The sequence below is a fragment of the Cheilinus undulatus genome, linkage group 8 (assembly GCF_018320785.1).
Source record: "Cheilinus undulatus linkage group 8, ASM1832078v1, whole genome shotgun sequence".
Taxonomy (NCBI): Eukaryota; Metazoa; Chordata; class Actinopteri; order Labriformes; family Labridae; genus Cheilinus; species Cheilinus undulatus.
The window spans coordinates 35,237,806-35,381,984 of NC_054872.1; the positions used below are offsets into that span (position 1 = coordinate 35,237,806).

The following is a 144,179-nucleotide window of genomic DNA, read 5'->3' on the forward strand; positions in this document are numbered from 1 at the left end:
AGTGCCTTTGGTCTCAGGTTCTGTGGTTGGGTTCCTGTGTTGGCCAGGCACTCGTGGGTTCTTTTGTCTTTGTTTTAATGACGTCTCAGGTTGTCTCAGGTGATGTCATGTGAAACATATTAAAGCTCTTATGACTTCCATGGATTTTTATTTCTAATAATGTCTCAGTAATAGTTGTTTGGGCTGAACGTATAGTTCAGGTTTTCATCTTGTTTAGGTTCTCTCCCCTTGAGTGTTCTCTTTTTGTTATTGGGTTGTCTTTGTCTTGCTGCTTTGCTTCTCTGCGTGTCAAGCACTTTGTAAAACCTTGTTTTAAAAGTGCTATATAACAGATATATTATAACTCACCTATACCGCTGTATAGCCACAGTTATAAGCAATCATGACTATTTATAATTCCTTATAACAGTAAGCATGACTAATTATAATGCCTGTGTCCATTATGACATAACTAAATGCACTACAACACATCATAAGTCCCTATAGACACTGACATTACAATTAGTTATGATGAGTGTTATAAGACATATATAGTCATGATGCTTATAATGTGTTGTTACGCACCTATAATGCTGTTTAACCATAGTTATAACTATACTTATATGTTATAATTCATTATAGAGAGGGGGCATAGAAAGTGTTACTGAACTTTCAACAGCAGATCCATCTTACAAAGGTTAAAATTCATACACTTGTTTCCAGCCAAAGAATGATGGAACCAACCAATGTCATTTAAGGAGAAAGAAATGGTAGCTAGCTACAGGTGTGGTTTAGTTAAAGTCACTACAAGCTTGTAAACATGGTGGCCAGTGTAGAAATTAGCATCGATGCAGCTCCAGAGACAGTATGATCAGAGGTGGGCATTTCCTAAATCAAGGAAGAGCAAAGAACCAAACAGAAGGCTTTTCTTGGTAGAAAATATGCGTTTGCTCTTCTCTCTCCCTGCTTCAGAGAGAGTTTAATTTACCGAATGGTTACTCTGATAGTGAAGAATCAGGTATTGGCGCTACAGTAGATGCCTGTTGATAAGCTGTCTTCAAGCCTACTTTTTCATGTTTTGTTGATGTGATCAGCCCATAAAAAATCTGACAGACAGAACCTTCATCTGAGACAGCCACTCTTACACTTAGTGTCCCATAAGGTACTGTGCTGGGCCCTGTCCTATTTTTGATGTATATGTAGCCACTGTGGTATACTTTCAAAGAAAAGAAAAAAAAGAATGTCTACTTCACTGTTTTGTGGATGATGTTCAATTCTACCGCTGACACTTAAAAACAGGGTTACCCTCCAGCCTCAATTTGATTGTCTTAAAAATGTTAAAACATAGATGACCTTGAATTTTTTCAATCTGAATGACAGCAAGACTGAGGCCATTGTGATTGGTCAGTCTGATCTGCGAGCAGGCGCACTTGGCCCTCGTTGTTTTTCGTGTGCATTCCTCAGTTAAAAGTCTTGGTGTTTATTTTGATGAAGCTTTTAAATTTGATCAGCAGATCTTTACAGTTGTAAAGTCGAGCTTCTTTTAACTGAGGCTGATAGCCCAAGTAAAGTGGTATCTGCTTATCAAAGATTTAGAGAGGGTGATACATGCATTCGTACCATATATGCTTGACTATTGTAAGTCAGTATGTGGGCTTAGTCCACTCCTCAGTCCAGCGTTTGCAGTTAGTCTAGAATGCAACTGCTTGCTTCCTAGCAGACTCAAAAATGAGGGACCACATTACCCCAGTGTTAATCTCTCTGTTCCCTACAGGATTTAATATAAGATTTTGATGAAGCTTTTAAAGCTATTCACGGTTTGGTGGCATCTTACTTGTGTGAACCACTTCACATTGAAGCTCCAGCCAGCGCTCTGAGGTCTGCAAACCAGCTGCTCCTGGATGTGGCCAAAACAAGAATCAAATCCAGAGGTGATTGAGTTTTTGCAGTAGCGGCCCCATAACTGTGGAACAGGTAACCCCTTTATATAAGATCCGCCCCAACTGGCAAACATTTTAAATGCGCTCAATTCAAAATGAGATTATTATGTCTCAACAGATTTTATTAACATTTTTACCATTATTTTCTGATGTTGTATTTCAATTGCTTTGATAATTTTATAATGACGTACCCGTTTCATGTTTTACCTTTTACACTGTGAAGCACTGTGGTCAACCCTGGTTATTTTGAATGTGCAATATAAATAAAGTTGAGTTGGAAAATTAAGTAATGTTACCTTATTCTCTTTATATAGGGCTTTGCTCATATCTCAGATTATTTATCATTGGTAATTAATTTCTGTGTGTGTAGTGTGATTTCAGCCACATGATTGACAACAAATCAAACTGAATGAAAGTAGGTTTAAATCTTTGCTTCAATCAAAGGTGGCGTATGATTATTAAACACAGTGCCTGTTATAAAACTAATTCCAGGCTAATTTCTGCTGAAGACAAGCTCTGGAATATGATGGTATAAAATTAGTAGTTTAAAGTATATTCACTTACTAAGTGTATTGTGAGGGCATTGAGTGGTTTTGGAGATGTAACAGACGTTATATGTAAGGGCTGGGTTATTATGGCAAAAATCAAAATCATGATTAATTGAACTTTTTACCTCAATTACAATTAGTGAATGATTATTCAACCCCAACTGCTGACTCTGTTTGTTCTGTAAATATTGGATCATTTTAGAACTAATAATTGAGAAGAACATGTACAGATAAACAATGTATGGTTATTTATTGAAACAATTAAAATCAAAACACACATCAGCTGAAATGAAAATGTTTTGTAAAAAGTAAACTATTCAAGAAAAGTATAAAATAAAGGAGTAATATTTCTTGGTAAAAAAAAAAATTATACTGTTGTTTGAAAAGTAGAAAATAACTTTGCTCTCTTTCACAGTGGCCTCTGTGTTTGAGCTTTAGCAGACTGGATGGGATGGTGTCACATGACCAGTACTTCTTCTTCTCTTGGGTTTCCAGCAGGCTACCTGCCTTCCTACACCTGGGTTCCCATCACCTGACTACACAGCCAGTAGTGTTTCTTTCTTCAGTATGCAGGTGGATGTTATCTTTAATGTCAAAACAAGTTTGTAATAAATAGATCCTATTTTTATAGCTGTTACAGCTCATGTTTGAAAAACTTTAACATGTGTTGAAAAACTATGAAGTATTAATAAATGTATTGTGTTTACTGCAGCTTTGACTGTTTTTATTTTACTGGTAAAGTGACTTTAGAAGGCAGTGTTGATGCATTTAGGATTTAAAGTTGTCTGTTACATTTTCTCTATGTATAAGGAATTTCCTACAACATTCTGTAAAGGGAACATTTATCAGTGCTTATCAGGCAACTTCAGACGCCAGGTAAATTCTGTAATTTAAATTTTATACAAGAACATACTGTACACTGGATTATAGTTAAATGTTGTGCCTGTAAAAAACTACAGTAAATCATTGTAATATACAGTATAAATCTGTAAAATAAATTGCTGTAAATTACTGTGATTTATTTTGTGTTTTGTGTTTCTTTATCCCTTTGTCATTGTATTTTAATGTCAATGCACATTACGTACTGTTCATATTAACAGAAAATGTCTTCTTATATACTGTATTAGCAGCAACAATATAGTTCTGACAACTAAGGTATTTGCTGTTCCCTCAAAAAGTTAACAGACAAAATGTTTAATCTTGTCTCTATATCACATAAAAATACTATTATACGTGTGGTCAGATTCATAATAAGTACACATTGTGCTTTTATAGTCACTGAAAATTGCCTCTAATATACCGTATTAGCAGCAACAAAAATAGTTGCTATTGTCAATGTGATCCCTATTCCCCCCCAAAATTTATCATAGACAAACTCAACAATCCTGTATTTTGATCACTAAAATGGCATCTATTACTAAAAGTTGTAATTATATACAATAAATATGAGTATATGATAATCAAAATAACATTCACCGTGGATTAAAAGCTAATATTTACTGAAGTGTCTTGTTGCTGCTGTCTCTTCTGCTTGAAATCATTCAGACTGACAGCTCTGATATGTGATATAAATCAGAAATGTCATTTATTTTTTACAGTATGCAGTTTCTTACAAATGATTAACACAGTACATTGGAATTATTTTCCATTGTTGCTTAAAGCTCTTGCATTTCCGTTGAACTGCTGAGATTTGTTTTCTTTCTGTTAATTCTACTAGACAAAATCATAAATACTGTATGACTTATCTGATAGACTGTTGAAGCACATAACCTTAAAATGGTAAGTCTGTTCAAATGAGGAATTTAACTTCTCTTTTTGCAGTGATGCAATAGCATTTGAGTTTCTTACTAGGGAATGACACAATACAGTATAATCCAATTACTTTCCATTGTTGCTTAAAGCTTTTGCATTACAGTTGAATTGCAATCGGTACTGATGTGTGACTTTGATCATTTCTTGTAGTATTTCACAAAATGTTGTGGTGTTGGTATGGGGGGTGGGGGTGGGGGTGGTGAACATTTGCACTTGCTTGTAGTGCAGACTACACTCTACTGTGAAGCAATCACCATGTTAATCCATAATTTGACTCACTCAATAATAAAATAAAATTATTACACAGTTAGGAGAACAATATTTTGCTTGCGTCATAATTTAATATCAGAGGCAAAATGTAATAAGTTATGACATTATGAGCAAAAAGTGATTACATTTTGCGCTCGGCATTTTGTTATTACATTATGAATTTTCTATTGCATTTCTTGTTACATTAATGTTGCAATGTAAGAGCTGATAATGTAACAAAAATGTATAATGCAATAACTGGTCGATGATGTAAAGAGATGCTGCTGTTACATTTTGCTTCTGTTACATTATCAGCTCTTATAGGCCTCACTATCCTATATCAGAGTGTTTTGTGGATGAGGTTTCATCAGTTTGGATTGACAGTGTTTGCCAGAAATTAAGTGGAAAAAAGCAACATTCCTCAAGCTTTGGTTGGGCAGTGAAGGTGCTGGTGCTACATTACCACTTGGGCACATTAAGAAACTTTAAATGCAAATATTCCCGATTATTCTGTCCGAGTATTATGTACATGTAACATAATCATGCCATTACAATTATGAATTTGTTTAAGCAACTATATTTTGAATCTCTTTCCCAGATTCATATATGACATCCACACGCACATACACACAGTCATTTACTTCTTGCATAATACTTGTGCATTATCTCCATTCAGCACCACAACAGAAAGACCTTGTGAAATATTTGCTCACCGACAACCTCCAGTGTTGTTGTCCCAGCATGATCAGCTGAAGTTAGAATTCTTACTGTGTATTCTCCACTGTCACTGAGAGACAGATTCCTGAGCTCCAGAGAACCAGTATCAGGGAAGATGGTGACTCTTCCCTCATAACCTGGAAAAGGTGTGCCTGGATCAGGAGTTGCGATGATTATTGGTTTATTACCAAACAACCAGTTAATTAATGCAAATGGCCCTGCTGGTGGAGACACTGTAGTGAACATCACTGTCCCTCCCTCTGCTGCCGTCATAGTGTCTGGTAACAAACCAGCTCCATTAGTCAAACCTGGAAGAGAAAATCACAGATTTGAAAAGGAAAAGCTGTGAGGAGCATAAAACACACATAGGCCTACCTAAACTCTTTTTCATAGCCTGATTAGTTCATAATCAAATGAATTTCAGTTTTTTAAGTTACATTGTGTTTGTCAGTCATACATTTGATTAGCTTCTTCATTTTAGCCTCCTGTAACTCCTTTTATTTAGGCTAACTCTTCGACAGTTTAACACATTATAAAATTTAAACAGTGACAGCAGCTCACTATTTCTTACCTGTAAAGGCTACAAAACTGACGAAGAGTAAAATGAATTTCTCCATTGGTCTATCTTCTTGAGTTTTAGGGAGCAACAGGAAGTGAACCATCAGACTCTGGCTGTGTTAATAATCGTGAACCTTGAGGTGCTGCATTTATATGACTCTGATTGTTCATATTGAGATAAACTCACTGTGGCTGCTGACACTGACTTAAGCTGACAGACAACACCCTCTTGTGGTCTAATTGAAACCGATCCACAACTTCAATCCCTAAAAGTTGGGATGCTTTGTAAAATATAAATTAAAACAAAAAACAATGTTTCTAGTCACATGAACCCACGTTTTAATCAAAATATAACATAAACAACATATTGCAACAATAGCTTATTTTGAATTCAATGGCAGCAACACATCTAAAATAAACAGGGACAAGGCCATGTTCAACAGTCACATTTCTGGGAAGTGAGGAGACCAGTTGCAGGACTTTCAGGAAAGCAATGTTGTCCCATTCATTGTCTTTTTTTAAGATTCTAGCTGCTTGTCCATCTTTCTGTGGAGGGTTTTCTTTTTTATGAGAATTCTGGAGAGTAGGCAGGCTAGTTCAGCACCCGACTCTTCTACTGTGAAGCCAAGCTGTTATGATGGATGATGGATGTGGATTAACATTGTCTAAATGAAATATTCAAGGCCTTTCCTTAAAAGATGTCTGGATGGATGCATATGTTGCTCTAAAACCTCTAAACCCTACTTCTCAGCATTGATAAAGCCTTCCTAGATGTGTAAGCTGCCTACACTACAGGTACTAATGCAACCCCATCACAGATGCAGGCTTTTGAACTGTGCACTGATAACAAGCTGGATGGTCCCTCTCCTCTTTAGTCTGTGGGACACAGTGTCAGTGGTTTCCAAAAAAAATTCACATTTTGATACATCTGACCACAGAACAGTTTTCCATACAGCCTCCGTTCATTTTAAGTGAGTGTCTGTCCAGAAAAGACTGTGGCATTTCTTCATCATGTTCACGTATGGCTTCTTCTTTGCATGGTACAGCTTTAACTTGTATCTGCTGATGATACAGTGAACTGTGTTGATGAAAAATGTTTCCTGAAAGTGTTCCTGAGCCCATTCAGTGATTTCCAGAATCATGTCTGTTTTTAATGGAGTGCCACCTGAGGGTCCAAAGATCACAAGAATCCAATATTGACCTTTATCCTTGTCCCTTGCACACAGAGATTTCTCCAGATTCTCTGAATCTTTTGACATTATGTATGGTAGATGGCAGGATATTCAAAGTACACTGTTTCCCAAAAGTTTGTGCACCACAGAAAAAGTCAACTCAGATTGGGAATACTCAACAAAATGTATTTATTCCAAAGCCAGTGTATCCCCCCTGCATCTTAATTACTGCCCCCAGCCTGTCGGGCATAGAATGCACTAATTACTTCCGAACCGAAGGCTCAATGTAGCCCTACTCCTCCACAGCCCTCGCATTGAGCTGATTTATAATGGTAGGAGGTGGGATGTGGAAGACCCAACTGTTCAGGATACCCCAGCAGTTCTCAATCGGGTTGAGGTCCGGGGAGTTGGATGGCCATTCCTCTTTGCGCAGAAAGCCACTCAGAACTTCACTGCTGAGTTGTACGAGCAGTATGTGCGGGGGCACCATCTTGCATGAAGACCGTTTCCACACACCTGTTGAACATCTTCCTAGCAGTGACGGGGCCCGATTTCTTCTTTCTGGTGAGTATGGGAAGTAGCACTGGCTGGATAATGTTCTTGACGTAATACTCAGCATTGATGATGCAATTCTGACAGCCCTTAAGCTGACTATGAAAGTTGGCATTACTGCATTTCACAACAAAGAAACATGAGTTCATAGAAGTGCTGCTTCTTGTATTTAATTGTAACTTAAAGATGTATGTTTTAATAACTCAGTAAAGTCTTCTGAATCAAACAAGGGGCTTGGGTTGCTGAGCTAACTTCCATTATTATCTTAAAAGTCAATAACTTATATTTTTAAGTCATTGTTACATCCCGATAGCATGATTTTGCCCCAAACTTCATCCACTCCCAAGAAAGCCAGTAGCACAGTTCCTCAAAAGTTAAAAAGTGGTTTATTTCCTAGCACAAAGCAAAAATAATCATACAACAAAAGATTCCCCCCAGTAACACAAAAGTCCTAATCCAACACTTTGAAGCACAAAAAATTTGTCAGAAATTGAAGAACAGAATATAGAAGAAATAATTCATCATGACTCATCAGAGTTATGGACCCAGAGGCGCAGGTGGGTTTTCACTTGTTATTAAAGGTACATTAATATTCTTGTCATTTTAGCTCTAACAAGGAATTAAAATTCTGTGTTAATAATGATATTCTGGCTTTCTTGAATCAAAGGAGTTCTTTCATTGTCTGTCAAAAGTCACTACCAGTAATCCAGACTAATTAAAAGAGGTAGGCCTTGAAAATAGCTGTGCATGGAGGTAATCTATAGGCCTGCAGACAGAATGGAAGGAAACTTCAGTCAAATATTGGTTGGCAGATTGATTAATGGTGCACAGCGTATATGGGAAAAGTGAAGTGTACTTTAAAAGATTAAAATTAGACCTTTAATGAGAAAACCCCTCTCCCTTTTTCACAGATGAGGATTATGAATACCTGAAGTGTATAAGCGTGCCTGTTGTGGATGACCAGACGTGCATAAACACATTCCCAGAGTATCTGTACTGGAGCCCGGGGATGGTCTGTGCTGGTCGAAGCGACACAGATAACTGCCTGGTGAGCACACAAACAAGCTGGGGATCAAAATTATCTATCTTTTTTCTGTTGTGCCTTTTAATCTCTGTTCCTGCATCTTTAGCACTGCTCCATAAACAACCTTCATCTCTTCCTTGCAGAACGATGCAGCCAGTGTGATGGTGTGTGATGGCCAGCTTCAGGGTATTCAGTGGTTCAGGCATGGCTGCTATGACCCAGCTGACCCCAGCGTCTACACCAAGATGTGTTCGTACAATGACTGGATTAGAGAGGTGATGGACAGCTATGCGCCCTTTCCTACAACCACAACACCTCCATGGGAGACTGCATGAAACAGCAAATATATGATTCTGATGCACAAATATGATTAACACTGCTCTTAATTTGTTCTGGAAGGGTTAAGTGTTATAAAAATGATTGACCAAAGTTAAGAAGGTGTTCTTTCAACCACTGCTGCTTTACACATGAGATAAGTGTAGCAGAAATATGAACATTATCCAGCAGGTTACAAAGTTTAGCTTTAAACCTGACAGTAAACAAGTTGTGACCACTGTTCCCTCTAAGGGGGTTTTCTGCGCTATTGCACACTGCTGTCCACCTCTCTGTGCAGAAGAAAAAAAAATTGCACACTCAAATATCCCCGATGAGTTTTCACAGTTTTTTCTAATATGCGCTGTGATCAAAGGCGCATTGTTGCGCAGGCTAGCTGATACTGGAGCCTAGGGTTTCTACCTCCATGGTGCCTCATATGTGAGAGATGAAAAGTGTGGCTACCAGATAATGCAACAGCTGACACACCAATGGCAGGGCCTGTTATTGACAGCCGCCGAATGCAGGTGGATTCCAGCCACGGGGGGTTCCTCATTGAGGCACTTTGGTGAGTTAAATTTATCAGGGTCACAAACTCCACCTCACTGTAACTGTGCTCGGTTCTTATTGCCAGTGTGTGGGAACTGGATGCTTGTTTCACTGACTGATTTACACATTAAGGGAGAATTTTTTTTCCTGAAATAACTGCCATATGGTCAAGTCTCGGTGCGTCCATCGTGCATGTTGGCGCAGACACTTTTGGCTTCATGCCTTTCACACAGCGACGCAAACACTAACGTCACTCACAGACAGACAAACACAAGCGATCAGTGTGTTGGTGGTGTATACCTTAGGCTTTTTTCTGCAGAGGAGAAAAGGATTCAACACAGAGCTGATCTTTTCTCCTGCTTTAAAGCTTTTAAGGCTTCAGCTGAAGAGAGTAAAGCTGTAAATTTCTCTGTTTTTAATATTGCTGGGCCGTTAATGGCGTTAATGTGCTACGCTAACGCGAGACTCTTATCGCGTGATAAGAAAATTATTGCACGTTAATCTATTCACTAAAGGGGCTTACAGACACATTGCCGAGCACGTGGTAGGCTACCAACACGCCTCCAGTCATTTCCAATGGGAGGAGGGCAGAAGTTTGGGTCTGCTGTGAGCAGGCTTAAGCCTGATTTATACTTCTGCGTTGCATCCACGGCGTAGGTACACCGTCGACGCGACGTCGTCATTGACCATTCGAAGTTCTGCATCGATGGATAATGAAAGAGTGATGCTTGGGTGTGTGATTACAACCAGTATTCAATATTACATGTTGTTTGCACATAAGCACAAACCAGAGGTTGTGCTGGACTTTTTGTTGTCCGTCACTCCTTTAAAATCCTGCTGGATCCATCCTGACAGAGAGCTTCATACAGCACACGCTCGTCACAGTGCTAAGACAAGTTTGAGAGAGGGAGAACAACTTTTTAATTCTGTCTCTGTTATGACCTGGGAGTAGGCTACAAACATATGCCTTTATCTGTTATATTTCCATGACTGATATCATGGACACCACGGTGTTAAAGTGAGGTTCAGAGAGAGCGAGAGAGGGAGAGAGAGGAGGGTCGGGCAGTGGTGAGCGAGCAAGAGAGAACAGGCGCTGATCTGAATCATCCTTCAGCCATCTCTCTGTTATATTTCCATGGTTGAAATCCACATGATAAATAAGCAAACTTTGATGTTTAAAGTGAGGGTTCAGTGGTCAGCAACCGAGGTGTTCTCAAGCAGTCTGTGATGCATTTTCCTTAATATTTAGATAGGTCAAGCATTTTTTTATGTCTTTGGCAAAATTCAAATCTAGCATTTTAATCTAGATTAATCTAGATTAACTACATGATTGCAGTGAGATTTATTTATTACAGTAATGAGGGTTAAAACGGCTGATTACATCTTTCCCACAAGCTAACTTAATGTTACACATTCAAATAATCTATTATTTTAATAAGTAGTTATCTATAATTTTTTGTAACATTAAATGGATAAATAAATCTATTTTTAATGTAAACAACGTGCTTTAAAGATTGAAGCTGGCCAAAACAATCTACAATGAGACCAGGAAAGAGTTGATCTCCTATAATGGACCTATAGCAAAATGATTTAAACCCTGATGTTTCAAACAGTGTGACACATTTCATATAATGTGCTGTTAAATTTGTGCAGGTAGAGACCTTACTCTGATAAGGTTGATAAAGCAAGGGAACAGAGCAAGAGTTTTTTCTCATCTAAGACATTCTAGATTTCTACCTTTTTATAAGCAACTGCAAACTTTGTTAATGGCTGTTTTCACCTGAGGACAAATGCTTGTAAGTTAGAATCACAGTTTACTTTTACATTTCAAAGGATTGTAAATCCTTAAAATGTAAACCTTGATTTAAAAAAACAGGATTTCCAGACATCAAAATTGTGGCTAGCTAAAACTGAGAGTGGCATGTGAATGAATCAATGAATGAATGGTGACATTCATGACTTGAACAGTGATTATTAATCATTATAGTTACAGTCACTTGTCAATGATATTTGAGTTTGGAGAGGTGATGCCATGGCGCTGCCATGTGGACGTAGCGTACGTGTCAGATTTCGCCCATAGTTGATGTAATAGTTGCTCAGGGGAGTCGAATGTCTGCTCAGGAGTTTTGAAAATTAGAGGGAACATTGCCTGTGACTGGACCTTCCAGACACAGGTTTCTTTATACTACAATCACTTGAGACAGGTTATGTTAGAACACAAGTTGTGAGACTACTAGCACCATTTGGCTTGACCTTGGTTAAAAAAGGTCAGTCACTTTAAAGGGAGTAAATATTTATGCAGCCACTTAACATACACAATTACATATTTTTATTTAATAGACATAACTTTGTAGAAATCTGATTTCACTTTGATATTACTGAGCTTTTTATGTGAAAAAAGCCAAATTATATTGACCCTGACAAATTTATAAAACCAATTAAAGGGAAAAACATCCAAAAGGGTGTAAACTTTATATAGTATTGTAAAGTCAGCTTAATGTTTTGAGAATTGCACATAATAAAATGTTAATTTGAACTTGAATACAAAAATGTTTTTATCCTTCTTGTAAGACATCAATGATAAATGAAATGAATGAAAAAACAAACTAAGTCAGATAGATTTAGCCTGGTAATGAGGTTTACTTTGGTTTGTTTTGTGCTGGTTTTTTTTGTCCACTTGTGCGGCATTAATATGAGACACCACTAGATGGGGGTAGAGCCCAACAAAAATAATACACTGTTCCAAGGTCCAGAGTAGAGGGAGAGAGCAATCTTTTGCCCCTGTCAGAGTGGACAGGTGACATGAATCTTACATTCTTTGCAGGGTTTTGTGGGAACCCTGATCTTAGATCTTAGCTCTGCCATGACACCAGTATGCCTGTAAAAACTGGCGATAAACACACAGATCAAATGAAACATTACACAGAACAAAGGAAGCGGATAACACATGGGTGAGTCATACACACACACATTTAGACACACAAAGCACACTGCTTTAAAAAATCTAATACACACACAGGCAAAGTGACTGACAGCTGTGTCTATAATCACCCAGGCAGCTGAACACAGGGGCCACTCCACCATCTGTTCTCAGCATTTCACTGCCGTACCTCATGCCCTGTTCTCTCACCTCAGCAGGGGGGACAGAAGACAAACTGAGGGGCCGACTTTGGTTGCTGGATGTCACTTCAGACAGCAGTGTGATATTAATTGGTGTGAATTTAAAGAGCTGCTGCTTGTGTTTGTTTGTTTTTTTCTCTCAATTTGAATAGCCATTGTTTATAATTTGGAGGGCATTTGACTGAAACCAATTTGAGTAATAGCTACTATGTCTGTAATTTAGAGGCTTATGTAATAGACACTTCACTTAGTCCCTCAGGCTGGATACCCAATACCCCAATCCTGAAATCCAGAGGGATTCAACCCAAATATCATCTTGGTTTTTGTGCAGAATCCCAAATAATCTGTAGTTTGTTATGAATTCTGGAAAGATTTCATCCTCCCTCCAAAATGGGCTTGTCATGTGAGATTTAGAGCTTCTCCCTAATAAACTCTACCTGAACTCTAGTAATTGAAAAGGGTTATCTTATGTGCCTCTGCAAACACCACTGCCAAGCTCTTCCCTGTAATTTATGGCTGTAATTTAACCTTTCATTTCCTCTGTCGAGCTGTCAAAAGCAGAGCTATGGTGCAGTTAGCAAAATGTAGATGACTTCTACCTGGTGATCTGGTTCAGTTCAGTTTGGTAAACTGAAGGTACACTACATTGCCAAAAGTATTGGCTCACATATCAGCTTAAGTGACATCCCATTCTTAATCCATAGGGTTTAATATGACGTTGGTCCACCCTTTGCAGCTATAACAGCTTCAGTTCTTCTAGGAAGACTTTCCACAAGGTTTAGGAGTGTGTTCATGGGAATTTTTGACCATTCTTCCAGAAGCGCATTTGTGAGGTCACACTGATGTTGGACGAGAAGGCCTGGCTCTCAGTCTCCGCTCTAATTCACACTCCTGCTGGTGTAACAAGCATACCTATCTGATGTAGATGTCATTGTGGGGGCTCTTAACTCGCTGAGTGAGGAGGGAATGCACATCTCCCGGGCCAAAACAAAGATCCAAGTATTTGGGGATGCCTTGGATGCTGCCACCAAAACTGTGTCTGTGAATGGTGAGGATGTTTCTATCAAACAGAAAACACCCAGACACAGACAACCAGAGCGTACACCTTGATTACAGTGTAACATTAAAACAATAAAAAAATACAGTAAAGAGAAAACAAGAGCAGCATGTCAGAGATCAACTCCATGCTATAGAAGAATCCACAGAAACAACCCAGAACTAGGAAAACTGGAAAAATGGAAAAAAAAAATCCAAAATGGACAAGTTTGGGTAAACCACTTCTCTAGTCTTTTTAGGGGGGGATAAAGTATTTGTATTTGTTTATTCCTACTGTACATTTTAAATCCTCTTCATATTTGTAACATCCATCTATCTCTTTTCATTCCAGTGATATTCTTTTTGCAATGAGGACAAAAAAGTTTCCCCAAGTCATTACAATTACAGAACAAATTAAGCGCCCCAACACCAACATGTCTTTGGGTGGACCGGGGAAAAGGCAGTTTTCCTTCGGAGCATAACAGCGAAGAAGTGATTGTTATTTCTTCTTGTTTGTTGCCCTGTAGAGGTCAGCTACACCTTCCAAAGCTCCCACGCAGAATTTAATGGAGCAACACAATCAGGAGTTGTAGAGATAAGATGACCTTGCTGGTCTGGGGGATTTTTATGCTGTGAAATAAATTGTACACACAAGTCTGACTCCCACTTTAGAGGCTCTTCTTGTGTCCTTATGTGCCGCTTGTAGCCCTCGGTCTACAATTGACAACTGTACCGTATTAGCTGGGACTTCCTGTATTTCATAATGTCGACAGTGGGATATGAGTCGTCCTGTATGCTGAAGACATTTCTGTGTAATAACTGATGACACTTTATTGATCCTGTTAGATCTGACACAGCTGGTAGCGCATCTCTGATCACATCCATCAGGTGACACCTGCCATCCAATCACAGACTCCCTCACATTCATCAGATATACTTACAGCATCAAAAGTGATAAATCCTGTCAAAACATGTTTTTCATGGATTTTTTTTTGTTAGATGTCCCTAATCCTCCTCCACACGTGTTCATAAAAGTAAAAAAAAATGTATCTGAATTTTAGAATTAATTCCTTTAAAAAATTACATTTCCACACTGTGATCAGCAAGACCATAAGCAAAATACTTAAAACCAACATGAAAGATTCTGGGCTTGTAAGAAAACATTCAGGGCTGAAGCCCCACAACCCACCCCATTGCTCCACCCGTGGTATGAAGAAATCCCTCTGAGCATAGCCGAAGCTCAATATTGGTACTCATTATCTATGGACCTTCATGTGGCAGTGCTTTAAAAACGCACATGATTCTGTGCTGGAAATCCCTGGGTGGGCTCAGAGGAACCACAAATGTAAGTTAAAGCTGCATCATGCAAAGAAGAAGCCATTTACGAACACAATCCAGAAACGCTGCTATCTTCTCTGTGCCAGAGCTCATCTAAAATGGACTGAGCCAAAATGGAAAACTGTTCTGTGGTCAGATGAAATAAAATTTTAAATCCTTTTGACACCATGTATGCTGTGTCCCGCGGTATGAAAAAGAGGGGTCTGTTTAGCTTGTTATGCACGATTCAAAAGTCTGCCTCTCTGATGGTATGACATGGACAGCTTTCACATCTGAAAAGAGAATATTAATGCTGAACTATATAGAGAGGTTAGCAAATGCAATTTTATTTACATTTTATACATCGTCTCAACTTTTTGGAACTAGGGTTGTAGATAATCTTGTGCACCATTACTTGATGGCTCTTACTGAGGTAATATGCCTCAAATATTCTAAATTACAACAACTCTCAGTAAAGATAGTAAGAATGTGAGATAGCTCACTCCTCATCAATTTCCACTCCAGAAAACAATCTCAGGAATGTGTACAGCATGAAAAACACGTACAATGACACAACCAAGGAATCAATGGCAATTTTATAAAATAGAGGCAAAAATGGGCAAAAAGCGGAAAATAGAGTGAGACAGGCAAAAAGGGTTGAAATGTGCAAAAAATGTAAAGCAGTTGGCACAAATGATGTCAAAAGTTGGCAAAAAGTACCAAAAACAGGTGAAAAGTGCCAAGAATTGTTGAAGAGGCAAAAACAGGCAAAAAGTGGCAAGAAAGGCAACTAATGTGGTTAAAAGGGGCTAAAATAGTTGCAAAATAGCTTTTAAAGGCAAAAATTGGCCAAATTATGGAAATCATGTGGAAGGAATGGTCGAAATCCGTGATGAAAAGGCGTTAAAAAGTGGCACGAATAAGTTATTTGAATATCAGAACCTGATAACAGCAGTAATTGCGCACATGCATTCATAGCATCAACACATCCCCACTGGGGTGGGCCCATTCTCTGGGTTTTTTGGGGGCCCACTTGATTCTGTGGGCAGGCCTGCGTTTCTTAATGGTTAACCATCACTCCTTTCCTTCCTGCCTTCCTTTCCTTACTCTGTAAATTATTCCCTAACTCCTAACAGTCCTCCCTTCTACCTCCTCTCTCTTCTGGTTTTAATAACTCAGGCATGCACTCACAGCCTAAATTGAACACAAATATCATCCCAAATTGCCAGAAACGCCCGGGAACAAACTGATTAATGAGGAGGATTAAAATGAGCGACGATCCATAAGGGGGAAATCTTTTTTCCTGGGGTGTGACAGTGCTTATCAGCGGTTGGTACAATATCTGGAGAGTAAACGCGAGGCATCTCCCTCCCTTCCTCCGTCTCCCTCCGTTGCTCAGTTTCTCTGGCAAACTGTCACCATCACTCATCGCCCAGCATACATTCCCAACATTCCCCCGTGGCACCTGGCTCATGAGAGAGGAAGATGACGAACGCGCGCTGAACTGCACACTCACAAACATGGAAAAGTTACACACTGTACACACACACACAATCATCCCTCCATTTTTATCCCCTAACAACTGACAGGTCTTTTCACAAACATGCAAATGAATTTGGGAAGATGACATATATTAGCACAATCTGCTGTGTGCATGCATGTGTGGAGGGATACTATGTGTGAGCTCCTGCTCGCTAAGCTAATAGCTCATTGGGACTAACACAGGCCAAGTCAATCATACTGGATCTCTCACAGTCATCCCATGGAGACCTGTGGCTCATCAGGGGAGATGATTAGCCTGAAGAGCTTTAATGATACTAGCCTAATAGCTACAAGAGCATGCTGAGAGGCAGAAGTGTGTACTTGTTTGTGTGGTTGTGCATGTGGGATGGTGTGGTTGTCCCTGAGAGGTGGTGCATGAGTGAATAAAAATAATGTCTTTTGATTGAGGTGTTTTATGTGTTTGTGTGTGTGTGTGAATGATTATAAAACAGAAGCTGATAGAATAATGAATACTGTTGTTATCTACCTCCATCCCACACACACACGCTTTCCATTCCATCATAGTTAGCAGTGAAGTGGAGCAGTGAGATTGCACATACTCCCTCCACAATCCAAGCCTGACACACATGACTGTGTTTGTGTGCATGTTTTTGAGGCTTTGTGAGGGAGGCATAATGCATTCATATTGGACATTTCTTTGCATTTAAATGAGCATGTGCACTTAAATTGTTGTAAGCTGTTTAGTAAACGCAGTATCAGAGTGCATTGCAATGGCATGAGTGCATGCACAAACGAGGGCGGGCACAATATAAAAGGAACATTGTTTGCTGCATAATAACTTCACTGGCAATACTTCCAACTCAAATATGACCAGAGCTACAGAAAGCCTTTCCTTTAACAGACTTGAGTATAAAATGACTATCAATTAATATGCTACCGTGTCTGTTTTTACACAGTTAGTATATTGTTTCTACTCTTTTTTTACTTTGTGATGTGTACAAAAGGTCCAAAAATGATTGTATACATCCATGTAAAAACATATATGGGGGCCAAATGTAAAATAGTTTAGTCACAGGTTCCACAGCTTTTATGAGTTGATGAGCCAAACTTAATATTTCATATTGCTATTTAGTTGATACAGCATGCACCTAGCTAAAATGTCAAGTTGAAAGAAAATGTCTCTTATCCATAATAGCTACTTCAGTTTTCAGAAGTGCATCCAAAAATTCACACTTTGTTCACTCAACGTTTACAAGTTGGCTTTTTTACAGTGTATATGAAAAAGAACTTAGCCAAATAAGCACTAACAAAAAGCTGTGCTTCCATTCCCCTTAGAAATGTGCAAAATCTAAATAGCGCAATAAAAAAAAAGGTAATTGAAACACCTGGATTTGAAAAACCTCTCAAATACAGCTTAAAAGTTTTTACGCTTTCATGTGGAGGTTTTTCAGATGTTTCGATATAGAACTATATCGCAACCTCATCTGCATTTACAAGTCACAGGACGTAACGTACAGTGTCATGTGACCAGTTCACTCCGAGACAATGTGGCACGGTATGTTTAGACAGAAGAAGAGACTGAGACTTTTCTAAACATCATACAGTGCCGTGAAAAAGTATTTTCCCCCTTTCTGATTCCTGATGTTTCTGAATATTTATCACACTTAAATGTTTCAGATCATCAAAACAATTTTTATATTTCACAAAAACAACCCAATCAAATACAAAATGCAGTGTTTGAAGAATTATTTAATCTTTTAAGGGGTAAAAAAATCCAAACCTATCTGACCTTTTGTGAAAAAGTAATTGCCCCTCTTGTTAAATCATGAGTTAACTGTGATTAACCACAGTTCTTGGAAAGCTGAGTTCTATTTCACTGGCCACACCCAGGCCTGATTACTGACAGATTTGTTGAATCAAGAAATCACTTAAATAGAAGCTGTCAGGCAAAGTGAAGTAGACTACAAAATCTCAGAAAGAAACACATCAATACGATCCAAAGAAATTAAAAATAAAAGCGAAACAAAGTGATTGAAATCTATCAGCCTGGTAAAGGTTACAAAGCCATTTCCAAGGCGCTGGGACTCCTTCATACCACGGTCAGAGCCGTTATCCACAAATGGAGAAACCTGGGAATAGTGGTGAACCTTCCCAGGAGTGGTCAGCCAACCAAAATGACTCCAAGAGCGCAACGACGACCCATCCAGCAGGTAAAAAGAATCTAGAACCGCATCCCACAGGCCTCACTAGCCTCAGTTAAGGTTAGAGTTCATGACTCAACCATAAGAAAGACACTGGGGAAAAATGGCATCCATGGGAGAGTTCCAAGGCCAAAACCACTGCTGACAAAAAAAGAACACAAAGGCTCGTCTCACATTTGCCAAGAAACATCTTGATGATCCCCAAGACTTTTGGAGAAATATTCTGTGGACTAAGGAGACAAAAGTTGAACTTTTTGGAAGGTGTGCGGCCTGTTACATCTGGAGTAAAAATAACAGAGCATTGATAAAAAGAGCATAATACCAACATCAAACATGGTGGTGGCAGTGTGATGGTCTGGGCTGCTTTGCTGCTTCAGGACCTGGACCACTTGCTGTGACTGCTGGAACCATGAAATCTGCTGTCTACCAGAAAATCCTGAAGGCCAACATCCGGCGCTCTTGGGTTATGCAGCAGGACAACGACACGAAAACTACCAGCAAGTCCACCTCTGAATGGCCAAAAAAAAGAAGAAGAAAAAAAAAAACAAGGTTTTGGAGTGGTCAAGTCAAAGGCTGGACCTAAATCCAATTGAGATGCTGTGGCGTGACCTTAAATGGGAAGTTCATGCTTGAAAACCCTCCAATATGGCTGAGTTAAAACAATTCTGCGAAGAAGAGAGGGCCAAAATTCCTCCACAGCGATGCCAAAGACTCATCAACAGCTATTGCTGCCAAGGGCGGCACAACTAGATATTAGGTTCAGGGGGGCAATTACCTTTTCACACAGGGTCAGATAGGTTTGGATTTTTTTACCCCCTTAAAAATTAGCTAATCATTCAGACACTTCATTTTCTATTTACTTAGGTTGTCTTTGTGAAATATAAAAATTGGTTTGATGATCTGAAACATTTAAGTGTGATAAATATGCAAAAATGTCAGGAATCAGAAAGGGGGCAAATACTTTTTCACAACACTGTTCTTACACCCTTATACCTGGCTTTTGCCATACATACTGACATACATCTCTGAGCTATCATCTGTTGTCTTTGTCTTTTGCTCAAAATTATTAAGGCAACTGCTGTAGATGTAATCATAACCGTACCAACACACAACAGGTTTTGAGCGTCCAGCTTCCTTGCAGCGTAGTCTCACGAAATGAGATTTTACGAGAATAGTGAGGCTTCTGCCCAAAACTCTCTTCAATAGAAACACATTCAAAGCGAAATTGTACTTAGTCAAAATTTTAAAAATACAGCTTTTATTTTGCGAAAAACTGTAATGGAAACCCAGCTACAGAGAGAGCCATCTGTAGGTCTGACCTCAGTGGTCAGCCAAAAAAAAAAAAAAAAAAAAAAAAAAAGCCACGAAAACACCTTCAAATGCAAAAAGGTGGACGTTCAACAGAAATCCTGACATTAATCTCAACTAAAAGATGTAATTTTTTGACAGCCCTAATTTACATGAATATATCACGAAGGGGAGTTAAACTGCTTGATTTTATCCGACATGCTTTTTGAAAACATCATCTCTCTAAGTTACTAACGTACTCATTTATGTTAGAGTACAAAAATCATGGAATATTATAAAAAAGAGCAGAAGAGGCAAAGGGACGTTTGTATACATGTTATTCTCAATTTGGACTTGATGATTCTGTGATTTTTCTAATAAAAATAGACATGACTCCGTAATGTGAAGGTGCTTTTGTGTGGCTGGTACTCTTTTACAAAGAGGGTTAGGAGAACAGGCATGATCACAGACACTGATGCATTTGCAGTAATGTTTTTCTCAAAAAGGGGCCAAATCTACAAAGAGGTAAACCCCACAGGGAATCCATTTACCTCCCCTTGCAATCATCATACACTTCTCTAAAAACACCATGGACCAACAGTGTTACCATGGATACATACCACTACACCCCCCTCCTCTTACCCTGTCATTTTTCCAGGGTATCTTTCTGTCTCTGCGAGGCCTGTAATCCCTATGGATTGGTTAACGCTCCGGCTACATACCAAAACATGTTGTTTCCTGCGTGTCTTAAAGACTTTAAGAAAATGTGTGTGTTTGTGTGTGAGGAATGTGGGGAGAAGCCTCACCTGGGGGCACACTTTACTGCAGCGAGACAGAGAAATAACACCCAATGATCCTACACAAATAGATACATGGTGTGTAATGCTGCTAACAGCTGCTTACTGCAGTGAAGAGGAGATATGGAATGTAGGTTTTCACCATAATCTCTCTCTCACACACACAACCCAGGGCGGAGAGAGATGTCCCATCACTTACATCAGGAAAGTCGGACCAACTCCCCTGAGCTAAGCCGGGACTCATTGATAGGTTTGTCACACAAGGTGGAGAAGTCGACTCGTGTATCACTGCAGACCTGGAAACTCCCCGCCTGCAGAGAAATGTCAGCAGCAGAATAGAGAAAATGCCACCACAGAGTCACTTTTCTGAAAGTTTACACAAGATTTGCCAGGCTGATTTCATCTCAGTGGTCGTGTGGGAGCTGAGTTTTTCTGCTTCACTCTACAGACATAAATTCTTCATTATTTTAGGATATTCTGTCTATTGAGGTTTTGATTTCTGAGAAAAAATCCCCATAGCATATTGACATTTAAAATAGAAGATCTTTTGATTCAGACTCTCTGTTCCTGAAACTTTTACCTAAACTTGACCAACATACACGTCTTGTTATATCAAGAAATGGGGAGATGAATGTGTATTTTTCATTAAAAAAAACCCAATGACAATTACATGCTATTAAAAAAGATGAGGAGGGGCTGCAGGGGCAGGTTCTGCCTTTCAAATATAATATCAGTCAGTCTTTATATAGGTCTAATTCATATGTTATCCCATGAAAGATACACCAACATGTAAGATAAATGTAAGGCTATCCTGGCCATTGGATTTGGCTATTACGGTAACAATATGTGATGAATTATCAGTATTAACCATGTGTGATAGAGGAGGATATGATGCAGGTCTTAAGCCTCGTTCAGCCTCTTCCATCCACATGACTCCTCATAGTAGCATTTATCACATAAAAAGGATAATATGAATGGAGAACATTCATCCGAATACAAAGTTGAAGTGGAGTAAAACAATAATTAGATGACCACTGGGGGAAGTGCTGGATAGTCATGAAAAGAAGTTGAAGATTGAGAATGTTTTGTATTGCTGTTGTATGTATCATAGTGGACTGTATGCCTTGTATCTTACAGAGTTGTACCGTATTGCATTGCCTCATTTTTTACAGTGTTGCATCCTCTATGGTTGAAAATAAAGTCAATGACAGAGCAAAAAGCTGCAGTTCCTTAGGTGTCCACTTGGGGCTGGCTTCAAAAGCACTGGAAATCCCATACAACCAAGCTGCAACCTCCAGTTCTGAAAAATGAAGCCAATGTGGAAGTGCAAACAACTGCAATACCACGAGTGTCCACTTGAGGCTGGCAGCAGTTGTTTCGATTATATTTAGGAAAAAACTCACTGCGCAATAATTGGTACGTCTCATTTTATTGACAGACCGCTTGACAGACAGACGCTACCTATCATCATACAAAATGCTGACAGGAAGTTGAGCTCAGTGGTTCTACCGATCCAAAGTTCAGTTAAGACAGTGATTTCAATATGGAAGTTGCATGGACTGGCTTCAAAAGCTGTCTGCTTTTTGTAATTTAACGGCTGACATCACACAGGCTTTGTCCAATTCTTTTTACAGTCTATGCATACAACCCCATGTTAAAATACCGATTTGAAATAAATGCATTTACAGCCTGGTGTCGCGAGATGCTTTCCAAAAAATATAGAAATATTTTCAGTAATTTCAAATGGCAAATTTTGCTTCCAATCGATCTCTTGACGGTGTAAAATATTGTTTTTCACACTGTTGTCTTTTGTGCGCTAATGCCAATGTTGGGAAAGACTTGGTGACTTTGTGCAGCTGTGCGTAACGTCCTATGCTTTAACATCAGCATAGTGGGGGTCTGCTGTCCCTGGCACTGCAGGGGTGCCAAGCAGGAAACCTGTGTGGTATGGTCTAGCATTGCATCCCCTCACATTGTACCTTAATGAATCACATTTAGCTGCATATTTAAGCTGGTTAAGGTGCCTTGTTATGCTTTTTTCTGTGCATCCATGACAGCCATTACTGCTAACAGCTGATTTCTCCCTTTTCAGTGAATTGTAAGCAAACTGCTTTTGCAGCTATAAGCAAAATGCATTATTTCATGGGCAGCTAAGGAATCCTGCTTGGAAGCCCCTGTTCCCCTGAGGGCTTAAGCAACAAATGTAAAATCTTTTACGGGTCTAGCAGATTGAATCGATATTGCACTACATCTTTTGGCAATAAAGCAAATGTAGCAAAACTAACGCTGATTTATAAGGCTGGTGTCACAGCTTATTGTTTTGAAATATATACAGAAGGCTGTATGTCAAGACAGAGAAAGCAATCTATTCTTCAATATGGCCCCTGACCTTGCTCTTACTGTAGCACAATGTCTAACCTTTGAAACATAAAACCTCACCCCTGCTTTGACCCCCTCAGGGCAGAGGTCGACTTTACAAACGCATGTCTTGGCGGCAAATTTCCCAACTATTCTGCATCATGAAGCACTAAGAGATGCATACTCACACTCACACTGACACATGCATACACTGAGGGTGGGGAGGGTTGAAGAACACATACAATTAGTAAGGAATGTAAGCCCCCTCTAACCCCACCCATGCTGCCCCCTTACCCTGCAGCATGTGGCTCAGAAAAGAAGCCCATACCCAAATGCTTTAAAGGACAGGTCATGACCAACGAAGTCTGCAAAAATTTGCCCTTAATAATCTGGTTTATCTTTTAATTTATAATTGTTTGTCAGAGACAGACATGGCCGGTTGGTGCAAGGAAAAAGGTGGAGAGTCTGGCTTTGTGATGGTTAATAACTTACTCAACGACTCAGACATGAAGTAGTTGATCGTCTGCAAAACATCTCACACAAAATATACTTTCTCTCTCTCTCTCTCCTCAACACACATACCTTTTCTTTCTCCAGGTTGTGCTTGAGCTGATGCAGACCTATGTCCTCGGACTCAGCATCAAATAGAGTGGACAGGTCTTATAAGCCGATAAGGACGCAGCTGAGAGAAATACCAGGGCCTCTCACTTACTTCCCCAAACAAAGAGGCAATGCAGGAGAGGGAAAACCCAGACACAGGTAGACACACTTGCATAGCAGATATCTGCAACTAAACGCTGTGTTGTGTTTTCTATTAAAGCCCAGCATGACCTCGCCAGCTCGGTAATATGCCACGCTCCCGCATCACTAGATAGCAGCTGGTTTTCCCATTAAGGTAAAGTGAGGTTGGGATCGTCTGAGAGTGAAATCAAATAGAAGTTGGGGTCAAAAAGGGAGATGGAAATGGAAGGAAGGGAAAAGGAAGTCCTTTGTGTGTCATTTTGGTTTGACAAAACAAGACATGTACTCTGCTTACTGTGAGCAGCAAGGTCAAGGGTGACTACGTGAGTGAGAAGATAAAAAAGGGAGGACAGGATGGGATATAATAGTCAAGCTCCATTAGTAAGTCAGTGGAGCATATGATGGTAATTATCAGGTGTTCTCTCGGGGTGTCCTTAGCCGCTCTCACTGCTATAACTGTTACACACACAAGGGATACAAACACTTTACAGTGTGTGAGTGCACGAATCTGTTTGTGATGAAGATCACAGCGAAGAGAAGCCCCACGCTGCAATATGTGACTGGACCAGACATGGGCCAGATGTACTCCAGTTTGCAGTCCAAAGTGGGGAAATAGGTCTGCCCCAGTGTCTTTTTGCACAATGGGCCTGATCTGGTGTGGACTCGTATGACGAATATGTAACAGTGTTGGACCAGAGTGGCTACAGATTAATATAAAACAAGTTAATGTTGGCCTGATTTGGTGCAAATAGGCTGAGAACACAGACCTTTGACCCAGATCAAGCTCAAAGCTGACACAGCTATCAGGGAGATCACAAAGACATTTGTCCCATATCTGACTCAAAGCTTGCACTGCTATCAGGACATAGCAAAGACATTCAGCCAGATCTGACTCAAAGCTGGTACAGCTATAAGGGAGATCACAAAGACATTTGGTCCGGATTGGACTCAAAGCTGGCACAGATATCAGGGACATAGCAAAGACATTCGGCCCAGATCTAACATGTCTTTGCCACGTCTCTGATAGCTGTGCCAGCTTTGAGTCAGATCCGGGAAGAATGTCTTGCTTGATGTTATCTAAAATTACCCTGATAGCAAAAGTCTTTTAAAATTAAAATGTAATGTTGGATGATGTAAACAAAACCAGTGTTTTTCTTGGCTCTGTGTTTGTGTTTGGCCTCCGGCAGATGTGTATATGAGTGTTTTTTAAGATGCGTTTCACAGTGAGAGTTGGGCAACAAGGTCAAGTGCGAAGAATGTTCCACCCTTTCATTACGCTACACAACCTAACATGCTTCCAGGTATATATGCCTTTTCAGGAGGTTTACTGCGCACTCACACAGTCAATACCTGAGCTATGTGTGTTATTTTGATTTCTGCCTGTGCTGATGTGAGGTTACAGCACTTCTGAGTATAAATCATCACCTAAAACATAAGTGTGCAAGCTGTGTGTGATTGTTTGAACCCCCAGGCAGCTGCTGTGCTGTAATGTTAGCCAATGGGAGGAGCCTGTTGAATGTACTGAAGTTCTCCAAGGAGCAGATCTCAACAGCTGCTCTTCAGCTCCTCCGGGGCCTTCTCCCTTTCCTTTTAACACTCCCTCTCCTCTCTGATCCTTTCTCTATCACTCTTTCTCTCTCTCTTTCTCTCTGCTAGGCCCCAGGAGATTTCTTTTTGCCTTTGGCGGTAAATCCAGCATTCATGGTGTGTGACTGTGCAAGCACAAATGCATCTACACCATATAAAATTCCATCATAACTCAGTTTGACAAAGATGGATGACTTGTGGAGCTTTACCAGATGAGGTTACAGTTAAGTAAATCTGATGCAAAATCTACTTCTTATCATGTTCTACTACTAGTATGAGCATTTAACCCTAGAATACTTCAAGACCCTCTCCGGGCAGGCCAATCCAAATCAAATGTATGGCTTATTGAAGTTTTGATTGGTTAGGACATGATCTCTTACAGTGTTTATCACACTCTCTGATTACAAAACTGCCCCAGTACCACCAAGTTTACAAGTTAACTGTTCACAGTTGTAGGAATTATGAAAAAAGAGTACAAAAAAGCATAATTTATGGTGAAACTAGCAGCTGTGATCATTTTTAATAAATACAGTACAATTTTTCAAAACTTTTTGGTAAACAAGTTATAAGTACAGCCATTTTTATAGTAAAGGTTAAAGTTTAATTCATCAGTCTACTGTTTTTTTTAAAGTCTTTAGCATCACATTAAATGTTGTCTCACCATATTTGCAACTAGGCAGCTAGTTTGATTTAATAAATCAATAAAACCCCCTCCAGAGAACTCGACTTTTTAAAATCTCCCAGTCCCTAGATGTGTTGTTGCTTTCCAGATATAAGGATATTCTCAGTCTGACTTCTATCAAAAAAGAGTAACAATTTAAATGTTAAGGTAAAAGATTTTTTCTTAAAGACAAGCACAATATAAAATTGTAGTTATATAAAGATATTTAAGATTTGAGAGAAGGAAGTTGACATTTAATCCATTTGAATTCTATTTATTCTGAAAGATGTTGTCTCCTAGTTTTCATCCAACTGGCTGTCAGATCAATGAATATTTATGGCCATAAGTGAGGGCTATTTCAGCTCTTTTTAGTGATCTGGATCATTTGGCTCAGCTCAGCAAGAAGAGACGGCTCTTTCGGCTCCCAAACGGCTCTTCATTAGTTACTATTTTGGCTTTGAATCACATCAGTGAGGTATTCAGTTGTCAGACAGTAAGAGTACAGGGGTGGGCTTAAAGGCTGGGATGATTTCAGTGGTAGAGTGATTCTAAGAAATGTTATAGGCAAGGGATAAACACCAGGCCTAAGAGCCTTTGACCTTTAACATTCAAAATCGAATTGGTTCATCCTTGTGTCAAAGTGGACATTCAAACTAAAGTTTTAAAGATAATTGTGAAATGAGACAATGGGTTGAAAATGGGTAAGAAGAGGCAAAAATTGGTGAGAGCTGATAAATAACAGCAAAAAGTGGCAAAAAATTGGCAGAAAGCTGCAAAAAGTGGTTATAAGGGGCAAAAATGGGCAAAAAAGTGGAAAGAAATGGGTTAAAAGTCCATAAAAAGTGGAAAATGGGTTAAAAGTTGCAAATAGAAGCTGGAAAAATGGGCAAAAAGCTGAAAATTAGGTTGAAGGGGCACAGATGGGTGGGAAGTGGCAAAAATCAGCAAAAAGCAGCATAAAAGGGTTGAAAGTGGCAAAAATAGGTCAAAAGTGGCAACCAAAGCAGCATAAAAAGCATAGCATAAAAGAGCAAAAAAGTGGGAAAAAGATGCAACCGCTAATACAGATCAAACTGGAAAATAAGTAAAATGTGGCAAAAATTGGTTGAAGTGGCAAAAATAAGAGGCAAAATGTACCAAAAAGAAAACAGGCATAAGCAGAAAAAAATTTTAAAGTAGTAAAAAAAAAAAAAGTTCAGAAATTGGCACAAAAGACGCAAAAATGTGCGGAAAGAAGCAAAGCGGGGTCAAAAGTGGCGAAAAATGGTAAAAATGGGTAACAAGTGGCTAAAACATGAAAACTGATGAAAGCAGCAGAAAATGATGAAAAGTGGCAAAAGTTGTCATCACAAGAAGTGTCATCCATATTGAAAAGGGTTAAAAAGTAACACAAATAAATTATGACAACATTAGAACCCAATAAAAGCTTCTAAAACTTTTCAGCTCCAAAATGAAGGAACAATGAGCTAAGACGCTAGCCCCAGTGTTACTGATTCAACACACATTTAATGACATCATTAATAAATCACAAGAGGGGAGGGCCCAATCTCTGGGCCCAGCAGATTCTGGACAGGCCTGCTTTTGAGACAGCTTAAAATAAAGTTGTCTTGTTTTCTACTTTCTTACACAGTCAGATTAACTAACCATGATGGAGAGAGGCTCATACCAAATCTTAGTAAACTCTCCAATATATCACGTTCCTGACTTTTAGGATGTTACATTCTCATTAGTGTGCTGAGTTAAATCTTTTTTCATGTCATGGTGCTCAGATTGAATATCATCATCTAATCAGTCAAATCCCTGTGTACATGGCCATACATCTGCAAACATTCACTCAAACTGCACAGAGAATTTTATACATTTAAAAGCAAGGGCATCCCTACAACGTGCTTTGCTGCACCATTATTGGATTAAGTGTTTGAATGTGAGTGGTTAAAAATAGCCCTGACCTTGTGCTTTTAATAGTTTAACTGAATCTTGGAGTTGACCGCAGTCTGTCATGGAAAATGTAATGACTTTTGACCTCGCGGATTGACTCACACTCTCCACATCATTCCATTAATTTAGACGAGGCCTGAGGGAGTGAAGCACATAAACACGGCTCTCAATCTGCCATCACGTTTTATCTTCTACACATCAATGCTACGTAGTTATTGACAGTTTTTTTACATTGTTAAGCTCATAAACCCTGCTGGAAATTTAATCTCCTGCCTCTAAATTCTAGCAGACACAACACAAAGTAGCATAACCAATTAAAATTAAAGCGCACCAAGCTGCGCCTTAATAACAACACATCCCACAGGTAGTCTCCCTCGCCTTATATACTCGCTGAAGCTCAGACGGCGGGGGATCAGCCCACACTCGGCTTAATAGCACACTCACTGATAGAATCGATGAAACAAATCTCACATACTGTGCGATAGCTATCAGAAATTCAGCGAATAAATACAGGCCTGCACAGGTAGATGTAACACACATACTTATTGAGTACATGCTGGTATCATCTCTCTGATACCCAAACAGTAAACACATAAGCCACACAGGATATTAAACCAATCACACAGGCCTTCTTTCATTCTTTATCTCTGCACACCTTTCTTCTTTACCTTCCTCTTCCTGCTCCCTTCCTTTATCAGCAGTTGTGTTTCTTTAGAGCTAGTAATAAATAGTGAATGCAGATTTACGGCATCTTAACAAGCAACCTTCTGTCTCCGTCCTTCGCCACTAATCATGACTCTCACTTCCTCCCACTGCCGCATCGCCTCCCTCCTGCACTACACTTTTCTCCTTTGTGTTTACTCTCCCTCTCACCTTTCTTAAAAACACACTTTTATTTTTTTTTTAATTTCTAACATTTTTTAAAAGTCACTCTAAGCCCTTGCTCCTTTCCTCCCTTGACAAAAGGAGTCTTCTTTTAGCCTCTAATTCCAGCCTGGTCTTCTTTTAGCTACATTACTCCTGGGCTCCCATGTGTTAACTCTGTGTTTGCTGATTATGTAAGAAGATAAAGCACATATTGTCAAGGAGGCTGTCACCAGAGCCTTATTCAACCTGGATCTGTCTTAAAAGTGCCCCTAAAGAAAATGTGTCTATTTCTCTCTCTATGTCTGTATACTGGATCCAGGCCAAGTGCTCCAGAGTTCCAGAGTAGCCATCAGATCAGGGTGGAGCAGGCAGAGGGGACAGACAGAGGCTGTCATTCCTCAATAGGCTGACACTAAATGGCTAAATCAGTTTAAAGCTACTGTAACTAAACCCAGAAGAGGCAGCAGGAGACTCACAGGGGGCAGAGGAAAGCAGGAGAGAGAGGAAGGGAAGGGCACTGAGAGGAATGACAGTAATCCCCCTCATTGTTACTAAGACTGAAAAGCTCTGAGCCTCTCATTCTTTGGAAAACAAATGAGAGGATCAGACACAAAAAAACAACGAACACACACTTTCTTCACATAATCTTAAGCTATATCAAACACTGAAAGTTGGGCTGATTATCTTTCAAATGTTAACTCCTCAGTTTCACCATCAGATTCCATTAGGCTTGGTTTATACTTCTACATTGTATTTACAGCATAATGGCCTATGACCTTGGTTCCCAACCTGAGGTCCAGGACTCTCTTAAGGGAATGCCAGAGATTTCAGGGGCGGCATAAGGCTCTGTCTGCTCTGAAGCTGTTGAAATAAGATTATTTGAATTATTTGAATAAGATAAGCTGCGTTGCTAAAGCTCACAGTGCTAAAGCTAACTTAGCTATGGGTACGTAGGCTACTGCGTAGCTAACTACCAAGTCTGATCAAAACATGGCGGCCTCCTGGTGAGTTTCATTAATTTATTGGGGTTTTTTGGGTCATTTTCTGCTTGGAATGTCCTCAGCTGGTAATACTGCAAACTGAGGCCAGATGATACTAAGAGACTACGATCTGTTAAAAGCTATAGTTACAGTGGCTCGGCCAAAACAACAGTACTCTCTTCTTTTAAGTAATTGCCCCAAAATATTTATGTTCCAGAGATGCAATCAACTGTCTGTTATTAGAGTTGTACTTGGGTTATAAACAGTGGTTTGACTGTTAGTGTAGCTGAATCACAGATGAGTTATCATTAAGGGACTGACATGCTATGTTGTTAGGATTAAGGAGTTGAGAAGGAAGAACACTATTAAGCTTTAAATAGCTGTACACATGCTTTTATTTGGAGGAGTCTTTATTTGACATGTCTGATAAAGACAGGAAACAGGAAATTCAAAGATAGTCTGGCTGCAGACCGTACATCTCTGACGGCTACTCTCAGAGACCGTTCATTTGAGACACTGGCCGTGTCAGAACTGGAGTACCTTAATTTGCCGGTAACATATTTCTCCAGTTTTACGTGGAAAATAAATAAGAAATTCATTTAGATATATATCTGGCTGTTATGTTCATGCAATAGCTCCATTGCAAACAAAACAGACAAAGCAACATTCTAATCTGGGATTAAATCATGTTAAAGACCTGATTTAGAAGTAGATGCATGAATGATGGCTCACTTTAGCTTTAAAGCCAAAGCTAGCACAGCTATGACAGCTAAGTAATTAATGCAGCTAACAGATCTGCATAATCTATGTTTGCTGTGTATTAATGTTTCCAGATAGATAGATAGACAGACAGACAGACAGACAGACGGATAGACGGATAGACGGATAGACAGATAGATGGATAGATACTTCATTGATCCGGAAGGACATTCAAATATGGACATCCTGGGGGTGTGTGTTTATGGGTCACATCTTCAGGCTTCACAAAATGCATTTTCCCTCTTCATATGTGTTAATGATTCAAAGTTATAATTAATTTTAAATCATGCATGCATCATCATGCATACTCTTTTAAACATGGGGATGGCGTTTTCATATAGGACAAGAAGATACGAATCAGAATAACTTTAAAACCGTCGTAAGCACTTGTTTTTCACTCTGGAAGCTCTCTGTTGTACCGTTCTAATGACGTTCTCCAAGCCTCCAAGTACTTCATGCTTTGACATTATATTCGTAATTGACAGCTTTATTCGAATTTATGCATTAATACATTGTACATTTCAATCCTGAAATAAAGTTCCAGGAAAAAAAAGAAGAAAAAACTTCATGCGTTGACAGCATAACTGACTTATAAACTGAAAGACTGCCTGAATGACTCATGAAATGAGAGTGAAATGAGACATTAAGTAGCAGTGGCTTAACTAAGGGGTTCTGAAAGGGACAGTCAAGTATGCAATTCATAAATTAATGAACTAAATGTGGACCTTAATCATTCACATTTAATACATTTATACAGACCACCCTTATTAGAAAATTTGTTTTTTAATTGTCTGCAATTTATTTTTTCTTCTGTTCATATTCGCCGCACTAATACACATTTTTTAATTAACATTTAGCTTTGTTTAATTTTGAGGCATTTCATCTCACTGAAACTGTCATTTCCTATGATGATAAATCTGTGTATTTTTGTCTCTTTAGGAAAGCTTTTTATAAATTGCGTTAAGGTTTATAGTCAGAAAAAAGTCTTAAAGATGTGGTTGTGTCTCCGCACCTCTCTGGCAGCAGAAGGGGAAGACGGTGACACTGTTATTTACATTTTACATAGATTCCCTCCATCCACCAATACCGTCTAAGTGCTTGCTTCTGTTTTTGCTGCTTTGTATTCAGGGCACAGATTGATTTCTTCTGGACATACTGAAGGGAGACTTTTAATTTCCTAATGGAGTGTGTGCAGAGTAAGGGGGCGTGTGTTTCCACAATGTCCCTGATAGGCCTGTAACCAGAGCCCAGCCTCTGTATGTACAGAGTCCTGCTTTAATAGTCACTATGTGGTACAAGGGTAGAACACACTTTCATGTGAGATAAAACATGGGATGAAGGGGAGATTTATAATGTGGAGAATAACAGAATAAAATTTGAAGATTTCTTCCATCCAGTCTTTTGATTAAGGTTTGATTCTGATTTATGAATTTACAAATAACCAATTATGATTATGACAGCCATCAATAAGAGTCATCCTGCTTACTTTTACTGATATATATACAAAGCAGCCCAGCAATTTACAGATGATTGATGGCTTCATTTCAGCTCATTTCAGAAAATGAAAGCTAGTAGTGTGCATCAAGAAGTTGGCAGTGAGCCAGTCCCTCCAGCAGTTATCGATGCAAAACATGAGCTTCCTTGATTTCTCACTTCTGTCACAACAAATCAGAGGATCAATCAGTGTGAGGGGGAATTTACATAATGCCGGTTATATCAAAGAGATTAAACTTTGCTGCAAACTAGGACTCAATTTAGATGTCATCTTCTGGGAACTGCAGAAAAACACACAGACGGGAAATTACATCAAAGCAATTTGATGTCTGATAGGCTCTTTTTTTTTTTTAAATTTTAGTCTGGAGTATGAAGTTTTCAGAGATGTTGTTCAACACAGAGTTTGTAAGTTCTGCCACCAGGGGGCTCTTAATCAAAACTATCATAAAAGATGGCATGAGTGTTAACATGTGTCCAGCCTGGCTCTGGCTGCCCTCCCCTCCTCTCCAGCCCCAGTTTGTGGCACATTAGGCCCCATGATGAATATTTAACACCCTACATGCCTAAAACATATAACCTTGCAAAGCAGATGGAAACGCTAGTTTCCTTGTTTCTCACTGGCTAATCCATCTTGCAAACCTCTCGTCTGATCCGTTTGGGCCCGGTTAGAAAATGACAGGACCAATCAGCAACAAGGGGCAGTACTTTCAGGTGCTGCGGCATTTTGACGTAAGCAAGCACCAACAAGAGGCCGGTGCAATTATGGTGGAAGAGCTTAGCATGGATGCTGCTGAAGCGCCAGTTTTATCAGAACTTGATGACATTTCTTTGTTAAAAGAAGAACAAAGAACAGCAGTGAGTAAAAAAGTTGTGTACTGACATGTCTATAGTCGCCATGGTTCTCGTTATTCCTCAATGGCTGCACACGCACACTTTTGTTGCGGCTATGTCACGTATTTTGTTGCTCTGATTGGCCCATAAAGATGTGACAGACAGAATGTGCATCTAATCACAGAGTTTTTTTTTTCAAAGCCTCTGCCCTTTCCCAAACGCTTAGTATTGAAGATCCATCTGGCATGTCAGGTTATAAAATGTGTGCACAACTGTATTTGGCCCAGACTGTAGAGGATGCAGACCATAGATCCCTGAGGCTCCCTCTGACTAATCGTTGAATTGAGACATCTTTTTCGGAGCGGACATGCTGAAATTTGATGGTACAATGTACTTTCAGTTTTAGAATTTTTTTGAACATTTTTTATCCAAATTTACTTACAAACAAAGTCTGGCAGTTACACTCATTAAATAACTACACTGCAATCATTAAAGACCAAGCAATATTTCATAAAACAGACAAAAAGGTCTGAGGTGTACCCGGGATAAATTATGTATAGACATGTTTTAGTAGATACTTGAACTGTGGCATGCTTTAGCTTGGTAAGCTTTAGCTAAAGCTAACATAAACCAGTGCTAGCTATGTAGTAAATGTTACTACGTAAGCCAGTGTAGTTAAGTAAGCTTAGGCAACATGAGCTTTAGCAAATGAAAAGGTAACATTATTATGTGAGTTATGTAAATTATGGAGCTTGTGTAGCTAACCTTGCTTTGCTAGTATCCATTAGCTTCGTGAGCTTTTCTTCTGTTAGCAGATTGTTTACACAGCTTTATTAAATGTTTTGTAACCACGTTTTGCACCCTAGATTTTTGCTATCCTTACCTATACCTTAACCCTGCCCTTACATAACCGAAAGTTTAACCTGGTTTTACTTTGAAAGTTTCAGAGTGTATTTTAGTTCTGACAGATGTGGTGTTTCACAAGTAATGGTCTGCGAGAGTGAAGAGGGGACATCTGAGATCTACGGTCTGCAGCCAGACCTCTCTCAATTTGTCAGCGTTCAAAGGCATTTCTTTCGCCAGGCTCATCTTTCTTGCTACACTGTAAAACCAAACAAGTTAAAAATACTCAAATGTTTTTGTTAAAACTGACTACATCAATGATTTTAAGTAGTGGGAATATATTTTTTTGGAGTAATCCCCAATGAATTTTTAAGATTCAGAACATTAGAGGTATCTGATTATGTTAAAATATAAAGTAAATTAAGACGTGTAGTTGTTGAGTAGCAGGCACTTTACCATTTTAAGTTACAGTGACTCAATTTGACTTAAACATTAATAATAGGTTAAGTTCACCTCTTTAAGTTCAACTACACTGTGAAAACTTAGACACTTAAAAAATTCCATGAATTAACTCAAAACATCGGGTTAAGGTATTTTGTGTAAAGCTTCAGGCTCTTCATGAACCAGGAAGTCCTCTTCCATCAGCATACCATCCATTGTGCACTGTGGTACCTCCCCACAGGTGGGCCTCGTCTAGCTGAGGCAGTGACTTCACTCATGGTGCAAAAGTGGCTACTGAAGCGTTTCCCAGGAATATTAGTCAAATAATTTTAGTACAATGACGAAAAATACTTAAAATGATTGAGTACTGTTTACTTCAAACTAAAAATATGTCCTATCAACTCGGAAAAATGGAGATGAAATAGCTATTTTGGATTTTTAGGTTATTACAACTAGTTTTCTTCCAACAACCTTCAACTGTTCAGTCTTACAGTGAAATACTGAAAGGTGTATATGACCCCAAAAGCGCGCTTCCACAGAGTACAGTACATCTTTTTTTTTATGTTTAAGTTGCTCCCCACAGACGGGGCTTGTCTGACTGATACAGTAACTTCACACATGGTGCAAAAGTGTTCCGTACCCTAACGGATGATTGTCAAATAATTTGAGTGACATTACTGTTTATGTAAAGCTGAACATGTGTTCTATCAATTCAGAAAAATAGAGCTGAAACAGCTATTTTGGATTTTTAAGTACACTTTACCAGCCTTTTACAGTTCAGTCTTACATTGCAGTTAGCTGCAAGCAACACGTCAAGAATGTGGAAATACTCAACAAAAATGTGGCACTACTTTTAAACAGGTTTAATATTTGGCACCAATATCCTTTAATGACAGGAGTAGTCATTTTATAATTACTATAGATTTTAAAGTGTAAATATTCTGTATATTCTTCTTTTTAGTGGTGTGTTAGATTTTAGCTGCCCTGTCCTAGGAGCCAGAACACTTTCTTGCTCCCATGCAATTTTGTCTCCATAAAGGCAACAACTTTAAAAACAAATTTAGTCCTGTTTGCTGTAATGACAAAAAAAAAGCTGTGAACTCCAAGAGTAGTTTTCAAAATTGCCTGTTGCAAAAATGGGAGTGAAAACACACAGACTACAAGGTTGTGATTGGTTTTCCTGTTTTTTTTTCATTATAAATTCTACACAGCTGGAACAAAATAAAAAGATACATCAACACACCACAGAGGTCACAACAGCGTACCACAAAATATACAGCATACAGTACAGAGAGAGAGAAGTAAAGCACTGAGAATTTCTTATAAAATAAAAAAGAAAAAAAAACTCTCTCCTCTTAGAGCAGAGTGAAAAAGCATGGGAATAAAGAAAACTCAGTAGTTCCAAAATAAAGACTCCCCTTTCTAAAAAAACAATTTTATACCACAATATCTTTATATAAAACATTAAAATAAAAAAGAAGAATGCTCCAAGTTTATTTATCTATCTTCACCTGCCACCACAGGTTAGCTAACAGTCAATATGGCAAGATCAGTAGACAGACATTAAAAATATGGGAGGCGATAGTGGTTTGAGGTGACCTTTTTGAAAAATCAAGGCCATCAGTTCCAGTGTTCAACAAGTTAAAGGGCACATCAACCCGCTATCAGAGCACTCTGGTCTGGACAGTGTAGGAAATAAAAACCAGAAAAAAACAGCCTGTATCGCGTACCTAAACACAGAAACATTCCTGCTGTGACACTCAAAACTTTCATTTGGTAAAAACAAAAAGTACATCACATACTCCAGCGACAAACCCCTGATCCCTCCCACACCTTCCCGTCCCTGTTCGGTCAAACCAGAGTGAACTTGTGCCAGTGATTTCTTCTTCAGGTGAATTTGTGAAGTCTTATTTAACTGTCAAGGGAAAAGAGCAACACAGCAGGCTAAGGTTTGAGATTGTCGACCATTTTGCTGTATTTTCCACCTATTTTGCAGAGAGGTGATGATAATTGGGCTTTTAGAGCATAGCTGCTGCTGCTTGCTGGGCTTGTGAGAATGGTTTCATCCTAGAGAAGAGCCTGTTAAAAATGGTTGCAATCACAGCCCGAGACTAGTCGCCACAGACATTCAGAGCTCCACGTCAGCACAGTACATCTCCTGCTTGATAGACAGGGTTTAAATTTACAGAGAAAACCAAAGCGCACAGGGGAAAAAAAAAAACAAGTGAATGCACTGACATAATATACATGTGTGCTGGAAATGGAGAAAACAAATTTGTACAACCTAATAGCTTGCTTTTTTTGAAGTCGCTTTAGCTGGATTTAAAAAAAGGCAAGCAATTTTACAGAAAGGATTGGCGTTATTAAAAGCCTGGGCTGCTTCTGCAGAAAGCTAATTAGGGATATTGGAAAATCAAAAGTACATAAACATTCACAGGTGGCAAAAAGGCAATTAAACAAACACCATCCGAAGCGAACACAGAGATTTAGCAGAAATGTGAGCCAAACAGTGTGCTGAGGGATTAAATGTTGAGAGCGTAAATCATCACATTTTACTGATGTGGATAAAACAGAATGGCAGCGTGTGATAATTTATCCCAATATACCCAGCAGAGAATTTAAGTGCAGACTCCCAGACACAGTAGAGGCTCAGTGTTACATTTGCATGTACACACAACCCAGAAAACAGAAGCTTAATGGCATTTTGTGTTTGATTTGGGGTAGATAAGAGAGATTCAGCCACTGTGTTTGGATTGTGTTGTACATGCATCACTGTGCAGCTCTGCTCCGCAGAAGAGTCAACCAAAGATGTGATTGGTGAGAAAGTTAGAATTAAGACATGATTCTATCAGCGTCCAGTGATGTCACATTTTGCACATGTATGGTTTTAATCCTGTGGTAGCGAACATGGATGGAGTTTCATTTTGAATGGCAGCTCTTGCTTTAAGGAAGAGGAAAGAAGCTCCATAAAGGTCTACCACAGGTAATAAAACAAGCACACCCACACCAACGCCAAAACAGCGCCACCCCTAAAAATCAAAACCAAGTCCAAGCTCCACCTCTTTTTCCCCCCTTCAGTCTAGTGTAGTAAATAAAAATAGCCCTGTTGTCTTCATCGCTGTACTCCTCCTTCCCTTCATCCCTCTGTCGCTTGCTTTCGTTGTCTTGCTTTATCACTGTCAGAGAGAAAGAGAGAAACACAAAAATAATCACGTCAGTATACTGAATTTTCAACCATTACAGATGACTTCTTTTATATTCAGTCTTTATTCATCCTTTATTACAATAAAAATGACACAAAAATATACACCGGTTTGTAGACATGCTTAAAACGGTCACAAATGCATCAAAAAGTATTTGGCATTGGCATTTTGTCTGCAACTTTGAAATTGGAGGAAACGTTTGTAGGTGTAAGGCCGCCTTAAACCAATGGAGTCAAGGATTCTGGACACGAAAACCACATTCAGCAGAGCTGTTTCTTTCATGGCGCTTAAAGCCTTGTCAGTTGACAGATGTTCCAGTTTTGGAAGCAGCACTCATCAATGTCACTTCTCCTTCATTTGCCAATCGCAATCAGGAAAGCTACATCAAACAATGCTGTGAGTTCTACCGAGGAAAGTGTGAATCTTTTTTTTTTTTTGTTGTAATGTGGCAACAAGGAATGCTGGACAGAAAGTCAGCTGGGGATGCAGGCTCTTAAGCAGGTGCACAACACATGCACCAAAGAGCTTACACCAGTTTAGATTAGACTGATCCATGTATTCTAAAAGCAAGGTTTCAGTCAGTCTAAAATGGTCAATCAACTTTTTTCTAACTTCAACTCCAACTGCAAATGTACTGAGTGACACAGGTCACAAATTATCATCCATCACCACTGATGAATGGTACAGCGCTAATGCTTAAATGCTGTTCTTCTTCCTCTGGATATTTTTGACTGTTTTTCTCAGAATATTTATGACTTTACAAAAATTTTCTTCAAAATTGAAACTTTAATATTCATGGTTTAATCACCCCCAAAGCAAATGGAGAATAATCTCTAACTATAGATAAACACAGAAAAATCCCTCCACATATTTTCTCACAGCTTATTTAAGAGCTAATTAACTGTAGGTCACCATTTGCATTTAGAGTGCTGCAGCATTAAAACAAGCACATTAACATTAAAATAGATACTATACTGTTGTTTTATAACACCGTATGAAGCAAACTAGTTATGCAGACTGCTGCTTGTAAGCAAAGTGCTTTCCTTGTGCAACACAAAGTACGTTCAAACTATATATTTGCAGTCATAGGCCATGACGTTTGATGTTTTTGGTCGCAAACTAAAAGCTAACAATCAGCCCATTGCCTGACTAGTCTTCTGTAATTCTGTTGTTTTCTTTTATTTAACATCAGTCGTGGAGGAAGGGATTATCTAGTAATGGAAAACATTTGGTCACAGAACACTATACAGTGTTTCCGCAGCTGGCTTTACAAGTTGTAAGCATTATAAACTATTACTGCTTCATCCATCTACTTTGTACACTGACATACCATCCAAAATAAATCTGTTGTAAAAATGTATGAGCCAACATTTAATTTTAGAGTAAAATTTAAAGCGTCCATGCCTTGCAGCACTGCAGCCTTTCAGAAGACAGCTTACTGGGTGATATTTTTTTTATGACATCTTTGGAAAGAAACATTACTTTGTAGCATATGGAGAGGTCGACTTTAACATCTTCTCATTTCATCCATTTCAAAAGCAAAGCTAAAAAGCGTCTCACCGCTTCACTGAAATGTCAGGCGGTTTGCTGTCGGCAGTTCTGGAAATCACATAAAACAAAAGTTGCTTAAACTGGCTTTTACAGTCGCATAAAATCTGCCTCTGCCATGAATTTTAAGATGCTTCATATTTGCGAGGACACTTTCTGATAACTGTGCCCAGCTGTCACACTTAGTTGTTCAGGCTGCAGGGACAGCTTTTTGAACCACGCTCCATTTGAACTAAAACTGACATGAGACAAGCTTTCAGTGTGACAGATTCATCTGAAGACATCTCTGCTGACAGTAGAGCTCATGTTTACATCAGACTTATCGCTCATAAAGGATCTTTGAAGGCAGGCTTACGTCTGCATGACCATTTTCAGCCATTTCGTCTTGCAATAAACCAGATAATACGGCATATAAGTTACTATTGCTTTTCTCTCCTCATCCAAATAATCAGCATTTACCTCATTTAACTACATCTGCTGATTAAAATGGATAGCATTGAGAGAAATGAATACAGTCTTTGAATAAGATCTGGTATCTGTATATCTGCTACAAGTCTGCATGGCACGGGACAGACCATGAACGGTGAGTTAATGACAAACTGTGAAAATTAGAATTAACCTAAGGAGCGTGGTTCTGGACAGTCAGAGGAAGCCGGGGTACTCAAAGAGAAGAGAACATGCAAGCTCTGCACAGAAAGGTCCTGTGCAAAGGATTCAAACCAGGAACCTTCCTGCTGTAAGGCAACAGTGCAGCCCTTACATTAACATGTTTTTTTTTTTTTTTTTATTGCAATACATTCTGGCTATTGCTGTGTCTTTAATGCGAGAGCCCCTATTGCTAAAACAGTGACATTGTAATTAGTTGTACAGTGGGAGTTCCTAAACAACTTAATTGTGTATATTTTATGGGCATTTTATTTTATTTTATTTTTTTATTTTATTTTATTAGGCATTATTGTTTTATACTGTGCCCAGGTGCAATTGCTCTCTCCTCCCCTCTCCCCCACTGGTTTGTTTTCTTATAAACAGAATCATTCTGTGCCCAAGCACACTTGAGTATGCTTTACAGGTAACTGTATTTATGCAATTTGTCTGAAAACCCATCAAGGACAAGAAAGAAGAGGAGACAACCATTGCAATGACTTATGTGTTGACATCTGTTTATGCTTCATGCAGACACTGGAATTCATTCCGGGCTACTATAGAGGTTTATATCAATTTGAGATGCTAACAATGACCCCCTTCTTTTTTACACATTTCCTATGCAGCTCAGAGGATTAAAATAGTGCAATGTTATGTGGAAACATCTGTTTTTGAGAGGCAGGAAACATTTAGGACTGCCTTTTTAACTCTACCCCCTAATGAGTACTCTCTACCTGGGCACAGTTACATTCACATCTCCCACATACCCCACGGTAGTGCACAAGACCAACTCTTTAAGTTGACAAGGACATCATGCACCAGTGCATTTACAGTGACCACATGGTCAGTGTAAATGCACTGGCCACATAGACCCGATATTTGCAGTCTGATGTTCTTAGCTCCAGGACAGGGTCCCTAATATGACATCATTCTTACCTACAGATATGTTAAATTAGCATATGTTTTTTATACTGTTGCTGACCTGTTCTGTGGACGGTCTCTTGTTGAGGAGACCGGCCTCTTCGTTAGCTTTGTCCGTCTTCATCTCCACCACAATGTCGTTGTTCACCTCACCGGTGGCCCTAAAACGGGAGCAGATGAAACAAGAGAAGAAGATGTTAGAAACTGACTTATGTGCTCTGTATAACTGACAGATTAAGACATTAGTGAGAACTGTTGCCAGTTCTATTGAGTTTTTAGCAGTGTGTTGTTCAACTGGATTGCTTTAGAGATGGTTTCACCTCTAGCCATTTGTATAAGATTTGACAGATTTCTTTGAAATAAAAGGCTCAATTGTTGTTAAGAATTTAATGTAACTTTTTCGTTTTTACATACTGAGATTACACGTTTAAAAGACAACACACTACAGTGAAATATATACTGTAAATATTTCTTAAGAGGCGTTCACACAGGAGGTCTGACATACATGTTTATGCTGTGAAAAAAGGAGTGACTGCATTAATTTAACAGTGGCATGTTGCACCAACTTTGCGTAGTTACAGAATGTCTTAACTTTGGGTGTAAAGTTCACAATGAAATCTAAGTAGAAACTAAATTTAGTTGCTTGTAGCTTAAGATGAGTCATTATTTGTTTGCACAATGGATATGTAAGGCTCTTTTAAACTGGCAGATTATAATATCAAAACTGAAAAAAATAAACGTTTTAGAAATGATATTGAAACAAGTGTATAATAAATGTGACCGAAGCCAGATAAAGTTCCTGCAAGTCGGCATTCCGGTGGTTGAGAAAAATGGATACAAAGTCGTTTTCTTCAAAATGATCATTTTACTTTTTTTCTCATTTTATGCAAGTCTGACATTTAAACTACTCATTCGATGGAAAAAGTAACACAAATGTGATATTTAAAAGCGTTAATTTTGTGTTTCAAAATGCTCTCTTTTCGTAGTTTCTGCGGGGAGATTGAGGGGAGGGGAAAGCGAAACTGCTGGGTGATAATTGGCCACTCAGCCTGCCATTGTCCCCAGTTTCATCCATTGAGATGGACAATAACAAACACCGCATGGCTCAAACTCCAAACCCCGTCGGCATGAAAAGTAGAAGAGACATGAAGAAGCAGCAAGAATTATCAACAGACTTGGGATGACTTCAGGATCACTCGACAGTGAGAGTTTGATGAAGGCAGATTTCCTATGGGAATATTTTGATGAGCGTCACCAGTCCGTGCAGAAGCTTGGTTTGTGTGGACTTTATGTAAATGTGGCTCTATTGTTCACGCCCATTACCTGGCCTGCCTGAAGGTAGGAAAAGTCCTGAAACTTTGAACCTGGTTTTCTCAGAGCAAACAGGAACTAGAAGTTAACATTCAAATGAGCATATCTTCGTAAAATATGCTCAGATTAAGGTGTATAATACACCATTTGAAAGCTTGAAATCTACGCTTTCATAATGTGTAAAAAACTCAAAAATGACCCAGGACGACTTGCAGGAGTTTTTACCAGCTTTGGTCACAAATATCATTGTATAAAAGTATGACAAAATGTGCTCATTGACCACCTTTTTCAATGAGGAAGACGAGACTAAAAAAAAAAAAAATCTAAATCTAATCTAAATATAGATATTTGGCTACAAAAAGAATTATTTACGCCATGAAGAATAACCAAGACCAAATGTTAGTACTGTACAACACTCAGAATCTATATTTGTAGTATTTTCATCCACTCATATTAAATCCATCTGAGTACTGGTACTGCAGTCATGTGAGTTTTTTTATATTTATATTTTAGTCCCTGTAAAGTGATTTTAAAAAATCTTTATTTTAGATGTTTTGAACCATCAGGCCAAACTTCAGTTATGAAGAAAATCTCTAACTATATCAAATTAACCTTAAAATCATGAAAAATTAGGCAGTAATATCTGCTCTAGGATGGCGTGAGCATGTAGGTTGAATGCACCAAAGCCACAAGAAATTCAATCCTCTTAAATTAAAAAAAAAAAGCTGCAACTTGAATCATCTGTCTGCTATGCTTCTGTTGCAACCCTCTTTTTTAAGTGACCAGAGAAACAATGACATTTATGTCACAACAGGCAGACAGTTTAGAGCTACAAAGTCTGAGTTTCATTTTCTTATTCTGTCTTTACCCTTCAGGTATTCCTTATATCTAATTTTCTGACTTATAGCTCTCTCCTTCATGAGACATCTATGCTGTTAAGTACCTGATAAAAAAACACTCAATTCCTGATGTTGCTTGCAAAATTTGTCAATGGTGACTATAACTGGAGGCTTTCTATTGCATCACAGTGCTAAACGACATGAGGGATCGAACTGTTGCTGCTTTGAGAGAGGCAAAGCCACAGTCTGCTTCTCTTAATCATCCAGGACTAAAGACAAGTGAAAGATGGATTTGTTCCTAATGTGCCTTGTTCAAGTTAAAAATAGACAAGCACTCCACCAATTAGCCTGCCCCCTGACCTTACAGTGAAGTTTGGCCTGAGTGCAGCTGTCTGGCTCTGTGCCAGAGCAGAGACAGAAGTCGGTTTTCTGTCACAAATTACTCTGTATTTGACTTCAAATGATCCATAGGCCACCATGGCAAACTTACCTCACAATGAACAATAACACAGCATTTAGCTGTTAGTTTTTAACACATCAGTTTTTATCACATCAGACTCTATCTAGATACAGCGCTCGTGATTTTATATTGTTGTAGTGTTAGGGGGGCCAGGGAACTCAAGTAGCGCCCTGTGACATCATGGGCTCCCATATTTGCCCTGCCCAAATTAAATGTAGCCACAGAAGAGGTGAAAAACATTCCAATGTCTAAATCCAAAATTCAGTTGCACATAGATCTCAGTATTTTCACATTTATAGCAACCTTATTCCATTACATCTAGTGTTGCTACATACAGATTTTGAATTTTACTTTGTAGGGACTTTAATTTTACAGTTTGGCTGATTCAATTAGATTGAAGAGAATAAATGCTGAGAATAAGTGAAGACCAAAATTTAAGGACTTTTTATTAACTAAAACTGGATGTTTGTTAGTTTTCTAGTAACTACACTCAATCTTTAAGGGTTGAAAATTACTAAAATGGGACTAAAACTAAAGAATATTTTAATCTAGAGACTAAGACGAAATCTAAAGTAGCTGCCGAGATCAACATTGGCTTAAACTTCATGTGACCAATCAATAAATAAACATTTTTTACTGCAGCATTTCTTACAGTGCTGCCTTTTGAACCTTATAGTCTTTTATGTCTGAAAATCAGTAATGTTAACAAGCTTCAATCCATAACAGCGACGAAAATGAATTTTAAAAATGACAAAGAATTATGGTTAGGTGTCTACTAAATCTTTTACCTACACCTCCATCCTACATCTATAATCTGCAGTAGGGTTATAATAACAAAGGCGACAAGGGGGGATATTGTCAGCTACAAAAGATAAGGTAAATTAACTGTCTTCTATTCATGGACAGATAAAAATTAATTCCACATGTGGAAAACAAATGCAGGAGTAGAAACAAAGAAATCATACAAGTTGGTCCTCCTGCTGACATGAAACAGCTGGTAACTCTTTCCTCCTCCTCACTGTCAAAGTTATTCTGCCCTTTTAAACAATACACCACACACACAAAAAAAAAAACAGATTTAACTGTCAATTTTGCACCTATGAGGTGTTAATTTTAAAACTTGAGATGTAACCTATGCCTATGGTGGAACTACTGCAGCTGGTGCAACGCCTTAAATGTCATTAGTGCATAAATTCAGACACAAATTAGAACTGACATTCATACTTGGTTACATTTAAACTTTACTCATAGCCAAAGAAATCCTGCATTTTTAACAATGCATAAACCTATTGAGCTGTTTATTCTACACAAATTGTATATCAAAAATACTAGAAAATAAAAGCCAAATAATTAGCTGTTCTGCCAAAATATTGCTTATTGAAAGATGGGGAATCCTTTCACATGTTGTTTGGCAAAATTGTAAGGAATGCAACATTCAAGACTGTTGGCAGAAAGTTAAATTGAACAGCTTTGTAATAATTAGACTCTGATACTTGTTGAAAAAAATGGCACTTTCTTCAGAGAGCTTTTTAGCTGCTTGGATGGAGCACAGTGTGTAATTCTAGGGGATTTATTTACCCATTCATGCTTTGAATCATTGGTGCCAGATTTGTCTTTATTTATTTTCTAAAAAAGATCATTTACAAGCTGGAGCATAGGCTTCTTCATGTTTTTTAATCATGACTGTTTTCTTTATAAAACCCCTAATGAATCTAATCCAAAAGAGTTTGTTCAGCATCTTTGTAACTATGAATGTCTTTGCAAGAATAACACATTGCTGTTTACATAAAGTGGGTATTGAGACATATGAGGTAATCACTGTCAACATTAATCCCCTCTGTCTCCCCATTCCTCCCTCCCCATTCCCACTCACACTTCCTTCTTGTCCTTCTTGCCGCAGGGCAGCTTGCTCTTCTTGTTCAGGAAGTAGATGAGGGCCACCAGCAGCAGGAGCAGGAGGACGCACACCACCACAGCTATCACCACCCCGCTGGAGCCTCCCTGCTGCTTGTCAGCTACAGCACCGCAACCAAGGGACACATGGAGGGATGGATGTTGGGAGTGGAGGGTTGGTGGGATGGACAGAGGTGGGAGGAAGGGCGTAAGGGGGGGGTGAAGGATTGATCATAGTGAGGGAGGGGGAAGGAGTGGGGTGATTTTTGATTTGGAGGGGGCATCACGGAGGGTGTAGAGTGATTATTTTGATTTGTGGGGTGAAAGAAGGGGGAGGCAGGGTGATGATTTCATTTGGGGTACAGGAAAGGAAATGGCACAGGGAGGGGGAGGATGGAGAGAGGGAGAGGATGGGAATGGGCGGGGTCCAGATGAAGACAATGCATGGTTACATGGATGGATGGGTGGAGAGAAGAAGGATCGGGGGGATTGGGATGTGGGGTTAGACTACCTTTTAAATGCAATGGCTGAAAAGTGATGGGACCCCAAAACAGGGTCTGAATACTCACAGATAAAACTGAACAGCTGACCAGAGGCAGAAAACAACACTGAACATACTCACCCATCCACCTACACTTCTATCACTATACTTGAGAGGACAAAACATTGCAATAGTAATGCCAATTTTTTATATTTTTCTACCTGAATCAAGTAATAGAATAAATCTACATTGTAGTGTATTGAATAACTACATAATGGGCATACACTGGTTCCTTTTCTCATGGACAAATGAACCTTTTACCCCATTATCTTTCTTTTTCATGTAAGAGCCTAGAGTAGTTTGCTTAGTTTAGCATAAAGACTGCAACCAAAGGTGAAAGCTAGCCTTGCTATCCTCGCTGGTGAAATAAAATCCCTCCAGCAGCTCTTTGTTAGCTCTCTAGTTAACAGAGTTTTTTAAAATATGGCTGTATGGTATAGCACCTCTGCTTTGCATTAGCTTTAAGCGTGCTGTTATGTTCTTAAGGTCTCATGATGTGCAAAATACTACGACTATTAAAAGTGGACTTTGTCACCACATAATCCATGGGACTATTTCAACACTGTAAAAAATGGTCATGTTAACATAAAATTTCTTGTCATCTTAAATGGAGTGACACCTGCAAGCTACTTCAGGCAGACAAATCATGCCAAGCTGATTTCACACTTGACATGAGTCATTATCGACAAACATCCTCTTGATTTAGTGGATGATTTAAGTAACAAGATTCCAGCTCTGCCATCGCCAGCCCTATCCAGAATCAGTTCTGCACTATTAAGCCCAGTTCAGACCAAAAATATGCAACGAGATGGGTTGAATTGGATAAACGTTCTGTCACATCTTTACGGGCCAATCAGAGCAACAAAACACGTGATGTCGTAGGTGTGCGCCGCAACGTGAACCAAGGCAACTGTAGACATGTCAGAAAGGAACTCAAGGCTGTTCTTTGTTTTTCTTTTAATGAAGAAATGTAGTCAAGTTCTGACTCTGATTCAAAACCTAATTTCAAGTCAGTAAACTCAGGTTTTTTAATGTTCAAGCATTTTTATGGCAGCATAACATGTTTGTTTGGCTCCAGGCTCCAACTTCATCACTGTTGCAGAGTTATCTTAAATGCACAGCTGAGGAGTGACAGGATAACATCTTAAGCCTCCAGTTGGAGCCACAGACTGTAGAAAGAATTGGACAAACCCTGTGTGATATCAGTCGTCTGCTTACAATAGCCGGACTCAAACGGCTTTTGAAGCCAATCCGTTTATGCTTCCATATTGAAATCACGGTCTCAACCGAACTTTGGATCAACCTAATGGCCCGCCCACTAAGCGCAACTTCCTGTCAGCCTGCTAGCTAGCATTCCGGTTGACAGAAACAGAGCCTCTGCCTGCCGAGCTATCTGTCAATCAAATGAGACGGGCCAATCAGCTTTCATCCTAAATATAATCCAAAAGATCGTGGTGCAAAAAAATTCACCCCCCGTACAGTGGGAGGACAATAAGACACTAGCTAATGAGACACGTTTGGTGTTTTGAACCAGGCTGTAAACCAGTTTATTTTGTGTGTCAAAATCGGCTGTTTAACTTGTGTGCAGACAGGACTTCCAGTATTCCTGCAGCCAGCCTCAAGTGGACAGTGGCGGTATAGCAATTTTTTGCACTTCCGCATTGGCTTCATTTTTTAAGACCGGAGGTTGCCGCTTGGTTGGAGCCTACAGGTGGATGCTAGGGTGGAGGAAGTGTGAGTGTGAAGCACTGATTTAGGATAGAGCAAAGGACGAAAACAGAAATCTTGAAGTTTAAATAGACCACAGGATTAGGAGGATGTGTATCATGATTTGATTATTATGTATGACAGGTGTCACGGTGCTTGAGCTGTCTGACTGAACTAGCTTGCAGGCATTGCTCCATTTATCATGAATGGATAACGTAATAGTCTGGTTCAGCAAGGAACCTTATTCCAATATACTCAATCTTTAAAGGCAGACAACCCCTTACATTATTTTTTAAAGTTCAAATGACATAATTTATGTTTAGGTAATTTTTAGGAGCAGGGCTTTCTAACGGTTCAGTCAGAAGATATCGACTCAGAGAAAAGAAATCCCTGGTCTTTGAGCTGTAATGGACAGTTCATTTCCTGTGCTAACTTCACCAAAAGTCTATCCTCTCAACTAGAGTGATAAAAGTACAGATACACAGACACTTTAGCTCTTGTAAACACAAATACATTAACCTGTGTGTGTACACAGACATCAATACACACACAGTGACTTACAGTTCTAGACATACGCCAAACACAAGTCAAGAGGGTTAGCAATACAGACCTGACGTAAGCACAGGGTTTCCAGAGAGCAGCACTTTGAGAGAAAGAGAGTTTCTCAGTCCGAGTAGCATAGCAGAGCAAAGCAACAATCACAGCACACATACTACTGAGAGCATCCAAAAGCTAAAGTTAGACCTACACACAGCACGCCGACGAGAGGGAACGACAAAATGGTAAAGCAAGAAACAAGAAGGCAGTCGGAAAGAAGAGGAGACCACAAAAAAGACGCAGTGAAGAAACAAAGAGAAGAAAGGAAGGAATAGAATAGAATAGAATCCTTTATTTTCCCCAAGGGGCCACAAAAAGTTGTAGTAGCATCCACAAAATATAGGACAGACATCATACAAAGGTGACAAGAGAAGAAGAATAACAATATACAATATCCACAGTGTTCGGTAGCAAGAGGGCAAATATACAAGAATACAGTACAGCAGGGGGAGTAGTGTATATGTTTGCGGGTGTGTGTATGTGTGTGTGTTTGTGTAAAAGAAAGGCCGGTGCAAAAGGAGATGGGTGGTGGAGGGGGGACTTCTAAATTAAAGGGTCTGTACATAAAAGAGTCCTGAGAGAAGAAGGGAGGAGAGGAGGAGGAGAAGGGAGAAGGCTCTACCTCTGTCAGCCGAGTTGTCAATTGCTGTAAGAGATGAAAACAGAGGGGGAAAAAAGGATTTAGCAAGCATGCTAATGTGCTAGTAGAAGCGCATATGAAGACTTGTTTGCTTCAGGTTTTTGTTAATCCACAATTTGTTTAAAATCTCTTTCAAGTGGCAAGCAAATAGAAGATAGTGTTTAGTGAACAGGCTCGGTGCAGGTGAAACAGCAAAGAAAGCCTGATTCTGTTGCATTATTAGTGAATAGTCCTCTCATGTTGATTAGCAGCTAGCCTCCTAGCTAGTTTCAAGCTAGGCCTTTACTAAATCAGATTAGACTCTTGAAGCGCTGCCTCCAGTGTTAACTTTGGAACTTGAAAATGTGAATTAGTTGCTAAAAATGCCTTTAGTACCACTCAGTCTAAACAGTAAGTCACTGTAGCGATATTAACCACTGCTTAACTTCAAGGAACAACACAATACAAGGCAAACAGAATATTTAAGTTACCTCATAACAATAACGTATCATTTATGATGTACTTATGTCACCTTTTATATGGAGACATAGGCAAGTTTCAGAGTTAGCACTATCATTTAGCCTAAAGGGCTATTTTCTGCTCATGCTAACCTAGCTGCAGATATTTGGACAAATAGTCACTTACTAGATTAACTTTCGTTCCTTGTCATTATGTTCAGTCAGAGTATAATCAAGTTAAAGCTCAGGTTTGTGGGCTACAGGTGATATGTTTTTTATTCTTTAGCATAATATTAAGCGAACAGGCTATATGTTGTCAGTATGGAAGCCAGAGAGGACACAAACTTTTATTTACTATTTTGTTGTGAAAACAAATAAATGTGAATTTTTCCCTGATATCTGGGCCTACTCATCTTATTATCACGAGATAAAACATTGGTTTTCCCATGTTCTATCTTCTAAAGTAGAGTTAGCAACTCTTTCAGTGCCAAATCAGGGTCACGATATTTTTTAAGCTTAGTGCCACAGCATTGTGTACGATGCATGACTGTAATAAAAAAGCAACGCCATGTATTTGATCTGTAATTTAAACTCAAACAGCCTATGCAATTCATAACAAACCTCTCTTTTCCCAAAATAACCTTTACTCTGAATGTAACAGGGCATTCTGGCAAACATTATCTTGTTTGCACATGAAAATGAGCGTTGTTATCCTGAAATAAGATTAATATGAGTAAAAAAAAAAAAAAAAAGTACTCTTTATAACAAGAAAACAGAGAAGACAAAATGTATGGATCACACTATTTTGTCTACATAATAGTTACACACAGAAGCCATAAATAAATAAGCTATTAACTATTCCTATTAACTAGTTTCTGTCTCCATGTGGTTTACATTTGTAAAGTGGCTTAATTTCAACCTTTAAAAATCTGTAGGTTCTTAAACCAGATTTTCCTTGAGCTAAAAGAAGTCTTTTCAACACTTGTTTCTTTGAATCAACTTAAATCTGTGAGCCCAAAAGAAAAAACAGATCATCTGAACATCAAAAGCCGTCACTGAAAAAAAACATAAAGGGGGAAAGAGAGAGAGAAGCCTCTTCTTTTACGTCACCTCCAGACACTGACCTCGTTTGAGAGATACCATGAAGGTCTTGCTATCTGTTCCATGCTCGTTGGAGGCCTCGCAGGTCACCCCGTCCTTCATGACCTCAGCTGTAGCTGGCAGGGTCAAGGTGCTCACCAACTTGATACCTTCTACCGACAAAGACTGGAACAGAGGGAGGAAAAAATGATTGGGATCTGAAAATATTTTTTTATCATCTTTTGGACACTTTTTTTCAAAAAACTTTTTTTTTCTATTTGATCATGAGTCCCATCATTTTTGACACTCTAAAGAGGATTTATGCCACACTTGTGCACATGATTTTTGCTTGTAAAAGCAAAGTTGTGCAACTTACCTTTAATCATACATACACACCTTTTTGCTGTGACTGAAATTATTAGTCAGTTGCAGTCTTATTCATTTACAGTAATTTTTCTGGTTAAATGTCAACTTTTAGGCATTTTCCACACAGAAACTTCTTTATAAGGGATTTTCCTTTCAAATGTATCACAATAACATAACATTTAAAATCAAATATGACTCTATGCAATTCTGCAAGCAGCTTCCCTACTTCCTTTTTCTTTCTTTCTTTTGAAATTTAGAATAGCAGGCTAGCAATACTATCATCTTAGGCTGGTCTGAAAAATCAAACCTCACACAATCTAATGACAGTGTTGGTGATAGCCCCCTTTGTTTGGATCATGTCCTAACCTCTGTATTTACAGATAAATGTCCACAAATCCTTTCAGAGAGGTAGCAATTACATGTGTTTACAGAGTGACTCCTGTAAATTGCACAGGATTGAAGGGAAACAGATCAGGTAATAATATGTTATATCTTCATCTCAGCTCATCTTGCTTGTTTTTACATCCGTACTTGTTTTCCTGAAGGCTTCCAGGTGAACTGAGGGGCGGGGGAGCCATAAACTGAGCACTTCAGGGTCACCGTGTCTCCTTCCTTTGCCACTTCTGCTATGGCTGGGGTCTCAATCATCGGCTTTCCTGTAGAGAGAGGAAGAAAGCAGTGAAGAGACGGAAATAGCATGAACACACCTTTTTCAAGCACTGTAAACCATTTGGGTTCGTTTAACTTAATCCATTAATCTCCCTTGCACATGCAAGCTACATGAAAATAGTTAAATAAAAAATCTATCTAATAATCTATGCCATCTTTATACTTTGTTGATTGCATAAATGACCAGGTCTCTAAAGAGGGAGTTTTATCCCACAAACTGTGCATGCTCGGAACTCTGCTCATGTTCCTTTTCGTTACATTGTGAAAAAACTTAAACATCAAGAGCGCTTAGCCATGTACTCCATATTTTAATTTGTTAAAGTGGATTTAAAAATAGTCACTTAGTTCAGACCAGGCAATCTTATTGGACAAGCAGCAGTTGATGAGTGCTGATATAAAGCACAACAGCACCGGGACATTCCAAAAGAAAGATTTTGTCTTTCTAAACCAATAGTATACCTCAGAATTTCAAAAAATGACACATAATTCTTTGGTTACATGTTAAATTAAATATGCTATTAAATGCTGGTGTCCATGAACTCGTAATAAGTAACACGACTCGGGTTGGACTGTTTTGGTAGCTTAGTATGGTGCTAGTTTCAGTTACATTGGGGAACTAGTTGAGTTTGTGGAGTTAAAACCAAACTGTTGCAGATTTTTACTTTTTATTTATTACTATTTGCTGCTTGTTAAACTATTGCATATAAGATATACTCAAAAGCAATATTACATGAGGGGGAAATGTGTTACAATTTACTGTTGTAAAATCAAGCAATAACACGAAAGACGGAGTGATGTGATTTTGAATATCAGCACTGCTGTGATTAGGTCGTAAGCACAAGGGTGTTATATCACTACTCACCGGATGCCTCTTGACAAATCAACATACTTAGCTAGAAGTTGCTGTTGTATGATTTAGCAACATAACGAGAAAGAGTGATGTTGTACTGAATATCAACACTGCTGTAATTGTCTATGCCAATCTACCTGCGGTCGCTTAGAGCGCATTCAGAAAGTATTCACAACCCTTTTGCCTTTTTTGTTTTTCTCATGTTGCAGCCTGATGCTATAGTAAAAAAAAACATTTCAATTATCATTAATCTAAGCTTAGGACATCATCATGAAAAATAAAAGCAAATTTTTAGAAATGTTTGCAGATTTATTAAAAATAAAAGCACTAAAATATCAAATTGGCACAAGTATTCAGATCCTTTGCAAAAACACTTGAGATTTAGCTCAGGTGCCTTCCATTTCTCTAAATATTTGCTAAGAAGTTTTTACACCTTGATTGGAGTCCACCTGTGGTAAATTAAAAAGCTCAAACCTGATTTAGAAAGGCACACACCTCTCCATAGAAGGCCTCTCAGCTGACGACGCATACTACAGCAAAAGCCAAGGCATGAGGTCAAAGGAACTGCTGCAGAGCTCAGAGACTGGACTGTTGCAAGGCACAGGTCTGGAGAAGGCTACAAAAAATTTCTGCTGCACTGAAGGTTCCCAAGAGCACAGTGGCCTCAATAGTTCTCATATGAAATAAGTTTGGCACAACCAGGACTCTTCCAAGAGCTGTTTTTTTGGCCAAACTGAGCAATCAGGGGAGAAGGGCCTTAGTAAAAGAGGTGACTGAGAACCCGAGCTCCACGGTTTATGTATGGAGATGGGACAAAGTTCCAGAAGGACAACCATCACTGCAGCCCTAAATTGATCTGGGTTTATGGCAGAGTGGCAAGACAGAAGTCTCTCCTCAGTGCACAACACATAGAAGCCCACTTAGACTTTGCAAAAAAAAAAAAAAATCCATGTAAAAGTCAAATGTTTTTGTGAGGGGTCTGAATATTTTTGTAAATGAGATAATTCAGTTTTTACATTTTTCATAGATTTTTTAAATCAAAAATTCTGTTATCACATTGTCATGATGGGGTACCGAGTGTAGTGTACTTTTTCCCAACAGTAGAATCTGCTGTGATAAGAAAAACAAAAGAAGTGAAGGGGGTCTGAATACTTTCTGGAGGCACTGTATGAATAACAGCAGTGCTGATGTTCAGTACAAAATCCCTTTCTCTCATGTGATATTGCTTAATTGTTCAGCAGCAACTTCCAACCAAGTATTCTGATTTGACAAGAGACATACAGTGAGTGCTGACATAGCACCCTTGTGCTTACGACCGAAATACAACAGCACTGATATTCAAAATCACATCGCTCCTTCTCTTGTGTTACTGCTTGATTATAGTGCCCTGCACGGGCCTGTTATCTGGGCCCGAGTCCGGCCCTGGCCCGAGGGGGTGAAACCCTAGCCCGGCCCGGCCCGAACCCATATGAAGCCCGACTTTTTTTTTTGCGCATGTGATGCAGCAGCGCACGGCAACAGCTGACCTGCATATTGCAGCAATTCTATGCCTATTAACAGATAAACACTTCTATTCTATAGTAGAACTATTAATCAAGTCTGAACATGGCAACGTCCAATTCAACATAAGTGAGCTGCTTAACATGGCAAACTCCGTTCTTTAAACACCACAAGGACAACAGTCTGTTTACTTGGCATCATGCAGAAAAAGAATAGCATCCACAGTTTCAGGGGCAAGTCCAGTCCTCCTTTCTTCTATCACTCTTCCAGCTGCGCAGAAAGCGCACTCGCTGCTGCTACTGCTGGCCGGGACATGTAAAGCAGACACATAGAGCGGGGAGGGAGGGGCAGAGCAGCTGCTGCGTTCAAGTGTTGCCATTTAAATTGGTTAAACACAAACACGACAAATAGCTCTAATTGTCAGGTTAAAAACACAAGAGCCCGAGCCCGGCCCAAGAAATGATATGGTCATTGGCCCGAAGCCCGGCCCTTGGGCTGTCGGGCCCCTCGGGCCTAGGGCTCCAGTGCAGGGCTCTACTTGATTATACAACACTGAGCTCCTACCAAGTATTCTGATTGGACAAGAGTAAGTGCTGATACACCCTGTCAAACCCGCAACCTAACCACAGCAGTACTGATATTCAGTACATCACTCCCAAATGTGTGATATTGCTGAAATAAGAAATGTAAGCAATACATTTCAAAATCATTGGAAACCTATGGTTAATGCTTTATTTATTTATTTACAGTCAAAAGATAAGTTGTTTTCACAATACTTTCGTACTATGTTTTACAGTGTATGCTACTGTGCTTCATATTGATAATAAACCATCAGCTGCAAAGGAAGCCACACCTTCTACTAGTTGCATCCACTCACAACACAACTTCCTTCCTCTGGCTAAAACAATACCCAACACACCCTCACATCAGCCATTGTTTATTGTTTCATGTGTCTGCATGAACTTTATAGATGCTGGTGGGACTGAATTCTTTACTTAAGTCTTGTCCAAACACAGTTTTATTAGTTCTCTCAGGAGCTGTAGGTCAAAGAGTTCATGTGTCTGTGTTTTGGTGAGAGTGTTACCTTTAACAGTGAGGTTGACACTAGCCTCTGCTGTCAGTCCTGGCACGGATGGCACGGCTCCAACACACATGTACTCTCCGGCGTTATCATAGGAAACATCTTGTATCGACAGCGTGCCGTCCTGAGAGAGCACGTCAGAGCCCTGGAGTATCACACACACAAGCAGACACACAAATTTAGTCTCATGCTATCACACCTCTATCTTTTCTTTTTTGTTCTCTGTGTGTGAATATAAGAGCAGGACAGCAGTGAAAATATCCAGTTTAAAAGCTCTCTGCTATGCTGGGAAAGCAGAAACACAGCCTTCACACACTGCTTGAAAACACTGTGATAACAGATCAAAGTCAGTCGGCCATGATGAACTTGTCTCTTACAATTCCTCTCAAATTCTTCTCATAGGAATCAGTCTTAACTGAGAACAAACACGTTCTCTACCTAGAAAACCAGCAGCCTGTGTGTCTGTAATCCCCAGGAGACACAACAACAGATACACAGGCTACAACAACAGGCCCGACACCGGAGGAGCATAGAGCACATAACAAGCGGAGGAGAGGAGCAGAATAAAAATACCAAAACAAACCTCTACTACCACGCTGGTCTCAGAATGAACGGAGTCTTTTCAAATACATAACAAGGAAACAAAGAGTAAACAAAGAGTAAACAAATTGCTTTTATGTGTTACAGTATGTTTCTTGTAAAAAATAAATGTACATACATATATAATTTATTTTTTGACCACAGAAAATATACAGCATACAGGTGCTTTGTTGCAGTCAGTTTTTAGCCAGTTACATACAGAAGAGCAACGACCGTCTTCCTACTTCCACATTTCCCATGCAGCTCAGAGGACGAAAGGCCTGTGCTGCTAGGGTACAACGCTTCTGAAAAGACAACTCAACTTGCTTATGAGTACCACATACTGGAGCATTGTTGTGTTTATATCTCCTGCAAATTGTGCTTGATGAATCATGTTCAGTGCCATCTCTTTGGGGTGGTTTCACATTAATGACCCCTGACCCTAAAGTTCAGTTCCATATAGCCAGTGTGAACACAATTGCATTTTATTTGGGCACCATGCTCGAGTACCTTAAAGCAGTGGTCTCAGGCATGGTTTATGTGTAAATGGGTGCGGTATAGGAGATTTGAACACAACCTCATCCAAGAAAGGTACTCACCCCTGAACAGGGTTGTAAGTCAGTTCTAAATGCCTCCTGTCTCTTCAAAAAACAATGAATCTGTGCAGAAATGGCCCATTTCATCCTTCAAACTGCAAGATACATGTGGAAGTCAGAAGAGTTTTATTGTTGGCATTTTCAATGCAGCTAAATGCAAACCTGAATGCTGCAAAGGTTGTGCTCTCTCCTCTGGTCTTCTTGATAGATTTGCAAACCAACTACTGGTATCCAGCCACTAGAACCAAGCAACTAATGTGAAAGCAGACTCCGCACACGAGTCCAGCTCATTTGTGTTCACACTAATCAAATTGACCACAATTTTGGGACAAGTTTACTCAGCTCTAGGCCTGGGTCCCTGAGGTGAAGCCACCCTATATTACAAAACAGTTCTAATCTGGTTTACCTCAGTGGTATTACCCCAAAAAGAGACAGATTTTCTTGTGATTCACTTGCAATTGATAGGAATTGTGTTTGCTGAACAGCATGTGGATTTAAAGCCTATGCTGCGATATTTGATCTGTCTTTAGCTTTTTTGAATGCATATATTTGTTTACAGCAGGGTTGAGTTAAATTAATGAAATTAATCAAAATTGAGATTAAATGGCAATATGTCTTACTGCAATGTCCAGAAGGTGCAGTAATTCTTTGACCTGAAATGTGTGTCAAAATGCCAGTCCAATGCTTTTTTGAGGTAGAGATGCAGGCACATTATGTAACATATGTCTCAATGTTTCCAACAATTATTTGCAAAAAATCTTCCTTCCTTGTTTTCTATGTTTGTCTTATAAAAATGAGAAGACATAAAATCATAATTGCCTTCAACACAACAATTCTTAGTGAATGTGCAATGAGGCAAAATAATCACAATTAGATATTTTTTTCAAAATCATTAAGTCTTAGTTAAATCTACCAAATAGTGTGATTGTTATAAAAAATGTGTTTTGCTTGTTTGTTGAGAAATACATGAAAATGAAGAATTTAAAAACAATTTTTATATTAAATTGCAGTTGCAATATTAGGGGGAAAATCAAAATGAAATTATTTTCCCAAATTGTACAACCTTAGTTTTCAAGGACAAATAAAGCATTCAAGCAATACCAGGTAATGTTTCACATGCTCTTTCTTTTCACACAGACTGTTTTTCCTGCACACACCAAAAGCTGATACGTGATTGGTCAATGCAGCTCTGACCAAAAATCTACTACAAATGGAAACCAGAACACCTCTTTTACAAATCAGATCCCTGTGAGTAAAGATCTGCATTTCTAGATGACATCTTTAAATAGGGGACAATAGTCAGTTCAGTTCAATCTGCAATGGTTACAGGTGTATCCACTGTAAAAAGTTTTGAAAATGCCCCAAAATAACTGATATGCACTCATACTATGTTTTAAGATCCCTTCTGTTAGGGTATCAAGTTTACCTTTCTAACCCAAGAGAGTGGAACTAGACACTGCTGGCCTAAAACCTGCAATCAAGTAAGGACAGGGTTGTACCAAACTGCACTGAACAGACTTGTTGGTGGAAATGCACTGTATCATACATTAAAAATGGACTCTACACTGTTCAAACAGTCAGTTGACAGTGTACACACAGAATAACACCATATGTTGGAATTATTAAACAAATATAAAGATTTATGATAAATTATACAAGAAGGCAATAGTAAAGGATGCAATCTGAAATACTGTTGTGGTTCTGTTCCCCTTTTGTTTTTTACAAATGAAACTGAGACCAGCGTCTGCTCTCCAGTTGCTGCATTTGGACACAAAACAATGCGGCCTCTGTAGATAGTCCACAACTGTCTTAAGAGGGATTGTTGCTTCTGTTTAAAGGCTCCAGCGTTGTGCAGCAGCTGCACACAAAGTAAAGTTACTGTATTGCACCATAATAGTTGTCTTAAAAAGAAAACGTTGAGTCAAGAAGCTTTGACGGAAACCAGAAACATAAAACTGTCAAAATCTGGACCTGCATGAAGAACCAAATTAATGTTATTTATCTACATGAGAGATAAACACACAGTTGTGTTTATATTTCAGAATGAATAGTTTGTTTCTCTAGATTTGTAATCTGGGAATACTCAGAGAGAGTCACAAGCACACAGTCCTAAAGTTGACCACTTCAAAAGGAAAGATGAACGAATGAGAATACCTTTTTCCACTGGACGGTGTGCTTGGTAGAGGCCTTGGTCTTACACTGCCACTCCACACTGTCTCCAAGCATGACGACCTGAGGCTGGGCAGGGGTCACACTCACTGGGTCGATGTCTGAAAGAGAAGAAATATAAAAAGGTACCTGAAAGCGGATTCTTTACATACATACTCAGGAGTTTAAGGAGTGGCTCTTAAACTCAAAGAGCTTCTCATCTCTTGAACAGTCTTGTAACAAGGCGGTTCAAAAAGCTGCACTAAGCAGAATATGTTGCTCTTTTTGTGAGTACAAAGCTAATGCACTAACTCTGAAGTTAAGCCTATTTCCAAGGCCACGTTAAGCCTATTCCATGCTATTTGTAGTCTATCTCCTTATAATGGGTGTGATAAGATCAAATTAGAGAGAGTAGTCAGGAAAACATTAAAGCAACAGATGAACTGTGAAAAATTGAATTGGATATCAGTCTTGTGAAAGGATTCCATTTAAACCCAATCCCTTTATACTCTTTTGATACTATGATTTCATAAAAACTGCTACTGGAAAGAGGGGAACTCCAAAAACAAGAGATGGATTGTTTTGTTCATGTGTTTTTACTTTAATCTTGTTTAGTGTCTGTGTTTCTTTGCATGACTCACAAGCAACATTCAGGGTGATTATTCCACTCAGGTCAGCATCCAGGTTATCAAAATCTGTGGCTGTGCACTTGTACTCGCCGCTGTCTGTGCGTTTGACCGATTTGAGTGTAAGAAGACCACCTTCACCGTTGATCACTTCACCCTGGAGGAAATGCAATGAATGAATATAAATGGGTGGGCAACAAAGAAAAACACATTTGTGTGTGCATAAAAAATGGGGCTTCAAAGCAGGACATATGGAATGCACACGTACATCTTTAGTGAAGTCAAACTCCGGCTGAGGGTTGCCATCAGTCTCACACTTCATGGTTACAGTGTCGCCCTCTTTGACAGGATCAGTGTTGACTAGGGTAAAGGTCGCTTTCTCAGAGGGATCTAGATGGACAAGAACAGATTTGAGACAGGTGAAAATTCCTCCTCTGGAGACTCTGTTGTACTGCGTGTCATTGATGAGAGCTGTGCAACACATTCCAGTGGGATACAGTGATTTTTTCTTTACCTCATCCTCTTTTTAGCTGAATATCATATTCCACTGAACTCTATGTTAAATTTCAGTGTTTATCAGGACAAAAGATATGAAGCCAATAGAATGGATCCATGAAGCATAGATAACACCCATTATTTCTAAAGGAAAAATAAGGGTGGCACTGCGCTATAGTCTTTTCTAAAGTCAAACCTGTACATGCACAGCTAGTTATAATGCAATCTACAGTAATGTAAGTTTTACAAAACTTTCATTCTTTTATCTAGATTTCAAAGATAGCGACAAAAACATACAAAACGGGGGGGGGGGGGGCAAGACAAGGCTTTATTTAAACATCTGTTCTGATGTTACTCAGTTTAGTAAGGTTTTCGGTTTTCAGACAACATCTAACCTGACACGCCAGATGGATTTGTTTCACACATCCATCTGGGAAAGCTTCAATAGGAAACATCTGAGAAAAGGCAGAGGATTTAAAAAAAAAAACTCGGAGTGTGACTGGATGAACGTTCTGTCTATCACATCTCTATGGGCCAATCAGAGCAACAAAACACATAACGTAACCACTATCGAGCTGTGCGTGCATAGCTACTGGACTGAATAACGCAGAACATGGTGACTATAGACATGTTAGTACTCGACTTTCGTCGTTTTTGAAAAGAAAACAACTCACTGCTGTTCTTTGTTCTTCTTTTAACGAAGAAATGTTGTCAAGTTCTGATAAAACTGGCGCTTTAGCAGCATCCACACTAATCTCTTCCTCCATTATTGCACCGGCCTCTTGCTGCTGATTGTTTATGTCACGACTCTGCTGGGCCTGAAAGTACTGCCCCTCGTCGCTGATTGGTCCTGTCATTTTCTAACCGGGCCCAAATGGTTCAGATGGGAGCTTTGCAAGATGAATTCGCCAGTGAAAAACAAGGAAACGGGCGTATCCATCTGCTTTGCAAGGTTAGACAACATCTGGATTAAATCTAATCTCACGGACAGACAGCTTCTCCACCTTAGCTCCCCTGTCCCAAGGTGTCTCAAAAGATTCAGTGCTTGGTCCCCTCCTTTTCATTAAAAACTTGCTCCCCCTTGGTAACATCCAACGTCACCATGGTCTCCATTTGACTGTTATGCTGACGACATACAACTACATTTTTAGCACCTTCATCACCAGAGAAACACACTCCAAGTTAACTGTGTTAATGCCATAATAACCTGGGGGCACATTTCATCGCCCTAAGCTACTTTTACAACCATTGTGTCTCGCATGCACTTGTTGTCTGAAAAAGCTTGTAAAACATCAACCTAATGGTTCACAGTCAAGCTCTGAACATTTTTTTTGTTCAGGACAGCCTGGGCTTTAAGAGTATGTGTGCTGCAGCAATGTCACTTTAATTTTAAAAATGTTATGGGACTATAAAGACAAAAGAAAACACTAAAAAGAAAGTAAAACTCAAAGATTGTATGCATTAAACACAGTAAATATTAATGAGGGTTTTTTCCCACAAACTTGTTCTCCTATCTCTTTGAGACCAAAAAGTTAAAAAGTAATCAGTCTGTGTCAAAAAGTCTTCAAAATATTCAAATTTTTACAGAAAAAGTCATCATACTTTTGGGAATTTTAATCATTATTTAAAGCAGTTCCTGTCTACAGTGACAAAGAGTGACAAATCAAAGCCTTTCTGTGTCTGTGTCTCTCTGTTATGAGTCATCCAAGCCCTCTCCTCCAGTTTTAAAGTCTGTGCACATGCACTTTGCAGCAAAACATGACCTGAAGACGGAACAGCCTGCCACTGGGTGTCACAGCCCAGTCACAATGCATTCTGGGTTTAAAAAAAGACAATATGGTAGCAGGCTAACCCACTATCTGCCAGAATGATTGAAAATTGGATTATAACAGGATAAAAAGGCGTTCAAATTATCAGAGTTACTGGTGTGGATTTAATCTTTAAAGACCCAGGAAGTCAGCCAAGTTCCAGGCACCCTAGAAAACGTTCTGTAAGAACTACAAAGGCATGGATATCATCTTTAGAATGCACAATGGTGGGCTTTCAGATAAAAAAATAAGTGGCTACGATTAATGGTTCAAAGTCATTTAACTCTGAATAACACATCTTTTCTCGTCATATATGACAACACTGGTCTCAGAGGGGTTTACTTAAAATAAATCAGCAATCATGATCATTGGCACCAAATCATCCACCAAATCTGTCTATAACCTCACCTTTCACCCAGACTACTTCCCCTCACATCTGAAATCTCTGCATCATTTTTCACTAAATCCAGAACTGAAACAGCCTCCTGACCTGCACCTGCTCTTGTGACCACATCAGCCCCGTCCTTCAAAATCTCCATTGGCTCATTATTTCATACTGTAACCAGTTTAAAATCCTCCTCCCACCCATAAAGCCCTCACTAACTATGTTGAAGTTGCTCCCTTCAGATGGGATTTCTCTAACTGAGAGGGTAACTTCACTCATGGTGCAAAAAGTGTCTAATGCCCAATGGCATTCTGGGAAAACTCAAAATAATTAGAGTACAATGACAATAAATACTTAGAGTGATAGAGACCTGTTAACTTAAAACTAGAAATGTGTTCTATCAACTGAGAAAAATAGAGCTGAAATAGCTATTCTGGATTTTTAAGTTAACACAGCTAATTTTTAACAGCTTTTTGGTCTTACAGTTTACAATCAGCTCATCCATCCCTAGTAGTTTCCCGCCTCTTTTCATGACTTTAACTGTTTATCCATAAAATATTAGTAGTTTAGGGTTTTACATCACTGTTAAATCATAGCTCAGGAACTTGGCAAGTAAAAACATTTTAGCATTTTAATCCTGCATAAGCCTGATCTCTGTCACTTATACCTGTTGTAGCATTAATGCAGCAGTTGATTCAAATAGTAAAATATCCCTTGATATCCAACAAGCTAGCACATACTGGTAAAGCAAGCTCAAGTTCTTGATAAGATCGAAATAGAAAAATCAAAGGCACATCCAAATATAACACATAGTTGAGCTATTTCCATTGGATTCCATAAGGACTAATAGATGGAAGCAGCTCATTTGGTAGTTTTCAAAGGTAGTAAATGTATTTATCAGCACCTGTAGGGCTTTACTCACAGTTGAGATTTATGCTCATAGTGTCGGACTTCTTCTGTTTGATCTGTCCCTCTGGCATGCTGTACTCCACCACACAGCTGAACACAGAGTCTTTATCAGCCTTGGTTGGCCGCATGTACAGGGTGCTCTTGATGGTGTAGAGACCTGAAGCCTCCTTAACCACAGAGGGAATCATGTAGGTCGCTGAAGGACAAGAGGGATGGGAGAAAGAAGAACCAAAGCATAGAAGTTATTCTTTACTTGAATTAAACTGATTACTGATTTTGATTAACAGGCAGAAAGGATACTTACCCTCCTTCCTGTCCTTAACTTCAGGTAGGGGATGACCATCCTTGAACCAGATAATTCTTGCCTGGGGATACCCATTTTTCGCTGAACAGGTACCAATCTGTTGAACACAGACAAAGGAAATGATATCAAAACTAAAATCATTTTTTATCACCTATGTTTATGGCTATACAGCAGTTGTTGATCAGATATGGTCCAACTCTTGACGTTTAAAAACAAGGTGTTTAAATTCTACTTGTGTGAGAACCATGCATAGCGGTAGAAACCTGGCTACTGCAATGACATTTTTTTTGTCAGCTGATCTGGCTAAACAGCAACCACCCACTTTTTCCACAACCATTCAGTCGTAGCAGCTGATAGCTGTAATCAGCAGTTAACCACCAATCAGAGACGTTGCTGTGTTGGTCTGGAATTGAGGGTAGTGTAGTTATTTTCCCCCAACTTGGGAATAAAGCATGTTTTTCCATAAACTGAGGTAGATATCATACAAATTGTGCCTTCTACAGGAGCAAATACCATTGTCCCCCTTTAAACCCTCAAAAAAGCCACTAAAATGTAGGCCTAGTGCACATGTAGGCAGGTATTATTTGAAATAGAGGTTTTTCTGTTTTAGCTTTTCATACACAACTTTGTGCTGGTGTTTGCATGCTTTTAAAATCAAACAGCAAGAAAATATCCTCATTTCAAGGACATTGTTGCTGCCTCTGAGAGAGCTGCTGCAACAGCACAGTAAAGGAAAGACTACTGTTGACATAGTCTGCTCTTTACAGCATTTAACTGTGCATTTTTGGGGGTTTCATGTGGAAGATGATTTTGAGAAAAAGCATCTGCCGATGTCTAGACTAGGCCTCAGAAGAAGCATCCCACACTGGAAGTTCAGCTGCAGGAAGAGGCTGCAGTGGCTTAACCTTCTCACTAGAATCTGAAAATACTCAAGTTCCACAAAAATCTCCCACTTACCTCAGAGCTGGTGGGCTCTCCTACAGTAATGGCCTGACTTGATGGCTTTGTGAGAACAGGCTTCTCTGGAGCAACTGAAGCAAGAAAACAGAGAGAGGAAGGAGAAATCATTATTACATCATTATGATTCAATGGAAGAAAAACCTTTAACATAGATGCATGCACACACAGAAACTCACACTTGCACACATGCCCGCATGCCTGCCGACCTTGCTAATTAAGTGGAGCAGTAAATATTCCGCTTCCCATTATTCCACCATGACCTGGCTCACATGAGCTGATAAGGGTCAAATCACAAAAAAAATACTCCCCTCTTTCTGGCTCACACTCACACATACAAGGATGCCGACACAGGTGTGAGTGTTCCCTCTCTTTTCTCTGTTTATTCCCCTCGCTCACTTGTTCACATGCAAGGTCATCTTATCACCGCCTGCAGCTGTCGACTGCTTAAAAAAATAAACAGGAGATGGGTATTCCTCTCTTGGTCTCACCTGCTCATGGCTTTTTTTTTTGTTTGTTTTTCTGACATGTTTTTTCAGCTCCCAAAACAGGGAAAGCATTTTTTCAGTCATTTTCTGTCTTAAAACAAAAACATGAAACAAATGAATGTAGGTTTCTTCACTCTAAACACTATAAAAACGACAAAGAAAAATTAAATGAGATGCTTTTCTATTCTCCTTTAGTGTGGTTTATTCTCTGCTGTAGTAGGGAAACTAGGCAGACCCAGAGAAAACCTCATAACTCACTCCTATTATGTTAGAGCAGGGCAAGCACGCTATAATTCACCCCCTAAATGAGTCAAGTGTTCGAATGCAGGCAAAGAATAACTCCTGGTTTGTGAGACAGGCTGTATTCTTACATTTGTGGGCATCTAAAGGCCTTTTTTCAAACTGCTTTGAGGTATTGTCTACTACTGACTGGCCTCTTTCACCATTAATAGCTTATTTTATGAGATTGCTTTAAACCTCAGAGTGTATAAATGTTAATGGATAACTTGTCAGATCTTTTCAAGTGGAGGTTTCACTAAAGACCGGGCTGCTTTGCTTTCCTATCCTTCTTTAGGTTGATTGATCTGTCAAATCCTACATGCAAATGCATGGAATTCATCTTGTTTAGAGTGGTAAATGCTGAAAGTGTAATTAATGTTTGCAGAGGCATTTGCTGTGGAAAGGGCAAGGGCGCACTGGCATGCACTAAGGGTCAGCCCCAGCACCTCAGTGATAAATCTGGACTGTTATTAAGGTGATATATATGAGACATGACAGGTGTGATTGAGCTATTTATCAATTGTGTCAAGATTGATTAGATTGTGGTTAATTGACCTTTGGGGAATTTGTTACCACAGTCACTGAAGAAGGTTTCAAAGTAAGACACACCATGGAAAAATGTTCACTATATTCTCCTCTTTGATTTGTAAATGTAGAAAATCAGGACAAATCATACTTTACATACTATATCCTTATCTGCAAAGAGGTTTAATGTGGAGTTATTTTAAATATGTACAAAATGCAATCAGCAAAATGCATTAGGCTGCATTAGGTGCAATTAAGCCACTGCTGAATGAAAGTATGCGTGAAGGCACACGCAGATCTGATTAAAGCTGTAAAACTTTAGTTGCGCTGACAGCAACAAAACAAGCCATAAATTCCCCGCATCGCACACTGATGGGAAAGTGAAGAGGGGGGCTACTTGAAAGGTCACCTTAAAGTCTTATAAATGGTCAAAGGGCAGTGGTGGACTCACAGAAGACTTTGAGCATTGTGACCCCCTCTCCGACCCCAGCAGGGCCGGCTGTGACCTGGCAGAAGAAGGAGAGCTCGTCAGAAGGCTGAACCGACGAGATGGTCAAGGTGAAGTCCTCTCCGATCGTGACACGCCCTGTCAGAGGGGTGCCATCGTCACTTTTTCCTTCGCCACCTTGAGAGCGGAAAGCTACACGAGTCCTGGTTCCTTGTTCCTCCTGAATAAATAAACACATAGGAGCAAGAAACATGAGAATAAGTACAACATCAAAAACACAAAACTTGGGGCACACATCAGATGTTAAAACTGAGACATTTTACCATTTTATGAAAGATATTTGCTTATTTCAATTTGATGGAAGTTACACGTCTAAAAAAGTAGAGACAGGACCATGTTTACCATTGTGTAGCATTACATTTTACATTACATAATCTAATCAAAATCTATTTACATTTATGGAACATTTTACACTGCAACCCAGCTTTCTGAAATTGGGGTTGAATATTTATGAGAAATCTAAGGATACATTTGACCTGAAATTGCCCTTTGCAGACAAAATATGCAGGAAATTCTTCAATATAGACCTTCAATATGTAAATTACTTACAATGAACCATTCAACAATAGTGTTGCTCGATGTTGATACGGTGTATGTACAGGGAAGTTTGGCAGTCTCTCCTTTAATAACTTCCACTTTAGGAGACACATTCACGGAAACACTTCCATTACATACTGCAAAAGAAAACACAAAAACAGAAAGAAAAATTAGTTTCTCAGACTCAGGTATAAGTATATGAAGAAGTAAAAGAATTTCGACCCAGCACATAGCATCACTATTACTTGTCCCCATAATCAAAGTTCCTTTGATGGGTTATCTTTTCCTGATTTTGGCTCTCCAGTAGCATCTGCCGTAACCAAGGCTGCCCATAAGGGGGAATAAAGGGATGAGCTTTCTGGGGCCCAGCCAAAAATGGGGCCCAACGAGGTCAGCAAAATCATGGTTCATAGAGTTAAGCCATGATAACTATATTTTATTTTAACCTGGGTAATAACCACTCTTATCAAAGCAACAGACACATGTTTTATTTCTTAAGGCAACAGTACAATAAAGCATTTTTTTTAAAAGACTGTTAATGCATTTTCTTAAAACAGAATTACCTTTAAATTAGTTACATTAACAATGAGCACAGGAAAAATGAAATAAATGATTAGGAAAGTAATGCCAAATAGCTAGGCCATTATGTGGACAAACATCAGGATGCCAGAAAATAAGGAAAAAAAGAAAGGGGGGGGGTGGGGGGGGGGGCAAAAAGTTGCAAAAATTGGTTAAAGTTGGAAATAAATTGCCACGGTAAAAGGGGCAAAAGTGTGAAAAACTGGTAAAAGTGGCACAAAGAAGTGGCAAAAAATAATAAATATTGGCAAAAAGTTGAATAAATTTGTTAAAAGTGGCAAAAAAGTGGTAAAATGGGTTAAAAGTGGCTTAAAAGTTACAAAATGGGTGAAAAGAAGCAAAAAGAAGTGGCAAAAAATAGTGGACAAATTGCAAAAAAAAAAAAAAATTAAAAAAGGGCAAAAGGTGGCATAAAGGGTAAAAGGTGGCACATAGAGGTGGCAAGAATAGGTGGAAAATTGCAAGTAAGTGGCAAAAATGGGTTGAAATTGGCAAAAATGAGTCAAAAGCAGCAAAAAGAAGAGACGAAAATAGTAGACAAGTTGCAAAAAAGCAGCAAAAGGGTAAAAGGTTGCACCAAAAATAGGCAAAAATTGATCAAAAGTGGCAAAACAGGGAAAAAAGTGACAAAAAGGTGAAAAAAAAGTGGGGTCAAAAGGGTCAAAAGCTGCAAAAAAATGGTTAAAGTTTATAAAAGAAGCAGCAAAAATTAGCCTAAAAGGCAAACAATTAGGTCAAATGTGGCAAAAAATAACCTGGCAAATCAGTGGAAAAATGGTGAAATTGTTAAGAAAGTAGCAGGAAAACATAATTTTAATATCAGAGGCCAATGATAGAATAGAATAGAATAGAATAGAATAGAATAGCTTGAAAACATTTCCAGCTCTAAAGGTAGGTAACTCATAGCTGGGATGATAGCACCAATACCAATCCAGCATTGATGTTTTAAATAAATCAGAACTGAGGACGGCCCATTCACTGTGTTTTTTAGGGGTCTGCCAAGTCTGTGGACAGACCTGGTTGTAACTACAGCACAGCAGCCATTTTCTGCAAAAGTAGAAAGCTACGAGTATCAGTATTCCCTTAAAGGTGTATGAACTCCAGTGAAATCTGTTCAGGGAGCCTGAGTCAGTCACTGTCAGTGTTCTCCATTCAACAGACACATTAGGATGCACACAGTGTCCCAGATATCAATGGGAGAGAAGCAGCTAGGGCACAGACTGGATCCAAACTGGATCCTATGGGGATAGAAAGCACACTATAGCTCTTAAACTCTCCGTGTATCAAGCTAGTGAGAAACAACGTGACGAGCAGATTACATTACAGAGCGGAGAAATTAAGGAGGGGAAGGGAAGGAGCTCCATTTCTGCTAATGAAGTGACTGCAGCACATACGGTGTTATAAATCCTACAGTATAGTAACACATGACAGCTTGTGGGGAGTTTACTATAATGTGTGGATACAAACTGCACAGAAAAAGCAGAGTTGTTTATGTAACTTGGGTTAGAGGGGCATTTTAGATTTGCAAGCTCTGAATATCAGATTGATAAAGTATGATACTACCACTTGCACAAATTTATGCACACTAATTTGCAGGCTTAGTGATCTTTTATAGCAGTCAGGGAGAAAAAAAAACAGGATTATGGCATTGTAGTTACATTATAACACACAGTATCATACATTCATAGAAGTATACTAGGAATGGCTGTTGAGTTAATAATGGATGAATACATAAAATGCATTTATTCTGCAAAAAGCCCAAACATTCAGTGTCTTTAAAAGCAAAAGACCTAAGCTAATCTCTTTTAATATTCATATTTCAGAATGTACATAGTGCTCAGCTAATGAACAACCCAGCCCTGTATGCTAGCATAAATTAATCATATCATCAATTTTATGGACTACAAAATCTACACTTTAATAATTTATTTGTTGTGCAAAACAGCCAAGAGGAGAGAGGATGGACTTCAGGGAATGGTAGTTTTCTTGACAGGCTGGTTTTAATAACAGAGCAGGGATATGCAGACCGGGAAGATGAAAGACTGTTTGCTCAAAACGTCTAAAGAGAGAGAGGAGAGGAGCCAAGGGATGACCGCCTTGTTATCACTCTGCTGTGAGGAAGAAAGAGAGCGAGAGATGGAGGGAGAGGAGAGGGCAGAGGGTACATATAGAGGAGATAATAGGAAGAGCTGTCAAAGATACACAGTGGTGTGTCTGTGTGTTATTGAGACACTTTCCACTGAGGTCAGATACTGTGATTGACCCACAAACCACACTGAGGTCAAGGGTTGGTGAAGAGTTGACATTTGACAATAAGACCTCATGTCTCCCTCCACCTCTGTTTTCTTTCACTTCCTTTTTATCTTCTCTTTCACTTCCCTCGCCTCTATATTTACTCCGCTCCTTTATTTCTTTCTTTTTTGTGCTATCTAGATCCCCATCCAGTATCCTCCTCTCTCTTTCTAAATATTTTGTCCCATTAGCTCAGTAGCTCTCGGGGGAAACAACATTAGTTTTACAAACGGAGTCTCATGTTCCAACTTTGTGAAAGGGATGTAGCCTAAAAGAAAATCTGCCTCAGTTTCCACGCCAACACAAACAGCAGACGGACGAGCAAACGTACAAGAATGTGCGAGTAAACGAAGCACTATGCTTTTAGGCAGCACTCAGGATTTAAGAGTCTCGTTAAGTGGTGCATGGGAAAAATACACACTCACACACATACCACATTAAATCAAGTGACTTTCTGGCCCATGCAGAGAGGACCTGAATTCAACTCGAACACTCCCTTAAAAAGAAAAAAACACAGGAATCTTCCACATATTAGGCTGCAAAACACACATTTAAGGCCTTTGGAACAGGCTTGACTTTATGCAAAATTTTTCAACAGTTCAAGTCATTTAAATGGATGACTGATGATTCCTCCTCGCTTGCTCACACCCGCCGGACCCCTTTCCTCTTTCTCTGTCTCTCACACTGAAACCTCCCTTTAAACACCAAAGACTGCTCAATTATTATGTGGATATCAACCATGAAAATATAACAGATTGGTTATTGACGGTTCAGTTCGGCGCCTTTTGCTTTATTCTCTCTCGCTTGCTCACCCCCACCCAACCCCTCCCTCTTTCTCCCTCTTTCACACCAAAACCTCACTTCAAACACCGTAGTTTGCACGTGTATTATGTGGATATCAGCCATGGAAATATAACAGATAAGGCAAAAGTTGTAACCTACTCACAGGTCATAACAGAGCCTGAAATATAAAGTTGCTCTCTGTTTCTTCAACTTGGGTCAGCGCTATGATGCATGAGCACTTGCTGTATGACGCCCTCTGTCAGGATGGATCCAGCAGGATTTTGAAGGAGTGACAGAGCCACAGGCTCACAATACAAAACAATTTGGCATATTCTATGAATTTTTGCAGTGAAGGCAAGAAAAACCATAGACTGTAGAGAGAATTGGACAAACCCTGTGTGACGTCAGCTGTCTGCTTACAATAGGCAGACTCAAACAGCTCTTGAAGCCAATCTGCAGAGACTGAAAAAACTGAGGCTGAAATAAGGTGTAGATGTGGAAGTATGCTGCCATAGGACACCATCAGGCAGGAAAGAGGATTTACACAACCCTGGTTGTGCTCTGGATATCCTTCAGTATTACCAGGGACATGTGAAATGATCTGTTAAAAAAAATAGCCAACACCTTTAGGGTGGAATAAGGGATGGATGTTGCAAGTAAGAATGGCCTTGTGTACTGTCCGGTTGGGCAGTAGAGTCACGAGCCCTCGGTTGAGCTGTGAATGCCCTTAAGGCTCAAAAACCACCAGCGGTCTCTGGTCATATTACCAGGAGTGAAATGGCCTGGACAAAAGAGATGCTGTCCAGCTTGATTTTGGCTGCCAAGCAACACTTGTGTCAACACGTGTCAAGCTTGATAGTGTGTGACATGTTGGGCCCCATGATGAATCCTACCACCCTACATGCTTAAACCTAGGCGCATGACTGTATGTCAGCTAATGTTAGTATTTACACAGTGAACATGGCTATGCCAAAGTACAGCAACACAGTGGCACAAGCCTAGCTCTGATGTATTTGTCTTTTAACCTATGGGAAAACTAAAACACTATTAAGTTTGTAGCAGACAAATCTATGGCATTTCTGGAGAGCAATGACTGTTTATTTTTAACTTTGCAAGTTATACAGTCACTTCCTGTGGAAACAGCTGTGTGTTCTTATTGTGTCATATTTTATGCTCATTTTTCAGCCTCTGGCATAAATCTGCCAGACATAATGGAATATAATCAGATTTGCTGATTCCTCACTTTTAGAGAAGCTGCAAACCCTGATTAGTCTCTTTTGGGGGGAAAAGTCGACTTCTACATCATCCAGACAGCAGGCTGTGAGTCAAAGAGTAAAAATAAGTCAGAGAAAAACTATCTGCTGAGAATGTTTTCACATCTTTACATTATTTAGTAGTTGACTGAGTTGTTTTTTAAGTTGTTTGAGAGTGGTTTGAGTTCCTCCATGCATTTAAACACAGTTACTGTCACTTAATCCAATGATTGGTGCCATCTGTGCCACGTTTTCCTCCTCCTCTCCCCATCCCTCATCTCCCATTTAGTTTCATTGTCCTTCTCAACCTTCCTGTCCCCTTGCACACATCTATTAGCATTATAAGCAATATGTTTTTGGTCTGGAGTGATCAGTCAAGCTGCTGCTCTGTGTTTTAGCACACGAGGCAGCTGTACGGACAGAGACAGACAATTAAAACATGATTAGGGAGTTCTCTGTCCAATCTAAGCGTGCATGTGTTTGTGTATTTAGAGACACAAGCTGTTGGCGGTCACTTTGTGAGTGAGGGAGAGAGCCGGGGCTGGTGGTGGTGGTGGTAGTGGTGGGGGGGGTGTTAAAGGGGGGTCCAGCTTCATGGGGGTCTCGTTAGCTGACGCAGGCCGGCTAATCGGATTTAGCCAAAGAGAGGGAAAGTGAGTGTGAGGTGGTGTGTGATGGGGTGCATGACCGGGTAGAAAGACAGATGGGAACGAGACGGTCGGACTGTGACCCCGCACACACAGGCACACACGCTTCTACAGTATATCTATAATGCATGGGATATTCATGAGCTGCAGAAGCACCCCGAAAAGCTTCGGTTAAGTACAGTGTGTGCAGAAAAAACAGATCCAAGACTGCAGTCAAAGCAGGGTGGCAGAGTGGAGGAGACCCGAAGAATCGTGTCAGTCCCACATCTCTTGAAAAGTTAATGTGAAACCATCTTTAATACTCTCTCTGTGTCTGCTTTTTTTTTAACCATCTCTTCTCTTTGCCTACATTTCTTTCTCTGTCCCCCTTTTCCTTCTATACTACACACCTACACCCACACAAGCTGGTGCCCCTCATTATAAAAAGACCAGCTGGATCCTCTCTCTCTTGTTCTCCCCCTTCACCTACTGCTACTGTTGTAGTCCGGACATTAAAACCAGGATCCTCTTTTTTCTCCCCTTTTCATCCCTCATTCTCAAAGAGCATTCTTTAATACCCAGCGCACAAACTCGCCTGGGAGGCAAATCTGCGCATGTGCATGCTTTAAAAAACAGGAGAGAAAAAAAGGCTGCAAGAGAGCAAGAGGAGGCATAACGAAAATTTTGAAAAAAGGGCAGAAAGGGAGAATAAAAGGATTGAAAAAGAACAAGGGACGGTGTGTGTGGAAACCAGCTTTGCCTACATGAGTGTCACCCAACTAGAACCTCTTTATGAAGCCAACATGAACCTGCTTTCTCTGATAGACCGTCTCTGCCTGTTAACCCAAACACCACTCCTCTGAGACTTTATTAGTTGACACCTGGATGATGGCGCTAAAGGTAAGAAATGTAGTATGACAGCAGGTTTCACAGAGAGAGAGCAAAAAAACGTCTGACACTGAGACAAGTGTTTGTTGGACTTTTTCTTCAGAGCTAAAAGAGCAATGACTATGAATGTCAGAGGGTGACTGTGTACCTGAGTGAGTATGTTTTTGTCTCAGTGTGGTCCAAAGCATACATGGCCTCTAACAGGATTAGTATGTTGGACTGTTGGCAAAGCAAACAACACCGTGCTGCAGGAGATTCAGACGCAATGTCACGACGGCGAAGTCACCTACAGTGGTGGTCATTAAGACATCAACACAAAACAAATAGCGTGTTTCCACAAAGCAGTCCTGTTTGGTACAGTAAATCCTGAACTGCTTGTGCCCCCCGTGTGGATTACAGCTCATTTTAGAGATCTGGATTATTTGATTCAGCTCAGTGATAATGCTGCATTCCATTAATCTCAGAAGTTAGATGTCAGAGCCATGAATGACAACACACCTGAGTTGAACGTGTCCCAGTTACAGCAAAGTTCTTTTGAGTTTCTACGTTAGAATCCAAACTTCAGGGTGTGTCTGTGATGACATATCCGGATGGCATTTAGGAATTTCTGAATTCCAAGATTAACTGGACTGCATCTTACCAAAAAGTTTATCTCTGTTTCTTTTGAAAGTTTATTATCATTTAAATGTTTGGGACAAAATCTGTACAGCTCAGTTCGAAACATGATGCCTTTTGTGTTTATTACTGTTCCATGGGATGTGCTGATTCTTTCAACCAAGCAACAGACTGCATTAAGTCTATCAGCACTATTTTAATGTCAAATGTTTCACTTGGTACACCAATGGAAGGGTGCTGGAAAAGTAAGACAGTACAGATCTACTATAATAGTTCCTTATCCAACTTTTTAGTGTGGAATTGTAAACACATAACTATATGGCACCAGATTGCTTGGGGGAAACGCAGCTAAAGCTATTTTCATGATTTTATTATTCAGTTTCAACTGATCGGGTCCAATCAGAAGGTAGAACTTGTTCTTAAGGGATGCTACAGAGCAAAGTATCAGGAGCAGGACCACACCTCAACCAAGACTCTTCCTCTACAATCCTCTCTTCCATCCCCTTTCCTCTATCTCTATCTTTACCCTATCCGTAGAGTCCTAAAAGGGGGTCTGGGAGCTGTGGCAGATTCCCTGAGTTCCTCCAAATCACGGCCAGCAAACATCTCAAATCACTGTTTAAAAGAATAATTCCAAAATCGTCAATAAACAAAAGTCAAATCATATCCTCTTGATGGTGTGGTCCAATTGTCAGCACTTTATTTTACCGTTAATCATCTCTGGCTTTATTTTCACTCGACCGTCTGACTGGCTAGATGTCACACAAGTACTAGCCAGTCAGCACTTAAGCTTGGGTACCACTGTCAGCAAGTACATGGTATCACTTCCTGTTTTCCTGCTGTTTCTGTGTTGCTCTGTGCTGTTCCTCATGCTTATATTCAATGGGATATATTGTTGATTTTTCTTAATTTTTTTGATCATGCAATTTTACTTTTTACTCTTAGCGTATCAGTTCTTATTATCGGTTATTGGTCTCATGAACTACTAATAACTGGCCTTGACCCTGAAAAACCAATATCAAGTGTGGTCCTTGCTCTTGAGAGGGATACTGCAAACATCACAGAGCAATGTGTTGAAAAGAGTCTGTAGTTTCATGCCTATTATCAATGCTACATGAGCATTTCAGAGTATAAATAAAAGAGTAGAGTAGAGTACCAAGCCGTTTCATAATCTGCAAAAAAAATCCCAACAGTTTAGCAGCATTTGCAGGACATAAACATCCAAGGTCACTTGCTTGTGGCGAGTTATCTGTAGTGTTACCCGCACCATTCACACACTGGCGCATTTAATGTCTTCAAATTTGCCTTGTCTCTTTGAATAAACAGTCAAACTTAATCTTAACCTTTTGAAGTGTGTTATCAGACTGAAAGCCTCTAAGTGATATACTTTAAATCCTTTCTTAAAATATACTTTTACAGTTTGGCTCATCTTTTTGTATCAGTTTTATTTTACACTGATTTTTATACTGAATCCATTTTCTTCTACCACTTCTTGATTTTAAGAAATGTCTGCTAACTTCTGCATTCTTGAGGCACTTCGCAATTTTTATTTCCATTATCCGTTATCATGACGATCAGGAGATTATGTCGGAGACTGCGAGGTCTGTGACTTGTCATGGCATTTTTTTTTTTGGCTGTAACTCATGATTTTTCACTCCACTGCTGAATCTTGAGATTAAATTGTCAGTAAATCAAATGCTTTGTTTGGTCAACAAAGCCTCATGAATGCCAATTACAGTTCCCCTGAGTCTAAATTCAATATTTTGCACAAAAATCTAAAGATATAAACACAGGAAAAAGGAGAGTATGAATGCCTCACATTTAAGAACTCAAGGTAAATGCACATATTTACTGTTTAATCAACTTTTTAGGGAAACTTCAGTTTCAAATGCTGATAAAACCTTTAAGTCCCAGAGGGTTGAGTGGGGCTTTGTAATCTTCACATTTCCAGTAAGAGAGGGCATATTTTGTGACTCAGTGTGCACCTGGGTTCCTCTATCACAGACAGGATGAAGGAATGTAACCACAGTTCATCTGTGAAAGCACCACACAGTCTGATAATGAATGACACATCCCTCCTGTGTTGTTATGGTGGTTTTCATGTTGGAAATCAATTTCTACGCTAGAGGCCTAAAGCGGGAATGCTGTGCCCCAGACTTAATCTACGTATATAAATGTGGCTGAACCTTCACCACAAGCTGTAACAGCTAATAACACCACAGACACACAGTGGTGTTAACATAGACCCTCTGTGCATGTGGTTTAAGTTTGTGGCAGCAGGGTGTGGCAGGTTGCCCTCAGCTCTCTCTCTCCTAATGGTAATGTTGCAGACTGGATGGGACTCAAGTCCAGTGTTTACAACCCTTTCAGAGTCACTCAGTGCTTGTATTAGTCTGCCTGGCTTGCTGGATCATAGCAGTTTGCACTCTTCAGGAAATTCAGCTTGGTCAGTGACTTTTGTCTGAGTGGATAAACTTGGTCCAATCGGATATTCACTAAGAGAGCCAGCTGTAAGATGGGAAAATGAAGAAAAATCTAGAGAAGTAAACAAAAGGATGCTCTTGAAGCTCACTTTGCTACCCTTGTTAAAACTGATGTATGCAAAAATTTGGAAGTGATACTTCACTGGCTCAGGGAGCGCAGGAGTGAGACAAAATATTAGTATAACAATATAGTATATGTATTCTATTTATCCAGTCACTGCTGCAAAATAACATGAAAGAAATCAAAGAAACCATTAACTTTCCCTCTTTTTTGTTTAACATTAACAGATAAACCATAAATGCTATCATGACAGCACCTTCTTTCTAGTTCTTCAAAGTGCAAAGTCATAAGTCAACTTTAAATATGGATACCACAGACAAAAAAGGAATTCATTGTTGTTAAATGTCAATATATTTGCTCAATGCTGTGTATAAAGAAGATTCTGATGCTGGGGGGATTTCAGGACTCAGCTATCAGTCCTGAGACAGTTTTGGGTGTGACAGACCATCATTGCCAGTGATCTAGGTCTCTTTCTGTAGTTTATGATCTTTTCATTGTCCGTGATTAAAATAACTGCTCTTGATCAGTGCCATTAGTAAAAAATCAAAGCACTCTAATGACGGGTTAATTTTACCCGCTGGCTGTTTCAGGTGTAGAGATTCCTGGCAGTTATGGTGTCAATCAAGGGGAGGAGCATGATGTTTACTGAGATACTACACTGCTAAATCCATGATAATATGACTATATATTGTGTTTTTTGGACCAGCCAAAGATCAACAAGAGACAAAAAAATTATTTATGGAGTTCAAAGTAGGAAAAAATCACTCTCTATGGTCTAAATAATGAAGAGAGGACATTAGCTCTCCTAAAAAGGGTTTTATTTGTATTTTATGCATCGGAATAACATGTTGTAAAAATGTGAATTGTTTTACAGAGACAAATGATAGTGAAAGTTTCTGATGTGTTTGTTAGAAAGCTAATATTTCTTCTAAGGCCTGTAGGTACTAAATGCAGATGTGTAAATGCTTGTTCATTATTGATCATGTGGGATTTGTATAAAGTTCTTTGAAATTCAATTTATGTTTTGTTCTTTGGCTTTTTATTTCTGTTCATAATATTCTTAATACATTCATCTGACTTCCCTACAACACACATATTCTGATAGTTCAGGTTGTCCCAAAAAGATAGATGTCTATAACTTGGTTGTGCTTAAAAAGGTTGAGATTCTACAGACATTTTTGGGTATTGGGTCCCAATGGTCAAGCTATCATAACTGCCGATTAATTTCTCTTTCAAAATAAGAGTATTTTCCAAACAGGAAGCAAAGTACCCTAGATTTATACATTATAAAAGACAAATAGACACACTGCAAAGAAGAGTCTGCTGAAAAGGTCTCTTAGTTTAATCATTAACACTACAAAAATTACTAACATAAGCAGCCATATTAAAGTAAAATGTTTAGCACCACTACATAACTTGATTAATATCAAACACTCTTTAGCATTCAGTTTTTACTTAAGCTACTTTTATGTACTGTGTAGCCTATCACTGGACATTAAGGGGCCGTCATATAAATGTTGGCCAAAATTATTCAGCCCTAGTATCGTATTGTATTGTACCGTGTATCTCCTTGCAAAACTGTCTTCAATTGTGTGGGAGTAACCAAAAGACTGAACTCTCAGTTACTTAATTCCTGGCCCCTATGGTTCAAACAGCTGGAGGATTGATGGTACAGTATATATAGATACTATATGATAAATATGTATGCGGTCATCAGTGAGAGAGTGTGTGGGGGTGTGTGGTAGGGGGCAGGCTGGGTCAGCCTTCCAGTGTCGGGGGTGGGTCCATGTAAGGCCTGGGCTCCGTCAACGCCTGACTGATGAGACAAGAACAGGTGCAGCGCAGGAGCAGCAGCTGCTGCTTAAACACACTCACACTCACACACAGTCACCAACAATGAATGCCACATGCAGAGGGCAGGGAGAGAGTGAGAAAGACAGGCACGGAGTGAGACACACACACGCATAGAGATGACAGACAGAGACAAGGGAGAGAGAGAGAGAGAGGAAGTTTCCCAACCTGCTAACAGACCAGAAGAGTTTGTAGAAGTAAAACTTTCAGCAACCAAGGAGACAGGAAGCAAACACACAAACATGCACATACAGTGACATAAATAGAAGCTCAGTGTCGCTGTATGTCTCTTTTGATACTTCACATGGAAAGTTCATCCATACATGAGCTGTGTAGAGCAGATTAAGTGCTGCCATATGTATCAGTGTCCTGCCAAGTGGAGACCTTTGAGGGTTAAGTACTAATATGGATATAGTGCTGATACACAATTGTTAATAACTGTATTTCAAGGTTGGATTAAGGAAAGAGATGGCTAAAAGTAGATGAGGAACTCAAAATAGTAGCCCCTTTCACATAGGAACCCAGCCAAACAAATTTTCAGTGCCTCAGTTCACAAAACACAACACTGACACCGTGTACTAATGCAATAACAAAGGGCACCAGTGGCCTGGTGGTTAGGTTGTGCCCTGTGTATGAAGCTATAGTTCTCATAGCAGGCAGCCCGGACCCAAATCCAATCTATGGCTTACTTCCCACTCTCACCCTCTCACTGATTTCCAATGCCAAACTCTGTTCTATCTTGTTCAAACAGAGGCACACCACCCCAAAAACATAAAACGACAAACGAGAACATGATGCAACAAAGTATGAAGCAGTTTTATCACTTTTACCAAGACTGCACTGGTTTCTGGCTAGTTATGTGATATAAAGGTCACTATTTTGACCTTTAACTTGGAATACATTTTTAAGATTTTATCCTGCTGTGTTTAAATCACCCCAATTTCCAGCAGAAATATGTTTTCATATATGCATTGCACCATTTTTTTTTAATTTCCAAGAGTGTGGTGCATATGTGAAAGGGGCTAATGTCTTCTTTATAACCCTTAAAAATGCAACAATTTTACCCTATTGTCTGTCATTGCAACTAATGCCGTCAGCCGAGTCTATGCAGGGCCTGTGTGCAAAAATACAATCAATGGAAAAATGCACACAAATCTAGTACAATCCAAATGATAGCAGCATATACCTACTGATTTACAAAGAACATGATACACAAAAGAGTTTTCCTGACATTGCTAAAAAAATTGAGTTTGGTTTGATCTTTTAGTAAAAACGTATGGCTCTGCTTCCTCTTTGCTGTCTTGTGTTATCTCTTGAGTCTTGATTTGCTTATAATGGTCCATGAGAAAGGAAATGTATCCAAGTGGGACTGATAAGTTACTTAAAGTACTTTCATAATCGAGTCATAGGAGTCCTTGAAAAACTCTTCCAAAGACAACTTCCTGTGATTTTTCTTCTCCGTTTTTTAAACTTTATCTTCACCAAAGATAGAAGAGAAAAAAGAAACCAAGTTTCCCAAAACAAAACTCCTTGAGAACAGCTTCACTGCAATCTACTTCACAAGAATCCCTTCGAAAAACTTTTTTTAAAGGACTGATTTTCTTTCATGGATCTCAGCACTCTAAAGCACCAATTACAGCAATGAGAGCATCAGACTCAGTCTTATAAATCTCATCTGACTGTTTGATCACAAGCCGGTCCAAAGCCTCAGCAGTCATAACTCCTGCAGTCGATAGCAGAGCCCTGTTGTGCTTCAAAGATGAAATCTAAGCCTCCAATAGGAATCAAACACAGAAACATCTTTGATGCTCAAATTTCATTGCTTGGTGAAACTTAGTTTTGCATTTCTGATGATAACCCGTGGTTTCTGTGTGCCGGAAAAGGGCGGGCGAGGGGCGGATTTTGATTAAAGGTGAGATAGTTGGATTGCAGATGTTCCAGTGCAGCAGGTTAAGTCCTCACTCTGCAATTACAGGATATGAAGGGGGACTGTCTGGTTTCCTGTCTGGGCTTGTGGTGATATACCACCTGAGTGGAAGAAAAATTCACACCTGGGGCCTTTCGACACCACATATACACACTTAAAAACACTCTTTCAGGTAGCAGCTAGTTGTGTAGGTCATTTGAGTCAAGAGGGGGAGACGGTTTCATGTTTGGTCTTGATCCTACAGATCTGTGTATCTGTTCAAGATGAAGTGAGGAAAATAGATGTGTTTCTGTTAGATAACAATCCTGTGACCTTTTATTCTTCTGTTTTCATTCATCTAAAGTTTTCCGCCCCTGCAGCTCCATTTATCTCCTCTGTCAGGCTGAAGTTTTATGGTTCAACCCTCTTTCTCGTTGCTCGAAATTGTCTCCCTTCCTCTCTTGTTTGATGTGTAAAGCATGCTTTGAATGAAGTTGACTTGATTAGCGGGATCAGACAGAGGACGGCTGACAAGGACATGAGTTTAGACGGGGTCTGATGTTCCCAGGGACTTGTCGTTTACGCAGAAAGCAGCTGAGTCAAACATAACGCTATTAGCAATTAGCATGAGTACACACTGGGTCATTCCACTGCCATTAACAAAAAAATATGTTGGCATCTGACTTGATGTTGTCAAAAGGAACAGCCCGAAGTCACTGCAGAGTTATGAGGCCTTTATTCTGCAAAACTCAGAGGCTTATCTTGACATTTTGAGAGCTTGACTTATTGATTTTGGGCTTAGATGTTGCTTCAAACTTTCTGTTCAAACCTTCCTTTGTGCTCAAAACTGCCTCCTTGTGCTTAGACTTTCTCTGCTTGTGCTCAAAAAAACCTGCTTTCTCTAAAATCTTTAGTTGCTTGCTCAAATTCCATGAGCTTGAAACATTCTCCATCCAATCAGGTTGCCTCTGTTTGTTTGTGAAACTGCCCCTTTAATTTTCCCTGTGCACATATGAAACTTTCTCTGTTCATCTCAATACTTTATCTGTGTGCTGTCAAAACTATATTAGACTTTCTCTGCATCTTTCTCTGTTTGCACTCAAAACATTCTCTAGATCAGTACACTTAAAACTTTATCTCTGTGCATGAGAAAGACTCTCTGCTTGCTCTAAAAACTTTTATCGACATGTTTGCATGACATTTGGGCAAGCAACTAAAGATTTAAGACCAAGCAAACATTTTGAGCACATGCACATGCAGGAAAACATCTAAGCACAAGGAGGAAGTTTTGGCCTCAAAAGCAAGGAAAGCTGAACCCAAAATCAATAAGTCATGCCTCAAAATGTTAAAACGCACTCTTGAGTTTTGCAACAATCTTGATTCCATACAAAGTTCAGTGACTCGGCAAATGAGGACTGCTGGCTGATCAGCGGGTGTGTGGGTCTCTTTGTGTGTGCCGTGTTGGAGTAAAGGGCAGAGAGGTAGCATCACAGTGTGCACGACAGGGACATATAAATCACAGCTTTACTGGTGTGCGTGTTGTGTCATCCCACTGCAGTTTAGGGGGTTCAAGACAAACAGTGTGAAGTGGGCAACAAGGTCGGCCCTTCACACACTCTTTTGTGCAACAAGAGATTCCCCCTCGACGGTGCTGTTGGCCGGGAGACAGGGTGAGAAGTCAGCCCCATTCAAAGAGAAGAATTTAGAGTTGTGTGGTCATTGAGTGTGTGTGGAGGGATGTGTGTTTGTCCTCTGTGAACATGAGCCAGTGAGTCAGGAGTACAAAATGAGGACAAGGATGGATGGTAGGAGCAAGGAGAAGAAAAACACAAGGGGAGGACAGCAGCGCATGAGTGGAATATGAATCTGTGCAGCTGACATTGCAGTCTTCTCTGCAGAAAGCCACGGCTGGGAAAAGTAAAACAAAGCCATTGTGTAAAGAGATTATAAATAGAGCTTTGAATGCATGAGTCTTGTGAGTTTTAGTGCTGTGTAAGTGCTTTTGGAAAAGTCACTTTGATAAATGCTCTGACTGATAAACCAAAGGATTGTCTGAGTGTCCTTCCCCATTAGATGAAAATTGAAATCATCCCTCACATTGGAATATGTAGGCCATTTATTAAAGCTAATATCTTTTTTAGCTGACACAGTCTGCTGCTATTATACGTGACTCCATTAACAGGAAGTTAGCACGACAATAGCTGGTGTCTTGCTCCTATTAGAGATCACTTTTAGGTCTTAATACGCACAGGTAGTAAAAGGTAAAAAAAAAAAAAGAAGAAAAGCAAGGCCAGAGTGGTGAATGAACTGTGAGATCAGGGAAAAAATATCAAGCAGAATTTCATTACTTTTTGAATCAAAGGGCACAAAACTGAGAGAGTCCACCAATTATCCAGCTATGTCTCCTCCTGGCTGCCTTTCATTTTCAAAAGGGAACTCAATTTGGTGAAAAAAGACAGAGAAAGGGTGTGTGTGGGTGCATCCTGATCGACTGAGAGAGAACCCAATCAGTGGATGTCACTTAGGGGGCAGAGATGAGAAAAGGTGTTAATATTTAATGTTTCGGGGGCCCCTGAATCTGGGCCTCCTCTCCCTCTTCCTTCCATTCCTCTCGCCCCAGGCGCTCCAATTAACACACCCTGTCCTTTTTCTACCCCCTCTCTCCCTCTCTTTCTTGCCATTCCCTCCTTCCTTAAAACGCAGCCTCTGGCACAAAAAGTTGAAATTCAGAAACCGAGGAGGCAGAGTTTGACTGTTCAGCGATGCAAAGTTTGGATGAGAACAAGTTGAGTGGGCTATAGGGTCTCAAAGTGGAGAATAAGCACAAAGAGGAGGATGCTCATGTTAATGCAGGCAGAGGCATCAAGCTGGAGAAAGTAGACCATGCACAGGAGTTTTTTAGATGCAGGACAGAAAACTGGAGCAAAGGAGAAGGAGAACGATGAAGTGAGGGAAAAGAGGGCCCCCATGTGTCTTTTCAATTCCCCTCAGCCTCTACCTATTTATCAAGGTAAATGACCGACTCTCATCGGCCACAATCATATGCAATGTTTGGCTGAGGCAATCTGCTTGCATATGTTGGCGCTAATGTGGCTGGAGTCAATAATGGGGCTTCGTAATGAGATTCATTCAGTGACTATGAGAGGCAGGGAGGACTATGAACTCTCAATGTTTAATACAGGGACAGAGAGAAAGATGATGGATGGATGGACAGGCTGTTGGATAGATGGCTAGATAGACAGCTGGATTTTCCGCTAGATAGCTGGATGGATGGCTAGCTGGTTGGTTAGCAAGATGGATGATTGGATGAGCTGGCTGTTAAATGTGGATGGATAAATGGATGGATAGTTGGATAAAGCAAACTGAGTTTGTGTGCAGCATCCTTTATATTAAAAGGGGACAAATAGACTGTGCCAAACATGTTCAGCTATGTGCTTCAGTTTTTCCTTTGGGTTGATTTGCACACTGATTTGGATCAAAACATCTGTTCAAACATGAAAAACATCTACATCCTCAGAATGTGGTGTGCCAGATTAGCTCCATCTCTACAGCCCATGACCCATCCAGGGCTCCTACAGATCCTTAAAAGTCTTGTTTTTACTAGTGAGTGGTCTTACATTCGAGAGGGCTCTTTGAATTAGACATGTCTTTATCCAGTCTTTGTTTTCTTCCATTTATTCAATTTTAATCGTTCTTTTTTGAGTATTGCTGGCACTGGGCCAAAACCTTGCATCTCCAAACCACCTTCGGGGCATGAAAAACGCTGTATTTGTTAATCAATTTAACACTGAATGGTCATAGTCAGCATATTTTTGACACTTTTTATTGCTTTACAACTGCTCTAAAACCCACAGACAGATGTAAATGCACTGATTTATGCAAAGAATTAAAATCATGAAAAATGGAGATACAAGGTTTTGGCTTGATATGCTTGTTGCATATGTTATGATAAATATCACTGTATGTTATATTGAAAGAAATGAGATCCTCAATTTTCTGTTTTTATGACCAAATAAATTTCATTGTCCTATATAAAGAGACATCTCACTGTAAGTGCATTAAACCAGATGTTTCAGCTCTGTTCGGTCTACCAAGAAATCTCACATGCCTTTCATTTTTGACCGTTTGCCTAAAAAAAAATGGTATTAATTTTCCTTAGCTCAGGTCCTAAAATGTCTAAAAAAGACTTAGGTTTTATTGCTAAAAGTGTGTAGGAACCCTGCCCATCAACAGATCTGGCTTCCTTACCACACTGGCCCAGGTTAGATGCTGGTCCTCAGCCCTTTGATGCATGCACTGGGGGACTTCTGCAGATGATACTGAGTCTCTCAATGCAAACTGAAACATAGTTGCAGCTTTTTTGCCAACCAGGATAAAAACTAATGTGTCATGTTGTTGTTACCTTCCTGTTATTTGGATTCTATACAGATATTGTGCAATACAGGTAATACTGAGTTTATCCTATCTCCTATAGGCATAAGGTTCTCTCTTTAAAATGCTAATTGTTATTACAGCCCAATGACATCTGGGACTATCTCCTTTAAAATTAAAGGCAAAGGCCAAAATCAGCAAAAGCTATACCAGCATCTGGAACCGAAAGAGAGGAATGGCATGTATAAAGGAGCCACAGGCCTGATGTTAACCTGTACTGCTTACTGAAAGGAGAACAGTCATTGTATGTGGGTAGCAGAGATAACCACGAGAATACCCTTGAATCTTACTTAACATCAATATTTTGGGGATTTCATTCAAATGTAACCATTAATATAAGATAGACTGTTAATATTGTGTAATCACGATCATCTGAGGCTGACTTTGTGGTATCAAAAGCTTTAATTGTCCAGGGAATCAAACCTTTACTGTAACCGTAACTAATTTTTGTAGTTACAACCTGGTATTTATAGATAATCTATAGAACAGTGGTGCTTTTAGGACTGCAAAACCTTCTCTGTTCCTCGTTTTTCACTGTGCGGTAGAACATCATTGCTTCAGTAAGAGGATGTCCTTAGGATTCACTGTCCTTCCCTTCTGTTTTTACCAAACTCACGTGGGTCCAGGCTGTGTAGTGGCAACAAAGCAGCTCTGAACAGACCACTAAAGTTACATCAGTAGATTTCATTTGACAGAGGTTACTTAGGATAGGAACTTCTGTTGCTTTTGCAGTTTTGTTGACATTTAACTTGAAGAAACAACACTTTCAATTTCAATTCTACAAAACAGTCGACCTGAGATCTGCAGGTACTAAAACTCTCATTTCATGAATCGTTTTTATATTGTCAAAATGAAAACATATTGTCACCTCTGTCTCCTGCAGCCAGGACGGCCCGTCAGAGAGAGGAGAGACAGAGGGCGAGGAGAAAGGCTGACTCACAGTATAAATAAAGGGAGAGACATTAAGACTACAGCTAATCTCACTAAAAGGGTTAGGACAAAGTGCTGCTGTCTCTCGCTTCCCTCCTCTCTCTCCCTCCATCCTTTAATCAATTCATTCTGCAAGTCATTTCCTAGCACAGTGCACGGGTAAACACTGAGTGTAAGGTAGCTCTTATAGCCATTTACTGTAATAAAGAGCCCACTGGAGTGTGTCTATTACAGTGTTTGGATATGTGTGTGTTTTCAGGAATATGATAGCTCTCAGTATGTTTGATATCAATAAAAACAAAGGAAACTGACTCAGACAGTTTGATTCCAGAGAGGAAGTAAGATCTGTGATAACTTGTGAGGTGAGGAAAGCAGGCCAACGCATGTCAAATTTCAGCTCTGGACTCTTTTAAAACAGTCGCCCGTGTGTATTTTAATATGAGCGTGGGGATTGATGTCTCTAGTTCTATTTACAGTAGTCCATTTACAGTTTGATCTCTGTTACATTCACAAACAGAGCTCTCTCTCACACGATCATGCTCAAACACACCTGCCTGCCCTTCATATCTCAACAGCTCAATCCCGGAGCTTCCCCCGACACCCTTTTCTCTTCAGCAGTCACCTCGCACTGAATTGTAGCACCCAGGTGTTTTGTTGGCAGGACAAAGGGACCTGTTCCTGGGTGGATAGGTTATACATACACAGCACAAGCTGAGGTAAATAAAAAAGAAGGAAGAGAGGGCTTTTGGGTAAATAACACCAATATGCTACTAGCTGATGTTTCTCCTTGTTGAGTTTAGACTGGATTTTTGTGTTTTGTGTTAAAGATAACAGCTAAACTGCAATTCTGACTGTATTTAGTCACTGAAAATGGAAGAAAGAGTAGCAGGGGCTGAAATAACGATTCTTCACATTATGACTCAAGAAATGGACAAAATATAAGACACAAATTTAAGTTTTCTCAACAAAACAAGCTTACATGAAAAGATGTGCAATTTTTCTTGGTATATGGGTTCAGATTGAGACTTCTTCGTAGATTGTAACTCTTTTTGCAAGTAAGCAATGAATATAATTTTTTTTTGTGACTTTCATACATGAGAACTATTTCTATACTATTATTTTTAATGCCAAAAACTGGTGCATGCAGACAAGCCACGAAGTCAAGTGCCATATAAATAAGATTAGATAGCTCCACCAGCCCTCATCAGCTGACACCCAGCTGATAAACCCTAAGCACGCTATTGGCTAATTACAGTCATGCTGCCATATTTAAACTGCTCTATCCTGGCTAAGCTTCACTGCTCCCTCTACAAGCTACAACACTCCTCCACCCCAGCTCCTCATTTATTCTGCTTCTGACTGAATCAATGTCATTCTGTTGTCATTGATGCCTGCTCTGATCTGGGAGTTTTCTGCTTCTCCCACTGTCTGAGGCTTTCCTTGTACACACAGGAAGGGCAGAAATGTGTGCTTTGCCTTTCTGATGCTTTCCACATAGGCTCGTGGCGAGGTCGGGGTATCCCAAAGCAACCACACTGCCAAATATACCACAGAAATCAGTGCAGAGTAATAACTGCTGATAAAGATAATATGTTTAGCCACAAATCATGTGTGTTCTTGACAAAGTGGTCCCGACTGAAGCTTAAGTTTGCAAGAAAAACTAGGGAGTTATAAGCCAATCCTTATATTTTGCGCCTCTAAAGCAAAAACCATTCTCTCTATCTTCTCTCCCATCCTCCTCCTCCCTCTTGTCTCTCATTCTCACTCTGTAGGAGTGCTGAGTAGCACTTTGCCCATCTCATTTAGATACAGCCCTCCCTTCCCTCCTAATGAGTCTTCATTTTGGCAGAAGAGGGAGGAAAAAAGCCAGAGAGAGAAACACCATTTCCACTACTTCAGCTGACAGCAGTTCCCTCTTGACGCCCTCTTCTCAAACCCACATGGGACTCTGTACGAGAGGGCTGAAATAGGGAGAAAATGGTGGAACAAATGGATCTCCACTCTTGCTATTAGCCTCCATTATCAGCCAGCATCATTTCATAACTAGCGGCTAACAAGGCTTCTGTGTACGCGTCCATGCCATGGGTTGCATGTTCGATTGTGTGCCTCGGCCAGGCTAGGATACACAAATCTGGTGTGGACAGCTCGGAAACCAGAGAGAATTACCCTTCTTTGTACCCGAGTTGAAATACGAGAGCGCCTGCTGAATAAAAGGGGTCTTATAAGGGGGCGAGGGCGCTCCTTAGGGGGCTAGTCAGCCAGGCGTGACAAGCCGGTACCGCTGTAATGAGATAACAGGCCACTGGAGTATGCTTTGATTTGTTCCTCCTTTCTCTCCTTTCTATATATCCCTTATCCCTCTGCTGTTTCTCTTATCCATCCATTGCTCCATTTTTAAAAAGGAAGCCATCGTGCTCAGCAGGCTGGTAAAGCTGGTGTGTGGGGGACAGATAGAGGGATAGAGAGGAGAGGGGTAAACACATTGGCAGGGAGATAGGGCACGGGGAGAAATAAAAGGGCACAAGTGTGTGGAGACAAGAAACGTGCCCTTTTGTGCACACGTGTCCTTGAAAATACATTCAAGTGCGAGCTACAGGAGCTGGGAAATGTTGAGTTCAGGCAAGGCCTTGTGGAAAAAAGGCACACTCAAGAGGATAATCAAGAGATCCAAAGACAGGGCGTGTACAGTATGGGTCACTGCGTCCAGACAGGCAGAATTACCCCTGCACCTGCCCTCCGGTCCTTTCTTCCCCTTTTTCTTTGCCCCCTCCTGTCTTGGATAAACACAGTCTTGCACAGTGTTGACAGTGGCAACACTCAGTGTGAGGTCGAGAGATACAGGAAACCCAAAACAAATGCCTCTCTGAGTGTTTTTTCTCGTAGCTTATTCATTGCTACCACCGACCTCCATTTGTCAGCTTAACCACCGCATTCCAACTTATCTCTCTCACCTCTACAAACACCATTGATTCACTCCTGGAAAAATATTTGCCTCCCTCTTAAATCACTGCTTTCTTATCATTTTAAGGTAGATTTATAGTTTGCATCAGTGCTGGAGGCGAAGGTATGATTTCATCTGAACGACGTGAGCTGTCTTCCTGTCCTGGCTATCAACACACGCTGTCCCAAAACAGCGTTTAAGCCGCAGATTTAGAACGCTCCGTCTAACCCTAAATCTGTATAGTCTCCTGCCTGGAATACCTCACACACAGCAGACTGTTAGTCACTCTCTCCCTACCTTTTGATGCCCCACCTCCCAACCCACTTCCCCGCTCCCCTAGCCCTCTCTACCTTCCCCCCTCACTTTCTGTCTTTTTGCCTATTATGGCGGATTAGCTTATAATGCTTGGATGAACTTCAGTAAGTGGGGGGTACAAAGTCACACATCAGTACACACACAATCGCTGGCTGGCTGGACGGCCGGCTGGCTGGCAGGGAGATACGGTCACAAGCCCACTGGCACAGACACACGGAGCCTTCTGGAGACGCATGCAGACACCCTACCACACATACACACATTTACGTACAGAGCGAAAGGTGCACAATCCAAACCAAAGCTCCTATTAATCCCCCTCCTGATCCCTCCAAGATAGAATAATTCAGAGTTAATTACTATTCTACGGCATTCCCCTCTTTCTTCGTCTTGATTTCTAAATCCACTAAACTCCCCCTCCATCAGGCCGCCGTTTGATTATTCCGTCTACTGTAGATCCTTCTTTGTCTCCTCTTCCACACTTTTATTTGTTTTCCCCCGCTGCTCCTCTTACTCCTTGGCAGACTCTTCCGCACTTTGCCTGTACTGAGTAAAATGAGAGGTAAATATGGGGATGAGATCTCCCTCCACTCAGTTTTTTCTCTCTCTAATGTACAGGCCTTGGCAGCAGCTGACACTCAGCCTGGCAATGAGGTTGTGTCTTTCTGGTTGGAGTTTGGAACCACAGTGAGTTTAATTAGGGTGGTGAGGGACCACATGGCTGGATGGTGTAAGAGTGAAGGCTGAGAGGTTAAGAAAAACCACTAACAACCATGCAGTAACAAGCTGGGTGTGTGGAGGACTCAGAAAAGCACACACTCAAGCAAACACAGTCAGTGCTACATATTTATGGATATAGATACAGTAGATACCTGAGCGTAGGGTTGGGTATGATTCAGGTTTTTTCTGATACTGATGCTGAAGTGATTCTTTTTAAACAGTGCCTTGTAGGCATAAATAATTCAAAGATATTATGAGGGGAAAATCTGAGAATGGCTTGTTTTAGCACACATTTTCTGAAAGGTGGAGAAAGAGAGGGTGGGGCAAATATTTTTTTAAAAAAGCCTGAAAAAGTGATTTTGCATAATATGTCCCCTTTAACCACAGACCTTATTCTACAGGACTGATTCTACATCACTGTGGCTGCAGGGTGACACGGTCGTGGATTAACCAAAGTGGATTCAAAAGAGAAAACAAATCATATGATTAACCGCAATTAAAAAAATTTATGCACTAATTGTGCAACCCTAACCCTAACCCTAGCATTATCTTTCCCTGTCTGAATGTCTAATTTTGTCTGACTCACTTCTTACCTCAGCAGACTGCTCTCTGCAAACTTTTGAGTATTTCCAGGTTGACGCGCCAGCCTAGCCTTAACACAGGAGCTGATTGGTTGAGTAGCGTCACATGTTAATGGTGGTACCACAAAGACAAGAAAAGCTGCACCACTTAAAATAGTTTACTGCTAAAATGCATTGACAGCGGCCATGTTTACAAGAGAAACTGGTTAGTATTTGAGTATTTAAGGTAGATCCAGCTGCAGGGGGAAATACACAAGCAGTATTTGTCTGCATTATGTGCTGCCTCTGCATCAATGCAGAATCTACAAGTCCACATCACAATGCATTGTGGAAAAGATTATTTCAACACCACAAGATACACACTCATTTGTATGCAGACACCCTCCTAAAATACTTTCCTGCCTCAAATGGATGCAGACAAATGATTATAAAAAGATAACACAGTTAAAAGCATCCTACATCATTACCGATGTCGCACTGCATTATCTTCTGTACCATTTTGTGACATGCAATGTGCATATTTTACACAGTAGAAAGACAAATAGAATGCATCCAAGAAAGGAGCAGCTATTTTCTGCACCAACACTTCAAGACAGGGCAGAAGATAAGCCGTAGACAAGGAGATAGTGATGGGCTGATTCTTCTCCCATACATGGGTAAGGCAAGGAGTCGGAAGAAAGATGTGTATAGTATGCACACACGTGCATATTCACACACCCAGAGTACATATTTTAAATTTTACACAGCATGGGCAGAGCACGCACACATGTCAGAGGCGGCATGCAGATCACGTATTGTGCACGCATATTTTGAAAGTAAACCCAAGGGAATTTGAGTGGAGTTAGACAACTCCTGCCTGTGTTAACCTCCCAGCATTCTTTACTAATCTTCACCATAATGGCACACCTGTCTTCCCCAATGCCTTGTTACTTCCACGAAAATTCAGCTGTGGTTTTAGGCAGGTGAATAAACATATTGATGAACAAACAGCCTGTCTTTTAATTCTCTCTTTCTTTAAACATCCCCTCCATCCATCTTCAGCCCTCCCTCTCTTGATCTGTGTCCACAGGGAAAAGCCTTGTCTTTTAAACAAGTGCTGCAGCGGTTAGTCTTTGCTGTAAGGGGGGTATATGTTACCACGGTAACAGACACAGTGGTTATTGTCATAGCTAGACAGGCTTTATTGGAAAAAGTAGGAAGGACGGGCACGAGAGGGTTTTTTCAGGGGCAGGGGCAGGTCAGAGATTGGAACGGCACAGGGCCAGGGGGTGAATAACTTAAGCAGTGGGTAGGCAGGGGTAGATAGGTAGGTCACATTATTATTGATTGCCTGACATTATGTGGACAGCGGGGGGAGTCCGCAGAGACAGACGAATAAATTGTGGCTTGACATCAAAGTCAGGCTGCTGACATTGAGCCTGCAGGGGACAGGAGCTGCCCCGGGCTGGATTAGAGGAGGATAGATACACAGAGACGGACACGCACAGACGCAGACACAGAAATAAACAGAACACTGTCCAAGAGTTACCTGATAGAGCACGCTTATGAAGACAGACCCTGAATGAAACACGACCAAATGTCAGCCATGAATAATTTCATTTCCAGGCCCTGCTTCTTTTGAATACAACGCTTATCGTTGGAACATTTTCTGACCAAGAAACCAAAAATGTTAACTTCATTTACACATCAAGTCCCAGCAATGACGTTCAGAGGGCGCATTATTCTAATGGTCATGAAATTCCAATCTGCTACCCAATACTTTTTCATATTCATTAATGCATCATTACATCCTTATTCATAGCTCAGATGATGATATGATTAGAAAAGAAATGGGAGACAACAGATGAAATAATTAGGGAAATGAAGAACAGATTTTAATATTCATTTCCTGACTGGTGGTGGCTGCATAGAGCAGCAAAAAGACAATCTAACTGACAGGTGAGCAAAGTCATCTGACAAGACAAGCACATGGTTGTCCAACATGATATACTTATTATCCTGTTAAGGCCGCGCCTGACGCAGGCTTTTCATCAGTGGGCATCAGGCCCGACACAGAGGGCACCATCCGTCATTGTCTAAGTGATTGACTGGCCCGTCTAGATGGCTATCACCTAAGCTAACCGGAGCCTGCTGATAATATCTGGAATGTGTGAAACCTGAGAGAGACAAAACACACGTCTCAACCTGCATGGACCTGCAGCAGCAGCAGGAGATGGAAGATAGAGACGATGAAGGGCTGAGGAGGATGTGTGTGAGGTGAGATGGGGGGTTGGGATTGGGTTGATGCAGGTAAGGGTGAGCGGAGGGGGGTTGGGTTTGCTGGGGCGGACAGCTAAGTTAAAAACAAACACACATAAACAGTGGGACGTCGTCATGGAAGGGAACAAGACAAAGACGACTGAGGGGAGGGGGGTGGAGGCAGAAAGGGGCAAAGGTTAAACATGAGCCTTTTCACACATGCAAGAACTCCTGAAAAGTTCCTGATTTTCTTCTTAAGCTACATGAAAATGCAAATGTAGAAAAGCTGTCAGCATAAATGTAATAATTGTGACTACATCCATAATTAGTACATTATAATATTTCTATCACAGTTCATCACATACCTAATTATTTAACAGCCTTAAAATTTACATTTTTTTATGTTTTAACCACAAGCTGGACTTGAACCAAGGCTGCAGTGTTCATGAGGCATGCCCTCACCATTTGTGCCCCAAATGTGCAATTCTTTAACCCTGATTTTGTCAGAGTTTTTCCTACAGAAAGTTCATCATGAAGACTTGGGCTCAGTTACATTTATACCCCTCGATTTCAAGTGCCCCTTGCCCCTTGTAGCAGAGTAAAATGGGATAGCAGTGAAATTTTCATTTAAGTTTCGATCTTAAATAGTCATAATCTTGCAGAAGATTCACCAGACATTCTGGGAGATGTCCCGTGACATTCAGTTTGGAGTGTGCCTCTGGAAAATCTTGTTTAAGGGTCCATGTGCACTACATCAATGCTTCACCCTACCTCCCCATTCTAACATAAATCGGGACACCCAACCCCGAGACCTGAATGTGCAAATTGTGGGTTTTGCAAGGTTGTTTTAGGGCTAAGTAGTAGGAGCTTTGTATTAGCACTATGATTGAGTCTTGTTGAGCTGGCGTGTGATAAATCCTGCAAAAAGCCTTTGCGACCTGTTACCTCTGTGACTGTAATGAAGTGGATTCATGCTCTTTTCTGCTCCCCAGTGTGAGCTTTTCCATTCACTCAGTGATAGTGTGAATACTGTAAGTCTGAGTTTACATTGCATTGATATAAAGATATAATTCCAGTGCTTGCGTACCACCCACGTGCTGCTTTCAAGCATAAAAACAGCCAACAAAAACACCATCAACCTTTCCTTTCCTTTAGAATGAACATAAGCAAGGTCAAACGCTTGCGTGTGCGGTTTGGGCCTCCCATGAGAGCTCACTCCAGATGGGCCCGTGACCCCAACTGCACCCATACACTAACACATACAATCATTCAACCTTATTAAAAAAAAGCACACATTTACTCTTCTGCCAGGTCTCTGTTTCCCACTGACACGTCATTAATAATGTGGGCCCTCCATAAAGGGTTACTGGCCACTAAAAAACAAAGGTATCTCTTTTTATAAGGTAAGGGTAGGGCATTAAAGACAAGAGTTAAAGCAAACTTGAGTGGTATTCATTTTAGTGAGAGTGATGGTTAAGTTCACTGAAAAATCTTTAAAGACAATCTTTAAATGATTTTGAGGATTAAGCTTAAAAATAAGTACACTGCAGGTGAAAAATTATACAATACATTAATGTTTTATCTGCCACCCTATAGCTATTTGTCGAACTAAACTGACATTTATCTTTACAGTAGCTACTATAAGCCACAATTCAACAAAATGTTATCCTCCACAACAACCAACCACCTGATCACTGATTAAAAAATATCCTCCAGTACCTTTAGTCACATGCAAATACTCCAAACACATACACAGCTAAGATACCATATCATGAAAAACAATAGACATATGAGGCCAGAACGATTCAGAAAAGAAAGCAAGCGATGACAAGAAGATGAAGTCTGACGTGTGGAGATTATAAGGATGACAGGCGCTGATAGGAAGAGAAAAAAGAGAGAGAGAAATGGAAATGTAGCAAAGTGGCATGAAGATCAGCAGCATACCAAGATCAAAGAAAACATGAATCATAAGGAAGCAGCATGTCACGGTGTCCTTGTATCACTTTAATCATGACTACAGCATACCACAGAGGCAGAGGTATGGAGAGTGAAATGTTCCCCTTTAATGAACAGCCTGACCTAGAGAAAGACACTTTCATGTCTATGCTGGACTTAAGGGAAGGTTTTTATTTCATTTTTTTTCCTTCTCTAGACTTCAGTATTGGCCAACCTTAAGCCGACATCTGATACTACTTTAAAGCTATACAATATATTGGTAGAGAAACACCATGTCTAATGGCTGGCATTCAACTTTGATGAACACTGGACTCTCTTTTAGTACTTCATAGTTTAGTTTATCAATGTCACAATAATCTAATTCAGTGGCCTAGAGTCAAGGCCCTCCATCACCTCCTTGTCAACCAAATGGGATTCAAACCTCTCAAAATTTTGGCTCATTTTTTTTTCCAGGCACACATCTACAGCCCAGTTCAAATGGCTTAGCGGCCCACTTTTGGGTCCCGACCCACTAAGTGATAGCCAAGGAATTTTAGCTGGTAGATTTGTTTGGGAGGGGTGTTACTTGTTTCACATGGGATCTTTGTGTTAATGGGTGATTATTTTAACAACTTTATATCAAGACAGACCAAGTCATGCATAGCCAGAGGCCAAACTGACACTGATACTGACTGACAGATGAGTGTAACTGCGTTTCCATTTCCCTTAGAAATGTGCAAAATCTAAATAGCGCAATAAAAAACTGGTAATGGAAACACCCAGATTTAAAAAAAACTTTCAAATATCGGTAGAAAGCTTTAACGCTCTCATGAGGAGGCTTTTCAGATGTTTTGATATAGAAATATACTGCAAAAGTGCAATGCAAACACCTTTTCAGTATTTACACATCACAGGACGTAACGTATGGTGTCACATGACCAGTTCACTCCGAGACATGGCACGGCACATGTGGACAGAAGAGGAGACCAAGACTTTTCTTGACATCATACTAACGCCCTCGTGGCTTTTGCTATACATGCAGATTTTGCCTCTGAGCTATCTTCCGTTGCCTTCGTCTTCAGTTCAAAGCTGTCAAGGCAACCGCTGTAGATTTAATCATAACCGTACCAACACGCAACAGGTTTTGAGCATCCAGCTTCCTTTCAGTGGAGTGTCGCAAGATGAGATTTAACAAGAATTACGAGACTTTTGCCCAAAACTCCCTTCAATGGAAACACATTCAAAGCGCAATTGTACTCAGTCGACATATAAGAAATACTGCTTTTATTTTGCAAAAAACTGTAATGGAAATGCAGCTTGTGTTGCAACTCTTTAGTAGGAAGCTAATATCTGCCATTAGTTAGTTTGAGACAGTATTTCTGAAACGGTGAATGCCACCATTGAGCTTCAAAACTCTGTTTCAGAAACCAGTAGCTGACATCACCAAGACGATGCCCATGTTTCATACAGTCAATGTTTAAACAGGATTAAATAAAATAGAACTGAGCATTATTTAGCAAGCTTTATCCAGGCAGAAAACTTCTCTCTAAATAGACGAGACTTGTTGTAGGTGTTTACAGCAGCAGATGGTCTAGGTAGGTGTTGCAACTGCAGGTATTTTGGTACCAAGTATCATGGTGGAAAGTAAAATACGATGATGCATCTATGAGTGCATGTCTTTAGGTTTGTGTGAAAGGAGGCTTCTGGAAGTATGCAAAGGTGTTGAAGCTTTACTATCAACACCTCTGCTACCCTGGCACCATCTCATCCATCTTCTCCAACTCTGAGCATCTGGTAACAATGTAGAGATGTTTGAGTGTTTGAGGAGAAAAGGGAGGGAGGGAGAAAAGACGAGGAGAAAGGGAGGCATGGACGTGTGGAGAGAGGCGGGGTGGGGTTAGATGGAGGGTAGCTGGCTAGAGGAGACTATTCTGAGTGAGATTAAGATGGTATGATAAAGCTTCCTACAAGTGTTGCTTGCTCTTTTAGCCATTTTTGGAAATAAGGGACAAAGATAATAAAGAAAGGAAATCTATCAAAACATTTATCTTTTAATGAAAACTGCAGGAAAAAAATAAGACAGCTCTAAAATCAAATGTGCCCTCATAATATTGGACATGTATGACTATATTTAGGGCTGCCAGTCATTGCTTTTCATTATAAGAGCGGGGGAGGGAGGGATAAAGGAAACAAGATGGAGATAAAAGCAGACCTGACACTTTTGAACTTGTTTCAATTAGATGAACTCAAAGGCTTCAGCAGCGGCTGCATGGCTGGACCTCCTAACAGCATCATTCATTCATTATTCATCACACTGTGTCCAAAATCACAGACCGGTTTGTTAAAAAGGTTTTTTTTTTTTTTTTTAAACCAAAGCATGAGGCATGAGTGGGCTTTTGGATTAACACTTTCAGGGTTTTAGTCATTGTTTTAACGTGAGTCATAAATGTGGGTTTTCTCAAAGAGTCTGTATGTCACCAAATGTCATTTGAGAACAGCTCTCTTTTGTAATGGCTGGCTTACAATTACACATTCTGCGAGTGTGCTGGGGACCCTTGGGCGAATTTTGACATTTATGGTGGGGAGGGTACAATGGCGTTTGAGATGGAGTTTGCAGAGGCAGGCAGAAGCTTGTCCATACAGGTACATGGCAGGAAGGGGTGAAGGGAGAAGAGAAAGGACAGGAAAGTGGAGGAGAAGTAGGGGCTGTCAAATCCAGGAAGAGGTGAAGAGTTAAAGAAGTGTGAGCTGAGGAATGTGGAAGAGAAGAGAGCCGAGCTGACGGACAGGCGATGTGGGAGCTATCATCAGCAGAGCTCAGGGATTCTTCCATGACTTCAACTCTTCAGCTCACAAGTGATAGTCGGGGGGCAGAGAAGCCCCCAGAATATACACATAATGAGCATCAGGCCAAGGTGGCAGGCGAAGTAGGGACACACATGGAGGAAACACTTGGGGATAACACTCCAGATTAAAGTTTCAGCCGTGCACGAGTAGAAGCAGATGGGCCATCAATACCCAGTAGCTGCAGGAGAAGGTGTTCCCTTGTTTAAAGTGGTATTACATTCATTTAGCAGATGCTCTTCACCCTCTGTTCACACCAAATGGTTGCTTCTTCCAGAACAGTTTGCACAATATGGGTGCTTCGCCACAAAATATCAAATAAGTAACAGAAAAAATAGAAAAAATGCATTGACAGTGCTTGACAGTCGTTAGCATGGGTCTGAACTATGTGATAAAATTCAAGTGAATTTTTAATTTGGTACAGATCATAGACTGTATAAAAATATGGACAAGATGAGAGCTATTCATAAGTGAAGTCAAAATATTTGGAGCTTAATATTTTTCTAAACCTCTCTCAGCCTTTTCATTGGAAAATTAAACTACAGCCCTGCACAGGACTATTTTATTAACCCCTCTCCGCCCACCCCCTCTGGATTTCTGACCCGCTCTCACAGCACATGCCATCCACTCCCGCCCCCAGCTGCAACAGGTGTGTCAAGTCCTGCCCTCATCCCACAAGAATTCTGACAATCCATGTTAAATATTCAGAATAACAGCCAGTGTGTTTAATTAAAGGCAATTGATATGTTCATGTAAGCACCACCCTGATTAAGATTCCTATTTGAATGAAGGAAACACTTAGAAAACATCGCATCCTTGTCATGCATAAAAAGCAGCTGTGAGTCCCTGACTGATTTAACTCCTTGTTATGGCTTAGTAATAGGAGTGTCGGAGTAATATTTTCCAACATTATACACACATCATTTGTCATCATTTATTTATTTTAAAGTCATACAGAGGTGAAATTGTTTCCTGATCTCTGGAAAGTTTGTGCTTCAAAAAAGTGCAGCGCAATTCATTCAGCTGTCGCAGACAGTAGGCTAATATTTACTCTGTCATGCCATGCTGATATCATCCTCAACATTAGATGCTTATTGCAAAAAGACCAATTTACATGAAAAGGGGTGTTGTTTTTTTCCCCAAATAACTGCATCATGGCTCAGCATCTCTGCGCACCGGTGCGTATGTGAGGTGATAAGCCACACAACACAATAAAGGGAGCACTGAAGCTGTGCCTTTTGACTTATTTACAAAGTTTTAGTGTGTGCACTTTATTGTGGGGCTTTAACAAAGCATCACAAGGCTTAAAGCTTGTAGCAAAGGGCCGGTATTCAACTTGGGTGTGACTTCATTCCCAGCTCCAACATTCGACTTCTGAGGTGAATGGAGTTCAGCAAATGTCCCCATATGATGACTTGGCTAAACATTTGGGGATTTTATAGAAAATATGTGCATGTTTATGATTTTTTCATGGCACCAGTTCAAAGTAGTACACCCACAAAGTCTTCTGAGAGGTATCAAGGACAACTGGAGCAACTATGTGAAGATCAAATTGACACAAACAGACTCATCATCAACTGTAGTTGTAAGATGTGCATTTTGATTGGTAGAAGAGGCAGCATTTAAAAACAGACAAGACTGGCTCTAAATGGTGTCACACGTGCATCTGTCATGAATGGATATTTTGGCCTCACTTTGTACACCAAGAGAAGATGAAGACACATCATCCATCTCTATATATAGTCATTGAAACAGATGGAAATCAAAACTTACAGCCCAAAATACCTGAACAGAAAGTCTCAACAACATTATTAGCATAACTCTGAACAACTTCTACAGTCTAGACTTCTCCTTCTACCCACGTGCCTCGTGAAAAAATAACCAACAGCAGCTTCTGTATTTATCTGATAATTCATTCCATCTTGTGCCGTGCTACAGCCAAACCAGCTGCTTCAAACAAACAGGAGCGCTGCAGTGTGTCAGTGTAACCGGCTAATGTGGTTTATGGGCAGACCAGTGGACTGGGCCTGGCTCAGACTGATATGGAGGCTTGTTTCCACGGTCCACAGCCAAGCAGCCAATCATTTGGATATTGTCTCATGTTTGTACTGGAGGCTTTGGCTGCCCTCTGTGAGTCAACTGACTGATAATCCACTGCAGGGGCTCTGACCGCCGAGTGGAGTGGGAAAAGATGGAAATTCAAAGAAGAAAGTGAAAGCAGAGAGAAAGAGGGAGAGAGAGAATCAAAGGGATGTGGTATGAGAAAAGACAGAAAGACAGAGGATCTGGAAGAAAGTGAAAGTGTCAAAAGAAAGGGAAGGTTGAGCAGACAGTGAGAGAAAGAAATGAGGACACGGAGAGAAAGAGCCACAGACTTGCAACATGATCTGGAGTACACGACCATCCAGCTGTCTCTCCTCTTTCTCAGTCACTGCCACTGTTTCTTTTGTCCTGTTAAAAATGCCAAACCTGCCTGCTGGGAGAAGGCAGAAAGAAAGGCAGAACAGAGTGGGTGTAGAAAAAGAGAAAGTGTTCTTTGAAGGACACAAGGTCCTGCTCTGATACTTGGATTAAGCCAAAGCGAGGGAGTAGAACAGGTGGGAACTGCAGGAAGACAAGCATGCCATTGTTTGGCTGATAGAAATGTGACCATAAGGCCCATGTCTCCTAGCATGTAGCATTTCTCACTGATTTTCCAAGGAAATTAGCATTAGCTTGGGGTTACTGCGGCATACTGAGCTCTGACTTTGTTTGCCCCGTAATGCCGATGGTGGGCCCGGCTTGGATGCTCTCCTGAACCGTTGCACCAACTGCCCCCCAAACCAGCGCCACATGCACACACTCACCATCTACCACAAACAGATGGGGCGAGGTAGGGGGTGTGTGTGGGTGAGGGGCTTGAGAAGAGGGTGTAGGCAGTGGATGGTGGATTTTTTTGGCTGGCTTTACTTTGCTGACTTCCTTGCCAAAAACTGGCTCTAACCCTGACAGCCTGGATCATATAGCACCAGCTGGCGAGCCAGGAGCCACAACCACGGAGGCTCCATGTGACACAATGCAAACTGGGAAAAAATTACCAGCAGGAAATGTATTTATCATATAAATTATTCCAAACAAGGAGGAAAAAACAAATAGTGATAAAAACATACTTTCTGTAAAGAACCTCAGTGAAATATTTAATGCTATTAGGAGTTATAGGAAATGAATACATTTTAGGCAATGTGCCAGCAAGAACTGTTACAAAGGCCACAAAATCATTCACTTTCATTAAGATATTCTCTGCTGCTGCAAATCTGAAGCTGCAAGAGGCAGCCATGAAAAAATCTTTGTAGGCTACTGTTTTTTAGAAGACGGATCAGTTTGATGTTTTGGGAGAGCTAATAAATTTTGCAGTGGGTACTGAATTGACAAGAGCAGATGTCTATACTGCTTCATCAGAAGCTTTGCTGATGCTGGTGCGGGTATTTGACTGACTCTCGCTTGAGTTCTGCAAATGTGATTTTAATTTTGGTCAAAGGGAAAAGAAAGAAAAAGATGTTGGTTCATGATGACGGCTGAGCCTTTGATGTTGATGATAAGGATAGAAAAACTAACAAATATAGTTATATTTAAACCTCTTGCACTGCCTAAGTGCACTGCCTGTCAGCAATCAACATCATTTGATTTGAAGCATAGGGATGTTGTTGCCTCCTATCTAGGTTCTTAGTTTTGTTCTTTAACTCTACAGGCTGCTTTATGCTCTGTGTTTCATGCAGATGCAGTGTCCATACTCTTTTCTGCAGGTTCTCTCAAAGCTTGTGGATTTGATCCACATGTTGCAATACGCCCAGCAGTCACTTGGGCAGTGTTGAGCGTTGTGATGTGTTTCATGACATCTTATACATGAAATTTTAACATTCTGTACTTTAAAACACTGTGAGAAAAAATCTATTTATTATGTTGGATTGATTAAACTACTTTTGTAAACACATGGAAGCATGTTAGTTCTATTTAATTAGTACCAAGTTGAGCTGACACACCCATATACTGTAACATGGCTGGGGATCAATTAACTCTTGCATACACACCTAAATCAGCCCAAAACTGGCATAGACGTTCTGCACATGCTTAACAGTTCCCAAACTGAGACATTACACTGAAGTCTGACAGTATGTAGAGTACTGTGAAGAACTTGAGGCATGTTTGGGCCAAAAACTGAGGCTTCTAAGAGAGAAATACAGGAGAAATGAAGGAGAACAAGAGCTGGCTCTGATGTGCAACCTCACTAAATGTGGCAGTCGGCTCTCCTAAAGTCCACCCCTGTCCCGTCGCCAGCTGGTACTGCCATCGATGTGTGATTGGGGACACACACACCTATTTATAACCTCTGTTAAGTCCAGATTCCAGTTCATGTCGGGGCTGAAGTAACGTTCACATGCTCCTTACAGCCCTGACTGCTCACAGTGACGGCTGCCCACACACACACCAGCGGGGGCCTGTCACACACACTAACTTACTGCTTTGTCACACACAAACAGCGGCGTTAGTTCACTTAATGGGGTACACATTCCAGACACAGACTCCTCACATGTATGACGCATTACTTAAGCACCTGCATACAGACGTGTTACCACTCATGCGTGTACAATCACACTGTAAACACAAACTAGTACCTCCATTTGTCACCCTTTCACTGTGCCTCCTTCCTCCACTCCCTTCACTCCACACCTCCTCTCCATTCCTTTTTCCTTCCTCTCTTTCCTGCCCTCTCCTCCTCCTCTCTCTCTGCCGTATGCATGTGTAATCAGCCCAGTATTAATACCTGCATTCCAACAGCCTACAGGAATGTTTTAACAATGTAGCCTTGTTCAGGTGCAGAGAGACAAAGTCCTCTGAAAAATACATTAAAAGCTGCAGCGATGAGGAGTCCCATGGCTGCACTACGTCTGAGCTGAGAAGAACACACTTGGCTCTCACGCTGGCGCTAACACTTGAGGCCAATGCATACGAAACAACATATTTATACTTATATATAGGTCAACTTTTCACATGAGACTGCCATTCCCACTTAGGCTGTTTTCATACATGTTCCCTGGAAAATTTTAGAAAAATTTAGGGCAGACTTCTCCTAAAATCTTCCTGTTTTCTGTTCAAACATACACCTCATAGAGAGAGACATTATCCCAATCAAATGGAAGATGAGATGGATCTCAGAAAGCAAGACATGGTGTCAGAGCAACTACACTGACATGGCGACTGAAGCAACAGAGTCTGTCGAGAGCATACAGCAAACAGAAAGTTGTTTAATCCTGTAAATGGAGATTGCATCAGTCCAACACATGCAGTTTGTTATCATGTGCTGGTTCCAGGGTATAAACATCACCTCCAGTCACTTGCTTGTGGTGCATTTCCCCAAATATTTCCTGCTTCGTTCTCAGATTAGCCTACCCTGACTTCACAGACAAAATATACGATGTGTCTGGAAGGAAAATACCAGGAAAAGAGAGTATGGCTGTTTGCTTTCGCGTATTCATTTTTATGCTTTTATCAACAGGACGGTGCATAGGGTTGAAAACTGGGGAGAGAGAAAAGTGAGAAAAGAACTGACTGACTTAGACCAGAGGCCGCTGTGACTGCATCTGGGGCATGGACATAGTCTCTAGGCTAACCCCCGGCAAGGCCGCCCATAAGGGGGGATAAAGGGGAGAGCTTTCTGCAGCCCAGCCATATCAGGGGCCCATGGAGATCAGCAAAACCGTAGTCTATTGTGTGATAACCATATTTTATATGCAACCTGAATAAAGTGGCAAAAATAAAGTTAGAAAGTCTAAAAGTCTAAAAAAAATGGGTGGTGAAATCGTAGAAAGCAGTTAAAAAGTGGCAAAAATTGGTTAAAGGTGTCAAAAACAAGAATGAGAATTTTAGATACTTACCATATGCTTAATAATATAGTCATATTTTTAGGGGTGAGAACTGACATTGGCTATAATAAACAGTTTTGAAAACTACAAATGTTAAACATCAAGTGTTTGAGAGGAGAAGATGGTGAAATATGCAAAAATTCTATTTTTGTTGGAAATGTCTGAGTTGAAACAAACTGCTCTCACGATCTTAAATCTCTGAACTTGAATTAGAATACAATACTACTGCTCATTTTCTTTAGAAGATAAAACCTTAAAATAAATATTAAACTAGTCTCTGGATCCTGGATCCTGGATCTCTGAAATTGAACTTTTGAACAAAATTCACAGTTCTTATTCAACAAGATGCATGGCTTGCAGGAAATGACTGTTTGACAGACGTTGCAAGTTGCACATTCCTTTGCAAATCAAGTCACACCTTCGACCGCTTTAGCCTGTTTTTGTGACCATCATCATGGTTACCTCCTCGACTTCTCTGTTCTTGCTCGCTTTGCTGACTGCCACATGAAGGAAAGGTTAAGATTAAAAGTAAATGGTGTTGATGGATTGAACAAACTGGAACCGGTTCTCGATTCTCATCCCTGTATGTCTTGTCCCAGTTAAAAAAGTTAGAAAGCCTTTAAAGTTTTCAGATCATGGGGCACAAATAGTCTAGTGGTTCAAGTCCTGCCTGCGGCTCCTTTCCTGCATGTCTCTCCTCCACTCCCTTATCCCTTTTTCCCACTCTATCCACCGTCGTCTTCTAAGAAAAAAGGCATAATAAGCCCACAAATAGATCTTAAAAAACGTCAGCTATTCAGTGATTTTTCTAATGACGAGCTGCCACAGTTGAAGAGAAAGAACTGTAAAAATTGCAAAAGAAATACACTTTGGTTTTTACTTCCAGTGGTATCTCAACAATCACTGATGTTTTTTTTTAAAGAATCTAATCAAAGTTTAAACTCTGGCATTGAGAAAAGCTTATTTCAATGTAGCACAACACTCTCATTAATACAATGATATTGATTTTCAGCCTTAAGTAGCAGAGAGATGTAATGAAAAGCTCTGACTGCTCCATCATCCTCCCATCCTCCCTCTGCCTGTCCCCCTTTGTCAGGCCTTATTATTGAACATGTGTCCTCTCGGCCCCTTCCATTAACCAACCCCACCCTCGCACACCGCTTTCAAAGCACGGGCACACAAAAACACAGACACACAGTGTAGCACACACTCCAAACAGCTAATTGACAGAGGGAGTTGGTACATCTTTCATCATTCTCCATGGAGACAAATCTTTAAGTGTGTGTATGTGCATGTGCATGAGTGCATGTGGTTGATGTGAGTGCAGATCAAAGGGGGTCCTCTTAGCTGCCTATCCTGGACCTTTCAGTGTCTCTTAGAGCGCCATGAAGCGGCAAACAAAACAGAGATTATCTACCGTATGCTAGCTAACTTCCGCTTTATAAGCATGCAGTTTAAATAATCATTAACTAAAGATAGCCTTGCCTCCAAAACATGACCACCAGGGCTGATTGCAAAATGCTCTTGAGGCAAAACACTGATGTTATAATCGTTTTAGCCCTCAATTACAGGACACTAAATCAGTTAGCTACTCTGTAAGTCCAACATTATCCTCACAATAACTATCCGTCACATTGCCAGTGCTGCAGATTGCAGGGACATGTAATTGGGAATCATTTAGCCTGATGGAGTCATAACCCAATTGAATACTATTGATTTTTGATTAAATATTCATATGGACCAGGAGCAAGCTTGTTCTGTTTTCCTGGTACACAAAATCAAAATGAAGCTATGAAACTTGACTCTTCTTGAATTACTGTAATAGAAGAAGATGAAAAACAGCACAGGAAATTCAGCTCAAACTGACGTTAAAAACAAGCCTGAAGAATGGACTTTATCTTCCACCGGTGCTACTCTCAACTGGCACAGCTTTAAAAACACAGCAGCACCAACAAAAGTGAGTTTAAGTCTTTTTGACAACCGTCATTAACTGTACTGTCAGTCAAAAAGAAAAGATTACCTTCTTCTACGGCTAAAAATCACCAGGGATTTCAGACACCCTGCTTCATGTGGCGCCTTCTGTTCAGGTTATTGTGATGATTAGACAGCACATGGTCAGAGGGACTCATGTACTTTACTCCGGTCCCTGGTGGGGATGAGAGACAGATGATGGAAGGAGCAGGAGGCTAAGTTAGAAGAGGAGAGAGACAGATGAGAGTGAGAGCTGAAGAGAATAAAAAACATGGTGATAAAAGTGATAATTCACACAGCTGGGCATGAAGCACAATGCGGTTAAAGACAGCAACGAGCGAATTCCAGGGAGGAATGTAACTAACAGAGAGAAAAAGGAGACTCAAGCTAAAGTTAAGAAGAGGATGTGACTGGAGGAGAACATTAACAGTCAGAGCAGAGTAACTTTACTCCTCTCAAAGTCAAGTTCACACGAGCAGAGACGAGCAGGAGAAACTTTAGCGCTGTGCTCGATGCTTCAGAGGGGCTCAGGTAAGTGAAACCTCGGCAACACAAAGAAGTCCTCGGGCAGGTCACCTGATGAGGAAGGCCTGAGAGCTGACACCAGATCTTTTTAGTCATGACAGTCAGGCCTGGCTCTCAGGTAACATGGGGAACCCCCTTTTCTCACACACAGACATGAAGTCATTGCAAACAGCCAACAAAGACAACCAAGAGTATTTGGACCACGCAATACAACCAAATATCTTACCAGCCAGACACATGGCAGCAACCAATGCTTTCAGGCATGTAGATATGGTCAGAACAACCAAACTGAGCATCAGAACGGGGTAAAAAGATGATCTCAGTGGCTTTGGACATACCATGGTTGTTGACAGACTAGTCTAAGTATTTCACAACCTGCTAATCTACTGGGATTTTCACAGAAAACCATCTCTAGGGTTTACAGGAAATGATCCAGAAAGCCAGAGAGCGGCAGCTCTTATGGGCCAAAATACCTTGTTGACCGTAGAGTTAAAAGGAGAATAGTCAGACAGGCAACAGTAACTACAGTAAATAACTCCTTGTTAGAACTTAGGTATGCAGAAGAACATCTCTGAATCTCTCATATCAACCCTTGGAGCAGATTGACTACACCCGGATAACACTCCTGTCATAAGAGCGGGAACCTGAGACTAAATTCTCATGGGCTCACTGAAATTGGACAAAAGACTGGAAAATCATTGCCTGGTCTGATGACTCTTTTTTTTCTGTTGCAGCATTTAAATTGCAGAGTCTGAATTTGGCATAAAAGCCTGCAAAACAGCCAAAAACATGGTGCTTTCAAAGTCACTTAATTCACCTTTCTTTCCAATTTTGATGTTCAGTTTGAACTTCAGTGGTTCCCCAACACCATGTCTTGAATGCACTGGTTGCTACCATGTGATTGGCTGATTAGATATTTATATTAATGTGCAAATAAGGCTTCAAATGAGTAATGGAATGTCCAGTGAGAGAACACTGCAATACTTTATTTCTAAATCTTTTCATTTTTAACAAAAGGGTCTTTTGAAAGACATTTTAATAAAGAAAACTCTACACCATTTTAGAAGACACTTTACAACCTCTAAATTAAAAGTATCTTCTATATTTATTTTAAAAAAGGATATTTAGCATATTAAACATTAAATTAATACGCAGTCATTTTTATTTATACATTGAACACAGTGTGACGGTGCAAACAATAGCTAATGTGATTTTGACTGAGTAATTTTCACACGTAACTCGTAAAATATTGTGACTTTTGGCAGCAAACAACTGCTTAAAGTATGTTGCTGGAGTAACTCTATAGCTTCAATTTTTGATGCTGTCCTGGCATGTTTCAAGTTGAAGTCATGGAATCTGGTTAATCGACAGGCTCTGCACGGTTCACCGTTACTTTCAGGATGCATAAAGAGGCAAAAACATGTGAAAGTACCATTTAGGGGAAAACAGGGCAGCCTCAAATTTTAACTGTCCAGGACTTGCCCTGATAAAGAGGGTTGAGTTTGGACTTTCAGTAATACAATCACAACTCAGATTACACTTTGGGGACTTAAAACACTGAATACTGCATAATACTTATCTCAGGCCAAACTATTATAGTTGGACTAAACTGAACTGGGATGATTTTGTGGTTTAACTTTGACCATTTTTAAATATCAACAACTTGCAAAACAAAGAAAAACAAGTTCAACATAAGAAAATCTGAAATGTTATCATTAAGATTTTCATCATCATATTTTGAAGCCCACTGCGAGATCAAGCTGCTGAATTTGACATGGTGCAAATGAGAATTTATGTAGTTAGGATGCCGTAACACAATCTGCAAACATCACATCCTAAATACCTCCATGACCCTTCTTCCCCTCCTCCACCTTCTGCTTCTCCTCTTCCTTCCCAGCATGGAGGATTAATGTTCTCACTCCTGTCTCTCAGGTCCCCCCGGCCCAGTTAAAGCAATAAGATCTCATTGTCAAACAGTGACTATCCTCAGTGGAGAGGTTAACCACCGCTGCTTAACCATTAACTAGATTAAAGTCAGCGGCGGCGCAGGAATGTCATCTGACAGATGTAGAGGAGAGATTGGACATGAGAAGTGGCTTAAGAGAGAGAAAAGTAATGATCTTGGTTTGGACGTACTCTTGAGGCAGCGGTTTGCGTAAATTAGCTCAAGTTTACTTTTTTCTAAAGAAGTGTAAACAGAGATATTCTGCAGCCTGGTGAACTCTATGTCACCCTCATTCTATGGTTATCGTTATGCGATAGTGATAAGGAAGGAAAAGAATCCCCTGAGGCCCCTGGGTAAAATTTATGAAACCACTCCTTAGGAAGTAAGAATAACTGGGTTAAAGGTGTCTTTTAAGTATATCTCTCTGCCCACACGGGAAGTGTTTAAAACCCTGAGCAGTGATTTTTCAGAGATATTTACTAGTAAGGGACAAACATGTCAGGGGTTCTTTCACAGCAAACATACAGTTGGACTCTCTCCTCCCCCCACGCAGTGCAGAGCTGAGCTGGCGGTGAGGACAGACACGAGGTGGTAATGGAACCCAAGTGTGTGTGTGAAGAAAGGAGGGGTGACAGGGCTCTTTTTTTTTAGTGGGGTGCATTCAACAACTGCTGCTGAGGCAACTGTTGATGTCTGAAAAGCAACAGCTTGCGGGGCTCCCAGAGGACGCTCTGCCAGCCAACAGTCAGATGGAGGGTTTAGGGTTGGAGGGGCGCAGGGGTTAGGATTTCTGCTCTGCTGCCAGGAAAATGATCTCCTTGGCTCCAGATCCAGGTTTTTTTGGTGACATTCCCCATTCCTAATTGGTATCCCCCAATCCTGGAGTACTCCGCCTGTCTGATCCTCAATGCTGCTATCTCTGCCTGTATCTCATTTGTTTGATTTATTACGTTTGATTGATCCAAACAGCTGGACATGACAAGATTTTTGGGATAAAAGTTGTTATTGCAGCAGAAAACATGAACACGACAGCACGACATTGCTGTTTAACTACACACTGAAGATGTACCAATATTACATTTCCATATCGCCGTTATTGTGACCTAAAATATCACAATGATCAGTTTCACACTGAAGAATGATAAAAATCAAATTAGCAGCAAAAAGCAAAACACACTTTTTGTATTAGAACATTAAAATATGAACATATTAACAGCAAACATGAAAACCTTATCTAATGTGTATTAGCAAAGGTACTAAGTTAATAAGGAAGTCTTGGTTGATGTCATATTATCAACCCTTTATCTGTCTGAGTCCTTATCAATACTATCAATACTAAGGATGTTCCAAGGCCTCTATTTCCTTTTTGGGCTAAAAATGCATTTTAATTGTGTCAAGCCAACTACACTAAAGAAGACAAAATGCAAAGAAAACAGTCAAATTATTCACAGGGATGAGGCTAAAGTTAGCAGCTAGCCCTGCCAGACTTTGTTCCTCTTTGCAGATTATTATCTTATGCTTAATGTGGTTGATCACCACTTCAGTTAGGTAGTGAGATGTGAGTAAAACCCCAACAGCCTACATACAACTTTAGTTCCTTTTTCTGGTTACATAACTGTCATACAGCATTGTTCCTATGACATGCTTACTGCTAAGCCTCTCATATTTACCTTTGGCGAAGTGCAGGGAGAAAGCTCTGACAGGAAGGCAGCAGCCATAACTGAAGCTATAGTGGCTACTAGTGGCCGGAGGCTTCATTACAGTTTTAATAGAGCAATTGACTGGGATCTAAGGCCTTTTTTTTTTTTTTTTTTTTTTTTTTTTTTTTTTTTTTTTAATGATAGGTAAGTAGTGGAGATCAACTGATCATTGGCCCAGCCAATCACTGAGGCCGATGTCTGGCAATATGCCGATTATAAGTATCTGCATTTTATATTACTGATAATTTATCAAATTGATTAATCAGAAAGTGTACTACTCAGTTTCCACTGCAAAGTGTCTTCCCCTCTGGCTTTATTTTGTCCCTCTACAATATCATGTTCTGAATACAACACTCATTCTCTCACTGACATGAGGTACTAGCCTATCAACACTTAAGCCTGGGTGCCGCTAACACAGTGAGCAGATAGCATTACTACAACCCCTGCATGCTATTTACTGTGATATTAAAGCACAGTCATCACGTATGGATTTAATGATAATTAAAATTTGAACAGTGTGGTAACATGGTGAAATTTTATCACAGTTAGCATAAAAACCAGACTGTTTCATTCCTTCAACACACTAAGGGCACTTTCACATTAGGCCCAGTTGTTTCGAACCGCGCTGCGGCATGATTCCTCCCCCTCCCCCTTCCCCGTTGGCTTGCTTTCACACTAGCAACATTGAACCGTGCCAGGGCCCACTTGCATATTTACTCAGTCTGAAACAGCAGGTGGCGGTTTGCACACAGCTGGTTTACAACCCCAACAAGAAGGAGAGAGAAGAAGCTTTCATGGCAACCACTGGGGTCATGACCTGAGCAAAGATTATTTTCGTTTTGACCCGGCAAAAAGTCCATCCTGCAGCCATGGAAAATTAAAATCACTTTTAAGATGCCAGCAACTTCACTCTTTGTATCTGCACATCTACTACAGCTCAGAGGATTAAATGGGTTCGTGCTGCGCAGGTTTTTGAGGTGACAGGAGACTTTTATTGCCTTTGCACCTCCTCTCACTGACTCCAACTTGTGTTCAAGTAAGGTGAGTCACAACCGACCGTTTATTGGCTGGATTCTGATCATTTCCACCCTTTATTGAGGAAAAATGTGAACAAACTGCCACGCTGTGGAAAGAAGTTTAGTTTTTATGATGATGTCATAAGCTGATACAGCGCTCTGTCCTGTATCCGAGCGCGGTTGCATTCACATCTCATCCAAACCGTGCCAGAGTCCACTTAAATTGCGCCTGAGACCACCTCCTAAAGTGGGCCCTGACCCAGTGCCCAGGCGTGATTCGTTTGCACTCACATTACCCAAACAAACTGGACTTTGGGCTCAAGTGCACTTGGATCCGGCACCGGGCCCCTAGTGTGAAAGCCACCTAAGAGAAAACTCAAGTTAAAACCATTCACTTTGTATACTCCCATCTTAAACACATGCAAAACCAGAGGCTCTTATGCACATCTTCCTCAAACACTCTGCTTCTAAATGGATTGGCAGCACTTAACCTCATCTCTCCAAAGAGCTTTTTGAATTTACAATTTTGCTCCCTAACCTGCCTCGCCTCCCCCACGAACACCAGTACACAAATGAAAAGACAAGGACGCACCCACATACACATAGACATGAAGCTTCTTTTCAAGGCTGCATTTGAAATTACCCACCGCCATCATCTTCCTCCCCCGAGACAGGAACAACAAGGCTGCACGGTGGCAACACAATAGTCAGCTGTAATCATGTCTCATCCCATCCCTTGATCTCTCTCCCTGCGTCCCTTCCTCCCTGCTTCCTTCCTCCTTTTCCTCCCTATGACTAATGACAAGAGAGCATCCTCAAAGCAAAAGAACAAACCCTAACAACCGGCCGCTTGTTCACCTTCTGTCTATCCAGGGCAGGTTGTTAAGGCTATAAAGCAGCACAGACAGGGCGTAGGCACATAATATTTAGGAATTTATCTTAAAACCCGAGTATGCCAAGCAGGGGAGGATGGCTAGTTTTATTCTAAGAGCATCAATAGTGGCTATAAATCTGTCGAGGAAGAGCTCCAGGAATGGGCGTAAAAAGCAAACAGAGCCTCCTCCCACTAATACACAGCAGGGCACTCTCATGATGCTGTGACCTTTACAAAAGCACGCTGGGGAAAGACAACAGCACAGCAAGTAAACACACAATCCTTTCAAAGACTACCCATAAAAGTTTCTGAGAAGGAGGCAAAGACAAAAAGTGATGGAAACAGAAGCAACACTACACTTATGCATGAGTACCTGTGGATGTGTAATCACAGATGTGAGTAGCAGCTTTGAGCCTCCGAAGAGGATATAGGGATGAAAAAGGAGGATAAACTTTCCTGAACCAAATCACTCTTCCTAACTGACTTCAAACCCAGATTAAGCACATGCAGGAAGCCCCAGCTGCTATCCATGCCAACTGCATGCTCACTTCAGCATCAGTGTGCTATTAGCCTGTTTGAACTGACTTTAATGTGTCAATCATGTCAAATACTTAGCACTAGTGGGTGTGAGAAACACTGGCGAGTTCAAATCCCCTTCTTAAAACTTCCTAACATCCAGAACATTCCCTTTATTTTCACTGACTAATGTTTAACCAGTGCCCCCTGCTTGTTCGCTCGAGTGAACCACAGTCAGACCACAAGAATGCACCCTGCCTGCGACAAACTCCAACTTTGCACCTGTAAAACCTCCACTCAAGAGCTGCTTTGTCTCTGCGTGTTTGTGCGTGGATTACGGCCTCTGACTTGCGGTCAGAGAGGGGGTGTTTAAAGCGAGAAAAGGAAGCCCCCTTACAATAGAATTTGAGGTGATGACAAATAAACGCACATCACACAGCGAGCTGCGACGTGTCCACAGAAATGCCACTCATTCCATCCTGGTGCCTTCACTGTCACAAACACACAGAAAACACACAAGGAGGGGGATAAATCACCTCAATAACTATAGTCCCAGCCATTCCAAGGTCCCGCTCCTGCCAGAGGCATGAAGACAAGGGGGCAAACATGGACTTGTTCTCCCAAAGCAGCCCCTGTCAATCTGTCACTCACTGCAATATGAGCTAAGGTTTTCAGAGTTGTGTAACATGCAGAATCCTGCAGCTTGGGGCTCTAAATCAACATGCAACCATGTAAAGATTACTCAGTGTTTGGATCTGTATGAATAATCCAGGAATGTAGCAACCTGTAAATCACTTACATGCTTTCATCCAGGAACACATTTAACTGTTTTATTGCAAAATGGATATACGGCGGCAGAGAAGGCTATCCTCAAGAGATGCTCCCTGGGTTAGTCAAGCAGCATGCTTTGACTTTCCAAGGTGTGCATAGCTAGAAACCCCCACATGGATAGATACATTTAATGAATGAATATAATAAATAATATAATAAAATAAGTTCAAAATCAATTAATCCATAGTAGCATGAATCTGAATGAGGGTGCAACAAGCTTTCAGCTACAAAAGAGGTGGCTGGGGTGGAGGAGGTTAAGCTTTGCCAGCAGCAGTACGGTGCGTCAGCATTAATGCAAGCAGGGATAAGGGAGAAGTGCATCAAGTGTTGAGAGAAAGAGCTGTGATTGGCTGTGGGAGCTGGGAGGCGATAATTGGGATCAGCTGGCCATCAGCTGATCACAATTTGGCATATAGCTATTATGTCCTGCATGAACTAATGCTAAGTTTAACTAATTTCTGAGTGCACTAGGATTGTCACAATAATAGAATGTTAAACTGGATATACAGAAGTCCTAGGCACCACATATTAGTAACTTAATTGTTTGCAATGAACAAAAATTGCAAGCAAAGTCATCTTTATTGTCTGAACTGCACAAACCCGCAGAGTTGGATATTTCACATCCACCTGGGCAACACCCCATACAAGGTGTTTGGAAAGGGCAGAACCTTAAATCAGGAAAAACAAAACACATGTTCTGTCTGTCTGTTACATTTGGCCAATCAGGGCAACAAAACATCTGATGTATTAGGTGTTCACTATCAGTAGAGTGGTGTTTTTTCTTTACAACAAGAAAAACTTCTATGTTGTTCTTTAATTATCTTTTAGTAAAGAAATGTTGTCTGCTCCTGCAAAACTGACACTATGCTATAGCTACATCCAAGCAAATCATGATAGCAGTTGTCACTGGCTGCCAGCCACTTCAAATTAACAAGGTCTCAAGCTACCACCTCTTTTTCCTCAAATGATGCTGATTGGTCCAATCAGCTTGGAGTTTTGCTAGATAGATCTGCCTGATGACAGACACAGAATCTGGTCAATTAAACGGCTTTGCAATTGGTACTCCCAAGCACCTGTCTAGGTAAATAAAAAAGCTTCAGCTTTATGAGGCTTAGCATTAGTTCATGCAGGACATAGTAATCATACGCCCAGCTGATGGCCATCCAATCACAGCTCTTTCTCTCAGCACAGTGATGTACTTAAATATGAGATACTTCCCACCAATCCCAATCACTAATCATTAATGCTGGCGCACCATGCTGCTGTTGGCAAAGCTTAACCTCCTCCACCCCAGCCACCTCTTTTATAGCATAAAGCGTGTTGCACCCTCATTCAGATTCATGCTACTATGGATTAAATGCTCTGAACTTATTTTATTATATTCATTACAGATTGTCATAAATGTATCTATCCATATGGGGGTTTCTAGCTATGCACTCCTTGGAAAGTCAAAGCATGCTGCTTGACTAACCCAGGGAGCATCTTTTGAGCAGAGCCAAGTAAAACTGTATATCCATTTTGCAATAAAAATGTTGAAATGAACTACAGGAGTGTTCTTGAATGAACATAACCAAGGTATCAAAAAGGTGTTAAAAAGGTGTCACCATAAAACTAACTGCCCCGGGATAGCTGCAAAAGAGGTCCCCTGGCTTTTATCTCCTCATGTCTAAATGGCTCTTTTTCTGGCCCTAATACCACAATAATTACACATGTCTGCAGGGGGGAACTTTTGAGTCCATGCTGGCAGGGGGGGACAGAAATTAAAAGTGAGGAAATGACTGTGGGAATTAAGGCGGCGAGAGACAAAGAAGCTGACGCTGCATGTTAGACTCTAGCACCTTGAAGTCAGCTGATGCTTGTCACTTCAATTCTTTCCACCTGTTTCTGACCACTTTGGAGTGTCTACAGTTTAACTCAGACTAATCTGAGCATTTGACTTCTGTCTTTACTTTCATGTCACTTTGTTCTTTTTGTCCTTGGTAAAGTCTCAAAAAATACAGAGCAAAACTAGGGCAGTCAATGTGAAGTTCTTTACTCCCTTGAAACACAGTTGGTGTTATTTGTTCTTCGTAACCTTGAAACTTCCTTAAGAGGGTTTATTTTCTTCAACACTACCTCAGAAAATTTCCAACTTAAAGAGGCCGAGATATTATTGTACCACCTAAAATACTGCAAACCGCTGCCGGTGCAGCAACAAATGGCATCTTAGGAGCTTTTTACCAACATGTCTGGATGAGTGGGTCAAAAGGTCCCCCTGATCCTGGGCACAGGCATGCTGGGCACCTTGGGGCGCCCCATATCCATGTGTCACAACATACACGACTGCAGTAAAACATGCTTGAAATGTGTGTGTCACACTTTAAGTAGATGACACACATCTGGGTGTTGTGTGTCCCCTGGTTCTATTTCGTGCGCTCAGAGCTAATATAGCTGCAGGTTGGAAGTGAAGACCAGCAGCTGAGAGAATGTGGGTCTGTGTGACAGAATCCCAGCTAGACCCAGCAAGAGCTGCTATTATTAGACAAAAGTATGCAGAGAAAGAGAGAGAGGGGAGATAGTTGGAGGGGTTTGTGCGATTTTTCTTTGAGGAAATCACCACTAGAGTTAAATAATGACTTGTTTAAGCCAAGATTTCTGGGCAGCATGAGGAACTGGGTGAGGTCAGCCCCTGGAGCTGAAACCTAAAATCAATGCTCCACAGCTGTATGGAGTGATGTGTGATCTACACAGCATCCATCAATTACAAGGCACTTTTCAGCAGCTGTAAAAAGGCTGCATGAAGGGTAGACAGACAGCAAAGCACAACAACTGTCTCTAAGGGCAAGAAGGAGGGAAGGGGGAGGCGTGAAGAAGATCTGTGAAATTTAATAGAAGTAGGTAAACTCAGATGTATACTGTATGCTGGAAAAGCTAGGCTTTCAGTTAGAAAAAATTAATTGGTGAATGCAGAGCTGCAAGTGGATGAGAATTATAAAGGAAGACTGTCAGGGAGAAAAGAAGTGATGGAGAACAGGGAAATGGGATTCGCCCATCAGCTCAGCCCCGCCCTGCGGCTCATCCTTCTTCAAACCACCACAGGCTGTCTGCACCGGCATCGAATTAGTTTGAAATAACTTTTAAAAAATGTCCAAAGTATTCTGGAAAAATCAGTCTCTACACACAAACATAGTAAGAACCTCTCTTGAGGATGAGGCATATTTCTAAGTCAAAGACATAAAACATGCACACATCAAACACATAATATGTTACATATTTTATAAGGTTATTAGCTGAAATATTATGGTGACACTAAAAGAAGTTTGAAACACCATAAAACTGCCTGCAGTAAAACCACAACCTCCCTAGTGGTGCCACAAACCAGTTAGAAGGTAATCATTGGGGATAAATCTCCATGATAAATTCATGGCCGGAAAAAAAAAACTTCTCCAGCAACTCTTTAAAAAAAGTGGATATTCCATTCTGGGCAGTGATCAAAAAACTTCTCTTTGACAAAGTTCTTATAAGGCCTAAGTCAGGTTGAATTTAAATTGGCTTAGTCTCTCTGGCAGCACCCAGGGGTGCTCAGGGTGAGGCACACTGCCAGCAAAGGAGACGCAAATCCCGCAGATCAGACATCAAAGAGCGCTGGAAACTGCAGCCAGGCAGCAGACAGACAGACAGGGCAGCATGAATGAGACCGGGCTACAAAATAAAAGCCCCTCATTTCATTAGGTTAGGGGGCAAAAAGCCATGTGTAAAAATATCTTGGAAGCCATTTTCAGAGGTTTATATTTGAAGCCAATTTGCTAGTTTTCTGAAATGTGATGTACCCTGGCAGCAAACAGGTCCTGCTGACTTGTAGAGGATGTGTTGCATTGGAGGCGGTGTCCGCTTCGAATAACGGCGTGCTGCTGCTGCTGCAGTCTTTAGCGCTAAAAGAAGTGCAGCAAAGCAAGCACAGAACCCCAAAAGTGCTACAGCCGCCATTAAACCTTTAAAAATACCTCTGTTAAGATAAGCCTCCACCTGAAGCCTGTAGCGCAGCAGTTCGACAACTAGCCAAAACAAGCGGACTTGTCTCTTTTTCGAGAAAATTCCGGCTCACACCTGCTTTTATCACAACCTCATATATCGACGCATATTACAAGTGGCTTTTTAACATTTTTTAGCACAAACAACCAAATCTACAAAGTGTTTGAATGACTAAAAGAACTTAAAAGAGCCGCTTCTAACCGCGACATGTTCGGACAGGTTTGTCCTGTTAGCTGTGGACCCCAAACTCCGCGAAACAGCAAAGTTGAAAAATGTGTCGCCAGAAGCCACGAAAACAACCCCTTAGGTATTAAAAGCGTGTTAAAGTTACTTTCTGTGTGTTTTTAAGTTGAACCGAGCAGTGTCACTTACCTTGAAATGCCCACAGCAGCAAGGTGCACAGCAGCGAGGTGCGTCCAAATGTTATCCCGTCCATGCTTGCACTTCCAAGTTTCTCAAGGAGCAGTATTCACTTTGTTTTTGGTTGGAAAAAATGTTGTAAATGTGGCAGCAGCAAGTCTTCTTTCTTCTCTCAATGCTCCTAAGCTTTCTGGACTTCTCCCTCTCTTTCTCCTCTCTCTCTCTCTCTCTCTCTCTCTCTCTGCAAACGAGTGCCTCTTACTCTCCCTCACACACACACTCACAGAAATCTGATGCTGCTGGTACTCTTCTTGGTTGATATATTTGCACAAAAGGTGACCCCCTCCCAATACAGCCCCCTCCCTTCCCCTCTCTCTCTCTCTCTCTCTTGCTCTATCTCTCTCTCTCGCTCTCTCTGTTGCAGTGAAAAGACCTGCTTGACTAATCGCGCAGGTCTACTGGGGCCCGCTGGATTTCTTTAAAGGAAGTTAAAAGTGATTTTATCATGAGGCTCTCTGACTCATAGCTACTCCAATCACGCATCCGAAAGATAAAACAAGTACAGGGTGTTAAAAATTTACTGAAAAATGGGGGTTTAAACTCACACAAGCTCACATGCATGTTGTGTTCCCATTAACAGAATCAGGGGCAGGTTTAGTCATTTGGACTGGAGGCCTCAGGCAAAGACTAATATGAGACCCCTTACCACGTAATCATATCTGTGAACAAAATATTTTGAAACATCTCAACTGCAGGACACACCCATATCTGAAATATAGATACCCAGCAGTAGCTACTTCATCAGCTCATAAAAAGGCATCATAACTCAAACTCTCCCCATCTAAATATTTTAACATGTCTCTAGGCTAAGTGTAATTTATAAATTTGAAGTAAACACAAGATAGTGCCCTACTAAAACAATAAGCGCTCAGTGAAGAAATCCCTAAACCTACTTAAGCCCTACAAGTCAAGCGTGCAGGCTGATGGGCAGCAAAAAGGCAGCCAAGGTTGACAAGTGGGAAACTCTCTCTTGCTGGTGTTTCATTCAGTTATGGGGCTTTTACATTACATCAAGCGACTTGGCTCTACTTGGTTTGACTCGGCATGGCAGCAGAGTGCAGCGGGGGATTTGCTTTCCTACCACAACTGAGCTACCTGTTTAAGGGCACGTCTAGAGCTGATGATGCAGCGTTTTGAGCCGACGATGTTTTATAGCTGCTAGGGGTGTGAATCTCTCTGTCCAAGATGATTCCATTTAAATCTCAATTCACAAGCTACGATTCAATTCACCAACAATTCATGTCACGAGGATTACGGGAAAAAACTCAAAATGGAGGACCCAAATGCAGATAAAAAGGATTTAATGAAACAAAAGAACTTACTTGAACAAAAACACTGGAATCAAAATCAAAGAAACAAAACAAAATCCAAAGGAGCACGAGGAAGCACGAGGAGTAACAAGCACGGGGAAGACATATGCAATAAACCGACACAGACACAGGGAGACACAGAGCTTATATACACAGGGAGTGATTAACAATGGCAGACAGGTGTGGACAATCAGACACAGGTGAAACTGGTGAAGGATAACCAAAGTGGAGGGAAACTCAGGCAGGAAGCAAAACTGGAATCACACACAAGGGAAGGCAACTACAAAATAAAACAGGAAACATGGGGCCTAACACAAGAAGCACACAAGGACTGAAAACTGAACACAAGAAGCTAAACTACAGAAACACTGAAAACACAGGAGGATACAAAGAACCAAGGAGTGAAACTCAAACACAGGGAGTAAAATTAAAACATGAGACACAGGAATTAACCAAACATGAAACACAGGGAATGTAAAACTAACATGAAGCAGGGAATTACTAAACATGAAACACGAGGAGTAAAACTAGACATGAAACAAGGAATAACTAGACATAAAATGCAAGGAGTAACTAAACATAAAACACAGGGAAACCTAAACATGAAGCACAGAGAATAACTAGACATGAAATACAAGGAGTGATAAAACATAAAACACAAGAAGTAACTAAATACTAGAAACAGGAAAATACTACACAAGAATCACGAGGGCTAAAGAAAACTCCTAATAAACTCAAAACCTAATACAAGATCAAACTAGAAATCACAGAATGCACAAAGGATAACCATAGGAAAACTCAGAAACATAATAAATCAAAACCTGGATCATGACGATTCATTTAAATACAGAACGATCCGGTCGATTCAATTTGCTTGGTACAAACTGATTATAAAATCCAAATAACTTTATGCTCTAACAAAAATGAGAAAGAAGGGGAAAACAAGATTATTAATAGTCTAAGGTTGTTTTCACACCTGATAGTCATGGGGACTCTGTCTGTTTTAGAATGGAAATTGCAACATTGTTGCACTTTCCTGTGGTTTGGTTCGCATTGCCCTGGTCAAATGAACCAAATCATAGGGTCGTGGTACTGTTGTTCCAAACCAAGAGCGGCGAAGAAGAAAAGGAGACGTAGAAGAAGACGAAACTGGAAATCCATCTCCTTCCGCCGGTCTTTTTGTTTTTGTTTTCGGGCGTTATGAGCAGTCAGTGAAGCAGCGAGCTGTCCAGCATGTTGTTCTTAAATTTGAGACGAATGAATCGGTACCGAAGAAAAAGGCGAGCCAACTTGTGAGCGAGAGACTATGATGTGTTGCTATGGCTACACAGACGCCAAGCAAGGTACTGACATGTATTTGAGTGCATTAATCACAAATAGAAATCTGTAAATTATTATGCTTTGTGCCACCTTATCGTTTGGTTCACAAGTTGGTCCGCTTTGCTTTCACACCTCAAACAAACTGCCCCAGGGTTCGTTTTGAAGTGAATCGAGACTCCCTGTTTTCCACTAGACTTCGTATGAGCTTTCACACAACTCTAAACGAACTGGACTATCCAGTAAAATGGACCAGAGTTTGTTTAAAGCGGAACAAACAGCTCTGATGTGAATGTGCCCTAAGTGTCTTTGAGTTTCTGAGAGACTAAATCCCAGTGCAACATTATGAAATAATGTTTAATAAATGAAGTTTTCATCACACATATGCCCAGGTGTTTCACTTTGATAGTTTGGCGATGAATATTAAAATAAGTTTTTACTGGTACATACGGTTTTGTCCTTGTGTGTTCGTAACGTCACTGGCTTTATTAACCCTGATTACAGTGAAAACTAAGTGTTACATTTGCCCAAGAAGCAAAAACTAAAGCAAATGTAACAATTAAAGATTATTTGGATGGACAGAGTTCTGTCTGTTAGTACAGGAGTGATGCATTAAATAATATTGAAATAGACGAAAAAACTGTTATCAGTACATTCAATTTCAAATGCATTGATTATGTCACCAAATCAATCAAAATCCAATGAATAAAACGGGCTGTCACCACGGTGATAACTGAAGACTTACCAGAGTTTTAACTAGGAAAGTGTTCATGTTCCGCAGAAAGCTCTCCCCTTTTTCCCCCTTAAGGGCAGCCTTGGCCAGGGGTCCTGTTCTGGGACTTTTTGGATGATCCAAATCTATACTGCTTCTTTTAATTTGCTTTTGGCCCTTCTTTACACTTGCGTACAAGTCAGTTGTTGAAAGTAATTTTAGATTCCTCACAATTGATCTACAATAATATCAGCTTTATCTTGAGGTCTCTTGGAGCAAGAGGCCCCAGGCCCCACCTTTGCTTCCCTGTAATATTGTTAATCTACTTCTTAAAACCAGCAGCCTTAGCAGCTTGAAATTTGATTCATATGATTACATGTAAATGATGGAGATAATGGTTGCCAATAATCTAGCCCTTTTAGTGGGGAATTGGAAAAGACTTAACTTTGCAATTTAGAAATTAGATTTCTTTTTTAATCTAATATAGCTCAAGGCTAATAAATTAATCTTGCAGGTAATCATTATTCACATGTTTTAAGTTTGCCCCGAAAACTAATTGAGAAAAATCATCTCTCTGTAGCTTCTCTGCTCCATTTCTTTCCCTTGACTTTCAGCATGGACCAACCCTTCCTTGCATCTCAAGTAATGATTTTCATTTTGGAGAGTAACTGGAGGTCATTCCCTGGGAGTAGGCTAAGCTGTCTGTCACTGACAGACATGCCATTCATTCCTAGACATGTAATCCCCTCACAATCTGATTGGGTATTTACGGGGTATGGTACGGGCTAGTGGGGTATTACGTACAGTAAAGATATACAATTATCATCAGGGACTAAAGTGGCTTATTCACCATGCTATAATAGCAGTCTGAGCGCTTGGAGCGGGTATTGTGTGACTCAAGAAGTTGATTTAGGCCAAAGCCCATAAGCTAGTAGTCGTAGAGCATAAACAGATGTCAGTCCCCAGTAAGGTGGTTTACTGGAGACAGAGAGCAGAGGGACATACTCTAAAAACAAAGACCAACAAAGGATAACATATCTGAAATCAAGCATTTAAGAGTCAAACTGATCCAATTATTACCAGAACACAACAAATCACTATAATGAAGGATTACTTTGATGCTCAGTGTCTGCTGAGAAAGAAAAGCCTCATAGGACTCATGCTCTGTCATTGGATATTTTGCATCCCTTGTGTTTCATGAAGAAAATGTCCCACTGAATTAAAAACAGAGGGTGAAACTTAAAACCATAACACATTGTTATTATCAGGGATGGACAACTCTCAAGAGCGCCACATTCATTTGAGTCTCACTGCCAGTGGGCCACAGTGTTAGAAATCATTGTACATCCTTAATGAGACAATCATAATAACTTAGAATTCAACAAATGGAGCAAATATAGAAGCTTCTATCAACTTTTATATTTTCAACCTCAAATGTAATGGTAATGCTTATTTCAATGAGCTAAACAAAGAAGATTAGCGTGAATGTACGCCTGGTTATCTCAAGTTTAAAGTCTAGAGTTAAGAGGAGGCTGCATGTGGCTCCCTGACCCCCAGTTTCCCACTCCTAGAATAAATGATCCAGGTCCAGTCTCTCAGCTGTCTGAGACACTTGTCTGAGAGAGTCTATTCACCTTGAAGAAGGCGTAAACTGATACACTTTGGCATATTTCTTAATTTTTCTAGCTCTATTAAAAGTATATTTTTCACACCATCCTGAGTGCCTGGATAATTTATACCAGTGTTTTTTGCTCTTAAGTTTGACCTTCTTACTGAATATTACCTTCCAGGAATACTGGTAATACCAGAAGTGCTCCTGTTGTCTCTCTACAGAGTTGGCTGGGCCCCTGACAAACCCAGAGATTGGGCCCTTCCCAGCTGTGATTTATTGATGGTGTCAGAGCATTTGTGCTGGATCAGCAGCATTGGTGCTAGCACCCTGGCTAACAGTTACCTGATTCTGGAGCTGAATAGTGTGTCAAGCTATTATTGGTTTCTGATGTTGAAATTTCTTCTTGCTTCTACTTTTAAACCTGTTTTGCCAATGTTTCCATCCATTTTTGAATTGTTAAGCCATTTTTGCTGCTTTTCACCCATTTAGCCACATCTTTTTTCCACTTTTTTACCCAATTGAACCTATTGTTTTGCTTTCTTAACCCATATTTGCTACTTCTTGCCACTTGTAGCCCACTTCTCCTCACTACTTTGAACAGCTTTTTTTGCTGCTATTTCCCACTTTTGCCACTTTTAACTAATTTCTGCAACTTTATTAACCAAATCTTGCCACTTTTTTGCCAAATCTTGACAATTCTGTCACTTCATTTTGCCACTTTTTGCCAATTTTCTACTACTTTTTTCCCTTTAATGACACTTTTCACCCATTTTTGCAACTTTTTGATATATTATACTAGTGTGGAAACCCAAAGCTTCACAAATAGCAGAAGCTGAGAAAACGCGTGGCCTTCATCAAGGTCATTAAGAAACAGATTTCAAACATATTCTTCTAATGAGGACATACATGCTTAAACAAGGTAAATATGGCTTTCAATCATTTTCCTGTTTATTTTAGCTAAATAATTGCTTGCAGAAAAAATAGGCCAAACTACAATTCTTCAGATTCTCCGTGCATGAGGCATGCATATCAGGTGTTCACACAGGCAGTCTCAAAGCCTTCACTGGTTAACATGCAAACAAACTGTGAATTAAGATGTGTCAAAGTCTCACATGCCCAGTGAAATGGCTGTCAGGTGTCGCCAGAGCTGTGCAGGATTACTATCTCATTTTGTCTTATCGCTCTGATTGGCTTGTAATAAATGTAACAAACAGAACATTTGTCCAATCACCTTCAGAGAATTTTTTTTAAAAGTCTTGCCCTTCCCAAACCCTTTGTATGGGAGGTTTACCAGGTGAATGTGAAATATACCCATGCATGTCTACCTGGCATGTCAGGTTAGGTTAAATATGCTCTTTGAAATCATTACAATTTTTCCCCAGTTGTACTCGACCCCCACTTTGGGAACCACTGTCTTATACCCCTTTCCCACTGGCCAAAAAACCTGTTTAAACTCGCTAAAAATCGGCTCCTGTCGGCAGTGGGAAAGGCTCTAATCGGCATTCAGACCCGGGTCGACTGACCCTGCAATGGACTCTATTGGCTCGCCTCCGATCGGCTCCAGTGGGAACATCACACCCGGGTGAACACGGGATGACTTTGGCATAACGTGCCTACGTTTATATTAATAAAAGTAATATGTTTATATTACTTGCCTGTTGTGATCTCATAGATCCTTTATGTTGTCATTATTGCACAGAAACTTTATTCTGTCTGCTGTGGCTTAAGCCTGAGGATGCAGGAGTTTAAAGGCAGAAGTTTCACAGCATGGCAGGGCAGTTTAACAGCACATATTTACACAAAAATGCTTGTCTAGCTCACTCTTGTCATAACGAAGATATCTGCTGAAAGCTATTATTTTTTCGTGAACAAGTTAGGCTTCTACAGCCTTGGATTTCTCTTGGTTTATTACATGAAGTGCAGCGCTTCCTGCGTAAAAACGTAGCTAGAGAATGGGAGACTTTTCTAAAAGGTTGTTTCTATATCCCTTTATCATATACTGTATCTGCTCCTTGGAAATGACTATATATTCTTTCTTTTAGTTTTCACACATAAATCTCAGTCTGAAAACTCTGTCGTCTCCTCTATCAGCTGTTAAGCCTGATGTGCAGCCGATGGAGAAGACAGGAGTTTGGTAAGCGGAAGTTTTCATGTTAAATCATTAAAAAGATCGATGTTTGCCTAATCTTTCCAAGAAGCAGATAGATGTGAAAATTTGAAATAGAAACATTGTTTAGAAGAGGTTCTGCTGTACTTTATTTAGCTGCGCCCATAAGTAGGAAGCGCTGCACTTTACTGGATAATCCATGAGAAATTCAAGGCTGTAGGAGCTGAATATATCAGTAGAACATCAATTATTCTCAGCAGATATCTTTGTTATAGAACGACTTAGCTAGAAAAACAATGTGATACATCAGCTTGATGCACCAGAGGAAAAAAAAAACAGCCACGCAGCTCGTCTGCTGGCGATCAGACCCGGGTCTACTGGCAATGGGAGAGGAGTCACTTGCCGATTGTTAGCGGGTTTACCCAAGTTTAAAAAACCCGCTTTTACATGCTAATTTTAGTGGGAAAGCAGTATTAGTGTACATGTCAGAGGTATTTTGGCCTCACTGTTGTACAGCAAAAGAAGACGGAGATGCCTGTCTTTTCTATTTTTAGCTTGCTGATGAGGCATCTACTACATACTCGGGTATTTTTCTGGTGTTAGATTAAGGAGAAATGTAGAAAAAAAGGCACAGTCATACAATACAAAGTCAATAAAGAGAGGCACAAATGTTTGCCCTACAGTGTGGGCAAAACTTTGCCAAACTCCGCCCTTATGATATCGATCTAAGTTCACAGCAGTCACAACATCATTGTAGTTTCTTTCTCCTGGAGACTGCCAGGCTGAGGCAGAGCCCCGTGAAACAATGGACACACCCTGCAGGTAATGATAGTTCCTTGCAGAACAGTTGCATTCAAAGGCACACATTCCAAACATAGTTGGTCTGAAACAGCTGGTTAATATTTTCTCAGCCTTGTTCGAAGAGAAGTGATATGTGTAACCTGCACCTATGCAGCACACAGTGAACGGTCACCCCTGTGGATGGGATCTCATAGTTTAGGTGCCTGGAATACACGCTCACAACTGTCGCACACATAAAGAAGGCATTGGCAGGAGTTTGTAGATGCTAGAGACTTTGATGGATAGTTTACTCTCAAACTGTTTTACCCATTTTTTCTGTCTATTTCTAGCTATGACAGCAGGAGGGAATAAAAGCCTCCTCACTAACTGTCTCACATCAATACAGCCACTCATCCCTGATATCGACCCACTTATAATCAGCTCTTATGTTGTAGAGGCATGAAATCCTCTAACAGACTTCTGTCCTGTGGTGAAGGACTCAGAGTGTGGTAACCCTCATACAGCCTTACATAAGACCTATATCATACCGCAGAACTGTGGCTAATGCTGATTTAGCCGAGTGCAGGGCGGTCTTACGTAAGGCCTTTAGTCATACATACAGTAGCTGCTGCTGTGATTTACTGTATTGGTTTCATTACCTAATGGAGCTGCAGGAGAGAAGAGCGGAGGGAAATGAGGATAGAAGAAAGGACAGGTTGATGAAGAGCCTGGAAAGGAAGATTGAGGCAAATGTATGAAAATAACTGGGATAAAAAGGGTGAACACAAAGCTGGGAAAGATAGGGAAAGTAAGAGGGATTCTGAATTCTTTCAACCATTTTAGACAAGCAAAAATATTTACCAAAGTCAGTCTTATTGAGGAAAGTCCAACGCATACATAGATGAATGACACATTCATACCAACAAGAGCTCTCTTTAACAGACCCACCAACACATAATTCTCATAACACTCACACAAATCAAAGAGGGATAGCACAAAACATACGTATGCTATACTAACAATTATTGCAAAGGTAAGTCAGTAGCCTCACAGCTAAAAAGGCAGAAAGAACCAAGTCATTCTCACTGAGAAACTGCTGCTTTGGTGTCCGTTGGTGGCGTTAAACTTCAAGCCAGCATGGCTGTGTACCTGATTTGTAAAAGCAGTGTAAGACAAGAGGAGTCTTTGAATGATAAAAGGTTCCCTGTTCCACTGAAGGCACTGGGGTATGCTCTTCACAAAGAAGGTTATCTGTAGGATCACCTTCCTTTGTAGATTTATTTTGTGTAAACAAAAGTTATCAGACTGCCATCGTACTGTTGTTCAAGTCAAGCAAATTAAAGAACACCCCCAAGATCCACTTTCTTCATAGAGAGAGCTGTAGAACCTAACCTGTTAACATGATCCCATATGATACAAAACAATGTAAAATGACACAACATGACACGTCAGTAACAAACCAAACCATACAGACCATACAGACCATACCATACCAAACCATACAGACCATACTAACCAGACCAGACCAAACCAGACCATACCATACAGACCATACCAAACCAAACCATACATACCATACCAAACCATACCAAACCAAACCATACATACCATACAAACCAGACCAGAACAAACCAGACCATACCATACAGACCAGACCAAACCAAACCATACATACCATACAAACCAGACCATACCATACAGACCATACCATACAGACCAGACCAGACCATACCAGACCATACCAGACCAGACCATACCAGACCAGACCATACCATACAGACCATACCAGACCAGACCATACCATACAGACCAGACCAGACCATACCAGACCAGACCAGACCATACCAGACCAGACCATACCATACAGACCATACCATACAGACCATACCATACAGACCAGACCAGACCAGACCAGACCAGACCAGACCACACCAGACCAGGCCAGACCAGACCAGACCAGACCAGACTGTACTGTACTGTGCTGTGCTGTACTGTACTGTACCGTACCACACTGTACCGGACCAGACCAGACAATACCATACCATACCATACCATACCACACAAAACAGCACGATACAGTATGGTACGTACGGTATAATATAATTCGACACAATATGACAAACAAGATGATATGATAGGATGGGATTGGATGGGATGGGATAGAATAGGATAGGATGGGATGGAAGGGGGCGGGGCGGGATGGGACGAGACAGGGCGGGACAGGACGGGATGGAACGTGTCAGGACAGGATACGATACGATATGATATGATATTACAATATGAAACGACACAATACGATCAAATACTGCCCAATACTCTCACACACTCTGTATAGGGTCTCATCATCTCCGGAGGGCATCACTTTGAACAATTTCCCTGTTCATTAAACAAATGTTTGGATGAATAATATCACATATATACAATCTGTCTGGGCAACACATCAGTAAATTAAAGCTCAGATTATTTATGGAGATAGGTGTCATTCACAATCAATAAGTGCACAGTGTCTGCTTCAGGCCTCACTTTGGCCAAAGGTACTCCTGAACAATTTGATATGATATGATACAAAATGATGAATATGAAACAAAATCATATCATACAAAAGACTATGAAATTACTTGATAGGATACGATTGGATATGATACAATAAGAAATGACATAATATGATACGATACTATACGATATGATACAACACGATACGGAATAACAATATGGTAAAATATGGTATACTATGATACGAAACAAAACAAGATGAGACAATACAGTCCCCAAACGGAGCTCTAATGGTCTGTATAGGGTCTCATCAACTGTGGGGGGCATCAGTTTGCATGGTTTTTCCCTTACTCATTAGACCAGTGTTTGAATGCTAAAGATCACTAAAGTAATGAACATGCAGTGTCTTCCACACATACTTTACCTGGGCAACACATCAGTGAATTAACACTGGCTTTATTTGTGGATGTGGGTGCCATATACGATCAATCAAGTAGTGCACAGTGACTGCTTGCTTCTGGCCTTACTTTGGACAAAGGTGGCCGTGAAGAATTTGATACAATATGGTGAAAAACAATAAATATTAAACAAAATCATACCATACAATAGACCAGTGGTTCCCAACCTTTTTTCCATTGAGCCCCCCCTTCACATATCTAAGAAGAGCCCCCCCACCAAGGACCCACATGGAAAAAAGTAACATATTGCGGCCAAAACTACACATAAATTTGAATTGTTGTCATCGTTTAAAGCTAAACACAACAGCCCAAACTACAAGTGTTATAAGCAGAACACCTTGGTACGAGCCATTCATGTGGGTTTTATCATGATTTTAGGTAGTTTGAGTAAACCTAATTTTAACAACCCCAGAGCAGACAGGCCATCACACACACCCCCTAAACTCTCTGGTGCCCCTCCAAGGGGAGCCCGGACCCCAGGTTGGGAACCAAGGCAGTAGACTATGAGATGACATGTTATGACATGATACAACACCATGCATGATAGGTGACACATTATAACGCTAAAATTTAGCTATGGAAATCAGTGTTTCTTAAAAGGTAAGTGCAGTCAGAGTATATTCATACAATAGTCTTGACATTGCCTTTTGTTTTTTTACCTGCCACCAGTGATGTGGGTTACAAATTACAAGTTGCATATTACATTAATTAGAGACACACTGCCCAATTCCCCTTTTAGCAGAAAAGAAAATACCAAGACAACAAAGCATCTACACAGCTGGTTCGTTGACTTGTAGTTGCATACTAGCAGATACCAGGAAGGTAAACACAGCTGCGTCAACCCAGGAAGATAGATGTTTTTTCTCAGCTAGTGAGATGGCAGAGAGAATAGTATTACACCCTGAAAATCTCCCCTATATTGAAAATTTGACAAAGGAGACAAGAACAAAAACAACGCAAAATATAAGTTCAAAAATGTGTTTTCACTGAAATGGCTGTGTGGCACAGAGGCATACAGCCTGTGCCTAATACGGTACACATCTGCCCAGTTTGTTGTCAGATTTCAAGCATACTAAAGAGCAATAAAAGTTATCACATGTGGTATTCTGCTATTAGGCTGAAGAGTTACAGCTGACACATTAAAAAGCAGATGTGAAGTAGGCTGCTTGCCCTTTTTAAATACTGAAATGTGGAACAAGTACCTAGAAGGTTTTCATTTCTGGTAATGCTAAAGTACTCAGATGCATTGCCCTTCTGAATTACGTAAACAGGAATGTAACAAGTCACTTTTAATGGCAGTAATCTTGTAATGTAATGCTGTCATTCTAAAAGTAATGCCAATGCTCCACTAGCTACTGTAGCTTGTGGTTTTTCACAATTGCTGGCCACTCAGTCCCAGTTTTGTTGTAGGGGAGGTCCTCTTATTTGATTAAAGTTTCACATTTAATAATTCTTTCTCTCTTAACTTCTTTTCATCACAATCTGACCTCATTCTGCTACCATTGTCTTTTATCCTGCTGTCAACTTCTGCTGTAAACTTCTGTTTTCATGGCCATATTCATGTCGTAAGTCAAATCAGTGGTAAATCTATTACAGGTGTTGCAGTTTTGAATTAAATGATCAATATTTGCTACCATAAAATACGATTTATGCCATTTTGTACCTTACCGGTTGATGAAAACTTTTAAGGGGCAGTATTTTAAGCAGCTCGTTGTGATTAAAGTCTTGAATTGGGCAGGCTAAGCTAGGTACCCCAGACATAACACATATCAGTCTCCACAGCCATGTCTTCCAGCTCCCCACAAGGATATTAATATATTCCCAGGCCAGGTGGGACCTAATCCTTTTGTTGTGTTTTGGGGGTGCCCCAGGATCCACTCAAAAACAGACATGCCCAGAATACCTCTACAGGAAGACATCCAGAGGGTACGTTTCTCTCAAGCCTGAGCCACTGCAATTTACTCAGTTTCACTGACAGAGCAAGGGTCCTACACAAAACACAGTCCAAGCCTTATAAAATAGCATTTCAGAGCCTTGAGAGGGTTCGATGGGCTGGAGAATAAGCCTTCAAGCTTTTCCTACTTCTACAGTAGTCCAGTATGCTACAACATCTGCTAGTTAATCCCACATGATAGCTAGCCACTATACAACACATCAAGAAACTTTGTCCCTTAGCAAAACATCTGGCTTCTACCTGATGCAGAAAATGCACCATGTTTCCACAGAGTGAAAATGGCCTTTGAAGTGTGTGTACAGATCTTAACAGCTTCACAGTCAGATGCAAGCAATCAGTTAGTTTCTTCAACATCTTAAACTTCCTTGGGTGCAAATGCAGCACGACTTGTATCAATGGCCTTAAATCCAGACATTTCATGTTCCTACAACACCCCCACACATGAAACCCCGTGGGGTATTGTCATAAGCCTTCTGCAAGTCCACAAAACATACGGAGGCTGGATAGTTGACCTCCCGTGAACCCCCAGTATCCTTGGAAGAACACAATGCTAGTCCACTCTTCCATAACCGAGAAGGAATGTCTATTGTCCCTCCTTAATCAAGGCTTTGACTATCAGATGCAGGAATCACTCCAGCACCCTGGAATAAATGTACCAAACACAAATTACAACATGGGCTGGTAGGAGTGGCATTATGTTTTGTCAGGTGTTAAATGATGAATTAAAGCAGTAGAATATGTTTATTTATGACCTGACATTGGGCAGTGAATGAAAAAATGTATTACACAATGCCATCAAGCACACAATAAGGCAATTCTCAAAGGAAAAGTGTCCAAACTGAACTGCAAAAGTGATAAGATTTGTTGATAATGCTCTTTTTTTCCCTGTTGGAAACCTTTTGCTTAACTCTCCCATACAACTTTACTGCAAACAGTTTAATTGCTGACAGACAGGCCTGACATTTGGGTGTTAAGCTTGCAGGTTGAATAGGTTACTGTCAGACTAGATCAGAGCTTCTCAGCTGGTGGGTCAGGACCCGTAAGTGTAGAGCTGTTTTCAGAGGTTGCAAATGTGTCTGGAAAAAAAAACAGAAATTGTGTCAAAAAGTCTATGATGTACAGAAGCCCTATGCAGATATACAGTATGATTCTATATTCAATTTCATTCATTTGTTGTGGTAACAAGTAAATTTTGGTTGTTTTTCTAAGAATATCTTGGTCCTTATCTTGGGATAGCAATGCTGGTTTTCCCATTACGATGTCTTAATTCCTGAAGTGCTCTAAAACAAAAAAAATCATTTTGCCATGAAAAAACTAGAAAGTGAAAGTGTTGATAAGTAAATCATAACTAGGTCTTATATTAGCTGTATATATTTTTTAATAACACTAATCATGCTCTGTTTCAGCACATGATAAGCACTCATTTTTGGCCTTAATGGCACATCATAGAGATATCTTCCTACTGATACCTTGATAGAAAAACCTCATGGACAGCTCACTTGGCAAGTCAAAAGTAATATGCACCGTTAAGTAGACATACTAAAAATGGCTAAGATGTGGGTTGTCTGATTGACGTCAGTGGACAGCCACTTCACCAAAGCCAGCAGAGCGCTATACTGGAGTGTGCAAACTGCCATAATCCTGTGGATGAAAGTAAATTCAAAGGGTTACCAACAGTGCTTGTTAAATATGTGCCGACTGACTGCAGGCCAGTGCACATTGTAGTGAGCTTGGGTCTAAAGAACTAACCAAATGGGTTTGGCAGACTGTCATCAGGCAGCTCCATCTTGCAAAGCTCCAATCCACAAAGGTTGTGCCAAACATAAAACAGTCAGACAAATCAGCGTCATTTGAGGAAAACAAGGCGGTAGCTACAGGTGGTAAGTTGTACTGTGACCATTGGCAATGGCTGCTGTCAGTGTAGCAGTTAGCTCAGGTGTACCTGTAGTGTAGCGGCAGATTTATCAGAGCTGGACCATAAAGAACAGAACTAAAAGATTTCCATGACAGAAAAGATGTTTTCACTCTTCTGCTGACCTGTTTCATCATGAGCTTGCTATCTGTATGAAGTGGAGCTGACTTAGACTGTAAGCCAGTGTATTCAGTGGCTAATGCCACAGTAGCGATAAACTTGGATGTAGCTGTAGAAAAAAGCCAGCTTAATCACACCTCGACCACATTTCTTTATTTAAAAAAGAGCAATGAGCCACACTGAAAGCATCTCTTAGCAGAGAAGATGGTTTTGTATGTCTCCTAATAGGTTTTAGCATGAATTTTGGCCACTGAAATGCTTTGCCATTCACACACCCCTGCAGTGCTAGTACAGCTCAGGTTAGCACTGGAGCTGTGTGTGTGTGCTACCTCATATTGTCTTCACGCTGTGATTGACCCATCATGAATGTGACAGAAAGACTTCAGTGAGTTATCAAAATGGCCTTGAACCACACACCATTCTAAAACTGTTGTGCATTATTCAAGAACAACACTACCCAGAAATAAGTGCCAGCAGTGGCAGAGTTTTCATATGTAACAGTGTTCTCCTTTCAGAAAATTAAAATAAGTAGTTCGTTATTCAAACAATAATAAAAATATAAAGGTCAACATCATAAAATTAATCTCTTTGCATTCATTTACTTCAAAAATCAAAACACCAGTGAGGGTTGCTATGAATTTTTAATATGGACTTAGATATTTGAGTTTTGAAATACTACACAAAGGAATTTAAATGTGATTAAAACGTCATATATTGCAATCTCAATGTTTAATTGTTTTTAGAATAAATGTATGCTTATCCTACCAGGGCCTCTCTAAAAGTATGATTTTAAACATGCCTATTTTTTCCTGTCTTTTTGTTCAATCATGCTTTGTTCCATCTAGGGTCCAAACTGAAACATTTTTCTATCAAAAACAATCTGAGCGGTCGAAAATCTTGTGACTTGAGAGACTTTCTTATTAAAGAGGTGGTGGGTCCTAAACCAGTTGAGAACCAGTTGAGAAGGCTGGATTATTTCTCCTCAAGTGAGTTCATTCAAAGGAGTCTATCAGATTTAATGTGACTTTCTCTGGAGCCCTTTTTGCAACTTTCAAATTAGTGGTAGTCCTCGGTGAGGCCTGTAAACACACTTTGATGTCTTAAATCTGTAGAGTTTGCCTTTAAGGTATCTCCTGAACTCTTATAATTCAACCCAAAAGAGATATTGTCTGCACCAAGATTTTTGTAGTAATCCCTTTTGAGACAAAGAATCTTTCAGTGGTGTGAGAAGAAAAGTCAGGGGGATCAGGAAAGTCTTTGAAATACACGTCTGGGAGAATAACAAAGAATTCCTCCTATCCATTCTGCAGATGTTGAAATAATTCTAAAGGAAGGTAAAATTTTATTCTGTTAGATCCATTTGAGGGAAAATCATGGCAGCATAACTTTGATAGGGTTTATCCTCTGGGCATCATGAATGTCTGAACATTTGTTTTATTCAGATCCGATTCTTTTTGAGGTGTTTTGTTACAACAATTGTAGCAAACGTCAAAGTGTGAGAGAAAAAGCAAGGAGCACAGAAGTCACAGGGATTTATCCTCTGGGAACTAAGAAGAATTTTTAAGTCCATCCCTACTTAGCACATTCACTTATAAAAGTCAAAACACTGTTAGATTACATCTGGACTTTTAAAATGCATGTTAGTCAAACTGAAATCTTGTTATGTGGGACCACTTACCTCGATAATGAAGTTAGAGAGTTATTACTCTTTATACACCTCGGTTTGACCGGACTGGGCAAGGCTTTCTGTGAATGCTCCAGTGTCCACACCAAATTTTGACCTGGAAATAAAAATAATAAATTTAAGTCCTGCAGGAGTTACTTTGTCATCTGCTTTAGAAATAAACATTAGCTAGAGTTGTGCTGTGCTGCCCATTCTTACCAGAAGTTCAACATACAGTATAACTGCTGTTGAAGAGATTACTTGGTGTGATATCAACCTTGTTTTAAGAAGAATATGGTTCATTCGCACTCAGACAAAAAACACTGCTAATGATGATTCCATAGTGTCACATCAGCGTCTCTGATTGGTAGACCGACTGTTGATCGCTGTGCCCACCAGAGTCTTATGAGCTTCAACTGTTGATAAGAACAGTCATTGTGAATCGTGACAAATTAAGGGACAAAAAGTTTGTGCATAGATTCTTTATTAATCGTGATTATTTGTATACCGTTTTGTCCCTCACAGCACATTCAGTTATGTCACTAATCTTTTCCTGCATGCCCCATCATGGAAAATAAGCTCATCACTGCTGCTTAGGTTGTTTTCACAACTGAAAGCCTGGACCAAGTTTGCATTGTTGTTACAATGAGTATATTTAGTTTGGTTGGTTTTGGTTTCACACTGCAATTATTGAAAATGGACTCACAGGCTCTACATGACAAATCTATGTGATATCGTCATCAACTACGTGGATCGCTTGTCTCTATAGTTTACATTGATTGGTTAGTTGGCTGGTGCTTGTATGTTGTAAACAATAAATAAGATAGTTATTTTCGCCATCCTATTGTTGATTTACTAACAACAGCACCAACTTGAAGAGCAGGACATATGGCTAGCCCAAGTTTGCCTAATGAGCTTTCTCATTAGACTACTACTTTGCTGCTGTAGACAGGAAAGGAGGAGACAGTATGCAATCCTGTGCCATGGCAACACTGGCTTGGGAGAGAAGGTGAGAGGTGTGATTTGTTGAAGCACTGCTTTTTGAATATTGCACACCTTCATATACTGCTGCAGCAGTTTCTTATCTTCAGGTGACACTGTTTTCTCCAGCCCTATCTCTCTCTTTCATCCTCTAAGAAAACAATTGGAAAGTTTCCATATTGTTATGTGTTTTTTCAGTTGGCCCCAAATATTATGTCAGACCAAATGTCAATAAAACAGAAAACAGTCTCCTCTTCTCCCCATGTACTTCCACGGCTCATTTTGTTTCAGTGTTAGACTTCCATTCTTGGTTCTCATGCTGTCATTTTCCTGTCATTGATACTAAGATCTGAAACGTTCAAAATAATGCTGTCACACTGAGTATGAACCAGAAGGTGGCTCGGTTTGGTCCCGACCAAGACCACCTCTTTTGGTTGGACCAAGATCTGGCTGTTTGGTTCAGATCATGATGAGGCTTGCATGCAGTTGCTTGGACATGCAAACCCATACAATGAAGCTTTCACTGCACAGTTTTTGTGCTTACATTAATGCTAGCAGAAGAGCTGAACTCTTCAGCTGTGCTGGCAACTTTTTACGCAGTTGTGGACTCCGCTCTGTGATTTTACGTGGTCCTCCACTTTGTGGCTGAGTTGCTGTAGTTCTTAAACACTTCCACTTTCTAATAATCTCACTTATAGTTGACTGTGGAATATCCAGCAGGGATGAAATTTCCCAAACCGTTTTATTACAAAGGTTGCATCCATCACAGTAACATGCTTAAAGTCACTGATCTCTCCAGAAAGACCCATTTAGTATCACTGATGTTTGCAAAAGGAGACTGCATGGCTAGATGCTTGATTTTATACACCTGTGGCAACAGGTCTGATTGAAACACCTGAAATCAATAGTTAAAAGGTGTGGCCAAATACTTTTGTCCATGTGGCGTATATTACTTTTGTGAGATGTCAGTGGCTCCTGTTATTAAATCCAGTCAGTCTGGTGAATGGACTCTCAGACTCCATCATTGTTCTAATCATATTAATATCATAACATGTAAGCAAAACATTTTCTAGCACTTGCACTTGTCAGCAGTTTTAGAGATCAAGGGCAACAAAATCATGCAGTAGACACAAATTGTCACACTTAACAAAATACAAATCAGACAGCCCACTTTTTTGTCCCCTGTTTTATGTGATTTACAACCCCCACCCATGTCAAAAATTAGGCTACCTGACAGGGGGAATATCTGACACATCAGCCTAAAGCAAGGGGATAAAGAGAAACAGAGACACGGAGGCACTACAAAGGAAACCAGGATGTGTAATGAAAGAATAATGAAGAGAACAGATTAGAAGTGGAGGAGGAGGGGAGCACTTTAATTCCAAAGTCAGGGGATGGGTAACATTTTGCCCCAGGGAATAATAGCAAAGTAGAGGCAGAGAGAAAAAAAAGAGTAGGAGTGATAGAAAGTGAAGGTAGCTGTAATCTTGGATGAATTCTTGTGTCTGCTCCCAGGAAGGCAGCGAAGAATGAATGAAAGATGTGCCCTAGCTCCTTCTGTCTTTGATCCATCTCTTTGTTTCACTCGTTTAGTCTCTTCTTCTGTAAGGGCTGTCCATCTATGTCCACTCTAATCTCTCTATACCTCTTTATTACCCCCCCTCCCTTTTCCCCACATCCTGCTCCTGTTCTTCTTCCTCCTCCTCTTTCTTGGCCTCTTTCCTCCTGGCCGAGCTACAGACGATCACACAGCTGTTTTCCAGGCATTGATACACAGCAGGATGAGTCACAGTGCAGTGATTTGTGCAGTGATGTAGCTTTTCTATGGAAATTCAACACTGCTGCATGTTATGTAGATAGTATTACTGCCAATTGGCTCTGATGATCACCAGACCCAACAGGGTGAAAATGAAGTAAGCATTATGAATCATTCTAACATCACTTTGTGTTTTCTATCTCATCTGTTTTAATCGCAATAGCTGTCATAAATCAGGCCGCTCAGCGGACCTAGTTGCATCTAAACCTTGTGCTCTCAAATGTGCATTAGTAGTGCTGATTGTTACAAGATTAAATGAGCTGCTGCTGGTTAGGATTTCCCTGAGATTGCGTATGTTTTTGTCCATCACAGTGGACTCTGGCCTTATTGAGTGCCAGGCACAAAGCCACCCACTCTGACAGTAACCCCGTGGGAGGGGAATCTGCCATGCTCACTATAGACGGGGCCAGGCTACAGGAAATGATGCTGAACAATATGAAACTCACAAACCTGCCTTTGTATAGAGCTGGCTAGTCAGCGTTGAGCGGTAGCGACACTACACATAGGGACGACTGTGGTCTAACTACACGCACTTTTGAAAAAGTTGGGATATTGTGTAAAATATGAGTAAAAACACAATTCAGCAACTTACAAAGTCTTTTAAAGGTATATTCAATCGAATGCAGCACGAAGACAAGATATTTAAGTCTAAACTCCAAAACTTTATTGTTATTTTGTAAATAAACACACATTCTAATTTTGAAACCAGCAAAATGTTCACAGAAGTTGGAACAGGAGCAAGTTTACCACCATGTTACATCATCTTTTCTTCAAAAACTTTCTTTTTGCATCTGGGGACTGAACACATTAACATCTTAAGTACTGTAAAGGAATTTCTTCCCAATTTTTACTTGATGTACGTACAATTTATCTTAAGTTGTTCAACAGTGCAAGTTTTGTCATATTTTATGTTCCATAATGGGCTACTTTTTCAAGTCTGGACTGTAAGTCTATTGTTCTTGTATCTTTACTCTTTTACTGTGAAGCCATGCTGTTGTAACTCATGGCTCATAACTCAGAATGTCCTTTGGCATTGTCTTGCTGTAAAAGACATCTGGATAGAAGCCAGTGTTGCTCTAAAACCTGTATACCACTCAGGATTAAGAGTCTGGCTGCAAACCCAAGTTTTTAAAATGCTACAGTGAGACGCTGCCACTGTCAGAGCGTAAATAAACATGCTTAACTTTCAAAAAAAAAAATCGGATTAAACTTCCAGTTCGGGTTGTGATAAGGGTTAGGATACCAAAAGTTAAAAGTCAAAGATGTGACCTGGAAATCCTGTTTTACAAAGCATTTAATAAAGCTAAGGCTGAGGCTAAAGGTATCGAAGCTACGTTAGCTATGTGAGCTATGTAGTTAACATAGCTACATAGCAAATGTAGCTAAAGCATAAACTGACAAAGCTACATTAGCTTTGTAAGCTACATAAACTATAGATAACACAGCTATGTAGCCAGTGTAGCTAAAGTCTGAGCTGGTCAAGCTAAATTAGCTTGGGCTACATTTACCAAAGCTAACATAGCTTTGTAACTAACATTTTCAGCTACATTAGCTATGTTGTTATGTTACCTACTGCGATTGACTGGCGACCAGTCCAGGGTGTACCCTGCCTCTCGCCCAATGACAGCTGGGATAGGCTCCAGCCCCCGCCAGATTTCCATAGAGCCTTCCAGGCGAAAACCCGGCTAAAACACACCATAAACGGGCCTTAATATGTAGGGGGAAAACACCCAATCTGGCAACACCAGCCACCACAGAGTCGCACCGCCGCTTGCGTCATCAGTATGCAAAGCATGGAGGCAAAAACAAATGAAGGCAGCAGCACGATCTCAGACTCTGCCTCCACAATTAATACAGCAGAATTTTATGAAAAGGTTAGTGAGGAACTGGGTGGGAAAAATCACCTTTTTGCGTAAACTTATCCCGCTGGGTTTCAAGAAGCATCTCCGTACATCAACAACGTCAACAGCAAACCTGAAACGGCACATTGAACTAAAGCACCCGGCTAGCCTTTCAAGGTATGTTTGGAAAATTATTGAAATGGAAAAACATTTGCACCGTAAGGACTACTGTCCTGTTTTTGTTTTAACAATTCCTCATTAAAAAAGACCATTCAAGCAGCAAGTTTTTCCTCATGCTTTTGAGAATATACCGTAGGGGGGAAAGCTGCAGCTGGCTACTGGTGTGGACTGAATGGGTGGCAACAATGGGGAAATGCCAGTATTATAAGGGTAATAGCTTGCAGCAACATATTGAAAAATAAAAGAACTATGAACTTGTTCAATTTTGGAACTGTGAACTTAGTTAAAAATTTTGAATTATGAACTATGAACTGAACTAGTTCATTTTAAAATTTGTGAACTGAACTTTGAAGTAGTTCATGTAGAAATTGTACTTTCCCAACACTGGGCACTAATACACCCCCACACCATCACAGATACTGGCTTTGAACTTTGCATTGATAACAACCTGGATGGTCCTGTTCCTCTTTTGCACAGAGGACTGAAGGGGCAATATCTCTAAAAAAAAAAAAAAATCTGAAATTTGGGCACAACAGACCACAGCTGATTCCTCTAAATTAGGTTTGTTCATCTTAGATGAAGTAGGCAGCATTTTTGGATACTGTTCATTTATGCCTTTCTTTTTGCATGAACAGGTCTCTGTGAAGACAACCAATGTCAGTTTTCAGGCTTGCATGTGAACAAAAGTATTGGTATTGACCCTGACTCTTTACAAATGGTGCATCCCTAGTAAATACAACTTATGGAGTACAGTTCTTGTTTAAAAGAGCCTCCATCAAAACAACAAGTAAGCTATGGAGGTGGGCGAAGCTGAGAACTACATTCATTCTCTTCATCTTCTGTAAGTGTTGCTGAAACCTGTTTAAAAAACCCCAACACATTTTAGTTGGTGTTACAGTTCAAAAAGTGACCTAGTCAACTGGTGACTTTCAGCCAAGTGCATCTGTGGCTGTTCAGATTGTTTTAATTTTTTCATCAAATACCTATCTGATGAGTAGATTTTGACAGAATTAAAAAACTCCTAAAGAAGGAGACACCCATTTGGATTTAGGTCATTAATAACATTATTCCTGTGGGAGGAGACAAATGTTGTGGGTACAGTTTACTGACAGACCAGTGGTCATCAGTCCAAGTTGATCTGATCTTACTATTGATTTTTAATATTTATTAATTCTGTTTTGAGTATAGAATTATCACCATACTCACTGTGTCTGTTTTACATCCCACACAGAAGGTAGTTTCATACAGCCTGAGCGCTCTCATGTGCTCTCAAGTAACAGGCATTGCACAGAGGAAAGTATATTTACAAGTACACTCACAGCTGGATGCTACATGAACTGATGTGAAACAGCAAACAGGTATCTATGAAGGTCAGTGAATGACCCTAGTTCATACTCATCCTCACACATATCCATAATTTTGTTCAGTATTTGCTACTTAAAATGGAAATCCAGCCCGGATAATAACCTAAATATTTGTTTTTCTACTGAAATGCAGAGAGGTGGATTGAAATGAAAATCTAATGTACACTAAAGAGCTCCCAAATAATGACACAGCTCCTAGAACGCTATTACCAAAGCCTCAGTGATTAAACTGGGATACAGGGACCTTTTCTGACTCACAGCTGTAAGCCCCAATTTCACATAAAACTTGTGTAGCCTAATATCTCCAATAAAAATGGTCCGATCCCCTCAAGTTACCCATTAACTCAATGTCATAGAGATGTTCCCAAGCCGGGCAGAATATCATTTTCGGCACAGTACAAATAATTGTGTTTTATAATTCTGTTTGTTCTATTCAAATTTTTTCTGTATTATTTGTACTGCCAGGCCCATGAGGAAAACAGCCACAAGCCAGTGAAATCTGTCTCGCTGTTCTTCAAAGGCTAACACAATGTTGTGGATGTTTTATTCCCACAAATGACAATCTACTTTTACATCAGGGTCAAACATTTTTCTATCCGCTTTACTGCAGAATGGCAATCATTTTCTCAGAGCATTTTGTTGGTTATGCATGATAGGAAATATGTCTTTTTAAAATTTTGGTCACAGTTTATCTTCTGTTTCATGGTCATGGGATTCACTTCTTAAGAATGACATGTTCTTACTGTAGTTGGTTACAGGCTTAAATCACACTGTCACCGCATGAATTTAACTGCACCCGACTTTTTAAATGTATGTGATGTGTTCATTAAAGGTCTATTGACAAGGTTAGGTATCATTTGAAACACTAACTATGCTTTCAGAAACACCTAAAAACCTTCAAATCTCAATGTTAGGACTCCAAAGATGGAAATTTGAGCATCTGCAATGACAATACTTGCATATTTTTATTCTTGTGGGCTGGATTTTAATAACAATCTGTGGACAAAAAACACAGTGGGACACATTTTGATAATGAAGTGTGTTGTCTAAAGCACCTGGTGCAAAGAGATAAGGGGTGTGTCCATCTACATACTGATATTTACACAGTGCATGATCCAAGCCCAAAGCCAGGTACAGAGCACCAAGAGGATTAAGTTGCCTAATTATATTCAAACCAACCAGAGTGTAGGCTCATGCCCTCTTCAGGCTGACATGTTCACATGAAACTCTGGCCAGCTTATTACTGCTCGAGTACCAACCTCAAAGCCAGGACCTTGTTGTACAGCAGGTGTTCATATTAGTCTTATTCCAGCAGATAAATTAGAAATTTGGGGTCCTCAACATGCTCAAAAACTCACCAAACTTAACAGAAAACTGTCCCCTGGTGGAAATGTAAGTAGTTTGGGGGTATTGCACAAGTCCATCACACATGAATCAGTCGGGTGACTGGGTAAGTCCTTCATGTATGAAAATTGGTACTAAAATTAGACAACAAAAAAGTATGTTATGACCATCCTCTTAAATGTACAGGAACTGTACAAAAGGTCAAATTTTCCCACTTTTCACTGATGGGCATGTTGCACATTTAATCAAACTTATCCAAGGGATTTTATCTGATTGACTCCAGACTTTTTTTTGTGTATTCTAGACATCCTGGAGATCTAACATTGTGCCAACTGTGAGTTTTCACCATAGGGCAGGGCTGTGATCAGAGCTTAAACATGGTCTACTTTTTCATACTTTTTTTGTAGTTTATCAACTCCAAGAATGCCATAAAACCTTTCAGTGCTTGTCAGTCTTTACCCAACTTCACAAGAATGATCAAGTTTGAGCTTGAATGCATTCATATATCATTATCTTTACTTTGTCACAGCGCCCCCTTCTGCCAATTGACCTATGGCTAAGCCACGCCCCCTCCACTCACTCGGACAAACAGTGAACATTCAGCGACAGACACTATTGCAGTTGTCACAGTAGGAGACATTTCACAGGAGGCCATTGATGATTTTTGGAGACAGAAAGATCACATATCATCTAGAAGTCACCAAAAGGGTCTAAACTACACACTGGAGGGATATATTAATCATTTTATTGGCGAGAAGGTCGATAAAAAGCTTCAGTTACAAGCCAAAATTTACAGGTCCCAGTGGCAATGTGATAAACCACATCTCGTTGCCATCACAATGTCAGACCAGAAGATATAGGATCAGAATCAAAGTGCCACTGAAGTTAAGTTTTTTGGCTCAGAATATGAGAAAAATGTAACGGCCTTTTTACCATCTTTACCAAGAGTGTCTCTCCGTTAGTTTGGTGCTACAGTATTTACAATGACTCATTCAGCATAATGTTTGCCAACCGTTGTTATCTTGGCTATTACAGATAAGTTAATGAAGCTAAGCTCCAGAAGTTAATATTAGTTTAACTAGAGCCCTTTGGACAACGGCCAACAATGATGTACGATCACCAAAGAATAAAAACTAGAACAAAAAATGCCAGTGAACTCCCAACAAACAACGTGACATAATGAACAACGCAGCTAGGAGCTAACGTTAGGCTAACTTTAGCTAACGTTAGAGAGGTTAAAGATAACTTTATATTTCTTTCCAGCAAAGTGACAATATGCTGCCTCAAATACAATGTTGGCTTACCTTAGAACAGATGTTAATTTTATTCACGTTGACTTGATGTTGTGGCCTACCGCACTATAATATCCAAAGAAGACACTTTTCTCGGTTTAGATGTGGCTTAGGAAAGGGTAAAAAATACACTCCGTCGCTCAGCCTCTCAGGATACATTGTGTTGGAGTGGCATGTACCTCATGAACACTGTTTGACCATTTTTAAACTTAAAATCTAAAAAAAAAAACCTCATAAAACCGGACGAAAACTGACTTTCTCCCATTCATTTCAGTGGACGTCCAGGCAGCCAATGTCCGAGTGTATGGAGTGGCTATATGCACTGTGATTGGCTCATCGCATTTGAGGGCAGGACTTAGCCATAGGTCAATTGACAATTCCCTCTTTTAGAAAATAACCTGTAAACATTCAACCCATGCAAAACATTCAACCTAGCCTCATGATTTTTTGTCTGCTTATGCATCATCATTACACCAACAGAAAAGCCTCTTGGCCCAGACCCGAATCTCAACAGGAAGTCCACTAGCTTCATGTAAATTTAAAAATAAAGTTTTTTTATGGTGCCAAATGAGTTTAACCTGTTTTAACTTTTGTATGAATTATTCTGTGCTCTTCAAAATTCTACAGAAAGACAACAGTATCACACTGAACACAGCTACATGCAAACACCTCATCAATGCACCCCCTACTGGCAATAGGAAGTAACACAATTTGGCCATTTGTTTATTCCAATCAAGCTCTAATTTGAAAATCAATGATTTCCACAACACTGACATGTTTAAATACAAGATACCTAAATGCCCATGAAGGCCTTTCCATATCTCGCCATTTTAAGGAAGTTGGCGTAACTCTCATATTAAACATCTGATTTGTCTCAATTTTCACATTTGTGATCAAGTTGTTCCCTGTGGACATTTGCATGTTGATTTAATGGTTTTGATTTCAAATACTATAAATCTTGGAGGGTGATTGTGGATACAATCTATTTGTTGTGGAAATTGTTTTGAAATTTGCACCATGCTTTCTCATTAAATAAATGGTGGTGGTCTGGTGGAGAGCTGACCAATTGAGATCCACTGTTTTAGATGATACAGACTCAATTACGTCATCCTGATACATGCGAATAGAAGCCAGATCCAGTGACTTTTCTTTGACTGTTTAAACATGAGTTTTGTGTGGGGTTTGAATAGATTTAAACTCATGAAAAGTGGCCTGTACAACACTTTAGGCCTCCCATAAGTGAGAGAATCTGATACCTTTTTCAAATTTTCTAATGTCGCTGAAATTAAGTTTGGCTTTAATGTAGTTGTGATTATGTATGGATGCTAACTTGGACATGCCTCTCTTGTGCAGGGGTGGCCAAACTATGACCTGGGGACTAAACATAGTCCACGGCCCATTTTTGATTGACCCACAGCAAATTCTACCCATTATAATAAATATGGGGAACATTAGATAATGAAGCTTCTGCTTGACTCTATTATACTTCTTGGTTTTAGCACAAGGCAGCGCTACCATGATAATTCTGTAAACATACATTCTGGCAAGAAACATTTATTGATTTGAGATTTTTGTGTCCTAATTGAGACAACACTAAATGGAAAACATAATGGCAACCAAAATAATAACAATATTTTGCTTTGTAATGGCCAGATGGATTATGGAGGCTAAAAGCAGCGCCAGTGGTGTTTTAGGGGTAGAATCAGTAGTAGCCGGGGCCAACCAGGGCCCCCTGAAATCTGATTGGCCTGCCTAAAATCCTTAAAATGATTGGCTGTTTGACTGTCAGCCATTAACTAGCCATTTAAGCATACCCGATCACGAAGCATATTTTACCATCATAAAATTGGTTTTACTAACTTTATGATCTCAAAGTGAGGTATATGAAAGTGCCCCCACCATTCTTGTATATTTTTGTGCAAGGCCCTCAGTGGGACAAGTTTGGACACCTCTGCTCTTGTGGAAGAGATTTTTAATATATATAACATAAAGTAGCATGCTTCTTGTCACTAATTTACATTTAATCTCTACTTTCTTTATGCTTAATTGCATGTCATATCTGATGCAGAGATTAGACCTGATCTTCTTATGTCTTAAACCCTGCTTATCATATTCTCTAATTCAAACAGTGTTTTAGTCACAATCTTGTATTACATTACAAATTGAAGCTTACCTTCAGTGAAAATAAAGTCAGGCTGAGAGGAACATAAGACGTACATAATGACTTTCAAGAGAAAGATAATTTAAATGCAACTTCCCAACAAACTCTAAATTAATATAATTCTACACTATTGCTCTTTTAATGCAGCTTACTTTTTCATGCCGCTGAACTGCAGTTGGCTTTTCTTCAGACGTCTCTCTCTGTAACGCATTTAAATGCAGCTTTCAGAGGAAAATTAATTAGGAATCAGCTCTTTGCCTTCAAAGTCTCCATCGTCTCTCTGCTGCACTTTCTGCTGCTTACAAACATACACACATACACTCACAACCCTCTATGCCTGCTGGGTAGTGTGGATTTATCGTTCCTACACGAACCCAACGTTGGCGTCGTCTCTGCACTCGAACCCGCAGGCTTTGAATATGAATACATAAACCATTTTATAGAATATTAATCATCTCTCACCACTGAATGAATTGCAGGCAATTGCATTTTCTTTGTGTGTCAGCCCCGGGGTGACGATAGGAATATGGAAGTGTTACCACCCCTGTCCAACTTGAATGATGTGCTTATTTGTGTGGGCACATGCTTATTTGCATGTTTCTGCCATCCTGGTGGCCTTGCAGATGCGACCTAAGGCTATATATGTTATTCTGTTTAAAAGCCACTTCACTGTGTACATTTTCAACTGTAGACACATATTCTTGTGTAACCATTAACCCCTCAAACATACTAAACATATTCAGCCTAATAACTACACACAGAGAAGTTTCTAAGCAAACACAGGAAGCCATTGCCTGCTTTAGAAGAAATTGATACAAATATTCTGATTATGAATCTCATTTAAGCTCCAGATAAACCATTTCACATATCCTTGGCATGGGATGTGTGTGAAACATATCCCATGGAGACATGGTTTGGGAAGGGGAAAACCTTTAAAAAAAACTTGGAGGGTGATTGGGTAAACGTTCTGTCACATTCATTGCAGACCAACCAACAAAACAGATGACCAGGTTGGCTTGCACCACCACAAAAGAGTGAACTACAACAATTTATTCTCCACCAAGAAAACTGCTCATCGCAGTTCATTGCTGTTCTTTTAGTAAAGAACCTGTCCTGATAAAATAAGAGGCGTCTGGCTGCAGACTGTAGCTAGATGCTAAAGGTAGGTAAGGGTAAGAACACC

At 40.2% G+C, this 144,179-nt stretch overlaps 2 protein-coding genes across 3 annotated transcripts in view; both read right to left on the reverse strand.

Annotated features, from left to right (window-relative positions):
* The window catches only part of LOC121514166 (HEPACAM family member 2-like), an 8,905-nt gene extending 1,440 nt beyond the window's left edge, over window positions 1–7,465 (reverse strand). The window contains exons 1-4 of the mRNA XM_041794265.1: window positions 7,272–7,465; window positions 5,817–5,917; window positions 5,242–5,553; window positions 1,814–1,876 (exon numbers count right to left, since the gene is read on the reverse strand). Coding sequence (XP_041650199.1) covers window positions 1,814–1,876; window positions 5,242–5,553; window positions 5,817–5,917; window positions 7,272–7,465 — 670 coding nt within the window. The remainder of the gene's footprint in view (window positions 1–1,813; window positions 1,877–5,241; window positions 5,554–5,816; window positions 5,918–7,271) is intronic.
* Window positions 7,466–35,260: 27,795 nt separating this feature from the next.
* bcam (basal cell adhesion molecule (Lutheran blood group)) lies at window positions 35,261–115,786 on the reverse strand. Of its 2 annotated transcripts, XM_041793554.1 has the most exons (16): window positions 115,532–115,786; window positions 65,614–65,738; window positions 65,008–65,224; window positions 63,265–63,338; window positions 62,308–62,404; window positions 62,017–62,199; window positions 58,675–58,796; window positions 58,422–58,563; window positions 57,787–57,902; window positions 54,461–54,602; window positions 50,889–51,013; window positions 50,036–50,177; window positions 48,457–48,480; window positions 44,970–45,111; window positions 40,548–40,647; window positions 35,262–37,348 (listed from the first exon to the last, which is right to left on the reverse strand). In XM_041793554.1, the coding sequence occupies exons 1-16, from the start codon at window positions 115,593–115,595 to the stop codon at window positions 37,346–37,348; spliced, it is 1,818 nt and encodes a 605-aa protein (XP_041649488.1). In that variant the 5' UTR covers window positions 115,596–115,786; the 3' UTR covers window positions 35,262–37,345. The 2 variants fall into 2 exon arrangements, with proteins under 2 accessions (XP_041649489.1, XP_041649488.1); XM_041793555.1 differs by lacking the exon at window positions 48,457–48,480 and having other exon boundaries at window positions 35,261–37,348.
* Between the last annotated feature and the right edge of the window lie 28,393 nt (window positions 115,787–144,179).

Bases quoted from the DNA above. Each gene is read 5' to 3' on its own strand.
- bcam (XM_041793554.1), bottom strand. From the start codon at position 115,595: ATGGACGGGATAACATTTGGACGCACCTCGCTGCTGTGCACCTTGCTG. The intron at 62,200-62,307 runs GTAAGTATCCTT...CTTGTCCTTCAG, and splicing joins AGTTAAGGACAGGAAGGAGG to CGACCTACATGATTCCCTCT. The intron at 50,178-50,888 runs GTACGGATGTAA...CCTCTGTTCCAG, and splicing joins GGAAGCCTTCAGGAAAACAA to TCTTTGTCGGTAGAAGGTAT.